The sequence below is a fragment of the Stegodyphus dumicola genome, chromosome X2, assembly GCF_044657685.1.
Source record: "Stegodyphus dumicola isolate Sdum_Otavi_A_Nest chromosome X2, ASM4465768v1".
Classification (NCBI taxonomy): Eukaryota; Metazoa; Arthropoda; class Arachnida; order Araneae; family Eresidae; genus Stegodyphus; species Stegodyphus dumicola.
The window spans coordinates 83,354,814-83,498,992 of NC_140781.1; the positions used below are offsets into that span (position 1 = coordinate 83,354,814).

The 144,179-nt window shown below is 32.1% G+C and overlaps 2 protein-coding genes across 5 annotated transcripts in view; one reads left to right on the forward strand and one right to left on the reverse strand.

Moving 5' to 3' along the window:
• The first annotated feature begins 827 nt into the window (after positions 1–827).
• Positions 828–74,537, forward strand: TM9SF4 (transmembrane 9 superfamily protein member 4). Of its 3 annotated transcripts, XM_035355954.2 has the most exons (18): positions 828–980; positions 6,763–7,006; positions 7,125–7,293; positions 29,613–29,712; positions 36,927–36,979; positions 37,103–37,144; positions 37,233–37,315; positions 37,404–37,556; positions 37,676–37,746; positions 42,450–42,582; positions 42,681–42,762; positions 48,393–48,468; positions 64,317–64,400; positions 64,556–64,731; positions 66,898–66,961; positions 67,099–67,218; positions 68,758–68,847; positions 74,185–74,537. In XM_035355954.2, the coding sequence occupies exons 2-18, from the start codon at positions 6,772–6,774 to the stop codon at positions 74,332–74,334; spliced, it is 1,881 nt and encodes a 626-aa protein (XP_035211845.1). In that variant the 5' UTR covers positions 828–980; positions 6,763–6,771; the 3' UTR covers positions 74,335–74,537. The 3 variants fall into 3 exon arrangements, with proteins under 3 accessions (XP_035211845.1, XP_085665806.1, XP_035211846.1); XM_085809680.1 differs by lacking the exon at positions 68,758–68,847; XM_035355955.2 differs by lacking the exon at positions 6,763–7,006 and having other exon boundaries at positions 890–980.
• Positions 74,538–90,002: 15,465 nt separating this feature from the next.
• Positions 90,003–144,179, reverse strand: part of LOC118185973 (calcium and integrin-binding protein 1-like) — a 62,282-nt gene continuing 8,105 nt past the window's right edge. For both annotated transcript variants that reach the window (XM_085810006.1, XM_085810005.1), the window contains 5 exons: positions 124,599–124,698; positions 122,736–122,883; positions 119,129–119,244; positions 112,862–112,950; positions 90,003–90,421 (listed from right to left, as the gene is read on the reverse strand). In XM_085810006.1, the coding sequence (XP_085666132.1) occupies positions 90,400–90,421; positions 112,862–112,950; positions 119,129–119,244; positions 122,736–122,883; positions 124,599–124,698 (475 nt within the window). In that variant the 3' untranslated portion in view covers positions 90,003–90,399. The remainder of the gene's footprint in view (positions 90,422–112,861; positions 112,951–119,128; positions 119,245–122,735; positions 122,884–124,598; positions 124,699–144,179) is intronic.

The window sequence follows — 144,179 nt, forward strand, 5'->3', positions numbered from 1 at the left end:
ACTGGATGTCGAACGACTAAGAACCTGTTACTACCGGCTTCCTGAAAGGTTTTATGAAAATCAAAAATTGATAGATAATCCTATTATCAAAGTCTCTCACTACGATGTCCTCTGAACTGTAACTGATCAATGTCTATTCTAAACGCGAATGATGATTAATTACTGTTTGTAATTTTGTCTTCTAGTTATGTATATTTTTGCTGTAACATGTGTACGCATATTTCACTTAGTTTCTCTGCATATCTACTTTTTAACTCATATGATTGTATATTATAAGTTTACCCTAAAACCTTCATTTATTTTAAGGCTTGACTCGTGCCACCTTTATTGAAAGCACCAATGTTCGCGCATCCTAGTTGTTAATTACTGCTACATGTTTCAACAATTGCATCAGTTCGACGGTTGTCTGGTTCAACAGCTCTATTACACCTTTCAATCTCAAAGTTCGTTTTAATCATTATTTCAGCTCACATATTACTTTTGCTAATTTATTTTTTTAAGTCATTATATTGTTTTTAGTTTATAATTTTTTTGGTATTGTTTAGGAGAGTACAACTGTATTCGATTAGGGGTAAGCTCTCTTCCTAAGTACCCTGGTGTTGTACACCGGTTCAAGGAGGACTCACGTATGTAGACAAAGTAAGATGATACCTAAACTTCATTGTGTAAGGGCATGAGACACTCTGTTGACACTAAGAATGTACAAGATATAATTCTTCTCATAATTCACCCTTTTTATGATCTGATTTTTCAACTTTTTCTATGGCCATCCTTTCTTAAGATCTGTATTTGTACACATTTTTCGCAAAAATAAATACGATAGTTATTTGTTTCTGGAAATTGAATTAGCATCGTTTTCTGGCAACGCAATTTCAACGGGATATGCAACGGGTTACAAGTGCGGTTTAAATTTCCTTTTTTTAATTTTTAGTGTAAAATTTTGCTTTCACCGTGCTCTCTCCTTTAGGATCTGTATTTGTGTGAGTTTATTTTAGATATTTTCTGTAATCGAAATTTCTATTTGCGTACGTATTATATTTCGGGTATAGAAAATGCACTGAAATTACTTCTACTGATTAATTTTGATGTTTGAATTAATATCCACAAATGCTGTCCTATAATTGTTTGAACATATTAGTAATTTTTATTGCATTTCGCAAGTAATTTCACTGTGTACTATGGAAAGTAGGATCGTTTTGTGTCTGTAAAGAATAGAAATATCTTATTTCCTTCTTAAGGATTTAGTTTAATCATTAACTTTAATTTATGTGATTTTTTTGTGTGTATAAATTAAGTTAAATATGACTTTTTATTAATCTTCTGCAAGCACGAATTGTTTCTTTCCCGATCAAGACCAGGTAGAAATGGGAAGATCTTCCAGGAAAGACCATAATGTTACGTATAATTTATTCCTGTAACATCAGTTACATTTAAAATTTTTTACCCATAACCATCAGAAATTTCCTTAAATTATCCTTTCTGTAATATGTCAAGCCCTTTTTACATGATTATTTTGCTTTCTAGACTTCATTTATGAATTTTGGAATAAAATTGAATGATACTTACAGTGCAATGTGACTGAATGAGTTTTCCTTGTCTACTCCATTGTGTATGTTTTCTGTGGATATTATAAGTCAAATTACTTTAGTCTCAATGTTAATGTTGAATGCAGTGGGATGTGAGATTTTACCATCCAACCATTTATTACATAAACAAAGAAGACTTAAAATAATGTCTAATCTTTACTGTACAGTACCCCTTGGTTTCTTTCTGGAAAAACGAGTGGTATTGGTTGTTCGTGAAATAGGTTTTCCGGTAACCCTAATGTTGATAATGTTGGTTAAACTAAGCCTTGGGAAAATTGTGGTTTTTTTTGGGGGGGAGGTCATTAAAAACAGGGTTATTTTCGCGAATATCGCCAAACATGTTGTGATAAATTGAGGTTTTGGATATTTTTTGTAACAGTATTCTTTTCATTATGGACCATGGTTTTTTTATTCTTACCATTCTTTTCATCTGCTGTGTTTGATTGCACATGTGTTGGTGTTGTAGTTTGACATGGGTACCGTCATGTGAGTGTGCCTGAGGTAAGTAACAGGATGACTGCTGTGTTTGGTTGCACATGCGTTGGTGTTGTAGTTTGAATGGGTATTGTGATGTGAGTGTGTCTGAGGTAAGTAACAGGATGAATGTTGATACGTATTTATTTGCCATTAAAAGCGGATGAGCCGAAACGACCAAAAATTTAATTGAATTGCTTACATGGAGGAAGAGATACTGGTAGAAAGCTTGAACGTATGCACTTGAAAAAAAGATGTTAAAAAAATTGACGTTTCATTTATTTATTCGTTTCTGTGTGTTTCGTTAAAAGATCTGTTGTTGAATGTTTTTATGTTAGAAGATATGTATTTTGGGTTATTTATTACTCTCTGTTTGTATATTTTTGGTTATTTTTTCATCTCTGTGTTAAGACAGTGGTGAATTTTTTTTCGTTAACATGTTAGTTTTAACTTTTTTTTAGCTTCCTGATTTTGTTTAAGTGAAAATAAATCGATATGTACATGGACAAAGTTAAGGCAGTGCACAGTATAGTTAATCTTTGGATTATGGTAACTTGGCAATGTTTGGCGAAAATTTGGTGACCAACTCTGCTACAGCAACCTGGTAGTTTTTTTTTTTTTTTTTTTTTTTGGACGCCATTTTGTTTTCACGAAGAAAAGGTATGTTTTTTTTAATCAACATTTTTTTCCAACAATCTGCTAGCCGAATTACGCTTATGCTAGAACTTTTATGGAACAAAAGTGCTTAATCATGACGAAGATTAGGTGCGAAATTGGGAGAAAGTGCAGAATTGCCCACTGCTTGCCACGTTTTTAAGAATTGCACATACACGGTATCCATGTACACGTCGACGTATTGTCACCTAAAAAAACATCCCAGAATTGCACAAAAATGGCATTGCGCACACTCTTGACTTTATCCATGTACACTGCTCAAGTCCTAGCTAGTAACCTTTATCGCCTTACCAAAATGTTACCATATTCCAAAGATTATTAGCTCACAGTACCTAGTTTGTGCAATTCTCTGATGGTTTTTTTTTTTGTAAGTTAAAATAGGTTGATGTGTACATGGACATCGAGTTTGTGTAAGTCTTTGACTTCTTGTTTTGGTTTTGTGTAGCGGGCGGAAGGTCTTGAAATTGATGCTGATCTTAGTGTCAAAAAAAAAAAAAAAAAAAGATTCGCCAAGGGGTATCGTAGAGTAAATTTAAACCAAAATAATTAGTATGCCTGAAATTATGTATTAGATATACTGTATTATTTTTTGAGTTTATAATGCTTCGTACATCTTCAAATTTGTACAGTATGTCTTGCTTACATGTTCTTCTGTATAATATTCAGATCTTTACATTCTCATTTTTATATCCCACTAAAACACTAAACTAATAGAAATAGGTTATACAGTACAAAGTGAATAATCCGGATGGATCTATACCTCAAAGCCACAAATCTTTTTTTTTTTTTCTTTATGCTTTACGCATGCGCATAATGCGTTAAATGCGCACTTCTGATCGTGAAGAAAGTGACAGAGAGGTTATTGAAAGCAAAAAAATTTCGATTTACAAGGTCGGTATTCTCGACACAGCAATTACAGGACTTAAACAGTAGAACTTTGTAACTGAACAAGAAATTATGTCTGTTTATAGAATTAAAGAGAAAGTATTAGCACAAAAAACGAAGCAACTTACATTGAAAGAAATGTTTAATAAAGTAAATAAATATTAAGCTTTTTTTTTTTGGTAAATTTTGATACCCTTTAGATCATAATTGCTCTTTATTTCATAAATTAGGGTTTCATATTTTTAATTGTGTAATTTCTACATGCCATCCTCCCAGATTCAAATTGATGATCTATAATCTGGAAAAACCCCTAATCCGGAATCGCCAAAATCCTGACAAGTCCGGATTACAAACATTGTACTGTACTTATGAACTTACAGAAAGTGATTCTTAGAGTTGACTCTATAAAGATTAATCAAAATTTCAAAAGTATTTTCACATATACAGTCAAAAGTCTTTAATCCGGACACGTCAAGACTTCGGCGATTCCGAATTATAGAGCATCAGTTTAAATCTGGTAAGATGGCATGCAGAAATTATAAAATTAAAAATATGAAACCGTAATTTATGAAATAAAGAGCAATTATGATCTAAAGGGTATTAAAATTTACAAGAAAAAAAGTTTAATATTTATTTGTTTACTTTATTAAAAATTTTTTCAACGTGCGCATGCGTAAAGCATACATTACGCATAGTCGAAATTAGAAAATTGCAAACAGAAAACTATTTGATGTGTATTCGTGATATTTATCATGACGAGGAATTTGATTTAAATCGTATCCAAGACGGAGTGCATCGAGATGAAATACGGTCAAAAATCTTTAATCCGGACTCGTCGGGACTTTGGCTATTCTGGATTATCGGTTTTTCCGGATTATAGATCATCAATTTAAATCTGGTAAGATGGCATGCAGAAATTATGAAATTAAAAATATGAAACCATAATTTATGATAAAGAACAATTATGATCTAAAGGGTATCAAAATTTATGAAGAAAAAAGCTTAATATTTATTTGTTTACTTTATTAAACATTTCTTTCAATGCGCGCATGTGTAAAGCATACATTACGCCTAGTCGAAATTAGAAAATTGCAACCAGAAAACTATTTGATGTGTATTCGTGATATTTATAATGACGAGGAATTTGACTTAAATTATATCAAAGACGGAGCACATCGAGATGAAATGCTACATTTAGTAAGGAATTATAAGCCGAATAAAATAAAAACATCTGCTCTGAAGATAAGGATAGTGCTGACAGATCAACTTCCAGTTCATTGCGCCCCCCCCCCCTCCCGCAGATCAGCGTGAAATTGATAAACAGATTTCAGAATGGTTAGAGAAACAAAGGATATGCCTTTATCCATTTTTTGCAGCAATTCCACTTTTTGTTTGATGGACATCAAAACATGCTTTCGCTTCGTAGATCCTTTGGCAGCTCCAGAATCGGAAATTCTTTTTGACATAATCGAAAGTTCAAGCTTACTTTTATAAAATTGCTCTAACAATCTGCAAAAAATAATAAGCCAGATCCAATTAGAAGATTAAGGAACAACTCAATCTGCAACATTAACTGAAATAGGTAGTTAGATAATTTTAGCTTAGCTTATACCGTTCGTTATACATTAAACGTGCATGCGTAAACGCATATGCGCATGCATAAACGCATTATGCGTTTACACATGCGCAGAAAGTTCGTAGCTTTGAGGTCCAGATTATAGATCATTCCGGATTATGGACGTCCGGATTAACCCCTTCGCGCCGGGTAGCGCAAACGCTCGCTTATCGTGGAGGCCGGCAGTGTCTTATGCAAGTGTCTGTCCAGGGCCGGGGGCTTTTTTGCTATTAAGCCTAAATCCATGAAATTTCCGAAGTATCAACGCATTGTTTAATAATGCTGTATAGAATATTTAAACGGCTTCTGCTTTATAGATATTTTTATATATACTTTAATTACCTTATTTCTTGTTTAAATGCATATTTTACAGATTTTATTTTCATTACTCACCATTTTATGACTTTTAACATTATACATCTGAAAACTAAATATATTACTTAAAATTCTCTTTCGTATGAAAAATTTGAAAACAGGGATCTACACACAGTCCTACGTTACATTCCTTTCACTTGTAATAACTCATTTGCCGTTTTGGAGGATTTTTCCGGGAATGTGAACAAACGAAGCATTGTCGTCTCATTTTCTTATCGGTCTCTTCTGAACAAAGTTTTGGAAAATGTCTTTCAGTTAATCTTTCAGAATCAATATCTGAAATATTTTGCATCATTTCTGCTATTTCATGCTCTGTTAAACATTAGCGACGCTTCAACATTGCAACAGTAAAAACAGAAAGAATTCATGTCTAACAAGATCTAATTATTTTCTAAAAACTGAACTGAGCGAAAATAAAACTTCTTTACTTGCAATAAACAACTACCACGTGCGAATTTAAAGAGACGTCATAAATCATGCCATTCGGAAACATTTATTTCCCCTTTTGTTTATATAATCAAAAACACGTGTATGTGAGTCATGCTTCTCTCATTTCGAGTAGAAGGTCTTATGTACATGTATCTGAAACCATATGGACATTCAGTGCCATCTTGTGCCAGAAATTATAGTTTTTAAAACGTTCCAGGACACTGGCACAAATACGTGACAGTCGGGGCTGAACGGGAAAACGCTCTGTCATGCCTGCGTGTCGGCCAGAAAGTGAGTGTGTTCGTTGCTGGCACGTAGACGTGACAGTCGGCGCGAAGGGGTTAAAGACTTTTGACTGTATTATTTAGATATAAAAAAAATGCAAGATTTATCTGTCAAAGATTAGGAATGCCTTTGTGCAGGAGTTCTAAAATAATATTTATGTTATGTTTGAAGAAATACATAAATAAAATAATAATAAATAATAGACTTTTTAAGCAATAAATAATTAAATAATAATAATTAGATTAAATATAAATAATAAAAGAATAAAATTTTTCTTAATATTTCATGTGAAATTTCATGTTATATTAGATTATCCCATATTTGAGTATGTTAAATGCATGTGGTGTGAAAAAAAAAACATTTTCACTACTGTAATTGAACATTTTAAAATTAGAAATACATATCTTTTTATTTATTTATTTATTTATTTTTTTGCAGGCATCTGGAATGCATTATAATGTTAATTTTTCAATTTTTGTATCTTTATTTGGATCATTTATTACATCCACATATGGCTTTTATGTACCAGGTGTCGCCCCTGTTGAATTTAAAAAAGGTGAAAGCATTGAAGTTAAAGCTGTAAAAATGACTAGTACTTTAACTCAGCTTCCTTATGAATATTATTCTCTTCCATTTTGTCGTCCTAAAAATGGTTCCATTGTTTATAAATCAGAAAATTTGGGTAAGTATTTGCATTTATCATTGATTTCAGATAATTCTTGTAATTATAAAAGTTATTTAATGTTACTAAATTATAATCTTGTGGCAATACTATATAAAGGTTATGTAAATCTTTTTAGGTGAAGTTTTACGAGGTGATCGAATTGTCAATACTCCTTATGAAGTTCACATGGCTGTAGATCAGCCATGTAGAGTATTATGTAATAATCCTAAGACTCCTCTTAACTGGTCTGTTGCTGAATCTAAACTGGTAGCTAATCGTATTCAGCATCAGTACTATGTTCATCTGTAAGTCCTTCTTTGTAAATTTTTCCTACACTTAAATATGCCTATGATTGGAACTTTAAAATTTACATGTGAAATAACTGTCTAATTGCTTTCTTATCATAAATCTATAACATTATATAGTAACTGGGTTGTTTTATATTTTTTAAGTAATGTATTTAGAATACTTAATGTTAATACAAAATGTTTAAGAAGATAGCTTTATTAGTGTGTTTCATCACGGTTCATGCGGTCCTTAATTTGACTCATTTGACATTTCTATCTGTTGTTTTATGACTGCTATTTTGAGTATGAATTAACATTTTGGAGAAATATTTTTGGTGATGTATTTGATGGGTAAACATTTGAATTCATTACTGCAGTACAAAGTCCGAAATCCGGACTTGTCAGGACTTCGGCGATTCCAGATTTGGGATTTTTCCGGCTATTAAATCACCAATTTAAATCGAGTAAGATGGCTTGTAAAAACTGTAAAATTAAAAATATGAAATCATGATTTATGAAATAATCAAGCATTTATAATGTAAAGGGTATCAAAATTTACAAAAAAAAAAAAGCTTAATATATATTTATTTACATTAATAAACATTTCTTTCAATGTAAGTTGGTTAAGTTGCTTCCTTTTTTTGTGCTAATACTTTCTCTTTAATTCTGTAGACAGACATAATCTCTTATTAAATTACACTGTTGAAGTCCTCTAACTGCTGTGTCGAGAATTCCAACTAACTTGTCAATCAAAATTTCTTCATTTTCAGTAACTTCTCTCTCACTTTCTTCAATATCTGTAGCGGTATTTTCTCAATCTAGAACCATACTACAGATTTTGCCGTTCATTTATTGATTTATGATTGAAAAGCACTGTCATCATAATGAAAAACTTTTATATTATCTTCATTTATTACCACTTCTCCACATTTCTTTACAAAATCCGTTGATTGGAAAATTTCACCTTTGTTTGCGATATCTGAAAACCTTTAAAATTTGCGGCTATCATCATCAAATTTAGCTATCGTTCACTAGACATATTTGGCTATGCATCATGAGCTTGGCGACTAACGACAAGTTGTTCCGTTAAATTTTACATTGCTTCTATCACGCATTGAGACAATTAAGCATGAATTGTATTAGTTTAGTTACTTATTATACTTATGTCTGTTTCTTGCACATGCTTAAGGCTTATCACAGTTCTGAATAAATAAATTCCCACATATACTTAAGCCTTATTCAGGGCCTGCGCTAGATATCTTATCGCCTGATGCAGGTCTTAAATTTTGCGACTTGGTGCGGCCATACGAGCTCTGCCGCTTGTTCTATGTTTATGTGAATAACAAATCAGTTATTCTTAATTCAAATAGCCCTAAATGTAATCTTTGGGTCTATGAGTATCATCAACAAAATCTATTTTTAGCAGATGGAAAAAAAGTTTTGGTAAATTTTTCCTCGTCAACATTTTTATCACATTTAACTTAAATCTGTAATTATCGCCAAGCGTAATGTCAACATAAAAGGTTACCATACGCCTTTTTTAGTCAGAGACCCTAAGCTATTTAAGATATGGGCCCCTTTATAAGTCTGTTATACTATTATTTTTAATTTTTGGGGGGGGGGTTGTGGAATGAAAAATGGAGGCTCTATAGCTTGTGTAGCCTATACATAAATCCTACACTGGCTGAAACATAAACATTTTGAAATATTTTTTTTTTCCAAATGAAAATTTCATGAAATATTACATTAAAAGCAATTTTTTCTGTTTGGGGATATGAGTTCTTTTATTATGCAGTACTAAATGTGAGAATTTATCAATATTTGGGCAATTTCAAGAGCAGTTTGTATTCAAAATTTTTTATTCGGACATTTGGGGTTTTTTTGACAATCTTTTCTACAAACATAATACCATTGATAAATATAAAAAATAACGATAGTATATTAAAATTATATTTAAGAAATGACATTAAAATAAAGCATTTAGTTACATAACTTTCCATTTCAATGACTTAGGAATATTTTGATTCTGAAAAATAAACAAGGTAATAAATGCTGTAAAGTGCAGTTTCCAAAATGCTTCTTAGAAAAAACAAAAACACTATTGTAATTATTTAAAAATTAACTTCATGTGTCCTTTTTTTTTTTTATACTTTTTCATGGTAAGAGTCCTTCCCCCCCCCCTATTATTTATTTCAGATTATTTCAACTTGTATCAGTCTCTTGAAAATTAATTCACTTTACACTTTTCCTTTCTGTTTTTTTTTTTTTTCAAAAGTCTTAGGGCTTTTGCTCTTACGGAGTTGGAATAATTTTTCTTTCGGATTTTAGACCTTGCACCTTGGAAAGTTTTTAAGGCAAGATTTGAAAAGGATATGAGACCTACAATTTCCAGTAAAATGTGATGAAATGAAAAATGTCTTCATGGTACAACCTGCCATTGAATGCATCGGATCATGCTGCAGCATTTTTAGAAAAATGTTTCGTGGCAGTAAATTCACTAAGAAATACTCAAGTGCAAGGACAAAATAGGCTGCAATTGTAAGAGAAATGTGTTTAAGAAGTTTCATTAACATGTAATAGACATATTTTATAGGAAATTTCTGATGTATTTCTTATCTTTTAGAGAATTTTTGGAAAAATACTGAAAACAAAACTGTTTAAATTTTCTCATTTTGATGCCAGTTTTTCTCTTAACATGTTTATATTTCCACTTGACACTAACATTGAAGCAATCAAAGAAAGTAAAGAGACTGAAAGTTGATAATTTATTAAACGATTTATTGTATAAAAAATTACTGTCTTAAATTCTAAAAATTTTGCCGTGCCTGAGCTCCAGCTCTGGCCGTATGTTATTTCATATTTCAGAATTGCGTACTCTCCTGACTTTTTCTTATTCTTAAAATTTCTCATGATTTTTTATGTACCTTGACTTAATACTTTTATTAGGCCAATTTTTATCAGCGCCTGTTTTTTTGTAACATAAATGTTGATTTTGGGGTCAGATTTTTGAGATACATGCATGGATTTTATTTTCCACAGAAAGGAGGCTACTTCTGTCTTTACTCCTACCAACTGTTAAACAAGAAAAAAAGTTTGTTCTCACATGTATGCTGTTGATAACTGCAACAATGTATTAATTGTTTTCCTTTTCAACAGAAATCCAGAATTTTTCCAAAAACCACGTCATTAAATCTCATTTTCAATAAACCATCTGAATGGAAGTAACAAAGTCTTCTTCGATCACTCGATCCTCAAGGCATTTAGTAAATTCGTGTTTGGCTCCTTTTTTTTTTTTTTTTTTTTTTTTTTTTTTTTTTTTTTTTTTTTTTATGTGCATGCATTTTTTCCCTTAGCTCAGAAACCCTATTAAAAACTTTCCCTCTACATAAATTGCCTGGTCTTTAAACTACTTAACTGCCAGATTTCAGTGTATAACAACTGTGCTTTTTATCCATGTTTTCATAAGCCTTTTTAAAAATTTTGGAGTGAAATGACTTTTGTTTAATACAGTTTACCATATTTATAACACCATAAATACCTTTTGTAGTTCATTACCAAGAGATTTTGACATCAACACTTGTCTATGAATAAAAACAATGTATGGAAACAACATTGTTGTTTTTTTTTTTTTAAAAAAAAAACAGGAGAAACAAAGCATTTCATGGAGCCAACCATTGAAGCAGCACCATCTATACAAATGCCAATACAGTCCTTGCAAAAAAGGGTCTTTCCCCCCCCCCAAATATGCAGATATATCTATACCTCCACTTGTCTTAAGTAATTCTTTACAGCAGAGGAAGTCTTGAATTTCTCTTTGATTAACAAATCTTACAAATGCTAGAACATAACATTTGTTGGTTAAATCTGTCCACTTAAATTGAAAAATTGCCATTTTTCAGTTTATCACACATAAACCTCATCAACTTTATGTGACATATCATTGCTTTGTTGACTCGCTGTGTTTTTCATTATATTTTCAGTTCGAATATTTTCAGTTCTCGTTACTGCGTCTTCCAACATATCCACCATAATTTTATAGGCATTATCAGATTCTCACCGACTCTGGCTTTTTTGTGCAATAAGCTCTGCTACGAAAAAGCTTGCTTCGTGAGACTTTTCATTAACTGTGAATGTGTACTCTGTTTATTTTGAGATTTTAAAAGAGTTTTAAAATATTCAAGAGTTTTATTTTTTATATTAGTATGATTTGTCACGAAATATCTGTTAAATTTGTATTCAAAAGTTTTTCGCTACAAACAAGACACAGTGGAAGAGGACATTCTGGATCCCAGTCCATCTAAAGCCCATTGATAAATAACTTTCATTGTAACAACGAGCCTTTCTTGTACCTTTTTCTTATCAATCTTGTGAAATTTTGAATGAGATTCTAAATCTTCATCATTAATCTCTTCAGAATTATCTGGATTGTTTGTCTCTGAGTATTGCGACATTTTAACTGTTAAAATCTATAGCAGGATTAAAAATGAGAAACGAAACAATTAAATACAAATGAAACAATAGTAAAATAATCTAAATAACAGCAAAATAAAAAATATGCACTGGCACTCTGTTTAACCAACCACACAATCCTACACTTCTTGCATCTCTAATGCATACGCGATAGAAATCACTGAAATGGCACATATACTTTTGAAATATAGTAGAAAGAAATAAGCAAACCACAAATGTACGTTACATGTTTATTTACTTCACTAACTAAACTGTTGCCATTCAGCAAAAAAACAAAAAGAGCTGCACATGAATATTAAGGAACATAGGAAGGAGTCTATAATTATAGCATTGCTTTGGCAAATGCAACGTCATCAAAATAAAATTAAGTTTGTTTCTAACAATACAATCAAACTAGATTCCTGTCCGTGACAATTAAGAAGCTGCCTTTTGACTGTTCAGCTATGCTAGGTTAGACTCGTGTTGCATTCATGGCCTTGCAATATCAATGTACAGTTTACCAAAAATTGCTAAAGAATATAAGTTAATCTCCTTTCATTTGAAAACAAAAAAAGGTACATATTACGTACATATTACTGCTAAAAAGTACATATTACTGCTGTAAGGAAAACAAAATCAGAACTACACTGAGTAACCTGTCAATTGTTTGTTCTGGACAGGCCTTTAATACACTGCTCGAAATTGAAAATACAACACCGAGAAGGAGTGGTCAGAAATTTATGCAAAATTTAGAGTAGACACATGTCACTGAGTTATGCGAATGATGTGAAATGCGCAGCTCTCCGACGCACGTGAAGTAAGATATAAGGGAAGGAACGTGCAAAATGGGCAATATTCGTGTCATTATTTCTGCCAGATGAATTATCGAAGAAAGTTTGTTTTTGTCCCGGAGGATACATGTAATAGGAGAAAATGCCAGGCTGCCGTCAACAAAGGCACTTCTAGCAGATAGACGATTTTACGAGGGGTATGGTGATCAGACCGAGAAGGGCGGGTTGCTCCTTACGTCAAATCGCAGTTGATACCCACATGGATGCGAGCATGGTGCATCGGCTATGGCGAACATGGTTGGAACAAGGAAATGTGGGAAGAAGGAGGGGGCAGGTACAGCCAAAGAGTGACGTCAGCACACGTGGATCGACGCATCCGCCGACAAGCTGTGGCGGTCCCAGTGTCACTTCTACCACAATTCTGCAATGTGCAAGATACCCTGGATGTTCCCGTGTCGACCAGAACCATTTCCCGTTGATTGGTTGAACGGGGCCTGCACTCACGCCGTCCATTAAGAAGACTGCCATTGATGCCAACGTTTAGAATAGTGCCGGACTGGAGCGATGTGGATGTGACTGATATTTTAAACTTGCTACCTTGCGGCAAAAGCAGGGATTATTAGAACCATTCAAAAACTTTTCATGAAACCACCATACCGTACTCATACTCTGAGGAAAGATTTGCTGACCTCACCAGCAAATACCTTTATTTAAACAAAACATTTTACAAAACAAAACAAAATTACATCAATTACAATCTATTTTGATTACAAATAATACAATAAAAAGAATTCATACAATACAATCCAACTTGAATTTACTTAAATTAATATTTATAAAATATACATAATAAAGTAATTTACAACAGATTACTTGTACTCTTATAAGTTTTTTTATGTAAGAATATAAATAATAAATTACAGTGACTGTTCAAATATAACATTTTCAGACTCAGTAATAATTTTCATAATTTCTATTATTCCTTTTTTTAAATTTTTCAATTTGAAAATTTTTACAATATCATTTTCTGTATTCAAACATGGTAAGAACTTTAACCACTTATTTTTTTAACAAATCACATAAAATTACATGCTCAACATCAGCTTCTTGTTCACCACATAGACACTTCAAATATTTAATATTAAATCTACTATAATATAATGGTACATGTGCATGATTTGTTAGAAATTGAGCCAAAAACCCATTAACAATACACCTCTTTTTATTAACTTTTCTAAAGAATCTATAAGTGCACCTTCCTTTTGAAACTTTGTCCCAGAAGTCCTGCCATATATCAATTATTCTGTTCTTTAATGCATTTTTAAAAGTTTCAATAGAGGTAGGAAGAAAAATATCATTCGAACTCTTCAATGTGGCTTGTTTAGCACAAGTGTCAGCTAATTCATTTCCTTCGTGTCCAATATGACCTTTAATCCAATGAAGATTGATATTTCTTTTCTTCAAATTTTCAATCAAAAGTACATGAGCATCATAAACCAATTTAGTAAAAGATTTTCCAGAAACTATGGCAAGTAATGACTATCCGAAAATAAATCAACATCTTCTTTTGTATCTTTCCCCCATTCCAGAGATTTAAGAATGGCGAAGACTTCTGCCTGAAACACTGTTGAATTATCACTTAATCTAAACTTTTTAATAAAGCGATGTGGATGACAGAATGGCGAAACGTCGTGTTCTCAGATGAGTCGCGCTTCTGTTTATCCAGTGACAGTCCACGTGGAGACAGATCTAATCCGGCAGTAACTGTGAAATGCCCCACCACGCGACAACGTGGCATAATGGTTTGGGGGCTATTGTCCATGGTTCCAGGTCCCCTCTAGTTCATATTCAGGGCACTATGATGGCCCGATACTTTGATAATGTACTGCGGCCGGTGGGAATCCCCTACCTTCAGGGGCTGCCTAATGCAATTTTTCAGCAGGATAACGCCCAACCACACAGTGCTTGCATCTGCCAACATGCTCTGCAAAGTATACAGATGCTTCCCTGGCCACTGTACTCTCCTGGCCTGTCACCAATCGAACATGTGTGGGATGTGATTGGATGCTGTTTGCAGACTCTGCCCCTGCCTCCTTCAGAAGACGAACTGTGGCAAATGTTTGAAAGGGAATGGAGAGCCATCCCCCAGGACACCATCCGCACTCTTATTGACTCTATGCCTAGACGTGTTTCTTTGTGCATCGCTGTCCATGGTGGTCCTACATCCTACTGAGCCAACTCCGTTCTCCCTCTGTATTCTGACTATCATTTTGAAGTAAAGATCACCTATTGCTGCTTGCTGTCTCTGTCCTTTTTCCAAATTTCATCACTTTCTGACCACTCCTTCTTGGTGTTGCATTTTCAATGTTGAGCAGTGTATGTATATATAAACCTTAAAAAATACTTAGAAAGAGTGAGTCCACTATCAGGGTATCTGTTTGTATACCTTCAGAATTTAGGAAAAAAGAAATACATATCATCTACGTGGGTAATGCACATGCTTTTTGACGAATAACAACTTTATTGAGCAATGGATATAATCAGCTTCACATATGTCTTGAATTAGAACATAAATTTCCCAATGAGATGCTATCAAAAACAGAAAAAATACATGTTCATAGCAAAAGACCAAAGCATAACGTGCAGAACAAATTTGATGCCAACCCAAAGCAAAAAAATTACTCATAAAATAGTCTTGCAGACAGCTCTATCTATCTGTTGACAGGATTTTGTAACATCCTCCCACCTTGATTTACTGCCTTTGAGGTTAATGAACAAAGTTTGAAAGTTCAACAGCCCAATCTCTTCGGTGTCTTGATTATTCTATCACATCTCGACATCCAAAGAGCTGCTGGAACATCTTGAATTAGGCTTTCACTCTGTGATGTTGCTAGTGGGTCATCAGCTGGATGTTCATCTAATAACTGGTTGTAATGAAAGCTTTCCGCCAAAAAAGTTCTTAATAAAGTTAAGAGGGGGGAAAAAACCCGAAAGCAGTACCTTTAGTGTAGGTAGTAATCACCCCCAAATCTATGATTTTCTGCCAATGTTTTGGTAGTTTACAAAGCATTTGGCTCAGAAACTTGGTGGCCATGAGTCCAAAAATAGATCGGCCTCACTTCGGACATCCTGTGCAGAATGGAAGATTGCACCAGCAAGATGTAGCTGCAGGTGTGAAAAAAGAAGTCCAAGAAGCGATGTCAGGGCTATATGTTGTGTGTGGCGAAAGATTCCATCCAGGTCTGTTCAGAATCATCTGGTGAATGCAGACATATGTGGTCGTGGATTATATTGATGGGACATTACCTTTTTATGCTGGAGCATCAACTTTGACTAGCATCTCGCTGTACACTTAACTTTCGAGGGTTTTGCCATTTTCCAGATACTCTTTGTGGATAATATTATGGCAGTCTCACTAGATATGAAACATGATCTTTTTCTTAGTCAAATTGGGCTTTGTGATACTATCGATTGGCTCACCAGATGGGCAGATCAACCCCCTTTCGGCCTGTGTTTTTGAAGATAATATTATGGCAATCTCACTAGATATGAAACATGATCTTTTTCTTAGTCAAATTGGGCTTTGTGATACTGTCGCTGGGCTCACCAGATAGGCAGATCAACCCCCTTTCGGCCTGTGTTTTTGAAGTAAATCCACTTTTCATCACAAGTGATGATCCGGTCTAGGATTTTCTCTTTGCATTGCTATTCGAGCAGATTAGTGCAGACACGAACACGTCTGTTCTTATCTGCTTGAGTCAGCTCATGTGGCACCCATCAATTCAATTTGTCAGTCAAGTTTATGTGATGCATAGCACGACCAGTGGACATGTCACTAATGTCTAATTCCTTAGCAAGTGGTTGCATACTGATCTTCTTCCACATACTCTTGCAGGCGGGCCTCATCAACATCAGTAGGCTGGCCAGAGCACTCTACTTCTTAAATGTCATAGTCCTTGTTTCTTAACTTTCGGTTCTAAAGATTGACAGTGTCATATGATACAACAGTAGTACCTAAAGCTGTACATGTGATTTGGTGACATTTTGTAGCTGACGTTTTGCAACAGATCTGAAAGTAAATGATGGTCCTAGTTTGGTAGCATCATAGTTCCATTTCAGACATCTTGTGATTAATGATAAAGATATTTTTTTATTAATTTCACAACACGGTGTTTGGAAGCAAGTCTCTTTCTTTCAAATGCCAAAAATAGTTTGACAAAATATCATTAACCACTCCAGTGTGAGAACTGTTTGTGCAGATGATATTTGCGGTGGCAGGAAACTTTCGCTAAAACACGATATTATGGGATCTCCAGAAGAATCAGGTTCTAGGGGGTAACAAGGTGACCAAGTGGAGTTTTGACTACTCTCATGTCCCTACTGGATACAGATCTTCAGTCAGTTTAAGTGGCCAGTTAAGTCTCTTCTGGTTTTCGGAACCAACAAGGATCACTTCTCCAATTGTAAGAACTTTGTCAGATGTGCCCCCTTTTACACTAATTGGCCTAAGTATTCCTTTTGCAATCTCAGTCTGATCTGTTTGGGCAGCTATTGGCAATAACATTCTCTGTTTACCAGTTTATTCCAATCTAAGTAATCAAGATCAGTTGTTCCAATCTGTTTTACATCTTGTAGAAAGTTGGAAGCCTATTTACAAAGATGTTGCCATTTTCTTCACCACTTAAGGAAATCACAGTTGCATAAGCTCTGTGGCCCGAATCACAGAAAGCATGCAAAGTTTGCTTGAATATCCTATTCTGCTGGATATTTTCAAATCTGATAAAATCTGTAATTCACTGTACCACTTCAAAACATTTTGTTTACCTCTTCTAACAGTGTCGCAGCCCAATCCTCTTTAGCAGCCCAAACTTCTTAAATCAATTGCTTAACTGGTGATAACACAGAAGCTAAAAACCCTAGATCAAAAATCCCCTCTGTTAGAGACAAAATCTCTCTTTTTGATAGGTGGTATAGATTCGATATGGGGTAAAAATTAATAGAAGGGCTATCATCCCTTCTAGCCCATAGAATACCCAAGATTGAGATCTGATTCTTAAAAACAGATTCGAAATTATTATCATTGTTTGAAATTTTGCTGTCATTTTAGGGCCGAGAGTCCACCTTAAGTTTCTGCCAAAATGTCTGTTGATATATTCCTAAAATCCTTCAACTCTTCCTCTGTGTCAAGAGACATGACACAGTTATTGACTTAAAATAGAATTTTGAAGCTTTTCTGTTACATGACTTAGTTTGTTAGACATTTGAGACAAATGGAATGAAATGACAGCACCTAAAAGATATGAGCTGGATCTAACCCCAAAAACTACCCATGCGTGGCACACACTGTTATGCAGGGTTCGTAGCGGTCCTTACAAGTGCTTATAAGTCCTTATATTTAAAAATAAAATATAAAGGCCCTTATAGGTGCTTACTTTTTCTTTAAAGCCCTTATTTTTTTGTTTTTAGTGTTTTTTTTTTTAATGAACGTGCATTTTTTCCCTGTACCAAACTGAAACTAAATAAACAACTTTTCTTCCTTATATGGAACGTCAGATGGTGAATCATACTCCCGGAAATAGCTTTTCTCCCCCTTTCTCTGCGTTAACGTAACCTATGGTGCGGGCAAGAGTACAGACAGGTGCACGTCGTTCTATTGGTCAAAGAATTGCGAAAACCGTAGAAAATTCCGGTACATTCGGTATTCTTTTCCTCCCACCCAAATACTACACACGTTTGAATTTCTATCAAGATTTTAATAATTTCCATTCTCGTTCTGCATGGTCAGTTCATATTCGTGTTTATTGTGATCGTTATGCTCATATTATGAGCATATGTATGAATATTTATAATAATATAGTTGCAGTAGCTGCTGAAGTGTAGATAAACTTCCAAAAATGGGTGTATTTTTACACAGATTAGCTTTCTAAGGAATAATATTCGGAATGCCTTAAATAAAAAGAAAGTAATCGAATAGTCAAAATAATTTCTTTTTTTTTTTTTTTTTTTTTCTTTCTTTTTTTTCTTTTTGCCAATACATTATACAGTACGGAGGTTGGGAGGGTCTCCCCTTTCACCACAAAATCTCTAATATTGAAGCAGTTTTTTTTTTTTTTTTTTTTTTTTTGTGTGTGTGTGTGTGTGTGTGTGTGTGTGTGTCACTGTCCAATCTGGATTGAATAGGACTAAAAGTTTTGCGGTCTACCCAACCCAAGCGAAGAATGATTCTATTCCGGAAATTTAATGCAGTCTGTTCAAAATAGAATCAAAAACACCCTAGATTAGTAAGTCTCTTTGTTTTTCTTTATTCTCCGAATACCGGCAGCTGTTGATTCCGATTGCGTAGTATCACATATGGAAGAATTATGCCACACATATTGCACAATAATGTTTGCGGTATTTTGCAGAGATAATTAATTTTGATGTTCGGTCTGAGATTTATTTCTGAACATTTAAAAAGAGTTTTACTGTGCTTTCTAAGCAGAATATTTCTCAGTTCCGTTGGTCTATTTTTATATGATGCACATATCGAAATGTCAGAATCATTTATTTAGCCGAGAAATCTATAGAACAGCTACAATCTCTCCCCCCTTCCTCTTTTTCCAGTTACGCTCGACTATACGGAATATTCGGCAATTTCCGAGTATGCGGGTTAGTTAAGCTTTTACCATTAAAGGATGACTGCATAAAGCAATATCCCATCTCCTGATTTCAGAAATATTCCTTTTTTTCTACTTAAATTTCTTTGCTTGGAATATATGATAAGGGAAAACTGTTATGCAATGAAAATTTAGAAAATGTTCAGAATTTTGATTTAAGTTAAATTATTTAAATATTAATATGAGTGGGAAAATGTATTTATTATTAGGTGCCAAGCGAATACAATTAATATGGCTTATTATTATTTATTTTCTATATTTTGAACTGAAATTTCATCATTAAATCTTGTAATATAGTTTAGCTCTGCATAGTTTTTTTTTTCTCTCATTGTAAACTAATTCTGTAAATTGAACTGTCATTCAAAATTTAAAAAAAAAAAAAGTTAATTGTTTTCCATGGTTGAGGTAATGCTCATTCTCTTAATAAATATTACATTGCTCATATTTTAAATTGCAAGTCTAATTTTTCTTTTAAGGTTATGCAGTTGTGTATAATGTAATTAGACAGGTGCTTATTTTTTTTCTTAAAATGTGCTTATAGGTGCTTATTTTTTTAACTAAAATGTGGCTACGAACCCTGTTATGGGATTATCATTGTCCAACCTAAGGAACTGTAAAAAATTTTGAGTCTTTTTTTTTTTAACTCAATTTGCAAGAATGCATGTCTTATATCTGCCGTAACCCCCTGCCATCTGAACCTTAATAATAAGGCAGGTATTTATTTTGCCAAATTTGGCCTCTTTATTAAGTAATCAATCATTAAGAGAAGGTGCTCGTTTAGATTTGCCATACCTTGGGGGTAAGACTCTCCGGTTTAATGACAGAATTGATGTGGAAGAAAATGTCCTTTAGACTTAAGATCGTGCACTGGAACTTCCTCTATCATGCTTCATGCAAGCCATTCTGCAAAGACCTTATTGTACTTTTCAAGCATATTCAAAGATTTAAATCTTTGTGATGTGCAGAAAAGTCTTTTTTCCGCAGTATCGTGATTGGATAGTAAATTTAGATTCTTTTCTAACCAGACCAACACAGTATCTTCCATCTTTGTTTTGACCTAAAGAATCTAAAAACTGTTCCCAAGTAATAGCTTCTTCCACGCTGTTTGTAGAATTACTGCCAGAATCTGAAGTTCCTGTTATCTCTAAATTCCAAAGCTTGCATACGTTTAAGTCCTGAATCGTCAGGCTTACATTCAAGTAGATATGCCTCTACCTTGTGGCTCAGAATACTTGTTAAGTCGACAACAAACAGAACATCCTAATGTAGTGTCAAACCTTCATCGAGCTGTTTTACTTTCCTTGTACGAGCCGTACCATAAATATTACTGCCAATTAGCATCTCTGTCTTCGAGTAACCTGGTCCTGTTTCTAACAGCCTTATCTTTTTACACTTAAGTTATTTTTAAAAAGGTCCCTAAGATGCATGTGCTATATTTCCACATATAGCTTACTGAGTCTAAGACTCATTCAAATTCTTGTCTCATATAAGGATTAATAGAGAGTAGCTTGGTTCAACACATTTTATGCACATTTGGTTAAATTTGGGTACCTTCAAAAACGTGTGAGCCACAATTTCTTCTGCAGTGGACAGCCAGAGGCAGCTTTTTAATTATTATTGTCCAGACTGTTTTCTCTTTTGTGATATGCATGTTATTTCCCTATTTCTTGCAGAATCCTTAACAATGTTTCACATAACACTAGGGTTCCAGGAAACGCTGCTTTAGAAGATTCCTTTTTTAATCAAAAAAATTCTTCTCTTTAAAAGTTCATTGTAGACAAAGAACTCTCGAAACTATGGCCGCAGGTACAGGGAATTGAGGAATAGAAAAATTTCAGTCAAACCCATTTGATCAAAGCACTGCACACATGAACAATAAAGCCATAGTCTACAATACGTTAAACGAATGATCAATGAAAAGCTTTTGATGGGTACACTGCGCAAAAAAAAAGGGGGGGCACAGTTCTATATCTTCTGCCCTACTGGGCCAATTGATGAAATTCAAATTGCGTTTTTCATGTCTCAAAAGCGCGACTTAGGATATATATTAGATTTATATACAGTCAAAAGTCGTTAATTCGGACACCCATAATCCGGACCTCAAAGCTACAAACTTTCTGCGCATGCGCACAGGCGTTTACGAGTGCGCGTAAGACCTTTACGGCTGCGAATATGTTTGTGCGCATGCACGTTTAATGTGTAACAGAGGTATAAGCTAAGCTAAAATTATTTAATTCAGTTAATGTTGCAGATTGCGTTGTTCCTTAATCTTTGAATTGGATCTGGCTTATTATTTTTTGCAGACTGTTAGAGCAATTTCATAAAAGTAAGCTTGAACTTTCGATTATGTCAAATAGAATTTCCGATATATATTTACTAATATGTAATTTGTATCTACAAAGCGAAAGTATGTTTTGAAATCCGAAATCTGTTTATCAATTTCACACCGCGGATTGGAAGTTGATCTGTCAGCACTATCCTTATCTTCAGGGCATATGTTTTTATTTTATTTGGCTTATAATTCCTTACTAAGTGTAGTATTTCATCTTGATGTACTCCGTCTTTGATATGATTTAAAACAAGTTCCTCATCATTATAATTCGCTTCCGATAGTGAAGAAAGTGACCCAGAGTTTATTGAAAATGAAAACATTTCGATTGACAGATTAGTCGGTATTCTCAACACAGCAATTATAGGACTTGAACAGCAGAACTTTGTAACTGAACAAGAAATTATGTCTGTTTATAGAATTAAAGAGAATGTATTATCACATAAAAAACGAAGCAACTTAAACAACTTACATTGAAAGAAATGTTTAATAAAGTAAACAAATAAATATTAAGCTTTTTTTTTTGTAAATTTTGATACCCTTTAGATCATAATTGTTCTTTATTTCATAAATTATGGTTTGATATTTTTAATTTTGTAATTTCTGCATGCCATCTTACCAGATTTAAACTGATGATGTATAATCCGGAATCGACGAAGTCCCGACGAGTCCGGATTAACGACTTTTGACTGTATAGTATTGTTCTAACATAGGGATTTTGACACAAAATTGGACTTCATGCCAATTTTTTCCTATATTTTGATTCTATGAGTTGCATTATGCCTAGATATTACATTTTTTAAAATTAGGTGCAAAATTTACTGAGAAATTCAAAAATTTATCTTGCCAGAATTTTTTTCAGTTTGCGCCAAGAATAATTCACTTGACAAACTTCTTAATAAAGTAAAAAGTCCGAAATCTGGACGTTTATTATCCGGAATGATCTAAAATCCGGACCTCAAAACTAACAACAAAGTTTTTCTCTTAGACTTTACGCATGCACACCTGATTCCTCCCACCCTCTGCGCATAATAAAACATCTGGAGAGTCTGCATTCTTAATTTCACTTCAACACTAAATACAATACCTTGTTATTGAAGAAACAATCATTTTAGCATAAATTGGCAGGGGTAAATAGAAAGGGCTAGCTCATTTCTTTGTTCGACTCCTCACTGACGCGAGCCTAATGGGGGGACTTAACAGGCAGTAATCTGATGTCACTGTGATGCGACCTGTTCTGATTTCCCGCGTTTAAAACTGTAGTTTCATTCAGCTGCTAGACAATTTTCTAGAGGTTACATATCCCAAATTAATTTTAATCATATATATATCTGTTTTCTAATAATGTATATATTTAAAATAATTTATGTATATGTAATTTTAGTCAGTTTTTATTTTAAATTCTATATTGTAAAGTATCGTTTATGTAATATGGCTTTTTGCGCTGTAGTAACCTGCTGTAGCACTTACAAAAGTACGAAAAGATGAGATATTTTATTTCATGGGACCAAAGGATCCAAATGAGATTTTGCTTTTGACGAAAGAATGGATACACAAATGTCAAAGACAAGACTCTATTAATGTGAAGAGCAGAAAAATCTGCAGCGAACATTTTCTATGCAGTGTTTATGAAGATGATATAAAAAATCGCTTGTTTGGATAGCCACAAAAAGATACTGTTGAAATGGAATGCTGTGCCGAAAGTAAATTATGATGACAATAATAAATCAAATTTTAATGATTTTTAAAATAAGACTCACAAATGAAAATGTAGATATTCCTGAATACTCTAAGTTTAAGGATAAACAAAAATGCATTGCTAATTTGAAGAACAAAATAATATCCTTAGAAAATTTTATTAAAGTATTGAAAAATAGAGAAAAGAAAAATTTTAGAATGTTTGTTCAGCGGCAAAGAAGGTGGACGACATCTAGACAGAAATTGGTATCAGAAATTAAAATCTCAAAATAGCGAAATTTTGGGGGAGGGGAAGCACAAATCGGAGAATTTGGAAAAATGTCTAAAGCCTATTTTTATAAAGACACAGATTAAGGTATTACTGAAAAAGAAGGAAAAAATCAGGTGGACTAGTGAAGATATTTCACGTTGCATTGTCATAAGAGCTCTGTCATCTTAAAGCTATGATTTTTGGGGGAAAAAAAAAAATTGGAATATCTTTACCTAGTATTAGCAAATTAAAGAAATGGTGCGCTAAATTTTAGTGTAGTCCGAGAATTCAAAGTGATGTTCTTACTCTAAAGAAGGAAAAAGGTGAATATTTGTATTCCGTGGAAAAAATATGCGTTCTCAGTTTCGACGAAATGCATATAGATTGAAATTTCTGCTATGACTCTAAACTAGACCAAGTTCTCGGTTCTTTTCAAAATGTGCAGTTTGTTTTAACCAGAGGTCTCATTTCGCGCTCTGCCTCAAATTACTGAGAAACCACGTTTTAGATAAAGGATTTGTTTTAGAAGATGGAACTGTTTTAAATTTTGATATTATTAAAGAGGTTTTAAATAGAGATTGAGAAAAATCAAATTGTGTCACAAACTAAAACCGAATTATTTAATGGTCAAGGGAAACAAGAGACAAAAGGTCGCTCCAGAGAAAACATTATCTTCAAAAAGTACCGCAAAAGGTATATTCCACCCCACAGGAAATCAAAAAACATCTGACTTCTATGAGTTAATCGATAATATCTTCGGTATTATGAATAGTACCAAAATAGTACCAACAAGAATAACAAGTATTTAACAAACTAATTTTGTTAAGTACTTGTTAAAGTTATTCTTATTGTATTCTTTGTAACTAATTATTGATTAGATTTTGTGCTAGATTAGCATTCTAGATAAAATATAATAGTGTAAAACATCAAAGTAATTGGCATAAAAAGAACTGCTTTCTTTACTCACGCTTTTGAAAAATTAAATAACTGTACTAGGTACTCTGAGTAAAGCTATTTTGTCAAAATTAAGGTAACAATCTTGCATACATTTATTTAATTGTAATATAGATATAAGTATAAATTACAAAATTAAATAGCTGCTATTATAGTTATCTTAGAAGCAGTATAAAAATTCTCTCAGTTAACATGCAGATAAAGAAATGATTAGAAATAAACGTGCATTAAATAAAAAAACCTGCAAATAAAAAAAAAAAAGAAAAAAGAAAACCACGGAACTTTATGTTAAAAGAGTAGCACATTTTATCTATTATTTTAAAATTGAGTAAGTATTATTAAATTTTTTAATGGTTCAGTCTAAAATGCATAAAGCAGTAACATTGTCTCTTCCAAATTATAGCTATCTTTCACACACAGCTCATTTTAAATGCTGGTTCAAAAATGCTAATTTCCAAGCTATGAATTGCATCTGTGCGCTCAGTGTCATCATGACTACGTCATCACTTCTCACTTTCTGCTTCAGGGGGAAAAGCTCTATGAGCTAGCCCTTCTCTTCTAAGTCCTGGTAAATTGGTACCATAAGTAATTTGGCTCCATTGCTGCGTGTCTGCTTGGCACGCATCTCAAACCGAAATATTCCACATAGATACATCGTTGATCTGACGCCAACCTGAGGAATCATTATTTATTATACTTTCCTTTCATCACGGCATGTTTATCAAAATATGACAACTTGAGTAATGACTCATGTAACGATGCCTAAACAATTTTTTTATGTTAGTAATAATAACAGTATAATAATAATAATAATAATAAGTAATAATATAGGAGTATGGTAACCTTTTATGTTGACATTACGCTTGGTGATGATTACATTTTTAAGTTAATGCGCTACAAAAATGTTGACGAGGAAAAGTATGCCAAAAATTTCTTTCTATATGCTAAAAATGGATTTTGTTAATGATACTCATAGACCCAAAGATTGAATTTAGGGCTCATGATGCATAGCCAAATATGTATCGTGAAGGATAACTAAATTTGCCGATGATAGCTGCTAATTTTAAAGGTTTTCGGATATCGCAAAACAAAGATGAAATTTTCAAATTAACGGTTTTGTAAAGAAATGTGAAAAAGTGGTAATAAATGAAGATGATATAAAAGAAGTTTTTCATTGTGATGACAATGCTTCTCAATCATCAATCAATTAATTAATGGGGAAATCTGTAGTATGGTTCTAGATCCAGAAAATTCGGCTACCGATAGTGAAGAAAGTGACAGATAAGTTACTGAAAACGAGAAAATTTCGATTGACAAGTTAGTCGGAATTCTCAAAACGGCAGTTACAGGACTTCAACAATGTAACTAAACAAGAGATTATGTCTGTCTACAGAATTAAAGAGAAAGTATTAGCACAAAAAACGAAGCAACTTAAACAACTTACATTGAAAGAAATCTTAAGTAAGGTGAACAAATAAATAGTAAGCTCTTTTTTTTTTTTTTTTTTTTTTTTTGTAAATTTTGATACCGTTTAGATCATAAATACTTCATTATTTCCTAAATCACGATTTCATATTTTTAGTTTTAAAATTTCTACATGTCATCTTACTAGATTTAAACTGATGATCCAATATCCAGAAAAATCCGGAATCGCCAAAGTCCCAATGAGTCCGGATTTTGGACTTTGTACTGTATATGGAAACCAATTTTCCTTTCTCTTCCATTATGTTGGAGCCGAAAAAATGGCACCTCGTTCCTACCTTTTTACATTGTGAATGAGTGGGGGGAAAAGTCTTGTTTCTGCTTTCAAATAATTTTAACAAAGTGCTTTCAACAAATATGCCAAATTTCAAAATGCACCAGTATATAAATTCACGTATATCTTCGGAAATTTTAAATAAAAAACTAATTTTTTGCAGGTATGCTTAGAAATATGTCTACTTTAAGATGATAGTAAAAATTTTATAGATAACAATTAAAAATTTTTTTGAAAAATTTATAAAAATTATTTTGAAATAAATCATAAAAAAATGGGTGAATTTTATTTGGAATGAACCTGAATTTTGAAATGTGAAAGGAAGAATCAAATAAGTTTAATTTAAAAAAAGAGAGATTAATAGATATTTATCAAATTCAATTAACATTGAGGAGCTAAAATTTTGAGAGCTAATTTTTTAAAAAATACTCATGCGAGTTTTACAAAACTTAGTAGTTTCGCGTAATTTGAGTCTTAGAATGGAAATATGGGAAAAAAATTGGTATGTTATTTCAGAAAATGTCTAATTTTTTGTCAAAATACCTATATTAGAACAATGCTATATATAAATCTAATACATATCTTATGTCTCGCTTTCGAGGCATGAAAAACGCAAGTTGAATTTCATCAGTTGGCCCAGTAGAACTGGAGATATAGAAATGTTCCCCCTCCCTTTATTATTATTATTATTATTATTATTTTGCACAGTGTACATGTAGAATATTCTAGCTCTGAAGAATAAGTCTTTTGACAAACTGAGTTTTATAAGTGGCAGAGGTGAGTTAAATTAACAGTGGTTTTTTCCTTCCCCCTATTGATTAGTTTGTATTTGTTTTGGTTCCTGGAAGTTTAAACATAATAAGTGTCTGAGCTTATTAAGCAGTAAGTTTAATAAGCAGTGGGAACTGTATTAGGCTTCATTATGATGTTTGAGTTGTACAAATCTTTCTGTAATTTGTGATAGACCTGTTGATCTAAACTGATAAGGAGGGGGAAAACCATGGATTTTAAATTAACAGAAGTCTGATGGTAACTCAACTTTGAAATATTTGGGAAATTCACCACTGTTCTGTTTTATGGCTGCTTTCAGAGCCTCATATATTCAGCACATGTAATTGCCTACTGTAGGGTTCATCACAAAGGCTAACTTGAACTGGAGCCAGTGCCTGCTGATGTGTTCGTTCATGACGGAATTCCCAAATGTTTGACATATTTGACAACTTGATGCAGCTACTGACAGGCCCATCTTTACCTATTAGCCGCTGGTATTACATTGACACATCAGTCAAAATATATGCATATAAATGTGTAACTACCAAAGATACTAGCAGATTATTAAGATTATTTCTGTAAAAAGTATTTGTCTTCAGCAATAATTTTGTTTATAATAATTAGTCTCATACTGAAGCAAAATTTTCGACCGGGTATTTTTGGCAAAAAAATGTAACAAAAGAATCACCGTCTTTGAAGGTGATCTATTTTTAGCCAAGGTCACCGGTTATCAGAAAATTTCATCAATCAGCTGTTTGTATTTGTGTGGGGATGGAAGGGAAAATAGGCATTATGCCGGTGCAGTGTTAGCAGGAAAAGGTAATTCCCCTTTTTTTACTCATGCCTTTAGATGCTGTGGTTGATAGTCATTCGATGCTTTAAAATGCCTAGAACGATGTACCTTACATTAGAAAAAGCCCTTTAAAGACATTTTGTCGAAGAAACAGATGATGTTAATGACCAGAATGAAACTGATGTAGAAGAAAGAAATGATTATGTTTTGCATAATGATGATATTTTGCCAAATGATGCTGCTGGGGATGTTGAAGTTCATGTAAGAAGTAAGTTTTAGCCTTCTAAAAACAGTGCTAGTCATATGAAGAAGTTTAAAAAACTGAAAATTTGAAATGGATAAAAATAGAACTGTCAGTTATGATTTCGTCTTCTCTATCATCTAAAAAATAAAAGTTTTAGTACTGCAGGAACAGTTCAAGAAAACTGTGTACAAATGTGCCCATTAGAAACAGGGAAATGTATCCGTAAGAAAGACATGTTTTCCATTATAAAGAGAAAAACAAAATGATTGCCTGATGGAACAATGATTTGGTTGTAACTGTTGTTTCAACATTTGTAAAAATTCAGCCCGTAAAATGTGTTTCCCGTTATTCAAGAACTCAAAAGTTTTGTATCTCAGCCTCATCTTATTGAACAATAATACAATGTCAAATGGTAGAAGACAATTTATACGACAATTTAGTAACCAATAACAGAATAAGAGTTCTTGGCAAAAAATAGTGGTGGCCAATATTTACTAATTACATTGATGTATTATTGACAGATGTATGAAAAATGTCACGACTTTCTATTGCTGGAAATAAAAAGTTTCTTTTTAGATTTCAAATGCGAGATTGCATTATTCCTTTTGCAAACTCCTATTGAGAGTGTAGGATTAGCCAGAAATAGATCAGCAACAGGAAGACCTAGTAAATTGAGCATTCAAACGCTATTGCGTGGAGATGGTAGGCATTTTATTGTAAATTCAGAGGGTAACAGAAAACTTTATTGTAAAGAATGCCATAGCCAGACTGTTTATAGATGCAAAGTATGAAAAATAAATACAAGTTTTAATATTAAATTAATTACAAATAAAGTTATTTGTAGATTTTTTAAAATGTTATACAGCTAAAAAGTAATACAATGCTCCAATCAAAGTAAACTTCTTATGAGTACAGTCATACTCACTAAACATCCGTATTATTATTCCGCTGACATTGAGCGAGTGCAACAGTTGATTTTTGCACGTGTAATTTTTTAATTTTCAGTGTAAATTTATGCTTTATAAATACTTAATTTAGTACTTATCATTATTTGTATAAGGAAATAAATCATTCCTTGTTTGTAGTTTTGGCTGTTAATAAGTTTAAAATCATGCAACAAGCAACTGCAGACAAACTGCTTTGATACCACCATTTCTGTTCAACACTGAGTAAGTTGTGATTGCTGTGTGTGCACATTGTGCCTGTATTATAACAGGTCAATAGTTACACTAACACTGTATCATTTTTCTGGTGTCTGAATCACTTCATTTTCTCTCTGTGAGCTCTTCGTCAAATGAGATGTCAAAAATAACAGGAACGTCATTGGTTATTGTGGTAAATTTCTACTTTGATTGTAGCCTTAAGTTAAGTAGCAAAGTGCGAAACACGTATAAAATTCATTGAAACATCTAATATGGAGAAATTTAAAGCAAATAGTCAATAAATAGTTAAAGATAAACTTTAAAAAAATCAGGTTTTTGGAAGCAAAAATTCTTTGGTGGAGGTCTGTCAGTCTAGAATATGATGACCTCTGACTTAAACAAATGCCAAAATCAATGACTATAAAAAGTAGATTTTTCTTTTTTCATTAAAAAAAGTAAAATGCTTAAAATACTCAAATAATTATGTAATTTGTATTTTTCTAGATTGATTGATAATCTGCCCTGTGCTACAAGATTTGAAATGTCTGAGAATCAACCACAGTATGAGCATGGATATAGATTAGGCTTTGTGGAAAAGGGAATTGTATGTCCTTCTAATTTTTCTTGTAAAATGTCATTTTTCATTTAAATGAAGTTTGATGATTTGTTAAATATATGAGGGCTGATCATAAAGTGATGATGTAAGTAACAAGTACTCTGTACTAAATTTTGTATGGCATACTTTACTTTTAGGTGTGTTGCATATTTACATTGGCTGAGAAAAGTTTTAATACTTGATCCACTTACTGAGAATCAGTATTTAAAAATTTAATTAAAAAAAAAAAGATTTTCGTGTTGAATTAAACTTTTCTTTGCAGTTTCTAAATAATTAAAAAATATGGACTTTTTGTAACAACCTCTGTAGCACTGTGGTCATTGCATTTTCCTCTTCCTCATCTAAAGGGAAACTTTTCCTGCAGTACTGCCTTTTCAGTGCTAAGAATGCTCAGAAATCATATAATTAAATCTGTATTATAATGCACGATATTATAGCATTTACAGATCTATTTCTGATTATGCTGTTAGTGCCACAGAAGCAAAATGCAACCAGGTTATTGTTCTGTTTCTTGAACAGATGGTCTTCCTCATGTTTATCTAATAATCGCTGTTCCTTGTTTGCCATGTGTGTAAAATGTTGATATCTATAACATGTTGGAATGTATTTGATGATCACTTGAGTATTACTACTTTAAAGTGCCTCTGTCACGAAAATATCAAAAGTAGAGTTAAATGTTTGATCATAACATGCATACTATAATATTTTAAATGTTTTGTTGCAGCTGTTTCCAAATTTAGTTAACATCACTGCTGTATGGTCATAGGATCAACTTCCTCACCCTCCATATCGAAAGTATTTCAACTTGTTGTGTCCAAATACTAAAGGCCATTGCTATTTAACTGCAGGTTGAAATATGCCAATGTGTTGTGTTTACAATGTGGGGTTTTACGTGATCTGAAATTGGAATTAGTCCAATAACCCCCCAACAGACGTAAAACAAATTATCACTTTCTCTGAACAAAATACCTTAAGTATCTTTAATCTTTTACAACAGAATTCAGTGCATGACTGCTACAGTACAGAAAAGATACATATATTAAAAATGTGAGATTGTAAGTATATGCAGTGGTGACTTGCTTATAGTATTTCATATCCTTATAATTTTATCACTAAACTCTGTCATGCAGCTTGTAAACCATATCTGCTAATTTGACGATCTTTGATTAGTAATATCAAGTTAGTATGTGAAATGAAAATTTGAACTGACAAGCATAAATTCACATAAGCAAATAACAGTGTAAGGATAGGCATTTCAGAATAGGTAACTGCTTCATGTTCAAGATGTTGATAAAGAAATTCAAAATACCCTTTGGTAAAAATAACTCAAGCTATCATTTACCAGACTAGGAGAAAGAGAAAGTTCATTGGGACATGTTGGTCAGGTAGGACATGATGGTTGAACCCTAATCTTTGCTCATACGAAAATATTGGATGAACATTTCCACTATTTAGTTATCTTATGAATTCCGCACTTCAAGTTCTATAGGAAATCTTGCAAGAAAAAGTTAAATCAGACATAAGAATTTTAATTTGGAGTTTAGGTGTTATGTATGATACAAAAAATTACTCTGAAGCATAACTTACATATTTTACAAGAAATCTATCTATGAGTACTAGGTTTTTCGATGCTTGCACTTATCATCTGTTAGTTTTCAACCAATAACTTTTTGATCATCTTTCCCATCTGTTGTACATCAGAGAAATATATTAATTTTTGTAAAGCCTTTCTATTTTACACTATTTTCCTGAAACATAATTTTTTTTTTTTTTTTTTTTTTTATGTACAAAATAAATCTTTCTATGCACTTGCAGTTTTGTAAAAATGCTGAAAATGAAGTTGCTTTGGTGATTTATTACAAAATATGCATTTTAAATATGTAGCTATGCGAAAGTTCCTACAAGAAGCTTTTCCTACTAGATTATGATGTCATAAGCTGTCAGTTGATAGCCAGCATTGGTCATCCAGTTACATTCATAAAATTATATATGTATTTATGTAAGATAAAAAACATGTAAAAGCAAAATTTTGACTTTAATTTGCAGTAGTCCCACTACTCTTTATTTTAATTTAGGGATTGTGCCTTTCTGTCACAAAATAGTAACTGTTTATAATAAATCACTTTAAACTGCGTCTTTTTTCCTGGCTAAACTTAAGATGAAGGTACTTGCATAAGACATGCCAATAACATTAGTTAAATAACAAGTTAAACTTCAGCAATCAGAATACAGCTAAACCAAAATTAAATGACTCTGAATGGGGCTTTCATGTTGCACATATTGTGTTCTCTTTATCTTGCTTACATAAGGTAGCTAGATTGGAGTTGGTGGTCCTTTCACCACCACATCTTAAAAAATGTAAAATTCTTCAGGAACAGGCATACTTCCTGCAGCTGTTTATTAGTTTATCAATGAAAATAAAGAAATAAATCACACCATGACTGCTGCTATAATTATTTGCATCCCCATGTCAAGAAGTGCTATTTAAAATTCTGTGTATTTGGATTTGGGTACTTTTCAATGAATATGTAAATTGTTAAAGACATTAAAGTATATCAATAATTTATTCAAAATTATCCAAAAATTAGATCCCCTTTCACAAATTTACTTAAAAAAGATGCTCCATAGATTTGGGCAAAAGCTTTTCAAAATTTACAGAAGGCTTTAATTCTTCAAGCCACTTTTGAAATTATTTAATCCATATTCCCCATCATGAATTTACAGATGCCTCTAAAGAATCTGTGGTGCAATTTGGAAACAAGAAAATCTAATAAATTAGGATAATTATGCAATCACTGAATTCGAATGTTTATAGTTATAGATGCTGTATATAAATTGTATTACTGTTTGCTTAAGTCATTTTACAGTACATACTTTGTGTTGGAGCTGCTTTAGTTTGCTTTAATATTAAGCATCCTACAGGTAATTTATTTCAGTAAGTCTGACAGGATGTATGTAACAAGTGTGTAGAAACTCCAATGCAGAGTTCATCTACAGAATTAAAATAAGAGTGCTGGTTCTCATCTGAAATTCTGTATTCTTCAAGGCCATACCAATTTTATTTCTTTTTGCATCCATAACGAAACATTGTTCAGTATCTAAGAATTTGTTCTGTTCAGTCTCTAAGATAGGGAAAAAGCCCTCTAACATCATCTGTTATTTAATAAGTGTTTAAAAATACAAAAATACCAGTGCTTCAGAATTCAGTCAGATTATTTCAAATATTTTACAAAGTTTTGACTTTCATTCTAACAAATGTTTATCTATTAAAAGAACCAAAACCTTTCTCACTTCCAGTTTGAGTGTGAATTAAATAAGATTTTTCCCAGTGAGACAACAAATGTGCTATTGCCAAATAAGTATGCTATACATTTTACACTTAAATTTAATTAACATTTTTGCAATTTTGTTTTGTTATTTTGAAAAAAAAATTATACATACAAAAAAAAAAAAAAAAAAAAAGGTACTTTCATGTTGTCTGCCCAATGGTGAGAATAACCACCAAGCAAAGCACTGAAGTAGGCAACCCAGACTAAAGTCACCAAAGTAAGCAACCCAAACTTTAAGGAACATGTAGTTTATTTAGCAACTCACTAATAGTTGTATGCTCATTGTTCATTGTACCAGCACATAATGGGTGGTGTTTTGGAATTCCCATGAAGCAAACAATTATATGAAAATGTACTGTTAAAGATCACCAGCAAAGTGTTTGAATGGGAGTAGGAATATGGTTTGAGAATAGCTGAATATCATTTATGACAGCTATTCACTTTAGTTATTGCTTTTCTAAAGAATATACATCTAGTAAATTTTGTCATTCTTATGGTTTTTAATTGTCTTGATGTGTCTCCGAATACTACTGATCGATGCATTTATCTGCGTGAAGTCTGCATGTTTAGTATAAGGGAAAACGTTTTTTAAAAAAAACTGGTTTTTCTGAATAAAAGCAATTCTCTCTCTTTTTTTTTTTTTTTTCAGGGGGGGGGGATCAAACAGGTCACTGTGTATACAGATTAAGAAAAGAGAAAGTGAAATGTTTTATTGTAGATGCTTGGTGCATTTTTAATTAAGTTTTTACTATTTTATGAAATTTTGAGTGTTTTGTTATGGATGTTTGTTTTATGTAATTTTTGCTATTTCATTATGGATGCTTGTTGAATTTTTAATTTCATTAATTCATTACTATTCTATGTAATTTTAAGCACAGAACCATTTTTTTGTAATGGCTACCTTTTTTCACATGCTAGGCAAGCGAAAAATTAGCTGCCAATGTTTGGCAACAAACTTTGTGGGAGCACTGGGCAGATGATGCGAAAGCATCAAAAAACAAATGTTATTCAAAAATATTTAAAACTTATTAATTCATTTTTTAAAATGGTGTTCTTTAAAAAAAGTGAACTTTTTATGAACGAATGAATTTTTTTTAGCTATAGAATGTTCTAATGCAGTTCTCAAAGAGCCAGTTACCTTATACAAGAAGTGGAGGCCTTTTCAAGCATCTGTTGAGCATTCTGTAATCACTGGTGCAGTAATACGGCATTCAGTTAAAGAAAATATGTTGTATCATACATAGAAATGTTTGTCTTTAAATAATTCTAGGGCCTTCCTTCCTCAATGGCCCAGGGTAGGCTCTGGCCTTCTCAAGAAGTTCTTTCCAGGTCATTCTTCTCCCTGCTAGTGTTTTCCAGTTTTGGGTTTTTAAGACCAATAGGCTATTTTATTGGCAGTTTAACAATCTTAGATTTGGTCTGCCTTTTTTCTATGTGCCTATGTGTGTTTATTGTCTGGTGGTGAAGACTTTTTTGTTGGCACAGTCTTCATCCATTTTGATAACGTGGTCTTCCCATTTTATTCTTTGGCATTTAATAATGTCAGGTTCATTATATGAGCAATATAGTTGCAAATTTGATCTTCTAAGCCACACACTACCTTTTTATAATCCTCCAAAAATATTTCTTAAAACCTTCCTTTCAAAAATGCCCAGCATGTCTTCATTTGTGTGCATCACGGAAGAAGTTTCAAATGCATATGTCAGAATTGGACTTATAAGGCTCTTTCTTACACAGTAAAACCTTTGTTTTTCTTTGAATTACACTTGTTTCCATATATTTTCACATTCATTTGAAGTAACTATTGGCTCAAGTGATTCTCTTTTGTATTTCTGTAGTAATTTGTTCCTGCTGTTAATTTCAGAGCTTGAATATGTAAAGCTGTCAACAGTTTCAAATTTATATTCTCCAATTTCCAAATGAATTGTCTTAAGTCTGTTTTAGTGCATGGCGTATATTTTGTTTTATTTTTATTAATCCTCAGGCCCATCCTGAAAGCCTTCTTCTCTTGAGATATATAAGCCTGTTTTAATGCTGATCAAATATTCAACATTTAAAAAAAGATCTTTGAAGAAATTCCTCTTTTTCATCTTATGAATCCTTTCCTCTTCTTTCCTAGAATCTGTATATGCAGTCACAGCATTCCTAGCAATAATGTCAGTGTCATCAGCAAAAGCCAATAATTCTACCAGTTTATTAAATGTGTTTCCTTTAGTATTGATATTTGAATCTGCTATTACTTTTTCTAGTACCAGATTGAAGAGAAGGCATGCCAATGCATCAAAAAATGTAATGATCAAGATGTATGTTCTATATTGTTAACACTAGAATTACGGTGGTCTTCGCATACCTAGAATTACAGCGGGTGTCATTTTGACCCCTTGATAAGATATCTGCATATTTCTCTATATGATATAATATATTTGTGAAAAAGAAATAAAAATAATGCAAATTATGACAACTACAGTTTATTTTAAAGAATATAGAGACTTTGCAGGTATGTAGTCAAATAATGAACAAGCATTTAAATATTTCCATCGGAAAATGTAATTTTTTTTCAATAGCTTACATTTCAGAAACACAGAAAATAAAATGTATAAACATTTATGAAAGTTTTTGCAAAAAAAAGTGGTTTTTAATCCAAATATTACTTTAAACAAAAAAAAAAAAAAAAATTGCTTTAAATAAAAAGTACTTTAAAACAAACTGTTTGCTATAAAAAGTACATAGAAATAGAAATATAGAGAAATATTTTATTCGCAGATAATATATTAGTCAGCGCAGCAATTAACACACGTGCTGATCTTTCTGATTTTTTTGTGTACAATATCCGCATAGATATTTATTACAGTTGTCGCAAATATTAGAAGTTATGTTACCTTTGCATTTCCTTACTTGACATTTCTTCCTCTTTGTTTGATAAACAATCAGTATTTGACTGGCTCCATTTTCTCACTGCATAAGAGGCTTTCATCAATTTTAACTACTTTATTAGGCCCTCCAGTTTTGCAGAAACCTCTGTGTAGAACACGATTATTACAAATTTTCCCCAGGTAACTGTTCCTGTCTATTAACTTTTTGTTGACCATATCATATCCACTAATGCACATTTATTTGTAGTAAAATCCCATAACTTTGAAAATAATCCACTGGTTGCCATTCTATATTAAACAGATCTCAAATTTTATCCTCCCCCCCCAAAAAAATGCATGGAAAAAATACAGCAATAACAGTTAATTTATATCCTTGTTGACCAAAACAAAACGTGGCATATCAAGAATCAATCAGGGTTTTGTCAGGCAAATGTGAGATGTTATGTATCATGCTTATCCATAACTGGTGCTAAATTGTGCTATGTTGGTGACATTTTCACATTTGCCGGGATTAGATAATATGCCAGTACCATAATATTTTAAAAGAAATGTAATACTATTTGGCATTTATTCACTGTATTCAGAAAAATGTCTTAGCATGAAATTGTGCAAACATATAGAATGTTTCTTATAGGTAATTCAATCCTTTAGTGTGTGATTAGAGAAAGAATTTTGATTAGGAAAATATGCTTCATTATATAGAATTTTTTTTCTGTATATAGGTAACATATTGGGCAGTATTGGGTGACACAATAACATTAATCAGTGATTAGTAAATTTTCCTTTTAATAGGTACATCCTAAATAATAATTTCTCGAAAATCTCCTCCTTCAAGTTTGTCTGCTTGCTGTCATTCATATTTATTATTATTTAAAAAACTTGGCTGGTTTGCTTTATGATTAGCCCTTTTTGTTGCATAAATTTGAATGAATTTGTTATATTTAGGTATTGTACTCTTAATTAGCCTAGATACTTACCTGTATAATTTTTCTTTTTGCAGCCGTACATTAATAATCATTTGAAAATTATACTGAAGTATCATACACAACCTGGGTGAGAACAAAACTATAATAATTGCAATATTTCATTATATTTTATTTTTAATGCATTTATTGCACTTTGAATTATGTTCATTATTGATTCCTGTCTTGCATCAAATATTTCATTCTTCTTTAGGGAGAATTACAGAGTTGTTGGATTTGAAGTTGAGACCCGAAGGTATAAACTTAGATAATTTAAAAACTGTGCAGAAAAGGTTTTCCTAATTGTTTGCTTATAACTTTGCTGTTTCACTCTTAATTTTCAGCATTGATCTGTTGAGTTTGGAATTTTCTGGAAATACATGTAGTTATCCAGAATTACATAAAAGGCAGGCTGTCAATGTTCAAGGTAATGGAAAGAATTTCATAGTAAATTTGTTATAACAATTTCTCATTATCTTAATTAATAACTTTATGCACATGTTTAATATTAATAGGGCCTACTAAACTATTGTTTACTTATGAAGTGAGTTGGGAAGAAAGTAACATCCGTTGGGCATCAAGGTGGGATATATATCTTGCTATGACAGATGTCCAGATTCATTGGTTTTCTACAATTAATTCAGTGGTTGTGGTCTTTTTCTTGTCAGGTTTGTTATTTTAAAAATTGTTTTATTTTTTGTGTAGATGTAAATTTCATTCATGTATTACTCTATGTGATTAATTTTTTTTAAGTGTGGAGAAATTTTGAATATTGCTTTTAATTTAGGTATTTTGACTATGATTATCATTAGAACTCTTCGAAGAGATATAGCAAGATATAATAAAGATGAAGATATGGTAAAAATATCCGCTTTTTTGAACAAATGTTATATCCATAATCTGTTTTGCTTTGATGCTAAAAAAGGATTTTTATAATGATAACGATACTGAGATACCTTAATAGTATTTCAAAACTTATGTTTCAGGAGATAAATTTCCAGAAACCAAGTATAACTAAATACAGAGGGTTACAAAAGTTAACTGTAGGAATTTCCATTGCTATTTTTTCTTATCTTATTCAAAATTAAACTCATTTTATGGGTCCATTTATAGTATTTAAATATAAGTATAGCTGCGAACTCTCCCATTTTTTCATCACATCTCCCAGTCTTCCAGTAAATCACTGAATTTCCTGGTTTTTAATTTTTAGCCTTTACTAAAGATAATGTTTCTCAGAAATGAGTGCTATTTATTGAATTAATGAAACTTGCATTGGGCAAATTCCATTCCCTTGTACCTAGTGGTTTTCAAAATAACATTTGTTACTCAGTTTGGCTTGACCTTAATTGTTCTAATGTACTTTAGGCATTTATAGACTTTATGAAGGTTAAAGCAGTGTTTAATGAGTTAATATTGTCTTTAATTTTGTTGTACATGAATATGTGGTACATTATTAAGCTTATCTACATTATTTATATACATAAATTATTTATTTTATTGTATTTTAAAAGTACTTATATATAAATGCAAAAGATTTCTTTCCATACTAAGGATTTTGTCAGTATGTTTTTGATGTATCAAATGGCCAGACATTTGCAGCTTAATCATTTCATCGAAAATACCTATTGGTCAGTTAGCTGTGTTTTCACTGACAGCATTGCTCAAGGTTCATCACAGGGGATAACTGATTTTACATTTACGAGAAGGGGAATTTTTTTCTCAGTTTGGATGGAGATTATTTGAAATTGGATCCGAGGATCTCCCACACTTTCTCCCCTATTATTAAGTTTCTCTGAAGGACATTCAGCTCGCAACTATTTTAAGTGTTCCCATCGTGCACACATACGCATAAGCTTAATACACATTCAAACCCGGGCCCAACAATACAGCAGCCAGTAATACCACTATAGTGCTTAAGGTGAGTATAAAAGTGTATGAAACTTTTAAAAAATGAAATTAGCCAACTAGTTAAATATGAATCAAAGATTTTTTATAATTAACTCTTTGAAGGACAGGAAAAGGCAATTAACTTTTTCAGTAAAACTCTTGTTTTATTTACTATATCAGGTGTTACAATTAAATTATTTGTGACAATTACACATATTATGCCCAAGATGCACGAAAAAAATGACCACTTTTGGAGGTTAGTGTCAGTGATCATTGCCCACAGAACACATCCCTACAATTCAGTCTCTATGGTACTCATGGAAACAGTTCTTCTTTTTTAGGCAGAGTTTAATTTTGCATGTGCTGCATTCCCACTCTGTTCTTAGAGGTTTTTTCTTGGTGTTGCAGAGTGCACATTGTTGTGATGTTGTCTTCAGTGGTTGATACTTATTTTCTTGAAGACGAATTGCTGCATCAATTACTGGCTTATGTTTCTTGATTGGAATATTTGGTTTTTTCACTCTTGGACCACCAAATTTTGGACTCCTAGCCACTGTCAATGGCCAGAAACGGTCAGTCTTGAAAACCACTCGCATGAGTGAGTAAGACATTCAGTAGAAAAGGTGGTTACTGTAGGTAAAAACCGCCCTTCAAAAAATTAATAATTTTAGTAGAAGTGAATTAAACCATGCTTGTAAAATCTAAAATTGTATTAAAATGAACTTATTAAATTTTGAAAACAAAAGTCAAGATTACAAAGTTTGTCAAAAAATTTTAAAATTTTATTTTATTTAAAGTCAATTTATGAATCATATTAAAACTATAAAATACATTTTGGATTATTCATATTGTCATGCTCCAGACTGACTTCTCGAGGGAATCTGAAACATTAAAACCTAAATAACAATGTATTTTACTTAGAAATAATAATAAATAGTTCAGTAACCCAAACCCTGCATTATAAAGTGAACTGATGTCAGTTTGGAATTTCTTTAAAATGCAGTCTCCAAAATGGTGAAATTCTTCCAGAAGCTCCCGGTTTTTTATATTTCAAGGTTGGCAGCTGTGATATAGTTTGTTTTATTCCATGATTCATTGCATCACCAAGAAAGTTATGTAGCATTTTCAAACCAAAGTAAGATTTCTAATTTTGTTATTGCTGATAATGACCTTGACTGAAGTGAGTGTTTAAATACAGTCTTTTCTGCTCACATTGCATAATATTGTATTGTAGCAGTATTTTTTTTTCCCCCAGTGCAGTGCTAATAGAGAGCCCAAAAGTTCATTTTTGTCATATTATGCTGTTTTATTTTAAAATATCTGATATGGACGCTGCTTGACTGGCATGGTCTGTTTAATTATACACATTTTTTGCTGCACTACATTTAAATTTATTACCTTGATTTTCATTAGAGATATATTTCTAATTCAATCAATTCAATTCTCACTTCACGGCAAGGCAAAAATACATAAAAACTCAATCTTCATTAAAAATTGCAAAGTGTGGGAAAACCTAAAATGCGGAGTACATTCAAAAACGGTTTTAAAAAATTTACAATTAAAATTAGAGTGTGTGTGCAAAAACAACCAATTCAGACAATGGGCAAGAAGACAAAGTTTTCCATCCGCAAAATTCTTTTAAGGTGGTCTGAAAACATAAGTTAACTTTTGGTCACACCGGGAAAAAAGACACTGAAGGTGATGCCCCAACTGACTTAATTCATTATTGTACTAAGAGCCTCAATTGTAAACTAATGGCAGCCTGATAGGCTCAGCTACACTTAAACTTTTATTGTTGATAATTCTACAACCAGTGCATGGATGTTATGCTTAATTTAATAACATTTAATAACATATAAGAATAACCAAACTTGAGCTCACTGAGACAGGTAACAGAGTGGCAGTATATACATATTACTCAGAAATGACTTGGGATAATTTTGTTTTAAAATAAAAATTTGTGATGCTGCATATACATATGGTGTTGCTGATTGCAACAAAAAAGTTAGATATGCAACTATATGTTAATAGCAGTCCCATATACAAAATTTCGACATTCTACTGCTACTTGTTTTTTAGTTATGCGAGATACATATGTATGTATACACGTCACAAAAAGAATCTCTTCTGAATTGATTTTAAATCCATTTTGTAACCTGTTCTGAGGAAAAAAGAGACTTTCATTCTGTCCATGTGTACAGATGCCACACAGCAACATTGTTTAAATGAATTTGAGAACGGTAAAATGGGTATTTTCATTGAAATATGACACCCAAAATTTTCTGCGATTACTATACTTCTTTTACTTTGTACAAGGAAGTGAAAGGGAAAAAATGCTAGTCAGACTGTTCTGAAATTTGTTCTACACAAAGTGCTATTTCTGATGACTGTTTGAAGATGGTTTAAATGCAAAAATTTCAGCATCAAAGGTGAAGCCTGCTTTAGACAACCACCCATTGTAAAAGCGGGACCTGTTAAAATGTGCTATCAGTGGAAAACCACATTACTCAGTTCAGGATTTACCAGCCAGATTAAATACCTCAAAACATCCAGTGAATGATCATTTAACCCTTTGTTGCTCAGTGTTCCACTACATGGAACACCCAAATGGAATCACTTCTGAAACCGTTAAATTCAACCGTAAATGGATAAAAATGCCTTTATAATATACTTCAAACTTCTCTTTTTAAATAGTAGATGGGAGCATATCACAAGGAGACCCAGAATTTTCATTTACGATGTGTTATTAAAATCCACTTATATTCTAGTAATTTTCTATACTTTTTTTGTGAAGAAAAAAAAAAAAAATTGTTTGAAAAAAAATTCTGTATAATTTTGATGGCTGTACTCTATATTATTTGTTATATATTTTTTTACATTTTTCATACAAAAAGCATGTTTAGAATCATTAAATAAAATGGGATGTTTCATTAGAGGGAACACTGCACCTTTAGCGATCTCATGCTATTACCCATCAGAACATCTGTCTTAGGAGAAAACGAGAAAACACCTGTTGTATATGTTTTCTATTTATGTTGTTTTGGGGGAATGAATTCAAACAAAGCAGTCTTGAGGGGTGAGGTGTGGTTTGTGCTATGAAAGCCCTAATATGGGCATCTTGAAATTTTTGTGAGCAGTTTTCAGGTGGGAATTTTATCAGTAGCTTGAGTCATCTTTACTTGGTAGCTGTGCGAATTATTTTGCTATAGCTTTTTAGTCTCAGTCCCGTTTATTAACAATAATTGTGTAGATAATTTTTGCGTATGTATATATCTTATAGCTTATTTTTCTTTATTGTTAATATTAATTGCAGTTAATCTTTGAAATAAAACTATCAATTTCATGGATGATCAGACCCAAGTCTCTCTTTTTCAAAAGCTTTTTTTTTTTTTTTCCCCGAAACAAAAAAAATTAACAAAAATTATTTTTCTCTTGAAGATGAAGGGCCTGTGTCTGATATCCCTCGAAATCGATAATTTTATCTGAAATCTGCGACAAACAAAGGTTGCTTTATTTACTAATTTTGAAATTTTACATTGACATGTGTCTTTTCCAATTTAATAGAAAAGTATGTTTTCAATTCTGGTTTTTAAATTATGTCAGTTAATCTAGAATTACAAATGTGCTTGGATACTTGTTAAAGTTTCATGTGTGTATGATTCTGATGTTAATAGGAAGATACTATAGAAGAAACTGGGTGGAAACTTGTTCATGGCGATGTTTTCAGACCACCTAGATATCCTAAATTGTTTGCTGCAGTTATTGGCAGTGGAATTCAGATATTTCTAATGACATTCATTACAATTTGTAAGTCAGCATAACTTTATGATGTTCATGATCATTAAAATTTTCTTAAAATTCATGAAATGTTTTCCATTGTGCATTTATATTTAAATATATTACAGTTTTTGCAATGCTTGGAATGCTCTCTCCTGCTTCTAGAGGAGCTCTTATGACTGCTGCCATTTTCTTATATGTGTTTATGGGGTATGTGTTTTATTTATGGACTCTATGTTAGCTTTTTCTTCTCAGTATTGTAATCTAGTTCTTATGCAGGGTATTTGACCAAAAGGGCTTTACGTTTAAGTATTGATCCTAGGTATATATATATATTTGAAATTATAGAGTTTTGAAAAATTATGCAAAGAATTTTATGAAAATGGTTTCAGGAATGTAGGTAAAAAGATTCTGTAAATACTTGTTGTGTATTCATTTCTGTAAACAAAATCATTTCTCATGATCCTCATAGAGTTAAAATTTCAGGTGCTGAAATATTTGCTGTATTTTAAAAGTTAATGTTTTTTATCTTTTGCAAAATTAATGGAGTTATTTGAAAACAAATTTACTGCTTTGGATTTCTCATGCTGAAATTTACTGATTTAGGTTGATATCTATCTACTGCTAAATTAAAAAATTTTTGCCCACCAATAGCAAGCTGCATAAAAGCAAGAACTGGTCATTTTGGTTCCGTATTTAGTAAAGCAACAGCAATTATTTGTATTAATGACAGGTACTGCATGATGTATGTGAGTTAATGTGTCTGTTCAATGCAATTTGTCTGCAGTAAATATAGATTCAAGAGTTAAATCTCATTGTTTCATGAAGAATGAGGTAACTATCACACAAGCAACTTAACTTGTGAAAGGTCAGGAAAGAGACAGTAATCAGTCAAACAAACAGAATGTGATTGGGTGGATAGTAATAAAGTTATTCTTGAGGAGGTGCGCTGCATAAGTTCTAGAGGAGTAATTCATTTCAAATATTTCATAATTCAAATTTTCAGAGTAATGAACTTTGTTAATGCTAATAGCCATGTTCTGAGAGATTTGAATTCAAATTATGAAAGCAATCCATAATGTACTTGATTTTTAGTTCCCTGTGAATAGTATAATGTATGTACCATGAGATGTTCATATTAATTATAAGAATTTAATTCTGCAAAGTTTTTGCTTTTTGAAGGTAGTACTTATACACCATGCAGATGATGTGTAGGTTGAATCAGCCCTACATCTGTGAGGAAATTTTTTTATTTCCCTATGTAATGCAGATGAGAATTTTTACCCATAAAAGTGGAATGCTCAGAACTGTCATGTAAATTTATCAGATCTGTTTCAAGATACTGGTAACATACTTCATCCAAATGATTTGAGCATTAAATTTGATGATAAAATAATCAGTGGAGGATACCTAGGATATCTTAGCCCAAATTGTTTTTCAAATTTGTTTTCAAACGCATTGCAGTATTTTTTATTTTTTCATAATGAGGCCTTTAAATCTGTTTATATTAATGGAAGCTCTTCAAATCATATATCATTTCTCATGACTGTTGATCGTGTTTTGCATTCTGTCACAGTGTTGAGGTTAATAAACCTGGTTAATCATCATCTGGGTAGCACACAATTAAGTTATCTCTGAAGGTAAAAAGCATTTTTCAAGCTATATACTACATAAACAGAATGTAAAGTATAGTCTGAAAAATGGAGCTCTGGAAAACGTTTGATAATAAGTTTCCTTACTCAAATGCAGATAATAAGTTTCCTTACTCAAATGCAATAAAGCATGGGAGGGTTGTTTATTTAAAGGAAGATCTGCCATCATGGGACACTTTCTAAGGAAAACAACACTTTATCTACCAATCGGCTTTTTATCCCCAATGCCTACCGACCGATAGCCTATTAATTGCTTTTTTTTGCCAACACCTACCGACCGATTGCCTATTAATCGCTTTTTTCTTGGGGCTACCTAAAAATAGACTATCAATCGGTAGTCATGGTGATTAACAGTTGCCATTTGCTATATCATCTGCATTTTATCATTAGTATTGAAGTACATTGCTCACTTGCATTAAGTGTGTTGCTTGGTAAACTCCCACATTTTCACACCGTTTTTTAAAAATTTACCGTTCATGATGAACGAAAAGAATGATACTGGAGAGTTTTAATTTAGATGATTTATCAGACTGTCCTGACAGTTATTAAGGACAGGGAGAATCTGCGGCTGGTTGGACGTGCATATGCTGTTGAAGCGCCAGCAGTCAGTAAAGTGTTAATATGTAAACCTCAAAAACACCCATCTAACTAGACCGTTCTCCATGATTCAAGAGACAATTGAAACTCCCAGTGTCTTATCTGCATGATCATAAGAATTAAAAGTTGTCACTGGATATCCAAAATCAGTGAACTACTACTATGAAAGTAAGGGAGATATAAGCTGATATTTTATTTGGAGTCAAGCTGAATGCATATGCCATAACGCCAGGTGATTATGCCTTAATCATATTTTGACCATCTCAGTGGTTCTCAATCTCTTTTGCCCCATGAACACCTTTCACAATTGCTAAATAGTCATTCCCCCTTCTTGCTTTCTGAAGCTCAAAAAATACATATAAGTTTATTTTAATTTATATTATTTTTTAAATGTGTTCCACAAATTAAAACCAAATCAATTAATGAATACTGTTTAGGAAATAAATTATATATATATAAGCAGCTTTGCGATTGCCTATGCACATCTAGGATCAGTATTCGAAGAAACAACATGTAGCAACTTTTTCTGAATACTGTGGTTTTGTCCTCTGAGTCTCGATTCTTTTAGCTGGATCTTCATCGTAGTATAGATGCATAGTTACTTAGACACATAGGTAGGCAGACAATTAGCTGCACATTTATATGAACAGACTGCAGAATAAATAAAGAGGTACAAGAGATAGATTAGGTAGATTTGTTGCTCACAGTGCTGCATAAAAAGGGCAGAGGCATTTAATTTATTTATTATTTACAGCATTTCTTTCATACTAATAGAAGTTTCTCTTACATTTGTTTTTAGTTATCATCTCTCATACATTTGTTTTTCAAACTCAACTTCTTTTTTTTTTATGAAAAGGTTGGAAAACAAAATATGAAGTGCTATATTATTGCCAGTGAATCCATTTTCTTTAAAAATTAATAAATTGGTAAATAACTTGCATTTACCCCTTGAATTTAAATTACATTTAAATAAAGGTGATTTGACAACAAATTTCATAAAATTCATGTAGACTTTTCCTCCGGTTTTTTTCAGTACTTCTTCCCACAAATCTTTCCTCCCTCACAAAGAAAAAGTTCTTTAAAGAGAACTCTACAGGTGCCCTGTATTTAGTGTCATTTAATATATGTGGATAATATTGCCATGCATTATTTATAAGGCTGAAATTTTTTAGGGCTCTTCATTTAAAATTTTAAATGAATGATGGCATTGCTCAAATGTATCCTGGCTAATAATTTCTTAATTGTGGTTTTGACTTTTAATTGCAATATGAATATTTGATCTGTCTTTGGATTTGTTGTATAACTTTAGCTCAAATTAGTACACAAAACACGGAATTTTTTTTTGAGAGAGGGGGGCAGGTGTGAGTAATTTTATTCTCATTCATTGCAGCATACATTGTGACTTCCTACAATTTCACATTTTCAAGGAGTTTAAAGGCAGTGAATGTAGCTTAGTTTATTTGGAAACATTGATGTCAGTTTCAGATGAATAACAGTATTGCATGTTTCATTAACAGTAGCATGTTTGATGAAGATGTCTTGAACATTATCAAATAATGTTTTCATCAGTTCAGAAGTTTTGACATTTGCTAGTGTTATTAAAACTATGCTCTTGTAATAACTGACAAGCCATCAGAATTATATAGAGATTGTTAAGTTATTTCTTAACTGGAAACATAGTATGGGAATAATTTGCAAATAGAAGAGCTAACTGCATGATATGATTAATTATGTAAAATGAAGGTTTTAAGTGGATTATTAAATTGTATTTGCTTAAGCATTCTGTACTTTAAAAGCAGGGGTCCCAACTGGATCGGTATTGAACAGAATATGTGTCAGCAATTGATCAGGATCCCCCAAAAATGTAAACCTATATTAAGAAAGAAATCATAAAATAAAGATAATGGGTACATACTCATAGGCTTATTTAATATATTCTTTTAATCAATACCCCCCCCTTTTTTTTTTTTTTTTTTTTTTTTTTTTTTTTTTTTTTTTTTTCAGTGAGTGCAATATAAAAAAGTAAAGTGCAATTAAAAAACATGAAGAATGGAAAATTAAGAAACAGGTTGAATATTTTTTAACATAGTGATTTAAGAATTAAGCAGTTTTATGCCAAATATGAGAAAAATTGTATCAATACATCAAGTGGAGCCATCACTGATATTAAAACAAAAATTTTGTGCAATTAGAATCTATGATTTTGTTTCTGAAAACTTGTTTATGTTTGTAAATTTTTAAGAAATAAAAAAAATATAATGTTAAGTTATTTATGTGTAATTATTTATGTTATATACTATACATACTGCCCAACATAGAAAGTGCAGCGCCATGAAGAATCGGCCATATAAATATGCATATTTGGGAAGTACCTAGAAGAACAAGTCATGCTGATGATTTAAGATGCAAGTTGATCACATTACTGTAGTGTGAGATGAAAGGAAATGGAAGATGAACCAACAATCATTACTGTCTGCTGCTTTAGGAGTCTTTAATTTCGAAAAGTAAGTGGAAACAACCCCATAATTTACTACTGGAACATTTTGTGGAATGTGTAGAGAGCTTTGGATGCTCCAGTATCTGGAAAAACATTTTTCTGATGTTTGGCTGAAAGCGGCTTGCACACAAGCTGCCTTTTGTGAAGACTACCACTGATGCAGAAGACTGTAATGATATTAAGCCACTTGGACATCTGAATGGCACAATGTGGTATTCAGAGTCTCAGTTTTCTTTTTCTTTGACCAGTTGTGAATCTGGAGGAGTCGGAAGATAGAGCCAATCTGACTACAATTGTTCAACGTCACACCACTCATCAGTCTGGCATAATAGTTTGGGCTGCCATCAGTCATGATAGCAGATAACCCCTGTTATGCATCAGAAGTACGTTTATGAGTTGCTGCAACTGGTTGTGCTACCTCTTCAGCAGCTGTCAACTGGTATTTTTCAGCAGGACAATGTGACACTTCACACTGCATTCGTTGGCCAACTAGCCTTGCAGCAAGTCCCATTGCTTCCTTGGCCTGTGATGTTCCATGATCTTTTGCCAACGGAGCATATCTGAGACAAGATTGGTCATCATTTGTCTGCTCTGCATCAGCCATTATTGTAGGATAAACTTTGGAGGAGGGTTCAGAGCATATTGGCCTCCATCACTGATGACACTATCTGCACACGAATTGAATCTGCACTTCACAGGGTTGCAGCTTGCATTCCTGCGAAAGGTAGTCGTACGTCTTACTGTTATATTTCAGCAGTGTATAAATTTATCTGTCTATAAATAACATGTCTTATTTAATATGCATGTTCTGTCTGTGTATCAGTTCGCATCACATTCTACCCATTCTTTCATGGTGTTGCATTCTCTGTGTCAGGCAATGTATTATAGAGAAAAGTGTAAGGGGGATCGATGAAGAAAACCATTCATTTAAAGGGGGTTGATGCAAGGAAAGGATTACGAATCCTTGCTTTAGAGGGATATCCGAGTTAAATATGTGATTCTTGTTTACTAGGTGAGAGATGTAATGTCTACCTTAAATTGCATAAACATATGTTCTTGCTCCTTTTTCATGAATTTGTATCATATTTTTTCAGGTGTGTTTCTGGCTATTTTTCAGCTAGACTATATAAAACCTTAAGGGGAATGCAATGGAAAAAAGCTGCACTCTATGTGAGTTTATATTTTGCCATGTTCTAATTCTCTGATGCATTTTCAGATTTGTACGTGCGAGTTCATGAGTGAAAGTATGATAATCTTTGTTAACAGACTTTAAAATGTTCTTTGTTCTCAATTTCGTTTTTGTCTACAAGTTTAATATATATGTAATAATTTTTTAGAGATGACTTGAGAATAGCATAGATACATCAGATGGCACAATGGAGGGAAAAACTGTGAAAGAAGCAGCATTTATTTTTAATTTAATAGATTCACATATCATCATGGGTGCAATATGCTCCTACAAAATTTTGAAAGTTTATATTCTCGGACAGTGGAAACAAAGCAGCAATGCGACACATATAAGCAGCAGCAAGCGGAGTAGAGGGAAAAGGGGCTGCACAATAGTAACAGGTGGTTTTTGTAAACTAGGTTCTTTTCCTTAAATTTTGAGCTCTGCAATTTGAGAAGAGCCATCCATGATTTGGAAGGATAAAATGATATTATCAAGATTAATTTGCAGATAATGACTCAGTTTAGATTTCAGGAAGGGAATGTAGCCAAATTAAAGTTAGTAATTTTGAGTTTAATATTTTTTTGCCCCTTTCAAAGAAAAAAGCATTGGTGATAGAAAAGTGTTTTAGAAGAAAGCATTAGAACATTAACGTAACAAGGGAAATATAATTTTGAAAAAATAAAATAAAATTTTGATCTAAATTTTACATGTAAAATTTTTTACCTACAACTGCAAATTTTAGAGTTTGATTGAAATTTTCAGTCCAGTTTTAAAGTTTTCAAGAAATATTTAGAAAAGTTAACTGTTCTTGAAAATCTTTGCTTTAATATCATAATGTAATGTTAACAGTCCTCGTACAATCTTTTTGGGGAAGCTATTGTATTCAATATAAACCAAAACATTTTGTTATTGTAAAGCAATGTAAAATGATATTTAGACAGTAGTAACACAGAAAATTAACAAAATACAAAAGAATAACTTTGATTAAAATGGGCAGGTCCTTACAAACCAAATCTAATAGCTGTGTGATGCTTAAATACAATAGCAATGAAAAACTTCTGTTCCTTATGCAAGGTAATTGGCTTTTAACATTGTATAAACAGATCAGTTATTAATTTTGATGTATGGCCTTACATTTCTCCTAATGCATAATTGAAATAAAAGCATAAATATGCAAAAATTCACATTCAAATTAAGACTAATAGCTGGTAAATTCAAATTAGGTCTTGTGAATGTAGTAAATAAAATTTTATATTACCCTACAATAATAATTTTAAGAAAAAATTTCAGGTAAAAAGAAGGTGAGCTTTGAGAGTAGTTTGTCTAAATTAAGGTTTAGGATCTTCATAGCCATATTTGTTAAGGGAAGCCTTTTGAACTTTTCACATATCACAAATATAAATCTTCTAAAATTTTATAATTAATGAATCATACTTGCATGTTGACATTATTATAACTGAAATTGTGGTTATTATTATTACATTTCTAATTTTCTTAACCAGAGGTTAAAGCAGTGCTTGGCAGTTACTTATGAAAGCCTCCATTTCTTCTATAAAGGCAACTGACCTTTTTGAACTATACTAAACATTCCATTACATTAAAAAAAAAATTTAACTTCACTCCATTATTTATTGACAAAAAATATTAAAAATTATAAATAGGTATGAAAAAATTAATGTTTTTCTTTCTTTTTTTTTTACTTTGAAGAATCCCACCATATGAAAAAATTAATGTTTTTTCATAAGTTCGGATTCTTCAAAGTTTCTCTTAATATATTCTATCTTTGTATGCTGTCAGATACTGATTTCAAATCTCAGCTATAAATTGATATTCCTAACACTCAAAAACTCAATGTATAAAGTATTAACACAACACTCTTTTTATTCTTTGTAACATTAATAATTTTGACGTTTATATTTTAAAACATCTAACTACAAATATGAAGGTACTTCTCATTAAATTCAAAACATTAGAATACTCTTTTCAGTTGCCAGACTCAGAATAGCAAACATTAAACACATGAAGTTATACCGACAACAATATGCGTGCATAAATTTAACACTCAGTTTTCTACACATACAGTTAATTAATTACATTATTCAGTATTACAATCATTATATTTTTATATTAACACACAAAAGCAAAATTTTATTGTGTTTTTCTATATCAATTTTTCAAAATTATATCATTCATTTTTCATATTCAAATCATTCTCGAAATATCAGAAGTACAAGTCTCTGCCGTTTATTTACCAGAAATTGGGCAATTATTGTGAAAGAACATTGTGTTTCATTCAAAGTATTGTCCACTGCTAAATACTACTTTTTCCTCCAAATCTTACAACACAGTATATAGATACTGCATTGGAAGAACTAATCATCATTCAAGGCTATCTCTGCAAGTCAACCCAATTTTTGGCATCTTCATATGATATCAAGTGCTGCTCTGACAGGCCATGTGTCATCAATTGAAACAAGCAGTAATCAGAAGGAATCATTTTTGGTGGATACAGCAGAAGGGGGGCAATTTCTTATTTGATTGTTTCCAAGTAGGTTTTGACTGGCACTGCAACATGTGCATGAGCGTTATCATGCAGGAGAAAATTTTGTCGAGTCTGGAGTAGTAGTGGGTGCATTTTTCTTCGAGTGCTTGGCTCAGTTTCATCAAGTATGTTTGGTAGAGTGCTTCAGTAATGCTTTCATTCTGTTTGAGCAAATCATAATTCACATCACCAAGTTGATCCAGCCCTACACACAGCATCATTGTTTTTCTATGAATATTCAGCTTGTTTCTCGATGTTGAAGCATAGCCATCTGGGCCCCCTGATTTCTTCTTCTTTGGGTTTAATGCATCTTTTTTTCATCACCAATGCAACTTCTACCTGCATTTGGCATGAATCTTCATTCAATAATGCTTCTTATTCTGTATCTTTAGACACTTTCATCCTTCCGCTTCGTTTTTTTGTCTTCGACATCAAATTCACAGTTATTAAACTTTTGAAACCGCTCATGACATGACAACTTCTCTCATTTAAGGCAGCTTCACCATATGCTTCTACTAGCAGTCGATGCACCTCAGCTGCAGATTTCTTCAAATTAAAAAGTAAATCAAAAGTTCTGACAAATGTTGCTCATTCAGGTCAAAACTCATCATTTTTGCATGAAAAATATATGATGCTGATATGAAATCACTAATATTTCAAGGTTATGTTGTTAGAAGGAATTCAACCTTACACATCAGACAGTTTTAACCATAATGTTCTGATCGTCCTATTTTTTGTCAAATACCCCTATCATTATAAATTCTTATCGATAATTTAAAATTTTCAACATAAAAAATAATTTTTAAAAATTTAAAATTCTTTACTTATTTTACTGTAACAAATTATTAGAATTCAGATTTTTAATACAGTACAAAGTCCGAAATCCGTATGTCCAATATGTGGAATGATCTAAAATCCGGACCTCAAAAATACCACCAACATTTTTCTCGTAGACTTTACACGTGCACATTTGATTCCCCTCTCCGTGCATAATAAAACATCTGGAGAGTCCCAATTCTGAATTCTACTTCGACACTAAATAAAATATCTTGTTATTGAAGAAAAAATCATTTTAGCATAAATTTGTATGATCAGTAATTTGGCTCTGTTGCTGCAGATCTGCTTGGCACACATCTCAAACCGAAACATTTCACATGGATACATCGTTTATCTGATGTTTACCAGGTGAATCATCATTTATTATACTTTCCTTTCATCATCGTATGTTTATCAACACATGACAACTTGAGTTATGACTCATGTAGCGATGCCTAAACAATTTTTTCATGTTAGTAATTGAATAATAAAGCAGTATGGTAACTTTTTGTGTTGACATTACGCTTCATGATTATTACAGATTTAAGTTAAATGCGCCAAAAAAAAAAAAAAAAAAAAGCTGACAAGAAAAAATTTAACAAAAATTTCTTTCCATATTCTAAAAATAGATTTTGTTGATGATACTCATAGACCCAAACATTACATTTAGGACTGTTTGAATTAAGAATAACTGATTTGTTATTCACATATACCCAAAACCAGCACCAGGGCTCATATGGCCACACCGGGTTGAGAATTTAGGACCCACAGAGACTGCATCAGGCGGTAAGATATCTAGCACCAGACCTCAATAAGGCTTAAGTATATGTGGGAATTTATTTATTCAGAACTGTGATAAGCCTTAAGCATGGGCAAGAAATAGACATAAGTACAGTCAAAAGTCGTTAATTCGGACACCCATAATCTGGAATGATCTCACGCATGCGCACAGGCGTTTATGAGAGCACGTAAGACCTTTACGGCTGCGAATATATTTGTGCGCATGCGCATTTAATGTGTAACGGAGGTATAAATAAGCTGAGCTAAAATTATCTAATGTTAATGTTGAATTATAATAAATAAATAATTATTAATAATCTAATTCAGTTAATAAAAAAATATCTAATTCAGTTAATGTTCAGTTACGTTGTTCCTTAATCTTCGAATTGGATCCGGCTTATTATTTTTTGCAGACTGTTAGAGCAATTTCGTAAAAGTAAGCTTGAACTTTCGATTATGTCAAATAGAATTTCCGATATATATTTACTAATATGTAATTTGTATCTACAAAGCGAAAGTATGTTTTGAAATCCGAAATCTGTTTATAAATTTCACGCCGCGGATTGGAAGTTGATCTGTCAGCACTATCCTTATCTTCAGGGCAGATGTTTTTATTTTATTTGGCTTATAATTCCTTATTAATTGTAGTATTTCATCTCGATGTACTCCGTCTTTGATATGATTTAAATCAAGTTCCTCGTCATTATAATTCGCTTCCGATAGTGAAGAAAGTGACCCAGAGGTTATTGAAAACGAAAACATTTCGATTGACAAGTAAGTTGGTATTCTCGGCACAGCAATTACAGGACTTGAACAGCGGAACTTTGTAACTGAACAAGAAATTATGTCTTTTTATAGAATTAAAGAGAAAGTATTATCACAGAAAACGAAGCAACTTAAACAACTTACATTGAAAGAAATGTTTAATAAAGTAAACAGATAAATAATAAGGCTTTTTTTTTTTTTTTTTTTTTTTTTTTTTTGTAAATTTTTATACCCTTTAGATCATAATTGTTCTTTATTTCATAAATTACGGTTTCATGTTTTTAATTTTATAATTTCTGCATGCCATCTTACCAGATTTAAACTGATGATCTATAATCCGGAAAAATCGATAATCCGGAATCGCCAAAGTCCCGACGAGTCCGGATTAACGACTTTTGACTGTATAACAAATAACTAAACTAATACAATTCATGCTTAATTGTCTCAGTGCGTGATAGAAGCAAGATAAAATTTAACGGAACAACTTGTCGTTAGTCACCAAGCTCATGATGCGTAGCCAAATATGTATAATGAACGATAGCTAAATTTGATGTGATAGCCATGAATTTTAAAGGTTTTCGGATATTGCAAAAAATAGGTCAAACTTTCCAAACAACAGATTTTGTAAAGAAATGTGGAGAAGCGATAATAAATGAAGATGATATAAAAGAAGTGTTTCATTGTGATGACAGTGCTTTTCAATCATCAGTCAGTTAATGAATGGCGAAACCTGTAGTATGGTTCTAGATCCAGAACATACTGCCATGAATAGTGAAGAAAGTGACAGAGAAGTTACTGAAAACGAAGAAATTTTGAGTGACAATTTAGTAGGAATTCTCGACACAGCAGTTACAGGACTTCAACAGTGTAACTGAACAAAAGATTATGTCTGTCTACAGAATTAAAGAGAAAGTATTAGCACAAAAAATGAAGCAACTTAAACAACTTGCATTGAAAGAAATGTTTAATAAGTTAAACAAATAAATATTAAGCTTTTTTGGTGTAAATTTTGATACCCTTTAGATTATAAATACTTCATTATTTCATAAATCACGATTTCACATTTTTATTTTTATATTATGCCATCTTACTAGAATTTAAACTGATGATCTAATAGCCGGAAAAATCCCAAATCGGGAATCGCCAAAGTCCCGACAAATCTGGATTTCGGACTTTGTACTGTACTATGAAATTATACTTTTATGCTATGTTTTTTTAATTAGTAAGAAAGATGTCCGTTTGTTATGTAAATGCAATTATGAAAAGCAGAAGGAAAAATAATTTTCTAGCAGACACTTCAAGCTTAATTTTTAATTCTGCAGGTTCCAAACTGGTAGTTCCGAACTGGGTTCAATTCTGGGCATGTGGGCTGGCTGCATGGGTGTTTTCATGGTTTTCCCCTTGTGTAATGTGTATATGAGCTAGGTGCTGTCAGAAAGTCCTCTGCGAAGGCATCCCTTCTCTTAGCCAGATATCCCTAGTTTGGTAGTACCCTAGCCAGATAGCCACAATGAACTAAACCAATCCAACCTGTACTGGTGAAAAACAAACCGACTAATTTATTCGCATGAGAGTGAGAGAAAGCAAATACGTATTTTGGTAACCTTCAGAGCACTTTTGAGTGTATCAGAAAATTACTTTCATTCTGCAAATGCTTTACATGATTAATTGTTTAAACTCTGGGAAGAACAACGATTGATTTTTTTTGGGGGGGCGGCACTTGTAAATATTGAAGAGGTGGGTAAAATACATTCAGAACTGATTTAGCTATGAGCTGCAATAATAATTTCACACTGGAACGTAAACAGGCACATTTATTTGCATTTTATGCATGTTTTATCAAAATCCAGTTCGAGTCAAGACAAGATCATAGGCAACTAATATGTACATATAAAACGATAAAGCTATGTAGATATGAAAGAGGACATAAAAGTGAAGAAAAGTTTTAGAAATGGCATTGATTCATACACAGTTTTATTTCATAATTTAATTTGTTCACATGTCTTCAGGGTTACGATATGCACCTGCAGAATTTTGAGAACTTGCGTTCTCAGACAAAGCAGAGCAGCAATACAACATGTTTGCATTTCAAAGCAACAGCTAGCGGAGTAAAGAAAAAATGGTCTGCATAATAGTAAAAGCACTCTTTTTGTAAACTTGTTTGTTTAAATTCTGAGCAATGTGAATGGGTGATGCTGTCTGCAATGCAGAAGGATAAGATGACATTATGCAGGTTAAATTCTAGGAAATAGCTGTAGTCAAATTAAAGTTAGTAATTTTCAGTTTCGTATTTTTTACCTAATATATATATATATATTAACCTTGTATACTTTAAAGTAGCACTTAATATAAAAATTATATAAAACTAAATTTTCAGAACCAAAATCTAGGGCTAATGCAGCTAAGATATTATCATATTATCATCCATATGAAATGGTGATATTATCATCCAGTGAAATTAGAGATGAAATCTGTAGTAATGCATTGAAGACCTTGGTCAGTTAAAGATAAGTAAAAATAAATTATTTATTGCCGATTCCTCAAAAAAAAAGCTGACCTCGAAAAAGCATATAAGCCTTTTTTTTTTTTTTTTTTTTTTTTTTAAATACAGTCTTCAACAATAAAAGAAATTTGTGTAGTCTTTCTTCTTCCCAGACCTCTTGAGTGAAATTCAGTTAACAGAACAGCGAAATAAAATTTTTATTCAAGTCTCAAGTAGACTAAAAAAATGTCCTGGCACAATTCTGATCCCTAAGAAAATATCTGTAAAAATATAAAAGCACCTGAGTTTATTTTGAAATATTATTTGCAATAAATTAAAAATACCTAAAAATATATGAACTGAAAAAGTGTATTTACAATAAAATAAAATTTCATCTTATAAAAAGTATAAGATAAAAAAAGACCAATAGTTTCAAATAATTACCGTATATACCCGCGTATAAGTCGAGATATTTTGGACAAAAAAAAAAGACTTCAAAGTGGGGGGGGTCGACTTATACGCGGGGCCATAAAAAATTAAAAGAATCGGAAGTTCAAAAATATCTTTATATAATGCAGTTGTTTTCTTCCCGCACTCAAATTGGACGACTTATCAAATAAGTCACTTACTTGAAGTAATTTCATGACTTAAATTATGTGACGAACTAATCACAGAGTTTCATACTTTAGCTAGAGTAAGTTTCGATAAAACGTACGTATACGTTTTTATAATAGTTTTTGTTCATTCATGAAATACTTTTGTTAACAGGCGTACACGTCAGAATTTAAAAAAATAGCCCACGCAATAACTGAACAGTTTTGAATATTTCTTTTAACTTTTATAGGGGAAATGCAGATAGATTTTACGTACGCGAATCTTTTCCGGAACAAATTCTAGAAGAAGGGTTTTGATTTTGTTTATTTACCAAGGTATTTTTTATCGTATATTTACTTTTTTTTTTTTTTTTTTTTTTTTTTTTTCTCAGATCATTTTGAATAAACGTAGTACTTAAAAACCGCGTATAAGTCGACCAACCACTTCCGAAATGGATCGAGAAACTTCGAATTTTTTTTTTTTTTTTTTTTTTTTTTTTTCCTCAGATCATTTTGAATAAACGTAGTACTTAAAAAAAAAAAAAAAAAAAAAAAAAAATTCGAAGTTTCTCGATCCATTTCGGAAGTGGTTGGTCGACTTATACGCGGGTTTCTTATTTTCTACGAATTTTTTATGTCGAAGTGGGGGGGTCGACTTATACGCGGGTATATACGGTACTAAATATTTAGCTAACTCCTAATTACAAAAATGGCTGCCATTTGCTTGATATTAGCCATTTGATACGCAAACTTCTAGAAGAATCAGTGGTTGTTACTGTTGTAAGGATTGCAGCTTTTAAGTTGATTTGTTAAAGATGCCAAAATGCACTATTTGTAGATGCAAATTGGCAAGAAAAATTCTTAAAAAGAATATTGTTGATTAGGCTGCAGACAAAGACTAATCAAGTGCTAAAATGAGAGTATGAAGTTGAAAAGTCAGCCTTTTTTTCATAGAATCAACAATAATGCATTTATTATTTTAATACTTTATCTTTAACTGACTAAAGGCTTTAATGTATCATGATATTCCCCTTCCCCCATTAAACTAGGTTTTTTGCTGCACTTTTTCAGGATGACAGTCTCACCATTTCATAAGTTTAACCTTGTATATGTATATATAATGTTGTATGATCTTAAATTCATTTAGTGCGAAAACAAGTTACTACTACTTGCGCAATTGCTGCAAAGTTAGTTAATAATAATTTATTTCCTAAACAATATTGATTAATTGATTATATTATCTCCTAAGTTTAATTAAAGTAAAATTATTTTAAAAGAGTGAATCCATACTGGTAAGTTATATTTTGAAAGATGTTTTGAAGTAATTTCAAAGCAAAATGTTAATAATGTTTTAACGGGGACTGGAGTTAAATCATCATGAAGAATAAAATTTCAATTGTAAAAGTAAAAATTAAAAATATGTAATCATTGTCATTGATCGGAAATTAGTTGACTTTTCAAGGGGAACAAACCAACTCCCGTTCAGTGAACAATAATTGATAAAAATACGTAAATACGAAGGTGTTTCGTCTTTACTTGAGTTATAAGTTAAAGCCAAACCGGCAATTCTAGTCAGGTCAAATATTTCCGCGAATAGAAGGGATTATGAACCAATGCTGATACTCAAAGAACTTATTCTTATTAAGCATTTTAGTCAATTCAATTTGGAGTAAAAAGCAATTTCTGTAGAGAAATCCGAAATAACCCGAGTAGCCGTCCCCGACACCTTCATGTTTATGCATTTGAGTTCTATATTATTTGTAAAAATTAAACATTGGAAATTGTCATTATGAAATCGAATTCAAAGTAAAGTAAAGTTGATATATATATATATATATATGAAATGAAAGTTGGTGGCAGAGCTGTTAACAATGTTTGATACAATATATATACCTGAGTGAAAATATATGCTTCAAGATACTAATTTTACATTTGACTTATAATTTTATGATAATCCTTATAGTAATATATTTTAAAGTATTCTTTGCTTTGAAGGCACAGAGAAATGGATAAAGTACACACCCATTCTTTATTCAATAAATTATTTCTTTGAATATTATAAAATTGTTATGTCTAATATAGAGAAATATAACACAAGTTTTAAAGCTCTGAAAGATTTTAACACGTTGCCGGTCATTCAATGAAGAGATAGGGGGAAAAAGGTTTGTGTTAATATAAATTAAAAGTTTGTGAAGTAAAAATTTTTTAGTGCCAGGTTGAAAATTATACCAAGTTTTAAATGTAAATAACTCAGAAATGGCTTGTGTGATTTTTATAAAATTTGGTAATTATGCATAATTTGAGGCATAGAATCAAACTAAGGAAAAAAGTTGTCATAACATTTTAGAAAAAGATTTTCTCCAGAATTCATATTGAAGTAATACTACTTATAGATCATATATGTAAGTAGCTTTGGAGATGTGAGAAATGCAGTTAAAGTTTGTTGGTTGACCAGCTGATGTTCCTTTTTCTGATTCTATGTGTGAAAATCCTATGATGGGAAAGAAATCTGATAACCCTTGTAACAATGATCCAGTCTTTCCAAAATTTATGAATTTCATTACTTACACTTCTTAGTAATGAAATTCATAAATTTTTAAGTTTTATTTTTTCTTGTGTGAATGAAACCATTAAGTAATATTCTCAAAGTGTGCTATCATGACATTCAAATTTTAAATGTTTTGTGTAAATTAACAGGTATATCTAGTATCCGGATTGAGCTAATATCCGAACCACCAGTATATTTTTGATGAAACAGGAAAGAATTAAATTCCAAATGTAGCGTCTCACTTTTATATATGCTTAATACTTCACTGATGCAGAGTAGATATTTTTTCATAATAAATATATGAACAGTCCTGATGCTTCAGTTTAGCACTAAATAACATGGCTTCATGTTGAAGAAACAGTCTTTATTAGCTTAAATCTATGTACTCAATAATTTGGCTCCACAGCTGCTTTTTGCTTGGCATACATCTCTAACCGATATATTTTGCCAAAGTTCATTGCTCATCTTACTCTTTCTGCATAACTTTGATCCCAGATGCTAACCTGGCAGTATTTTTTTTATTACTTTTTGCTTTCATCACCACAACCTGTCAACTTATGCCAGCTTGAGAAATGACATGCAGCGATGTCTAAAATATTTTTTTAAGTAGTAATTTATCAAAGTGTTTGCCACAAAGAATGTCAACATTATGCTTGGCAACAACTGCAGGTATCAGCCAACTGTGCTGCAGTGTTGAATTCGCTGATAAGGCAAAATTTAACAAAAATTTCTTTCCATGTTAAAAAAAAAAAAAAAAAAAAAAAACTTTGTAAAGGATATACTGACATACATAAGCCAAAAGATTACTTTTAGTGAAGTTTAACTGTTTGAGTCCCAAGAAATGCGATCGTGCTGTTGAGATTTTATATCGAGAAAACCCAGTACATTTTGAACATTGTGGACAACTGACAGTGCACTTGATTTAAACTTAGTGCACATCGATGTAAAATAAAAAAAAAAAAACACTATTGTGCCACTTGGTATTTCTGGACATTAAATAAAACAAGTGCTGTGGCACTGCTTGGGTCTTTTTGTACTCATTTAGAGAGCGTGGAATGCACTGTTTGGGATTCTTCGAAAGCATTTTTTCAATAACCCTGGTACTCAAACAGTTAAAGAAGAATAATTAATTTGTTCTTCAGATGAGCCTTAACCCACCAGCGGCCAAGCGGTGAAGTCACTAGACAATGGTAGTTCGGTTCGAGGTTTGAATCCTGCGAATGGGCTGGCTGCATGGCCATTTTCGTGGTTTTCCCCATGCCCAACGTGTGTATGAGCGAGTTTCCCTTAGAATGTCCTGCACTAAGACATCCCTTCCCTTAGACAGATAGCCCTCGAGGCTTTGCCGTAATCACATAAAACAAAAACCAAACCAAAAAAACCAGATGAGCATGAAGATAAACCAGATGAAGTATATGTGAAAATTAATTTATTCAGGGCTTAGAGAAACATTAAGCAAGTTTGAAAGATAGATGTAATTATAATAATAACTAAATTAATGTAATTCAGCCATAACTTCTGCAGCATGCAATAGAAGCAGGACAAAATTTAGCAGAACATGTCTTAAGTTGCTAGTCTCATGATATTTAGGAAGAGTGTCATGAGTTACTCAGAAAGTAACTTAAGAGGTTCCTGAGAACAACAAAATATCAATTGACAATTTTGGGGGAATTTCTAGCTCTTGGCAATTATGTGACTTGAACAGTGGAACTTGGTAACTGAACTAGAAGTTATGTGAAGCACCTTAAACAATATACATTGAAAGAAATTTTTCATAAAGCAAACAAATATATAAGCTTTTTTTTTTTTTTTTTTTTTTTTTTTTTTTGTAAATTTTGATTCATAAATATTTCATCGTTTCATAAACAACTATTTCATGTTTTATATTTTCTACAAGTCATTTTGCTCAAGTTCATTGCTTTCTGGATGGTTTAAAATCCAGAAAATTCTGGAATTTAGAATTTAAAATTGCTTTATGAAAAATGTTTCATAAAGCAAACAAATATATAAGCTTCTTTTTGTAAATTTTGATTCAATTAGGATCATAAATGTTTCATCATTTCGTAGACAACTATTTCATATTTTTAATTTTATGATTTCTACTAGTCATTTCACTTAAGTTTGTTACTTTCTGGATGGTTTAAAATCCAGAAAATTCTGAAATTTGGAATCATCAAAGACCTGACCAGTCTGAATTTTGCACTTTATTGAAAACATTTATATTAACTATTTCGGTAAACTTAAAGACTTTAATTAGCATGTGGTATTTTTACTGATGCAGCCAAATGTTTACAAAATGTTCAGAAATTTTGTTCCCTTCTTTTTTAAGTAGTAAAACTAAGTTAACTTTTTTTTTTTTTAAATCATTAAAACTTTAACTTCTTATCCCCGCCCATAAAATGTTTTATGAAAAATTGGAGCACAGTATTTTTATTTTGTTTAATGTGCATAAATGAACTCTGATTCATAAATGAATGATAAAATTCTCAATATCAGTATCTGGTTATGGAATTTTTTTTTTAGCAGTTGTCAGAAATCTATCACTACTGTAGATAACTCCGAATGAATGGCATCATACTGCATTTTACCATTAACATCATTGTTAGCTCCATTCATAGCATTATTTTGGTGCAACATTTTTTGAACATATTTATCAGATTATCATTTCTGCCCTGTCTTTTTGAATGAATTATGACTAGTCTTTCATGTTTAGCTGTCTTATATGTCTAACTAAATTAGGCAGTCATTTATTTGAGCATTTAGCAATATGTAGCTGGAATTAAAGGGTGATTTTAAATTTGCTTACAGATAGGTTTTAAGTATGGGCCGAATTTTTGCTGTGAAATAACTACTTTTCAACTTATTCTCAGATCTGCTTATATTCACAAATATGTGGTACAGTCAAAAGTCTTTAATCCGGACTCGTTGGGACTTCGGCGATTCCGGATTATCGATTTTTCCGGATTATAGATCATAAGTCAATCTGGCAAGATGGCATGCAGAAATTATAAAATTAAAAATATGAAACCATAATTTATAAAATAATGAGCAATTATGATCTAAAGGGTATCAAAATTTACAAAAAAAAGCTTAATATTTATTTGTTTACTTTATTAAACATTTCTTTCAACGCGCGCATGCGTACCTTACGCATAGCCGAAATTAGAAAATTGCAACCAGAAAACTATTTGATTTGTATTCGTGATATTTATAATGATGAGGAATTTGATTTAAATCATATCAAAGACGGAGTACATCGAGATTAAATACTACATTTAATAAGGAATTATAAGCCGAATAAAATAAAAACATCTGCCCTGAAGATAACAATAGTGGTGACAGATCAACTTCCAGTTCATTGCGCGCCGCGACGGCCCCCCCCCCCCCCGATGCAGAGCAGCGTGAAATTGATAAACAGATTTCGGAACGGTTAGATAAACAAAGGATATACCTTTATCCATTTTTTGTAGCAATTCGTTTTTTGTTTGATGGACATCGAAACATACTTTCGTTTTCTAGATCCTTTGGAAGCTCCAGCATCGGAAATTCTATTTGACATAATCGAAAGTTCAAGCTTACTTTTATAAAATTGCTCTTACAGTCTGCAAAAAATAATAAGCCGGATCCAATTCGAAGATTAAGGAACAACGCAATCATCAACATTAACTGAAATAGATAATTAGATAATTTTAGCTTATGCCGTCCGATGCGAAAACGTATTCTGCACTTGCGCAGACACATTTGCGCGAACGCGTAAAACGCCTACGAGCATGCGTCAATGCGGCGCATGCGCACAAAGATTTTAGCTTTGAGGTCCGGATTATAGATCATTCCGGATTATGGGTGTCCGAATTAACGACTTTTGACTGTATTTATTAATGCAGATTTTAATATTTTTCAAACAAAAAATATTTTTATTGCCAATTTCTATGGCAAGTCTGAGTTGCATCACCTCTGTATTATTTACATTTTATGTAGAAAATATTAGATCTATCTGGTAGATTGTATCTAGAAAATATTAGCTTGTGTAAAAAAATGCAGCTGTATGTAATTATAGTTACAGCTTCACCATATATATATCTTTCAGTTCTTTGCCTACCACTAGCTGAGTGGCTAGGGCTGGTTATTCGAACCAAATTTAAATCTCAACAAGTGGGCTTAAATGTGTGGTCATTTTCATAGATTTTCCCTCGTTTAACCCTCTGAATGCCATAACCGGATAATCCAGTCATGTGACTTTTTGTCACTTGGTATACATTGGCTTATAATTTATGCTATTTTGCTTTTTTACTTTCTTTAATAATGAAAATGTTATCTTAATAAATCTAACTTTATGAAACAGACTAAAATAAGTAAGTAAATATACAAATTTAGCTAATAAAGGCTCTTTAAATACAGATATTCGTGACAGATCTAAAAACCTGAGCCTCTCAGAGGGTAAATGTAAATAAGTGCCTTTTCATTTTGAAAGTCCTCTATGAATGCATCTGTCATTTAGACAGATAACCCTCAAATGCTTTACCATAACCAAGTAAATAACATATTATGCCATCAATGTGCAACTTTTGCAGAGCAGCTGCAATTTTGCATCGGTTATGAATAAGTGTGATTTAACGATATGTTCATTACACCTGTGGTTTCATTTGTAATTATTCCAGATGGTTCTCAATAAGCCATCTTTTGTTTTTATGGAGAATGTAAATTAACTATTACTGTTGTATTTTTCCTTGCATTTTGGGAAAAAATTATTAAAATATGGGGCCTACTTACTACAGAACAAAGTTTTCAAAGTTATGGGATCCTAACATAAAAAAAAAAAAAAAAAAAAAAAAAAAAAAAAGTGTAGTAATGGATATATTGTGGTCAGCTGAATATGGCCAACAGAACAGTAACAGATAGGCGACTTGTGAAAAGTTTGTGCTTACAACACTCTAAACAGAGCTTCTAGTGAAATCGGAGGACCTAACAAAATAGTAGAAAGCAACAAAAGGTTTTTTACTAATTGTAAAAACACAGATCAAGTATTAATTGTTTATTAAATAAATAGGCATTGATTTCTTCAGAATAACTCAGGAACAATTGCATGCTTGTGGCTAGATCTGTGCCAATATTCATGGTTCAATGGTAACCAACTTTCATGTTTGTTTGGATAATATGCAAGTACCATAAAGGAAATAAAAATCTAGTCTTCCATAAATTTAATGTTGAATCAGTTTTTATTCTGTATGTCTCATGATGTTTTGAAAATTACTGGTTTTCTATCACTAGAAATTTTTATTGTATTTATAAACTTACGTGAAGATTTTTGGTTTTCTACATAGACTGCTACTCTTTACCCGGGTGTGGTGTTTGGAACATGCTTCTTCTTGAATTTCTTTATTTGGGGAAAACAGTCATCTGGAGCAGTTTGTATTGACTTTAGTTTTTATTAAAATCTAAAGTTTTAATGTCTTGAATTTGTGATTTTGTTTCTATATGGCATAATTTTATATTGTCTTGAAAAATATGTATTTTTCTTTGACACTGTGAGGAGCATAAAAGTAATGCAAAATTATTTCAGGTTCCTTTTACGACAATGTTAGCTCTACTATGTATGTGGTTTGGTATTTCTTTGCCATTAGTGTTCATTGGTTATTATTTTGGGATTAGAAAACATCCTTATGAACATCCTGTGCGCACAAACCAAATTCCTCGTCAGGTTCCAGAGCAAGTCTGGTATATGAATCCAGTTCTTTGGTGAGTATACATTTTTCTTCAGTGAAATGTTAGTATTAAAACAAAATTGAGCATTTAAATATCATAGAATATATGAAAGGATTTGTGTGCAGAAAAATAGAGTAAAACAACTGTCCTACACGTCAAGGGAAGAGTTTGCAAGTTGTGATATGTCTGCTGTAATATGGAGTTTCTTTGGTTGGCATAGAGGAGCTTTTGGACTGTTTACATTCCTCTGAAAGGTGAATGCTACACGATCATCCTCTCTGAAGGAATTCCACCTGTTCGTGCCCTGCACATTCATTTTGATGGGTTTGGCTTTTTCCAACAGGAACAGTGCAAATCCATTTTAAGTCTAGAAGTGTCACATCATGATTAGAGAAGCACTTGCCTGAGTTCCAGTCCTGCTATAGCCACGTATCAACAAATCTTGGTTATATTCAATATACGAAGATATGCAATGCTTTGTGCTATGGAACTTTGAAATTCTTCAACTCCTAATACAGTACAAAGTCCATAATCCGGACTCGTCGGGACTTCGGCGATTCCGGATTAAGGGTTTTTCCGTATTATAGATCATCAATTTAAATCTGGTAAGATGGCATGCAGCAATTATACAATTAAAAATATGAAACCGTAATTTATGAAATAAAGAGCAATTATGATCTAAAGGGTATCAAAACTTACAAAAAAAAAAAAAAAAGCTTAATATTTATTTGCTGACTTTATTGAACATTTCTTTCAATTTAAGTTGTTTAAGCTGCTTCGTTTTTTGTGTTAAACGCGCATGCATAAACGCATTACGCACATGCGCAAAAGCATAGACAAAAAAAGTTTGTGGCTTTGAGGTCCGGATTGTAGATCATTCCGGATAATGGACGTCTGGATTACAGACTTTGTACTGTACAAATAAATTATGGGGCATTCTGTAGGAAGTATAGTTTTCAATACTTATATAATGCTTTTGCATACTCATGAATTCCATACCTTATGTTTATACAATTCTTCACATTCACATAAACACAATTGTATACCTTATGTTTATACAATTATTCACAAAAGAACTGGTGACCCAGTTCTGTTGGCATTTTGGAGTATATTTATTAGTGTATAGCTAGCAAATTCCAGGGCTAATTTCTGTATATCTAAACACCAGCTTTATTTTTTGGAATAGTTTATTCTAATAATGAACACACATAATATAATCATAGTAGTTCATGGCATGTCAAAATTAAAAAAAAAAAAAAAAAAAAAAAAAAAAAGAGCTGTAAGAGTTGGAGCATAAAAATCTGAAGAGGAATTTCCACAAAATCAGAGAAATAAGAAAAGGAAAGAATTATTTAAATTGGATCAGTTTAAAATGAAGTTGCTGATTTCTCAACACAAAGATACAATATAGCTGTCTAGTACTGGTTATTAAATTGTGGTGTACCATTGGATAAAATATTTTTCTTTTGCTATTATGTATGTTTATACATCAACATTTATATACTTAGTATATGACTATTATTTTTATTATAAATAAGTCTCTGTCGTTTGACAAAAAATAGAACCCCTCCCCCCCCCCCCCGGTAAGTTATGGTTGAAATTCTCTGATGTGAAATGTCATATCCTAAGGCTGGACATCTGCTAACAACATAATCTTGAAATATTAGCACTTTTGTATCAGTATCATATATTTTTTCATGCCAAAATACTTTACTTCTTTAATTTGAAAAAGTCTGCAGCTGAGGCACATTGATTGCTTGTAGAAGTACATGATGAGGCTGCCTTAAGTGATAGAAGTTGTCGTGAGTGGTTTCAAAAGTTTAAGAGCGGTGAATTTTATGTCCAAGACTAAGAATATAGCAGTAAGGATGAAAATATTTTTTCAGGCTCTTGCTTGCAAGTTCTAAGTTTATCCAAGAGAAATTTGCAGAAAATATAAGTTATCTTTATTATGCTTTTCATTATTCTTCATTTAATTCATGCTTATCGTAGATGAAAAATAAAGTTACTTTTTCATAACCACAGTCTTTGTGCTTTGAGTTATTTGTTTTGCTTTATGATTGCTAAGGTTTTAATTGTTTTATAAAGTATTAAATTTTGGATTCTTGATGAGTTTCCTTCAATGAACTGTTGAAAACATTCAAGAACTTCTTCAAGAACTGTTGAAATTTTGCTAATTTTTAATAATATTTGTTTCAGTACACTCATGGCCGGAATACTTCCATTTGGTGCTATGTTTATTGAGCTATTCTTCATTTTTACGGTATGTTATCTGATTGTATAAAATCTGGAATCAAATATTTATTATGCCAAACAAAAGTTTATTAATTTTTTGCTATATGAGCTGCTTATAAAATGTGATTTATTTAAGGTTATTTTGTTACATATTTCATTTTACAGGCAATTTGGGAAAATCAGTTTTACTACTTGTTTGGTTTCCTGTTTCTGGTCTTTATAATTCTTGTTATATCATGCTCCCAGATATCTATTGTTATGGTGTACTTTCAACTCTGTGGGGAGGTTTGTATTTACATTCTTACATTTTAAGACATCATATTAAAATAAATAAAATTAATGAAAAGGAATTAAGTAAATGATACTGAAACAAAAGCACTTTTTTATGTGAGTTAAATTTGAATGTAAATAAGGAGTATAATTTTACTAATTAAACTGCTGTATAATAATAAAAATATTGTGTGCTCTATATAAAAATGTAGTAAATTGATGGCAATAATTAAATTTAAAGAAGATTCAAAAGTTAAACTCAATTTGGTAAAAATGAGAAAAGTAACAAATATTGAAAACGGGATAGTAGTTAGTGAGGCTGACTGCTGAAGGGCCTGAGTTTAAATCCCAGAAAAAGCATGTATAATTGAGCATCAAGAGGGCACTCAAAATACACAGCAAGCTGAAACCCTCTCAAGAGATTGATGATACAGGAAGTTGGGTGGGAGACCCTAAAACCTCTGGTATGTTCTTCCTCAGATTTTCAGTTGGGGCAGAAACTTTGCAGGTAGCAAGGACTGGTGATACCTATATGCCTACACGAATGCACAGGTGTCTGACTTTCTTCATTCTGTACTTGTATAAAGTAACTGGAAAAATTATCAAATACGAGGGAATAGAAAAGGATTTACATTTCCCACCATATCGTCTTCTGGGGGTTGGTGCAGTAAGAAATGCAGAAGAATAAGCTTGTTTTTGAGCTAATAGTTGTATAATTAACCTCAATGTATAAATTAAATCGGGAACGAACTGCATCCACCAGCACAACCCAAAGAGGCAGGAAATGAAAGTAAAGTGAATAAAAATGTGAAGGATAAAATACTTTTTTAATTAAATTTAAAAGATTTTTAGAAAAAATTTTGAAATGTGCAGAAAGATGCAGTAGGGGCATTTTTTAAATAAAATATTTCTCATTATGGGACATTGTTTTTTATTACTGGGTTCTATAGTAAAAAATTACTGTATAAACAATTTTCCCTATTGTATTTTGCTGCATGTTTCAAAATTATTTCTAAAATGTTTTTTTAACTTATATTGTGAATTTTTAAAAAAAAAAAAAAAGTTCGTCATATATTTCTGTCTGCTTCACTTTTATTTTTCATTTCTGACCTGCTGGGGGATACAGAGTTTGTTTTTGATTTAATTTAAATATTAAGTTTAATTACGCATTTCTGTTTGCTCAGAAGCAGGCTTATTTTGTATTTCTCAGTATATCAACTCCCTGGAGGAGATACGCTAGTAAATGTAAATCCTTTTCAATTTTCTTATATTTCAATATTTTGTACAACGGTTTTTGCAATATTTCTATTTCTTTTTTCATTATAACTAAATTGAGGATGATATTTATTATGGAAATATGCACTTATTCATCATTTACATTTTCTTTAAAAAATATGTATTTACTTTTTATCAAAAATTCAAATTAATTTTTATGTATTATTATTATTTTTTTTAATACTAAAAAACTGAAAATCTTTTTTTTTTTTTTTTTTTGTGGTATGAAAGAAAGTTAAAAATTATAGTTATTAGTTAAGTGATTTATTTCTGTTGCAGGATTATCATTGGTGGTGGAGGTCTGTAATAGTGTCTGGCGGATCTGCTGTATATGTTTTTGCATACTCTGTTTTCTATTTTCTTACAAAGGTAATTTGTGCATTTATGCTGCAGTTCTTCGGATGACTAATAGTGTAGTTATACTGTGAAAACTCATTTACTCGTGACTTTTAACCATAAGTTTCTATTAGCTGTTAACAGCTTAAGACAGTTTAATTGACAGAATGAATACTCCCTCAAAAAGATTTTAAAAAAATAGGAATGCAAGAAAGAATTCATAATTCAATGCACATATTTGTAAATAAAATTGGATTTTTATTTTTAATAAAAGGTTAAAATTTTGTTTAAAAAATTCAGTGTTGCCTTGCAAAATGAAAATAAGCAGAAGCAAATTCCCTATAAAAGTTATCATGCAAGTTTGGTAATAATGTATTATTTTGTTTCTTATGAATAACACTGGGGAACAGCAGCTTCATTCTCTTAGATCTGTCATTTGTTTTCTGACTAACTTCTGGCCTCTGAATCTAAAAATAACCTCAGTTTTTATGTATCAGTCAACTTTTTAAGCTACAAGATACCCTCGTCTCAAAAGTCGTACAGAGTATGCATATAAAGGAAAATAAAAGGGAAGAATTAGTTTTATTTATACAAAGGCTATATGAAGTTACTGCAAGTTCAATTTTGTTTACACAAATGGTAAATTTTTTTAAAGAAATAGGACACATACATATTAAGGTAAAAGTTTTTGCTTATGGACTTTTTCTGGAATGTGTGATCTATGAATATACTCACTTGATACTCCAACAATAGTCAGCCATCATATGTACATCCTATCTACCTTGGCATCGTGCCTCCATGACCAAATCTTGGTGGAAATACCAGGGTTGCCACGCTACGTGGAAAACCAGAAAAAGTCCGAGAATTCGGAAATTGACCAAAAAATTCAGGGGAAAGTCAGGGAATTTCATACAATGATCCCGCCAAAAAAGGCGAGTTTTGTGCCGACGTCGGAAGAGATCACTTTTTTGGTGAATTGTGTATCAAGTGAGTGTCATTCGGGCAGCTGGCATAGAGCCAATTTTTGCAGCTCCAATTTGATTGTCTTTTAGAAAGGCAAATCAAGTTTCCCGAAACTTTTGGTTTCCAGTAACCTCGAGAATCGCATGTGCAGTGCATGAACTAAAGAAAGTACCTGTTCTCGTATAAAACAAAATGGGTTTAATCCTAGTGTACAGTACCATGAAGGTTAGAATCAAAAAATATGTATTGTAAAGAAAGAAAACCTCTCTGCAACAGACATGGCTCCGTTCCATCATAGAGGGAAACAGCTGTGCATGTGCGATATATCTGTCGCCAAAGCTCGAAACCGGTGTCGAATTTCGAAGGTCACAATATCAAGAGTTCATAAAATGAATATCTTTTAAAATTTCTTTAAAGGAAAAGAAAATATTTTTTGGCGCAAGTAAATTAATTCATGGATTAGTTATTTTGAGGGGGGGGGAAAAACTACCAAAAATCCGTTTTTAAAATTATTGCGAAAAATCCAAGAAAAAACGTTCTTTAATAAAACGCTTCTTCTTGGATTTTTCGCAATAATTTAAAAACTGATTTTCGTAGTTTTCTTTTTTGCCAAAGAACGTTTCTTCTTAACACGTGTTTCTCAATTTCCTGTACACATCGCGGAGAGGGAAATTCTGGCCGCCAGGTTCCGTCGCCAAATCCCTTGGCAAATTTTCCCTCCGCTTTCTAGCCGCGTAATAGCATTTACGTGTATGGAACCTTTTCTTCTTTACATAGACGTTCTTTGGTTAGAATAATCTCCTTGTATGGTACAACGGGATTTGGCGACATGATGATGAGCAGTAAACGAGTCATTTTGTTCTTGGCGATAATTTTCAAAATCGTGCGAAGGCCGTACCGTATACTAGGGTTTTACCTCAAAACCTTTTTTTTTTTTTTTTTTTTTTTTTTTCTTTTCTTTTAAATAAATACCTTGTCATTTTGCAGTAAAATAAAAAAATAGTAATCAGTCATCTAGGCTAACCATGTAATATAACTATATTCGCTAAAATATCGTTGATTATTCTAATTCAATTTTTAAGTAATTATCTTTATTTTTATGCTATTCATATCATTTAATGTTGCTTCTTCCCTCTAAATGTATTTATCATTAGTAAATAATATTTCCAAATTTCAGGAAATTTTCTCTGGCATAATCCTGAAATTAATTCTAGCAGTATGATGACATCATGAAATTTAATGCACATATTTTTTCCTTATGTATGCTGTGAAATAAATATAAAATACCTCAATTTAGTAAAAAAATAGCATTAAATAGATTTCTTTCTTTCATTCCGCTGCAGAATGTCTGCAAAAAAAGCCTTATTTTATTCCAGATTGGGGAGGTTCTAATCTCAATCTTCAGTGGAGAAAACAACTCCTATTATAATTATATTTGTGTTTTCAAGTGTTAAGGTGCCTTTTAAGAAGACACCTCACACAAATTAAATTCACCTAAAATCTAACCTAACTTTTAGCATTTCGTTGTGATTTATAAGAACCAGATTAGCCTCATGTTGAACTGGTGATGATCATGAGTAATAATTAAATAAAACGTACAATTGCGATTCAATGTCAACTCTTCCATTTAACCACGTACATTATGGCAATGCACAAGTCCATCATCACTTCGAAAGTATTGCAGAAATGCACTTTCTCTTGATTGAAATTAGAATATCGTAGCATATTTTTCAAGCAAGTTTTTCCTGTGCACTTTTGATGCTAACAGCTCTCAAGCTTTTTTGGATAGTTCTAAATCTCATGCCAGATCATTCAGCTCATGCTGGTCAAATCCCTTATGAGTGGAATCATCTTTGCTTTCAAACTCTTCATTGGGGTCAATTCACCCCACCAGAATTATTCACCAGAAACGCATTCCTGTATTTCAGAAGAAGGTAGTTCTTTGAAAACTGGCATTGGGAGTTCAGCTGAGTGAGGCATCGGGCATATAGCCTGATGGTAAGCTAGGATACTCCATTTTACTTTTTTTCCCTTGTTATATCCTGACATTTTTACTATACAAAAATAAGAATTACTTGAGTGATCTTTGAGCTCTTGCCCATCCGTATCCATAAACCCATAAACTCTCGACAAATTGCTTGCTGACTTTTGTGAGGGGCCCATGATTTTTCTTGATCATGAGTTTGCACTTTAAAATAGGCTTGCCTGACAAATGTGCTGATGTTTGTCCTTTGCTGCAAATGGTAAAACTACCACACATATAACAAAACAAATTGGAGCTGTTTAAACACTTACAACACAAACTAGCAGAGGCAGACATAAGGAAAGTATTCATTTCATATACAAATAAAAACTAAACACTGCTAACCCTCGATACAAACTCTTAATCTATGTTGGATTGCATGTCACTATATTAGAGCAATGTTATACCCTCCCCCCCCCCAAAAAAAAGCAGCAGCAAAACAAATGGGAAGTTTTAATTAATTCTTTGGAATGTCAGAAAGAACTTGACATGATACTTCAGGGCAATAATTTGGTTATATGTAAGCGGTAAAAGACTTATTATTTGGAAATGCTACAGGGTCAGGCATGACAGAACTATTCTAGACAGGTATGCACCTGTTGCTGGTCTCTTATATCATCATTCACCTGGTGCAAATTGGTTTATGTCAGCCAGTAGGAGTGCAGTAGTACTTGCTGTGATCCATGCTGGATGCTGAGAAGAGTGGTCACATTCATGTAAGGTGTGGAGGGAAAACTTCAAGTGGTAAAAGAAAACTAACTACAGTTTTGAAATCAGCATACCTCTTTAAATCTAAAAAAGCTCAAAAATTGGATTCAACAGAAATTGTGTTACAGTTTGTTCCCCAGTTTAATTTACCATTTAGTTTATGAAACTTCAACAGAAAATTCTCTCCATGTTTAACAGTAAGAGAGTTTGAACTGAAGTTGTGGTGTGGGTTATGTTAAAGATGTTTGATATTCATCATGTTGTGGCTGGAGTTTTTTGGATTTATTTTGAATAGTTTATGAGAGCTGCCAACTATCTCAGTAAACTTCCAAATCTAATGACATTCATTTTACCTGAGCTACTATGTCTTTCAGAATAGTTTTAGTGGTATTACTAATCACTAAATGTCAAAAATCTCCTCTTCAGGATTGTGTGCACATCATATTTAAAAGCATTTTGATAAATAAAAGCTTTTCTTTCTTACTTGGATTTTCATCGGGGGGTGGAAATATGAAATTAAATATTTATTTCCTTCTAGAAAGTCAAAAAAAAATAATTTTAGGATAATACATTAAATATTAAGTTAATTCAAACTAAAGTAATTTTAAAAAAACCTATGACTTGCACTAAAGCTGCAAAGTATTAAACTAACAATTCATAATAATTTGTAATAAGAAAATTTTTTTTATATACCATCTCCAAAGAACACAAATTCAATTTAAAATAAGTTTAAAAAAATTAGTCAGAATTTAAAATAGTAATTTCAACTTCTTGTTTAAAAATCGGCAAAGAAAAATCTTAAATCACAAAAATATCAAAACCAAAAGTAAATTCTAACTATTCAAAAAGTAGTTATTGCCATTGATGAACTAATGTCTTTATTTGGATTGAGTATTAATTTTGACTTATGGTTTGAATCTAGGAAATAATTTAATGCTTACGTAGAAGTAAGATGAAACACTCTCTTAATTTAGTTGTTAATTGATGGTAGATTGGTTTATCCCCTTGATAAGTCGATTAATCTGTGATAAATGGAAATAACTACTTTTCAAATATTTAGAATTTACTTTTGGTTTTGGCATTTTTGCGATTTAAGATTTTTCTTTGCCAATTTTTAAACAAGAAGTTGAAATTACTATTTTAAATACTAATTTAAATTCTTTTTTTTTTTTTTTTTTTTTTTTCATGCATGGTTTTAAATTGAATTTGTGTTCCTTGAAGATGGTATATGAAAAATTTTATCATAAATATTTAGTTAAAATGTTTTATCACTGATTCAGTTATAATTAGTTTGATAATTTAAATGATGCTTTGTAAGATAATTTAAGTCAAATTTGCCAATTTGAAGTCCTTTTAAAATTGCATCTCCGTGCAATTTAGAAACCTTCCTGTTCTTCATAGTTAAAGATGGGCAACTATATTGTATGTTTATTCTGTGGAGTTTTAAGCAAACTAATAAGGTGTAATGTGACAAGTTTTCAATTCTGATTTTGGTTTTTGTCCTTGCTATGCTCAAAGTGCAATACTATTTTGAGTGCTTATATCTGGTAATGGTTGGAAGCATTTCTGTAATTCATCTTTTTTTCTAGTGATGTCAATTCTGAGTTTGACAAATAAGCGAAATTTCGTTCTTATGCTTCTTGGATTATTCTGATATAGTACTATTTTATTTTTAGCTGGAAATCACAGAGTTCATTCCTACACTTTTGTATTTTGGTTACACTGGTTTGATGGTACTCACATTTTGGATTTTGACTGGAACAATTGGATTTTATGCTGCGTATTTCTTCATAAGGAAGATCTATGGTGCTGTCAAAATTGATTGATGCTTTGGATACTATAGCATCTTTCAAAGTGCACAAACATGAGCAGATGAAATTCATTTACTGAAGTGAAGCTGTTGTATAATAATTGATTAAAGCATTTCATTTTGTAAATAAAATAATTCATTTTAGCAATACTTGAAAAGAAAATATTTATATTTATTCATAGCATCTGTTTAATTAAAGACATTTTATTTGATTATTGATTTAAGTTTCTTTCTTTTTAAAATAAATGTGGTTATGGAAGTTATCAAAATGTAATGTTAAAATTGTATAAATATTTAGAATTTAGAAAAATTAATTGAAAATAAAATTTAAATCAGAATTTTAATAAGTAAGTATTGGCATGAAAATATAGGTCAACTAATGTGAATGCTTGATTTGAAGTAGGTCTTTCCATCTTCAGTAAAAAATAATTTCTAATGAAATTGAATAAATAGCCAGTTGTGTTTGGTTTCTTTGGCTGTTTTGAACTTCTTTTTAACTGCATATATAGGGTAATAGCTGAAGTCTCTTACATTGCTGGGAAAAAAAAAAAAATCAATCTGCTGATTATTTTTAGTACTCAGAGTATTTGTAAGTTTTCTTTAGATATCTAATGAATTAAAAAATTTTATTTATTTTTGGCATATGAATCTCATTCAAAATAAATCAGAAAAATTCAGTTGTATCAAAAAATTAGTTTGTTTTAGTTCTGTAGTGGAATGTTAAATTATTTTGGCAGCTGAAAATAATTTTATGACATCAATATCAACTGATTTTTCAAAGGTAAAAGGTAATCCAAAATTTTGTTCACTGGATTATATTGGAATATTTGCATGTATATTGTAGAAAGTGGAAAATCAAAGTGAAAATAATAATAATAATTTGGAGAACTGAGATTTTATATTAAAATTACTTTGACAGCAAGAATTTTTAAATTAAAATGTAAGAAAAAGAAGTTAAAAACTAGCAATTCTGAAATATAGATTACAACAATCTAATGCATTATCATTCAGATTTCTTAAAACTATAACAAAATTGTAGGGGTAATTTACATTTTCTTCTTAATAAAGCATATCTCCTGTTACCAAACAATAAAACTTAATCTGTAATGTTGAAAAAATTTAGAATTGATTTTCAAAAGAAACTGATATTATTGATCAATATCCAGGATTTGCAGCACATAATATACTTGATATTTTGTATTCATTTTAAATAAAAATTTAAGATTATAGTACATGCTTTAAGTGTTTTTTATAGCAGTAGTTACAAAAAATTATTTGAAATTATAAATTAAAGTTATTTGACTGGTTCACTAATTTTTCAGGGAATGTATTAAATTAGAAAGGAATATTTAACTACTTTTAAAAATTATATTAATTATAAGTTTAATATTCTATTTCTAAAGACAGAAATGAAATAAATTATCTTCCTAGAATTCTTAGTATTTCAATTTGAAACATAGGTTATCTTAATCCACAATCCAGCTTTCAACTTCACCATATACCAGAAGGGAAGTGGCAATTTTGCCATATGACTGATAGATGTATAAGCATGCAAAAAGAATCTGACGTTGGCTCGCATGTACCCTGCGGAAAACAAGGGACAGTTCTATATCTCCCATTCTACTGGTCTGATTAATGAAATTCAACTTGCATTTATCATGCCTCAAAAGTGCAACTTAGGATATGTATTATATTTATATATATATAACATTGTTCTAATATAGGTATTTTGACACAAAGTTGGACTTTTTCTGGAATTTCTTTCTCCAAATTTGTTTCCATATTTCGATTCTATGGCTCAAATTACGGCAAACAAATAAAGTTTTGTGAAAATCGCACAAGTAGTTTTTAAAATTTAGCTCTTTAAATTTTAGCTTCTCAATGTTAATTGATTTGGATATATATTTATTAATCTCTCTTTTTGTTATTAAACTTATTTGATTCTTCCTTTGATATTTCAAAATTTAGGTTAATTCCAAATAAAATTTTCCTATTTTTATGATTTATTTTATAAATTTTTCGAAAAAAAATTTTGAATTATAATATATGACATTTTTACCATCATCTTGAAGTAGATGTATTTCTAAGCATACCTGCAAAAAATTCAGTTTTTTATTCAAAATTTCTGAAGCTATACGTGAATTTATATATTGGCATATTTGTTGCAAATGATAATAACATCAAATGTGGTTTAGGCACTTTGCTAAAATTATTTGAAAGCAGAAACGATATGACTTTTTTCCACTCGTGCACAATGTAAAAAGCTAGGAATGCTGTGACTTTTCCCCCCCCCACTCCTTCACAATGGAAGGGAAAGGAAAATAGGTTGCCGTGTATTAAGAAGTTCCCCAAGTGAATTATTTTTGGTGCAAACTGGAAAAAAATGTGCCAATTTAAATTTTTTAATTTTTTCATAAATTTCACATCAAATTTTACGAAATTTAATATTTAGCTATAATTTGAGCCATAGAATCGAAATATGGAAAAAATTGGTATGTTATTTCAGAAAAGTCCCATTTTTTGTCAAAATACCTATGTTAGAACAATGCTATATATGAATCTAATATATATCCTAAGTCGCGCTTTCGAGACATGAAAAACGCAATTTGAATGTTGTCAATCGGCCCCTAAGAACAGGAGATATAGAGAACTGACCCCCCCCCTTTTTTTTTCTTTCTTTTTTTTTTTTTTTTTAATGCAGTGTACAAGTAAGGATGACTTGAATCTGAAATTAGGTGAGGAATACGCATTATGGCTGTTATCTGTTATGACCTTGAATGCATATTTTAACAGTAGTTTTCTGTGTGATTTGCAATGCAATATAATATTCTTAAAACATAAATTGCAACAACTATACGTAACATTAACTTAAAACCTGCTGCTATTACATTATTTTTGAATTCTACATTTCTAAGAAATTGAAGAAATGTTCTCTTTAAATTTCACATCCGAAATAAATGTGAGAAAAGTACTAATGAGGTGAACTAAATATGAAATAGTTAAAAAAAAAAAAAAAATCCATGTAAACGCTCCAAACTGGTGTGTGCCATGACATGCGCAGTATGTGATAAATGCTCACTTGTATTCCTTTGTTTGAAAAATTCACTTTCATCTCTGTTAGAATGGTTTGCAAACAATAATTAGGATGCCAATAAATATATTGCTAATGGAAAAGGTAGTGGTATTTAACAGTGGTCGGGCCATGGATACTTTCAGAGGTGTTAACTAATGAGAGTTGCTTCCCTCTTGAAATTTAAAAAGTCCATATATCATTTTGGAGAAGTTATATGATGTCAAGAAAGAATTTCTGAAAAACTGTACTGTTTGGGTGAGCTTTCTAAGGTGTTAGTACATTTCCAACACAGAATACTTCTGGATCAGTCTTTCTTCTTTTCATAAAAGATTTATGGGGAAGCCTTTTCCAAAAACAGTTTTTACATCCTTAAGTTTTATGTATATTTATTGAAGGGAAAAATTATTAATTTTCTTCTGAATTTTAAATTGGAGTGTAGCTCGGAACTTAAATTTCGAACATTAGAAGTATCAGACTCTTAGAGGACGTCTAGAAAGATAGAATAAATGATATTAAACAAAAAATAAATATAGGGCAAATGGTTAAATAATTAATATAACTGCTGGTGCATACCTTATTTGGGGCTTAAAATTAAGATACTCTCAAATGCAGAAGTTCTGGAGTTGAGTTCCAACTGAATATGAGCCTCAGCGTGACTACTGCAAGCAGTTAAGAAGTGTTACTTCTGGAATGGTGGGCATAGCGTATCAGAGAGTGGAGGGGTATCATAGCAGGCATGATTTCTATGCCACCAAGAAGGACTAGACGTGAGCATTCTGACCATTTCCAGTGGTGTCGTCAGCATTGCAATTGGAGAGAAGATGACTGGGCTTGAGCACTATTCTCGGATGATAGTAGGTTCAGTCTCTCAATCTGATTGTGGACGACAACTGATGTGGCATGAGAGTGTTACTGCATATAGTCCGGCAAACATATAAGAAAGGGGCCAATATCCTTGTACTGTCATGGTATGGTCTGAGATTATGATCAACGGCCATCTGTTGCTTTGTGTGCTTCCAACTGGGACATGACTGGCCAATGATACATTTATGATGTTCCATGGTGCTGCCAGTGATAAATTTGTTTTCATGAACTACAATGGAACATGTCATCGAACAGTTGCTGTCCAGAGAGCAAGGATATTCCACACCTCATATAGATAGCACGTTCACGTAATGGGATATGAATCCCATTATGTATTCAACCCAAAATAACCATTTTGTCCCTTCAACACTTCTGAATTTCAGACCACAATCAATTATCTGTGTTGTTATGTCATAATCTTCTGGAATTATTTTATTTCACTTGGCATGCAACTACACTTACTCTTTTAGACGCTGTGTAACCATTGGTGATCCATCTTTAGCAATTGTGTCCACCAGTGTACAGTGAGTGCAATTTGATTAACATGAGAAATATTGTACGAAATTATATGCTGATGTGAGGAATTTTATGCTGAATTCCTCGTTAAGGGTGGCGTATACCACCGGTGGCTCACACACGAATGGTTTATCTGGTGGCGTGTACCACTGGTGGCTCACACACGAATGGTTCATCAGGCAAAGTGGGCTCACATCTGCTATACTTTCGTAACAAACTTTTGTTAGATGAAAAAAACTTCATGTGGTTACAAATAACTTTTTATTGAAAAATTGAAAAGCTTATTTTTACCAGGTAGACTATAATACACTTAATGTATTTACATATTTATTTGTTTTTTAAAAACATTTTAGCCATAGTGGTGGTTAACCTTCACAGAATCGGCAAAACGTTGTAACCCTTTTCGATATTTGCAGCAATATTTCTACAGCAGATAAGAATTTATAACATTCACGACATCGTTTCCGCAATTTTTTCGCATTTCTGGAATATTTCTCAAGAAAATGTGTACTTTTTCTTTTAGATGTTTGTGGTTCTGTAGACGTTTCCTCCAGGAGCCGATCAATAATATTCTCTCTCTTAAAATGCTTGGTACCCCACCTCTCATAAATATACCATGCATTGACAATTGATGTTGCGCAAATCAATTCTATAATAAGTTTTCTATACCACTTAACAGTTTTGCGTAAGGAATTCTAATATGATGCAATTTGATTGGATATATCAACGCCTTATCAGGTTTTAGTTTACCACTAGTTCCTTCAATCATACTACAAATATGATTGTTGCAAGTAGTTAACATGCAAATTGACCATTTGTCTGTCTATTTAAAAAATTTAACTCCTTTAGGATTTTCAACACTCACAATGTCACCTCGTTTTTGTTTTAGTTTTGCTTCTGCTGGTAGAAATTTTCTATTTACTTTTACGGTACTACATAATTTCGTTGATTTATCTAAACATTCTTCAGTTAAAGGCACTGCCGTACGGTGGCGCGATGTAGCAAAATCTGCGCCGTCCTCAACTTGTTAATGAAGGTATATTATGGATGAATAAATAATAATTGAATATTTTTATAGCAGTTTATAATGATTGTATGCTTGATAGCATAACACTGTGTCATGAAGTGATCTGTGACATTATCAAAGTTAGATAAAGCAATGGTAGGTAAATAGCTAGGATAGATTGGTCTTTGGTTTCATTATCATAAAACAGTAAACATTAATTTAAAAGTCAAACAACTAAAATCAGCTTTGTATTTTCAAATTTTCACAGGACTAGTTTCGATGGTTTTACCGAACCATCATCCTCAGTTGTTGCAAAAGCGCAAATGAACGAGATAAGATATAGTGATTAGATAAGATAAGTAACATGTAACAGTAAACATGTTAGAAAAGGTACACTTTAACTACTTAATGCCATTTGAAATATGTTATCAAAAGATAATGGAATTATACTTAATTCCTATTTAAATCAATCAAAAAGGAACATGCATTAAATTGTATTATTGTGTGATAGTAAACAGTTGCTTGAGTACTGCCCTTGATGTGTAATCAGTGATGTGTTTTGAAAGCATGGGAGGTACACAAAAGTTTTCATTTGTTTATTTGAAAGATAATCATTTTTTCAAAGTAGAAGATTTGATTTTTGACAGAAAAAATACAATCACTTCCAAAAGTTAAGCACGGAGAGGAAAATGCTAATTTCCGGAAGCCAATCAGAATTGAAGAGGATGCAATTCGCTGCAGAGGTAGATGGAAGTATGCAAATATGTTAGGTAACAGCCAATCGTGCTTTCATGTCAAGAAATATGCAAAAAAGGCAGTCTTATAAGAAGCCAGCTTTATGAAGGGTTACAGGAAGTTAACCCAGTTGAGGCACACTTACAAAAGTAACTAGAAATTTCTTTACGAAGGCATTCAACTGCACTCACCTGCAGAAATTTAATACCTTCGATTATGTCATTCTGAACAAAGACTGCGACGAGCAACCAATCCCGGCCCACCTCGTTAAAGACTCCAATTTTCCGACTTAACACATAGTGCGATATCTTAACATTGTATATTTGTATATAGCCTTACATATGTTTATTTAGCGTTTTAGATATATCTGTTTGTATACCTAAATTAACTGTTTTCTGCATCATGTTTCTTTTCCCTTGTGATTTCAAAATTTTTATGATACTACACACGCTTTGCTGTCCATGATCGGATTATTTCTGACCGAGCAATGTATTGGTTCCCTTTCTTTCCTACCTGCCTAGCTCCCTTCGGGGAAACTACGCCCGGACTGTACCACGTAATGCCCCCTTGCGGCGTTATTTTATAGAGCCGGACACTGCACTCTGTGCGATATTCCGGCAAACAGGAACAGGCAGTCAAGGGTTACAGAGGGGTGTTATGCAGACGATACTGCTCTGGCAGTAAAGTCTGCAAAGGTAAATCACGCAATTAAGAAGCTTCAAGATAACATTCCACTCATAGAGGACTGGTGTAGGAATCGGAAAGTTAAAATCAATTCTGCAAAGTCACACCTTCTTATCATAAGATGGAAGAAACGACACGTTCCAGTCAAGAAGGATCTGGTCCTTTTCAACGAACCAGTTCCTATAGTATCACATGCAAAATATTTGGATGTTATACTGAACGACGGACTCACATGGACAATGCACATCACCCATATTCGCAAAATAGCAACTGCAGTGATGAAATCCTTCTACCCGCTCTTCGGCAAATACTCTAGATTGGATTTATTTAAGAAAAGACTCATTCATTTCTCAACGATTCGGCCCATCATAACCTATGCTGCTCCAGCCTGGGCTGCCGCCACGGACTCAGACCTAAATAAATTGCAAATCTTGCAAAATAAATATTTACGGAGTATGACAAACGCCCATTACTATGTAAGAAATAAACGTCTTCACCAGGACCTCAAGATTGACACAATCAAGGACTATTTACGAAAACTAAACGAGAAGTTCTACAAAAGTGCAGAAGAGTGTGATCATCTCAGTGCATTCAATTTGTTTCATTATGAGATATTGACGGAAGACCAAACACCTTCGTCCTTTTATGGCATTTATGCTAAGCAAAAACCAAGTCTTCCCCACCTAGATATGAGAATTTCGATTGTGAATGCTCATTAGCAGTAATGAACTGTTTACTACTTTCAAGATGCATCTCCATGGGTCACAACCCCGGGAGGGTAACCCTCTCAAGTGACTATCACATGATTATGGACTTCTGACTACATAGCTCTTCTTAACGCTTACACATTTTACTGGCATGTAAGTAACGTATATATTGTACATAGCATCAAGGAACTTGATTACTTTTCTTATATATATATATATATTAATTGTTTATTCCTATGTAATTTTGAGAGTAGCCTGTATTCTAAGTTACTTGCCTGAAACTACCTCAGCCATTCAGACGTCCTCAAATCTCTCACGTGACAAATGGTCACTCCCCCTACATCTGCAAAGCCGTCCTCTGGACTCACAGTCATGCATTTCCTCACCTGATGTGCTCGAAGAAGCGTCTACCTTATGACAACCGGAATACAGTTGGCATTGCAGCCAGCTATTCGCGGTTCACAGCGGAACTTGGGGTTGCAGAAGTTAATTGTAAGTGCTGATAGAAGGTGTTTAAAACTTTCGTACAATTTGTTTTCAAGACATACGTGTTTTTATGACTTCCAGAAGACGAATGCAAGATTCTGAGCGCTGGCGTGACGTGGGGCGCATTGAAGCAGGACAGTCGATCAGAGATATTGCTCTTTTCTTCGACGTTCATCGTTCTGTAATTTCACGTTTATGGAAACATTTCCAAACCACACAGACAGTTGTCCGAAGGCGCGCAGACGGTCGCCCAAGGATTACAACCTCCGCGGAAGATCGATATATTGCTATTGTAGCCAAGCGTAATCGCAGAGCGACCTCCACACGTGTGACATCTATGGTTACAGTGTCCATTGGTAAGGCGATATCTGTAGCTACTGTACGCCGAAGGTTACATATGAGTGCACTGTACGCCAGGGTACCTCGAGTTTGTGTTCCTCTATCCATCCAATCAAGAGGGGCACGATTACAGTGGTGCCGGGAACATGTCAATTGGAATGTGTCTGACTGGGGCAAGTCATGTTTACTGATGAGTTATGATTTGCTCTGGAGTCAGATGACAAGCGTATAAGGATATGGCATGAACGAACATGCAATCAGTCCCAAAACATCACGCATTCCGAGGCGGAAGCATTATGGTTGTGGGGAAGGATTTCATTAGGATACCGCACCGACCTGCACATCTTTAAACGGGGTTCTTTGACGGCTGTCCGGTATCGAGATGAAGTCCTAGAACCCAGTGTGAGATTGTACGCTGCAGCAGTTGGCCCTACTTTTGTTTTAATGGACGATAACACACGTCCCCATAGAGCTGACATCGTCGATGACTACCTGGATAGTGAAGGGATTGCGCGTATGACGTGGCCAGCATATTCGCCCGACCTTATATACTCATTTTTAATTTTGCATATCTGTTTAATTTTTCTACATAAAATACTAAACGAAGAAAAATTTAAATAGCTGTGTCAGCAATAATTTGATTATATAGTAATTTTATACAGTATTGTAAACAATTTCTGCAATTTACAATAATATTTATAGTACAGTTTTTACAATATTGTAAAGATGTATAAATTTTGTACAATACTGTATTGTATGTTCATATACAAAAATGGCAACTTTTGTAATGAATCTAATATATTTGTTTTCAGATGCTACCAGTCATGCTACTATCATTTATGTCAGTATCTTTAAGAGGGCAGTCAAGATTATTTAAATTGTTCACACATAGTTTGAACTGAATTTATTTTGGTTTGTAAAGGAGTATCACACAACGGTTTACAAATAATATTTAAATGCTTTGGCATAATTTCCCTCTTTTTCTTAGATTTTGGGAACACAAAACATAAGAACATTATAACATTTCTTTTTGTTTTCAGTATTTATGATGTTGTTTGCAACAATGTAATATATACTGTTGGAAGCAGCATCATAAATTAACAAACTAGAAACAACGTACATGGTTTGCATATTACATAATGATGTAAAATACCAATACAGTTACCGATATTAGATTTCTCTAATTACCAAAATATTCTGTACACCATGCAATATTTATCTTTGCTTTAAAAAATAAATCCTGTAATTAGTCTCGTAGTTTCCCCCTTTTCTTACCGATTTTGTAGCTATTTCTTAAGCTTTGGTTTGGTTTATTTGAGTACGCACATGAAAGCCATCTGCCTAAAAACAAGGGATGTCTGCATGGTAGACCTTCTAAGAGAACCTGGCTCATATCCATGTTACAAACAGGGAAAACCATGACAATGCCAATACAGCCAGCCTGTTCACCTGGAGTCAAACTATTAGTGCTTGGCGAATTTAACCACTCACCCGCAGTTGTGTCTACTGTTTCTAAAGAGACAGCTTAAATGATAAATGTAACACATTAAAAGCACATGTAAACTAACATTATTATTGCATTACAGCACACTAACATTATTATTGTATTACAAAGAACATTAGTTTCAATAATATTCTTTTTACTCACATTCCTGTTAGTGCATGCATTTAACATTGTCACCACAAATCAGAAGTTTCTAAATCATACGCTGAAAAAAACTGGCACTGGGGAGGGATATGCGAGTAAATACAGTATAAAATAGAAACAGTATGCCCTGTCTGGAGCTTTCAGAGCCTCACCAGCGGCAGACCACTAAATACTGGGAATTCAACCTGGGTTCGAAGCCAAGTTACTGGATTGGCTTTCCCCATGAAGGGAGTGAATACGAGCTAGTTTTTCCTAGAAATTCCTGAATAAAGCCTTGGTAATTTCGGGGGAAAATGTGCTCATTGATTTTAGTAAAGTTTGCTGTATGTGAAAATACTGGATCATAAAAGTGTACCACTTATATTCACTAGATTACTGTTGTTTAATATATGCTCACCAAGTCACTGTGATTTTTGATTTTCAAACCGTACTTCATCATATCGTGAACTGCCATATCTTTTACAATAAGTCCTTATTCGTTCTTCAGATAATTCGGTTATTATTTTCCATAATTTCTGCATTCTGATTATCGCAGACAGCCTCTTATTTTGACATTTGTAGATATAAAGTACATAGATTAAACATGTTAAAGAAACTCGCAAACAACCAAATAATCATGCGCTTTATAGTTTGTTGTTAAGACGGCACAACTTGCGATAGATCTTTGCCTATGAAATGAATGCATTTATGGAAAACTTCCTGGAAAATTGTTCGTATTCACATTACATATGGGCTTTAAAAAAACATACATGCAATGAATTTCGAACCTGTTGAAAGGAATGGACAAGATCGTTTATATTCACTGGTCTCAAGTACTTCATTAAATTTTCTGATTGCACAAATGGACCCACACTTTAAACATTTTGAGCATTAAAGCAGTTCTGAGACATGTTACATCTTGTGTTCTCGGATCTTCTTCCTCGCTAAAAATTGACAGCCCTAACCAAAGATATTTACTTACTATCCTTGTTTTTCACTAGCTAGTTTATTGCACTATACTATGGTTACGATAGGAGGTCCTTTTAAGGAAACTTAGATAAAACAATGGAGTATATTAAAACCCAAATTGGATACAATTTCTTAATTTATAATGACAGGTGTTTTAGAATGAATATTATATATAAAAATGAAAATAAGCAATGATATTTTCAGTGCACTAGTTGAAATGGAACTATTTATATTAAGTTTAAATGATAAAGTTCAGAAAAATCATGGCGATCAGCAAAACATGATGCAAAAATTGATGAAGATAAGATTAATATGAAGTATTTTCACAGATGCTGGTAAAAAGCAACCTTCCTTTCAATGATATATAAAGAAACTTTAACTGATGCATCGGATAAAAGTTTAGCTTCTGCTGCTGACGTTCAAATTTTCAGTCCTCAAAATAATTAATTTACTGAAACCACCATAAGACTTTTGGATTTTATTTATTAACAGAAAACTTAGAAGGTATGATTATACTAGATAATTATAATTGAAAAATTTTATTATTTGATTACGGTCACAAAGATGGAATTTTGTATTTGGAAATGAAAGTGCTATTAATTACTTTAAGAAAATGGAGAATGCTTTGGTGATGAAACTTAGAAATAATAATGGCCGCAATTTTATCTGTTTGATAGTATACATTCGTGCAGAATGGCAATAGTTATGAATAGTTTATGAACACATGAAGATATGAGGAATGACTAGGCCTGAAATGCTACTTTCCAAAAACAGTGGCTTAGGTAGAGCTGTTTTTAACATAGGGAGGTTTGAGTTTCCTGCTGTTTCACTACACACCAAAATTGCTGTAAAATGTCAAAACAATGTTATAAGGAAATGAAAACCCAGTATTTAATTCCAACATTGTAAAATGTTATTTACTTATGCTTTACTGCCAGCAAAATCATCGATGAAGTTATCAAAATCTTGCATTACTTTGTTATTCTGTACACATTATGGTAAGGTTTCATTGATGCAACTTCTTTGTAGATCACCTTTCACTTACCAATTCTCATAACCAGCACCGTTTACAGCAATTGTGAGAAAAATTCACAGTTATGTTCACCAGCAATATTTTAGTCATTTGGCCACAGGTGAGATTTTCACAATATGGACAATTACCTTTGAGATGCTTGTGTTTTGATAATCCTTGTGTGCTTTCTTCGTAATCAATTAATAAAATATTCGGGAAGTTTGCATTAAAAATAGTATATATTACAAAGTTATTACAAACTAATATTCAACTTACTCAAATGAAAGAACTTCTTGAACTTGAAACTTTTCATAAGTTAGCCTTTTCTCAAAATGCTTTTAAATTATTTTCTTTACCTTCCCTTCTAGATAAGTCATAATCCAACAATATCTCCATATGATGAAGGTCAGGCCCCGTAGATTCCTTTGTCAAACTGAAATATGAAATAATATAATCTTCTGAGACCTTTTCAGAGATCCAGTAGAAACTCCGTGCTTTCTTGTGGTGATTAAAAAATGTACTTCAAAAAGAAAATTTATTTATTTTATACACACAATCCAAATCCCCCTTTCTGGAATAACCTGAATATGAGTTGATTATTATTTTGCATTTTTAGTGTGTTTTAAAGAATTTAATACTATAAATGTCAAAGTTTTCATCTCAACGACTGTTTTGTTGAGGCCATAAAAATCTGAAGACATTTTTCAGTGAAATTAGGTTTCTAAGTACACTTTAAATGAATTTTAAAGAAGATTTCTGAACATTAATAAGCATTATAGCATAAAATAAAACATTTTAAAGATTTTAAAATTTTAAAAAGCATTAAAATTAATCATGCAATATAATATTTTATTTATTAAAAATTTATATTTAATGTGCAAAATTAGTTTCCTTACTACGCTCGACTCATGGTTTGTAAGCTTTAAACTCAAATCGACTTTCTTACTACGCTCGACTCATGGTTTGTAAGCTTTAATCTCAAATCCACTTTTTCCCAGGTTCAGAATCTTTCGTTGTTTAAATTGTTAAATCTATTATTAGTCATACATATCCTGAAATTAAAAATAACATGTACTCATGGGCATATTCTTGGTTCATCTAACACATCTGCCAGTTTTAAAATTTACACAATAAGAAACAGCTTGCAATTCTTGCAGTTTTAGTTGGATGATATCAAATCTCACAACATTATTACTATCATGCATTTAGAGCAAATGCACATTAATGATATTTGTATCATGGTCATTTCAGCACCTGACATGATAGATGCCATAAACAAAAGTCCATTGTGTGATTGTGCATTCAATTTTAACTGTTATCAGTATTTGAGTTGTAATATAGATCAAGTTTGTTTTCTGTCCATCCCCTTATTCAGCCCAGCAAATGTGAACAACTCAAGTAACATTATATTAGAAATTATTACTGTTGATATACTACTCCTGAATTCTCTACATGAGTGTTTGATGAGCCATTTCAGTACATTGCTATAAAAACTGCTTAGGCATGGATATCTTACAAATAATGAATTGTGGATAACAGAAATTATAATTACACACTTATTCTAAATTAAAGATAAAACAGCAAAATTAATGTATCAATGACATAAAAGTTGCACAATATATAAAAATATCCATACGAAATGTACAGGTTAAAAACATGCATACTGGATAGTCAAAAGACTAAGATGTTCTTAAATTAAGTAGCCTATATAATCTCAACAAAATGAAATTCATACATTTTTCAGTGCATGAAAAGTTTGTAAGCTAGCATTCTGCATGCTACATATAAGCACTAAATTACACCGAACTTCGGATTTGATTATTTAGGCAAAGTGGTGTCATAGCAGTGAGAACATGACTGCTATGAATGTTAGAATGAGACTTCTAACAAGTCAATACTGATCAAAGCCATCGAATGTAGAATTAGAAGCTAAGAGTCTTCAGATGCATACTGCCAGACAACTGCTTTTATAACTTTTTGCAAAAATGTTTTCAAAGACCTGATGATGTTTGTTTATGTACCAGGAGACCTGTAGTTTGTATTTTTCTCACGATAATGCTCATACAGTGATGGTGACTAGGCTCTTCTCTTTACCAGTAAATAAAGATTCAGCTTGCAAAATGATGGACATTGTCAATTTATCTGGAGAAAACTTGGAACTCAATATCATCCATCAGAGCAAGCAGAATGATTTCTTTGAAGAAGTTAAGTTTATTGCTGTGGTCCAGACTTAAAGAGCTACAAATTTTAGTATGTGCTTTAAAATATAATTTAAATGCTTTATTCTATATGTTCAAGATCCTATTATCATTCTGTCAGGTTTAGTCATGCAGCTGTTGGTTCTAATTTCCAGATAATGTATGACATCTGTCATTCACATGCAGATGCTCTGCTAGAAAATTTCTTCACATGAAGAGTGCATTAAAAAAAGATGACTTGCCAACCACATATCCAGTTCTAATCTTCCTAGAAAATGCATTAGACTATTTTGCTAAAGAAGTTGTTAGATGGCAAACACCACTACAAACCTTCATGAGTTACAATAGACACTTCTTGAAGACTGAATGGGATTCATTAGACCAGTGTGTTAGAAATGGTTTGATTATATCATATAGCTTCACTTTTGTGTATCTCTAATAATTCATCATAGCCTATATTAAATGCATTTTGCACAAAAAATTTTTCCAGCAATTCTTTCCTTAAATTTTTTTACCGTTTATAAAAATTAAAATTTCAATAAATTTATTCAATCTTACTTCCTTTGATCATTTTGCAGTTTTAATCTTAAACAAGTATGGCCTATTTACATCAAATTTTCTCAACATATAAAGCTTTTGAATATATTTTTCAATAAAGCAAAATAACTGATGTTAAATACATGAATGTTTATTTAAAATAATAAAGACAAATTGTAATGACAATAAATAGAAGTGAAATAATGAAAATGTATCAAAAGTTTTAACATTTGATTTAAAAATAAAATATTATAAACTTTATGGTTTATAACTGTTAAAAATATATTACCTTCACATATTATGACAACCAGTAAATACAATAAAACTGTTTAAAAAACACCTTCTACAGATTACATAGTACAAAGGTAAATGCTACTAAAAGCCAATGCAAGAACGAAGGAGAAAAATATTTTACAGTATTAAAGAAGACACATGAACAGCAGCTAAAAATATAACATTTTTAAAGCTCATCAAAGGTTTATAAAATTGTAAAAAGATGTCCATGTTAAAAAAAAAAAAAAAAAAAAAAATTGCTGACATCGTAGAAACTTTAAAAGTTCAAAAAGAGAAATAAGGTAAATGCTATGATTTTATTATATGTAATCGAAAAATAATTATAAATTTGAAAATATATAATTATTTAGTTAAATTAATAGATGCATGAAAGTTTTCTGGAATCAAAATTGTAGAATATTAAATGTAAGTCAAATGCTTTTGCTTTTGGCAATCTGTAATTCTCTGAATTAAAAAGTACAGAATAATAACTCAAAAATTATTTTTGACTAGCAATACAATACAATAAAATTAGCAGTTTGTGTGCCATGTCATTTAACAACAGTTTTACACTTAACAAAATAATCTATAAGGGCATATGATGTTTAAAATATTAACAAACTGTGATGTAAATATGCTATTAAAGAAAATATGCCAGTGAAAAATGACAGTATATATTTTATTCAAAACAGCAGCATTCACAGTAAGCAGATAAATTGAAATAATCTGTAACAAGTTTGTTACAAATTAATATTCATTAAATTCATTTGTGTACAGTCAAACTGTGAATTAATAATATGAAAGAATTTCGTACTTTTTTTGGAAGGGGGATAATTCATAATGATATGACTGTTAGGAATACAAACTATAACAGAATCATATACTTAGGAACAAAGCAATTAGCACTCTATATAATAATACTAATTTGGACAAATAACTGAAAACTTGATATAAATGATAAGGGTGGGAAGTATGACAGACATAAAATTATAGAACAACCCGTATAGTAAATCACAAAGAAGGCTGCATATCTTTCAAAGTCTTCTTTTCTAATATTACAATGTTATGACAAATGACCTAGAAAATATACATAAAAATAATAATTATTAAAGCAACCTCTAATTACTTATTATGTCATGCATTACTTGCATCAATTTATTTTAAATAAGAATGTTACATTTAATTTAAATACATTTCTTCTTAATTTATGAAATAGTGTTTTATCAATTTTCATTTTGCATAATATTTTTGAATGAATTAAACATTTAGAATTGAACCTTAAAAAATTTTAGCCATTTAATAGTTTAAGCTTAACACTGCAAAATTTTATACAAATGTTTTTACAATTTCTACAATAACAATAATTTAACAATGGTGCAAATTAATTAGAACGAAATATCAGGAAAAACTTGTAAAACAAACTCATTAAATTATAATGGATCAAATTGGGAAAAACGACTGATATTCAATCATTTTGTTCAACTCAAATTGTTTTATAATGTGTTGTATGGATGGGCATACATTCTCTAGGCATGATATTAAAGTTTAAGCAAGCAATCCAAAATAACTCATTATGATTATATGCCTTCTAATTTAAAGTTTCACTTATGCTAAATCTGTTGACCTATGTTTTGCACAAATGTTGATATTTAATGACAGCTTTATACATTGGACACTTTCTGTACAATCATTAGATATGAATCCTAGAGTAATTAACTGGCAAACTTATGGAAACTTTGATTATGGGTTACTGAAGGTAGACAGCATTTGGTAAACTCTGTTGCTTTACCACCTACTTGGTGACATTTTGAAAGTTTCCAGAAAACAATTTTTTGAAGGGCTAGGCCTAGTTTTCTTAGAATGTTCTACTGAAACACAGCACTCAATCTCCCTTTGAGCTAAACACAAATATTGCTGCTAAACCTAAATTTGTTACGAGCATAATCTAGCTTAGCAGACTGAAATGCTGCTTACTTCTCAGTAATTTCAGCCTTTATTTAGACCAGCACTTCCCAACCTTTCCTCTCTTGTATACTCCTTAATAAGATCTTGCAATATAGAATAAACTTAATCTCCCTTTTCAGCATTCTGACCTCCTCCTTCATCATCTTACAGTAATCCTACGACATATATTTATTGAATTATTTTAATATAGCATAAGCCTGACTATTCAACTAACCAAAAAGCCCATGTAATAAAAATACAGTACAAAGTCCGTAATCCGAAATCGACGGGACTTCGGCGATTCCGGATTAGGGTTTTTTCCGGATTATAGATCATCGATTTAAATACGGTAAGATGGCATGCAGAAATTATACAATTAAAAATATGAAACCGTAATTTATGAAATAAAGAGCAGTTATGATCTAGAAGGTATCAAAATTTCCAGAAAAAAAAAAAAAAAAGCTTAATATTTATTTGTTTACTTTATTAAACATTTCTTTCAATGTAAGTTGTTTAAGTTGCTTCGTTTTTTGTGCTAATACTTTCTCTTTAATTCTATAAACAGACAATTTCTTGTTCAGTTACAAAGTTCCACTGTTCAAGTCCTGCAATTGCTGTTTTGAGAATACCAACTAACTTGTCAATCAAAATTTTTTCGTTTTCAATAACCTCTCTGTCACCTTCCTCACTATCGGAAGCAGTATTTTCTGGATCTAGAACCATACTACAGATTTCGCCATCCGTTAATTGATTGATGGTTGGAGCATTGTCGGTGCAATGAAAAACGTCTGTTATATAATCTTCATTTATTACCGCTTCTCCACATTTCTTTACAAAATCCAATAACTGGAAAATTTCACCCTTAGTTTGCTATGCCCGAAAACTTTCAAACTCACGGCTATCATCTTCATCATCCTTACCATGAAATATGAGAGCTGGCCATAAATTATGCCAAGCATTTTCCAGTGTATCTGGAGACACATCCTCCCACAATATTGCGATGCTCCACACAGCAGATTCTATGCTAAAAAATTTCAAAAAGTCTTGATTAGTCTTGCCATTGTTCAAGAAACTTACATATATTTAAAAAATGCTACTTTATATTTGCATTTCAGTGCATGCACTATTCCCATATCCACAAGCTGAATGATAGATATACAATTTGGAGGGAAGAATAATACGGATACATTATCTTTCATTAAAACTTTAAGTGAAGTATGCGCCGAACAGTTGTCAACAATCAGGACTATCTTTGAGTCATCAGGTAAACCAACCGAATTCAAATGTCGCCGGGGCTCGGGTATTAAATGATTTTCAAACCAATCATTCATCAACGTTTGTGTCATCCATGCTCTTTTATTTGCCCGATATATAACAGGGAAAATTGTTACTCCTTTAAATGTTTGAGGTCATGCATGCTTTTCGATTACGAAAAGTTTGCACTTGTGCGTTCCTGCAGCATATGCGCACGCTAAAATTGTTAGTCTCACTTTGTAATCTTTGACACCAGTTCGAGCCTTTTCTGTAGAGGTTGCCAAGGTATTTTGCGGTACATATTGCCAGAAAAGACCAGTTTTATCAGCGTTGTAAATTTCTTCTGGAGAAAATTGTTCACTAGTAATGAGTTTAATGAATTCATCTGCAAATTGTTCAGCAGCTTCAGTATTAGCTGAAGCTTTTTCACCTGAAATTTTTAATTGTCTTCTAAAACGGCAATTTTTAAATTTGGTTAACCAACCTGTTGAATATGTGCACTCAGTGTTTAAGTTCATTTCTTCATGAAATATTTTGGCTTGAGCCATTAGCATTGGACCCGTCAATGGCACACCCTCGCTGCGATGCTGTCTGACCCATTCAATCATCACATTGTCATGATCATCACTTTTAGCATAACGAACCCTTTTTCTGTTATTCATTGCAAGTGGGGTGTCAGAATCCACAAAAAATTCAAAAAGTTCCTTTTTCTTTTTGCTTATGTCATACTCCTTGCATAATTTTGAGACGGATAGGCCTTTATCCATTTTTTGCAGTAATTCCACTTTTTGTTTGATGGACATCGAAACATGCTTTTGCTTTGTAGATCCTTTGGCAGCACCAGAATTGGAAACTCTTTTTGACATAATTGAAAATTCAAGCTTAATTTTTTTATAAAATTGCTCTAACAGTCTTCAAAAAATAATAAACTGGATCCAATTAGAAGATTAAGGAACAGCGCAATCTGCAACATTAACTGAAATGCCTTAGAATTAGTAAAGATAATTTTAGCCTAGCTTATACCGTCCATTATACATTAAACGCGCATGCATAAAGCATACAAAAAAAAGTTTGTGGCTTTGAGGTCCAGATTATAGATCATTCCGGATTACGGACTTTGTACTGTATTTCAAAATAATTTTGCATGGAAAATTAAGCAAATGAGAGACTTGTAAAAGCATCAATAAAGCATATATAGAAATACCAACTCAGAACTAATAAAACATGTCACCAAAGAATGTCATTTAGTATCAATAATGTCTAAGAATGATGTATCACACTTTGCTTTTAGGTTAAGCCTATTAATTTATAAGGTATTTCTCCTGCTTTCCTAGTGTGCCTTCATGGTGTAGTGGTTCTGCACACTGAGCCGGTATTCCAGAGGTCCGTGGTTCAATTCCTGGTGAAGGCATTTGCTATTTTTCACCTTTCCTGCTTCCCCCCAAAAAAAACCTAATGTCTCTATAAATTTTCCATAAGACAGTTATAGTGTAGGATGACAATTAACTGCTATTTATCAGTTTTCCCCTCACTTTTTGAAAACTAAATGATTAAAATTTGGAACACGCCCTAAATGTAACAGCATGCAGTAGAGTAAATTTACAAAATTAAATCAGGATCATGGCATAAAGAAAAGTATTTGTTAATGGATATGATATACAATTAAATTTGAAAATGATAAACAATGGTGATGCAAAGTAAAACATCACAACAAGCAGCTTAATATTCTATAGCTGTAACTTGAATACCTTAATTATATAACTAAAAACATAGTGATCAGTTCTTTTAAACTCCTATTGAAAAGACTGCCACATGTCTAGCAAGATATCCACCAACTCTCATGGTAGACAGCATTTCATAATTGGAAGATGGCCTAAAAATGCATGTTGATTTTTATGTCTGAAATGCATTTCTGTTTTAAAATTTTACATGATGTTAAATGCAGGCTTTTGATATTCAAGCTAATAACAAATAAGACAGTTATTTTTGCAATTTTAAACCTCAACTCCCCCCCCCATTTGGCTTCTCTACTATGAATCATACTTTTTATACACTCAACTATGTAGAATTTTCACTTATCCAGTATTTTCTGAGCTTTCTGAGTGATCAAGCTTTTACTCTACCATAAAATTTACAGACTGCAGTGAATATGGTCAGAAAAAAGAATGAAACATAGACTAATTATTACATTAGTTATTTCAAATAAATACAGCAAAAACACGTTTCGAAACCAAAAAAATAACATTTATTTTGAATACAATTATTCAAAAACAGAAATGAAAAAATTAGCAAACTGATGATTTTATTGACTACTGATAAGATCTAGGCCTATACTAAAACCATAAGTATTCTTGAAAAAGTGTCATACGACCAACAATTACTTTTAAGTGACTAATACATAACTTCATACATACTATACTTAAAACAAAAATTAAGTCTCGACCACAAAAAGATACAATGTAGTATGCTCCCATCAACATGCACAGGGGGAAAAAAAATATTCTCATTGTTGATTTGAAACACATGAGACATGTCCTTTATTTTCCAATAATTAATAATAAATAATTTAGATACTGCATTGTTTGAGAAAAGAATGCGGTGTATTTTTTGTCTGTGTCGTCCTCCAAATATATATTAAACATCGAATTTTCAGCAACTGTACGGTTTTACCACTTTACAATGACTTACTTTGTAGGACTCTTCAATCACATTTCCATCATTTACATTAGCTGGTAATACAAGGTGCAGCCATTAATTTCCAGGAATGATCTAATAACTCCAGATAATATTATATGAAATGCACACATATTTAGTATGTTTCAAAGTAATGTATGTAATGCACTTCTGCACTCAACTGATGTAATGCACTGATGTAATGCAATTCTGCACTCAGCTGTACAAGTTTCAGAAACAAGTCTTAAAGTAACATTTCAGAATGCTTTAAATGTGGACATCGTCATTTTCTTGATGGCTTCGACATCCTCAAATCTTGTTAACTTCATCAAATTTTTCAGTTTTGGAAACAAGAAAAAGTCTGCCAGTGCTAGGTCTGGAGAGTATTTAAAATGAGCATCTCCACGACTTCATGCTGAGCCAAAAACCACTTCACAGATTACACAGTGTGAGGCCGGGCAGTGTCATGCAAAAGCAGCCAACTCCTATTCTGTTGAAATTGAGGGCTTACTCTGCAAACTCTTTGTCAAAGTCTGGCAAGAGCTTTCGTGTAAAACTGTCCAGTGAGTCTTTTCAGAGGGAATAAATTCACGATGAATTAGTTATTCATTACCGAAGACAGCGATTACCATTACCTTGATTTTGGACTTACAGACACGAAATCTTTTTGGTTTTTAAGAGCGATTACCATTACCTTGATTTTGGACTTACAAACACGAAATCTTTTTGGTTTTGATGAGTTTGGAGCTTTATCATTTGCTTTCAGGTTCATATTGGTAACACAAAGACTTGTCTCCTATTACTATCGAATCAAAGAATGTATAGCCAGCATCAGCACCATCTATGAATTTTCGCATGGGTCCATTTGGAATTGCTTTTTTCCCTCTGATAAACAGTGAGGAATCAGCTTTGATTTCCCCAGGTCTTGTGTCAAAATTTGCTGAACCACCTTATTGGAAATGTTCAGTTCATAGGCAAGTACTCGAATAGTCAATCCCTGAAGTCACAAGATTATGAACTTTCTCAATTGTTTCTGGCATGTGCATGGGATGCAGCCGTCCTGTGTGCGTATCTTCTCTGAAACTTTTGTGGCCATACTGAAAACAGTTTAATCATTCAAAAGTGCATGAATGGGATAATGCTTCCTCTCTGTACATTGTTTCAACATTTCATGGGGTTTTGTGGCAGTTTTGCCCAGTTTGAAGCAGAATTTAATATTAAATCTCTGCTCCATATTGACTTCGATACAAAATTTAATAGCTACATTTTAATGTGTGTTTCAAGAACATTATGTGTTTCTGAATGGTGCGAACTTCCCTGGACATGCACATAAAAATGAACTTACAAATACAAGCATTACTACATTTTGACGATGTATGGTTTTAGTATATTTATATTTGTCTTGACCACTGTACAATACAATATAATAATAAACTTTGAATTAAATGGGCCAATCCTCACAAAGCGAATCAGCATTGCTACTCGCTGATAATTTTTATTTACAAATAATTTATCAATTTATTCTTTTCTAATAATTTATTTACCAATTGTTCTGAAATTGTAACACAGTTAAGCTAAATAGAAAAAATTGTAAGACCTAATCAATAATTAATTGTTAAACATTTTACTAGGAGGGAAAACTTGAATAATTAAGCAGAATTTTATAGTTAATAAAAGGCAATAATTTTAAGTTTTGCATAATTACTTTAACATCCAAGAATGTTAGGTTTCAGTATAATAAAAAAATCACCTGAATTTAACCAATTTTAGCTGAGCAAAACATTTTGCATTGAAATGAAATCTTGTAGTAATCACCGACAACCTGAAAAAAAATCCCCCCCCCCCTGTTAGAAAAGAGTTTGGACTCAGGACCAAAGCGATAGAAAGTAGCTGATTATAGTAATGCTTAACTTTGGTTACTTATAGTCTTCAAGGGGAGAAAAAAAAAGCACCTATTTTTCAGGAGAAGATCACATACTTCATTACAAAGCAGAAATTAATGGCCGTGCCTTGTACATAGTATTTTAAATTCAACCTTTACACACTTAGTGGAAAAACTTTATTATTGTTGTCGTTGTTGCTATTTGCTAAGTAGGGTACAGTACAAAGTCCGAGATTTGGACTCGTTGGGACTTCCGCAATTCAGGATTTGGGGTTTTTCCAGATACTAGATCATCAGTTTAAATCTAGTGAGATGTCATGTAGAAATTATACAATTAAAAATATAAAAATGTGATGTATGAAATAATGAAGCATTTATAATCTAAAGGGTATCAAAATTCACACACAAAAAAGCTTAATATTTATTTGTTAACATTAATAAGCATTACTTATTAAGTTAAGTTATGTAAGTTAAGTTGCTTCATTTTTTGTGCTAATACATTCTCTTTAATTCTGTAGACCAACATAATTTCTTGGTTAGTTACACTGTTGAAGTCTTGCAACTGCTGTGTCAAGAATTCCAACTAACTTGTCAATCGCCATATTTTCGTTTTCAGTAACCTCTGTGCAACTTTTCTTCACTATCGGTAGCAGTATTTTCTGGATCTGGAACCATACTGCAGATTTTGCCATCCATTAATAGATTCATGATTGAGGAGCATTGTCATCACAATGAAAAACTTCTTTTATATCATCTTCATTTATTGCCGCTTGTCCACATTTCTTTACAAAATCTGTTGATTGGAAAATTTCACCTTTGGTTTGCAATATCCAAAATCTTTAAAATTCGTGGCTATCACCATAAAATTTAGCTATCGTTCACTATATATATATTTGGCTATGTATCATGAGACTGGCGACTAACAACAAGTTGTTCCACTAAATTTTATCTTGCTTCTATCGCGCACCGAGACAATTATGCCTGAATTGTATTAGTTTAGCTATTTATTATACTTATGTCTATTTTTTGCAAATGTTTAAGGTTTATCTTAATCCTGAATATATAAATTCCCACATATACTTACGACGTATTGAGGGCAGGTGCTAGGTATCTTAATGCCTGATGCATTCTCTGTGGGTCCCAAATTCTGCTACCAAGTGCCTCCCTTTGTCTTCCCTAAATTCTGCTGCCCGGTGCGGCCATACGAGCCCTGGCATTGGTTCTGGGTTTATGTCAATAACAAATCAGTTATTCTTAATTCAAATAGCACTAAATGGCCTATGAGTATCATTAACAAAATCTATTTTTAGCATATGGAAAGAAATTTTTAAATTTTTTCTTGTTAACATTTTTTAGAGCATTTAACTTAAATCTGTAATCGTCACCAAGAGTAATGTCAACATAAAAGGTTATTATATTCTTTATTATTCAATTACTAATATAAAAAATTGTTTAGGCACCACTACATGAGTCATTACTCAAGTTGTCGTGTGTTGATAACACATGTGGTGACAAAAAAGCAAAATAAAATAAATAATGATTTGCCAGGTTGGTGTCAGGGATATAAAATATTAGAAAGTGTTAAATCAACAACGTATGTTTGTAGAATGTTTCGGTTTGAGATGTATGCCAAGCAGATATGCAGCAACGGAGCCAAATTATTCATCATACAAATTTTTGCTAAAATGATTGTTTCTTCAATAACGAGATATTTTATTTAATGCTGAAGTGAAATTAAGAATCGGGACTTTACACATTTTACTATGCCCAGAGGGGGCAATCAAATGTTCCTCTGTAAAGCATACCCCCCCCCCCAAAAAAAAAGAAGAAGAAAAAAGTTGGTAGTAGCTTTGAGGTCCGGATTTTAGATCTTTCCAGATATTCGACGTCAGGATCTCAGACTTTGTACTGTATATGATTTCTGAATAATGCAGTAGTAAGGAAGGTTTCACACTTCCATTTGATATAAATTCTCTATGCATTACAAAAAGAAGACTGGGCTGTCCTCTTCTTTTGTGAATAAAAATCCGTAGTAAACATTCACCAGGATACTTTTTCTTCTAAGAAGGTACACTATTTGGAATTTTCTTATAACTACTTTCCCTATTTGTTACCAGAGTGGTAGCTTCATCCTGACACTCAGCTGGTTCTTTGAAAATGCTTAACAGATCCCAAATCAGAACCATGGTAGCTTTATTTTACATAAATTTACAATCATTTAATTCATTTTGATTTAAAAGACATTACATTTAACAACTCTAAAAGAGCTAACATAAATGCAAATTAAAAGTCCATTCTCAAACAAATTTAAATATAATGTAACTATAATGAAAGACAGCTATGTAACTCATATAATTCGTTTAACATAAAAAATATAATTAGCTGCCAATCATGTTACGATTTGCTATGGCAAAGCAGAAAAGGGAGCATCTACATACTATGGGTAAAGAATTGAGCAATATAAGTAGCACAGGCGGGGCTAGCTAATTAAACTAATTACATTGCTTTTGCACATATTTTGTTTACAGATGGTCACATTTGAATTTATCGCAATTATTTTCTCTTTTATTCAATGAAAAATGAAAAATTTAATTTTCTGAACATTTTTTTTTTGGGGGGGGGGTCAGTATTCATTATACTACTTTGTTGTTTTCTGCCATTACTGTTAAATTTTTCACATACCCCTGACTGAACAGTGGAGTAGGAGTAGATATACCAAAAGCCTCAAACATTAATTTTATAACTCACAATATGCATTCCAATTTTAGCAGAAGTGAAATTTTCCAACTTCATCTGATTTAAACTGCTTTTCTTAATTTATATAAATTCTATTTAGCTGAAGCTGACATATGTCTTTGGGTCTTCATCTGACCTGTTTATGGAGCAAATCTTTATAAATTTTAAACTTACATATATACATAATTTTTTAGGCTATGTTAGATTATTTGAATACAGCAAATCATACACGAGCTATCCTCCTAAAAGGAAGGATGCTTTTATGAAGGACTTTCAAGGGGAAATTGGCTCATATTCACAATATACATGGAGGAAGCCATGAAAAACATCTCTACCTCATACACATTTCTGCATATGGATACTGAGTACTTTTAAGGACAATTAATTTTGACCTATTAGCAAATGGGAACTGAATAAATTCAATTAAAGATATTATATATGTCTGAACTTCACTTTTGTAATACCATCCTAAGAATAAAATAGATCAAGTACACAAGATGCATTATTATTAAACATAATTACAAAATAAATTTGAGAAAAAATTCAGCTTTATAAAATTTATCAAGTAGCATTAAATATTTTACAGTTATAACAGTTGGTCATATTTGAAAGAAGATTAGTATCATTTTATTTATGTTTTGCTAACAGTTATCTTTATGCTGATTCTTTCTTTTATGTCTCATTTGGTCATGGACTTGCTCAGTCTAGAGGTTTAGTAAATACAGGGTTCGTGCACATTTCTGTACACAGAAATTAAGTACTTTTAAGGACCATTAATGGTGGTGTATTTAATTATGGCAAAGCACACTAGGGCTATCTGCCTAAGAGGAGGGATGCCTTTGTGGAGGACTTTCTAAGGGAAACTGGCTCGTATACACGTTACACATGGGGAAAACCACGAAAACGCTCATGCAGCCAGCCCGTTCGCGGGATTCAAACCTCGGAGTGAACTACCAGTGTTCCGCGACTTTACCGCTTGGCCACTGGTGGGCAGACCATTAATGGAAAAGAAAAATAAGGACCTATGAGCAAATGGGAACTGAATAAATTCGATTAAAAATATTATCTACGCCTGAACTTCACTTTTGTTATACCATCCTAAAAATAAAATAGATCCATAAGTAGAATGCATTATTATTAAACATAACTTAATTAACATTTTTATTAATAAGTTTGAGAATAAAATAAACTTTACGAGATCCATAAGTAGGATGCATTATTATTAAACATAACTTAACATTTTTATTAATAAGTTTGAGAATAAAATAAACTTTGTGAGATCCATAAGTAGGATGCATTATTATTAAACATAACTTAATTAACATTTTTATCAATAAGTTTGAGAATAAAATAAACTTTGTGAAATTTATCAAGTAGCATTAAATACTTTATACTAATAATTGGACATATTTGAAAGAAGTGGCATTTTATTTAGATTTTACTAACAGTTAGCTTTATGTTGATATTTTTTTAATGTCTCATTTTGTCTCATACTTGCTAAGTCTAGAAGTTTAGTAAATACAGTACAAAGTCCATAATCCGGGCGTCCATTATCCAGAATGATCTATAATCCGGACTTCAAAGCTACAAAGTTTTTTTTTTTTTTTTTTGTATACGCATGCGTATTGGGAGCCTGCGTCTCCAGATACGTTAAAAAATGCTTGGCATAATTTATGGCCAGTTACTATATTTCATGGTGAGAACGATGAAGATGATAGCCACAAATTTGAAGGATTTCAGGCATTGCAAACTAAAGGTGAAATTTTCCAGTTATTGGATTTTGTAAAGAAATGTGGAGAAGTGGTAATAAATGAAGATGATATAACAGAAGTTTATCACTGCGACGACAATGCTCCAACCATCAATCAATTAACGGACGGCGAAATCTGTGGTATGGTTCTAGATCCAGAAAATACTGCTTCCGATAGTGAAGAAAGTGACAGAGAGGTTATTGAAAACGAAAAAATTTCGATTGACAAGTTAGTTGGTATTCTCGACACAGCAATTGCAGGACTTGAACAGTGGAACTTTGTAACTGAACAAGAAATTATGTCTGTTTATAGAATTAAAGAGAAAGTATTAGCACAAAAAAAACGAAGCAACTTAAACAACTTACATTGAAAGAAATGTTTAATAAAGTAAACAAATAAATATTAAGCTTTTTTTTTTTTTTTTTTTTTTTTTTTTTGTAAATTTTGATACTTTTTAGATCCTAACTGCTCTTTATTTCAGAAATTATGGTTTCATATTTTTAATTGTATAATTTCTGCATGCCATCTTACCAGATTTAAATTGATGATCTATAATTCGGAAAAACCTCTAATCCGGAATCGCCAAAGTCCCGACGAATCCGGATTATGGACTTTGTACTGTAGTAAGTAGATTTTGTGTCAAGAGGCATAGGTTAAAATGACAAGTAAAATCATAATCAGCATGATTCAAAAGAAAAGACTGGCTGTTGTCATTGCTCCTGCCTGCCTAGAGAAACCTGAAAGGCCTGATATAAGCACGTTTGGCACATTTTGAAAGTTAGCTGGGCTCTGTCTGAGGCAGTTAAGAGTCATAGCTTCATGTTGAATTCCAGGGGTTGTAAATCAGTATACTTTAAGCTTCTAATAATCCACTAAAGCACCAGAGGTGATAAGCTGTTTTGCATTACATACTTGCCAACCTATGATACTCAAAAATCAGGAGATTTTTCACAATGTTAAAAAGACTTTTTAAATGATAAAAATATAAGTTTTAATAATGAATTAACTTTAAGTAGTAACTAATTTTTAAATGCAAACAACACAAAAATACCTTACACATAAAAAAATTTTTATTACACGCATCGTTTAAGAAAAAAAAAGACTAATCACTTTTCGTACAAATGTTATAAACAGTGGCAGATTTTGCTTTCTTTAAGAAAGAAACTTCATCATTGTGTTCACAGCAATTGCCACGTAGGCCTGCTTTCGCTAATAAAAGTTTTTCTAATGTGCCATCTCTAATATTAAATGTAAATTTAGTCCTCGTTTTCGCAACAACACTGAGAATCCTCTCACACTCTGCATTACTATAGGAAACTGTCAAGAGGACCAACACAATTCTAGACAGTTCACTATATTTTAAAATTCCATCAGCACCTTTCAGTTTTGCAATTAAACTCCACTGGGTGTCAATCGTAGCTGATTTTATAACTTCATCCAAGTTTTCTAATTGTAAACTGCTGTTATGCAGCTGTTGGAACTGTTTCAATTTTTCCTTCCTTTTAGAACTCCTTTCAAGATAATAATAAATATCAACAATGTGTTCATCCACATTTATTGGTAAAGAAGTTGCCCCTTTTTCAGCTGCTAAATTTAAGAGGTGACAGGTGCACCTCATCATCTGAAAATCTGAATTTTCCTTTCTTAAGATGCCTGCAACACCAGCCTTCCAAGCCTACCAATACTGGTGCATTATTGGCACCAAGTGCTAAGCAATTATCCATAGTGCCTGCAGTTTTCTTTTAAAGTTTTAATAATTAGCTGTGCTATATTAAAGCCTGTCAAATGTCCTTCTAAAGTGGGAACATAAAGTAAACTGCACTCAATTTCTGAAGACTCTGGATCAAAAAAAGAAACAACAATTGGATACAGTTTTGAATCAGTATTATTGCTTCCATCAGTAGAGAGGCAGACCGGAGCTGTTTTAATGCAATCAATAACTGAAGATTTATTTTTCAAACCCATTTCTTTAACAATTGCACCTGTTTTGATTCTTGCACCTTGAGTATTTCTTAGCGATTTCACTATCGGGAAACATTTTTCTAAATAAAGCTGCAGCGTGATCCGATGCATTCAGTGGCAGGTTGTGCTCCAGTAAACAGGCAGAGAACAGACATTCTGCATTAATAAGTTTTTGGTCCTTTGTTTCCGAAGAAAAATTTAATTTTTCGTTTTTTTCAAAACAACTCATGTTATCCTTGTGTTTTTGTGTACGCACATGTTTGAGAACATCCGCCCTTCCAACATACGAAATCGAAAAATCACAACGACAGGCGGTACACATCGCAAATTTATTACATTTCCTTGAGGAAATAATGGAAGGAAAGTCAACTGTGTACGATTCTTGAAACGTACACGAGTATTTCACCTTTCTCGCAGACGTAACAAAAGATGATAATTTCTAAAACTATTTCCCTAAGGCACGTGTACTCACACAACTCAGGACAAAATGAACGAAATAACTAAAAGAACGACCAAATAACAACTTGCTTTGTCCTCATTGGCTAATATATGCCAGCTGACACGCAGTGGAGCTCGAAGCCCATTGGAGAACTGGAGAACGACGTTTCTGGATACGTATAATGCTCTTACTCACAAAGCAGAAGCTATCTGATTCGCAAGGTTTTGTTTTAGATATAATGTAGAGAAAATTCAATTGCTTTCAGACGTCCAAAAGCACTTTTTTTTATTCATATAACAAAGTATTAAGCCAAGTTGCATAAAAATCGTGAGAAATTTTAAGAATAAGAAAAAGTCGGGAGAAATATATTGTAAATCGGGTTGGCGGGAGAGCGGTCGAAAATCGGGAGTCTCCCGCCTAACTCGGGAGAGTTGGCAACTCTGGCATTATTTTAAGTGTCACTAGATACAAGGAATAAGTTTTACATGAATTTTACATTTTTGTGTTTTATCTTGTAACCATGGTAAGGGTTAATGAAAGGCAATAACTCGCTTTCATATGCAGAGATAATTTTTAACGGTAAGCAGTTAGTTATAAGTAATTAAATTAGGTATTAGATAACCTTAGTCATTATGAATTTACATGGCCACTATTAAATTTTATTTATTTTTTAACAATACTTGTTAAAAAAGCCCTATTAAAATCACTACCTAATAAAACTTCACAGTTTTAAATACACGTAATTTACGACATTGATTCTTAAATGATATTAGAATAATTACACATTAAAACATTTATGTTTTGTAGCAACAACACTGAACAAAATATTTATGCATCTTTGTAATTTAAAGCCTTCCCAGAAATTTATACAGATTTTCTTCTTTTTAAGCATCTTTTCTAACAATTAGAAATTGTGTTCTAAAATTGCTTCTAGCAATTAGAAACAATGTTCTCACTAGTTTCTGCGTGTTTTCACACTTAACCTCTCAACCTCTCCACAATGCGCCTAAGAGGGTTTACTTGATTTGGTATAAGTCCACGCCCCCAACAGATGCAAAGCAAATTATAGCTCTGTCTGAAAATAACTACAAAATCATACAAAGGTTTAAAAAAGCTTCTTATTTAAAAAGAGCTTAGAACATAAAGGGATGTCCTTATGCTAGCAAAGTCAATTACAGCTTGTGTTGATGTAATTAAACAAGAAGAGTCAAATTCAAACTAAAAATATGGACTAGTGGTCAAAAACTATACAATTTAATTTCATTCTAAGCTGACTCAGTAATTCTATCATCATAACAAATTTAAATGTCAGCAGCGGTAATGCAAAGATGAATAATTACAAATTATCAGAGCTCGCAGGCACTAATGCAAGAAGCAAGTGGAGGTCAAAACTCTTTTCTTTTACTCCAAAAACGTCAATTTAAAAACTGTCTAAGTGATTTGCATTTTGGTGAGAAAATAGAAATAGGAAATTATAGTAAAGGCTGAAATTGTAAACAACTGGGTAATTTACATAATAATAACCGTACATATCTTTGAAGAATAACTTTCTTTCTCTTTACGTATTCAGTTTCTTTCTTCCACGTTTCCTTTTCATTTTAGATTTTTTGGATTTAATTACAGATTTCTGTTATTCTAAAAAAAAACTAAATGCATTTAGAATACATAGAAAAAGCTGCTAATTTTATTTCTTTAGTAATATGAAAATTCAGAAAAAATATGAAATATATATGGTAAGGTCTGGTTATAGAGCTGGTGTGGCATAATTTTTAGAATTTAGTGACACACCGAGCAACAAAATTTAGAAATGGCAAAACTTTTAGAATTTAGGACAGGCTTTGGAAGCAGAATTTAAAAAGGCACCAGGCAGAAGAATTTAAAATCCACAGAGATTGCACCAGGTGAGAAAATGTCTAGTCCCAGCCCTGTGTATGGCGCATTACGACATATTAGAAGAATCTTTTAAATTGTCCATTTTCAATTTCTTTATTAATTAAAAAATTCTTTTCTATAATAACTGACCATATGATAAGATTAGAAGCATTTGTTTATATTTTTCATGCTTGTGTTTAGTAAAAATTGGAGAAAATAAAGGGAAGATAAAAATGTTAAGAAGGAGATTCTAGTATCAGAAGCAGAACACTCAACTATTATGTTTTCATTCTTCTTCTAGACGTTCTCCAAAAAGTAAGAAATTATGTGTTAATACCATGGAGACATTTTTCATTTTGTCATATTTTTCAGGTACCTTCTAGAATCGCGAGTCTATAAATCTTGCCTTTAAATCTATAAATCTTGCCTTTAAAACTTTCCAAGCTGCAATGTCTAAAATCCTAAAGAAAAATTACCCCTACCAATTCTGTAACAATATAAAGCCAGAAATATTTTGAAAAAAAAAGGGGAGGGAAAAAGTGCAAAATTCATTTTATAGAGAAAACTGATTCATATTTAGACAATTACATGGGAAAACTATTACCATGAAAAAATTAAAAAGACATTTTTAATTACTTTCATAGCTAATTTGCTATTATTAAGAACTGTTTCGTAAATTGTGCTTTATAGCATTATACCTTGCTTAGTTTTCAGATTCAAAATATTGTATAATAAGTCACCAAAATGGAACTTTATAATATGACAATGAAAAATAAAAATGCTTTATTTTAATGTTATTTCTTAAATATAATTACAATTGCAGTACCATTATTTCAATGAAATTTATCAATGCAACAACATTCTAAAAAAATCGTCAAAAAATTCCCAGATCTCGGAATTTAAAATTTCCTAACTGATCTTAAAATTGCCAAAATGTTGATAAGTCAACAGATTTAGAACCGTGTAATAACAGAATTCACATCCCCAAAAGCAAAAATTTGTTTAACCCATTAACCGCCAAGGAATGTTTCTTTTCTCATGAAAATAATAACAAATATTAAATTAAGCATTTATAACATAAATATACATTGAAAATAAAAAAAAAGTGCTCTTACCTGTGGAAAAAGCGAGTGTTGCGTTCGTGCAACATCAGCGGAATAAGACTACGCATGTTTAATGAGTAGGATTGTACTCGTGTGATGTTTCTTTTGAGTGGAGCGCAGGATTGCTTTTTAGCTGTATAACTTTTTATAAATCTACAAATCACTTTACTTGTAATTAATTTAATATTAAAATATACATTGTATTTCTTTCACAAATACAGATTATTTCATTTGAAAGATTGAAGCATGAAAAGCTTGATTACGATCATGATGTAAAGCTACATTACATTGCGTCTATAAACAGTCTGGCTACGGTACTCTTTACAACAAAGTCTTTTGTTATCAACGGACTTTACGATAAAATGTCTACCATCTCCATGCAATGGTTTTTGAATGCTGAATTTACTAGGTTTACTAGGTTGCTGATCTATTTCTGGCTAATTCTACACTCTCAATAGGAGTTTGCAAAAGAAATAATGCATTCTCGCGTCTGAAATCTAAAAGAGACTTTATATTTACAGTAGTAAAAAGTGGTGATATTTAGTAATTTTAGATACAGTCTCATCTCATATAATTTATCAGTATTGTCAATTTGACTATTATCAAATGCAAATTCTGTTTCATATTCCTGTACTGCAAACGTGATATCGATTCTCGTACAACAGGAACAGAAATGTTCTTATCAAAAGACCAATACAATTTTCTTGAGGTAAATAATGATATCCTGTAAGCAATAATATTCCAATAAATATTCTCATATAGGCTTCAGATGCAATAAAATCTGTTTTTTTTTTTTTTTTTTTTTTTTTTTTTTTTTTTTTTTTTTTTTTTCCTCTTGAGCGTATATATATTTGTCTGTTCAACGAGAAGAGAGTAAATGTCTAAACCAAAAAGAAAATCGAAAATCTGTGCACTAGTTTTTCCTTGTGTTTTGTCTTTTATAATTTCTCTTCTATCTCTTTCTTCATGTTCTTCCTGAGACATAACTAACAGTTCCTTTTTTATCCACTTCAAGATTTCAGTCTTCTGCTTTTAAATTTTTAGTATGACTATAACTGCTTTTAAAAGGCTGAAACTTACTTCTTACGTGAATTTCAACTTCCCCAGCAGTATCATTTGGTAAAATATCATTATCATTATTTAAAACATTGCCATTCCTTTCTTCTTCGTCACCAGCCTCTGCAATTTCTGGGGGAACAACAACAATATCAGTTTCATTCTGGTCATTATTAACATTATCATCATCTGTTTCTTCACCAAAAAATCTTTGAAGGGCTTCTTCTAATGTAAGATACCTCGTTCTACGCATTTTTAAACAACCAGAACATGAACCAGAACATCAAGAGGAATGAGTGAAAAAGAAGATTGACTACCCATTTCCCACTGACGTTGCGTCAACGCAACACTTGTTTTCCCTTCCTTCCTAACACAAATATAAACATCTGACTGATGTAATGTTCTGATAAACGGTGACCTTGACTAAAAATAGATCACTCATAAAGACGGAAATTCTTTCGTTAAATATTTTCAGCAAAATTACCCGGTCGAAAATTTTGCTTAAAGTATGAGATTAATTATTACAAACAAAATGATTGTTGAAAGCAAATAATCTTCATAATATTCCCTACACAAAATCATCTGCTGGTATAAAATATCTTAGGTAGTTATATTTATATACGCATTTATTTTGACCGTTGCGTCAATGCAACACCAGCGGCTAATGGGTTAACAGCTTTTCATTAGAAAAAAATGAAATAATTTCAAAATGCCTTTGTTTAACCTTTTTACTCAGAAACTCTATCCCACCATTTATATTAGAAATAGGAACAAATTATAACTCATGAACACATTTGCCCATTCAAAAGATAACCATATTTGTCAGCAAATCGCCAAAAATATTCCTCAAAAATGCCAATTCACTCTGACAGTTGTAAAAACAACTTAAGGACTTTTAAGGACCCTGTAAATAGCAGGTAGATTTTATGATATGCAGCATAGGTTAAAATGGGAGATAAAAATCATAATCAGCATGATTAGTAACACAGGTTTGGCTGTTGCTTGCCTACAGAGAGATCTGCTGATCAGAACACACCTGAGAGCCTGATGTAGGGACAGTTAGCAAGTTGTGAATGTTAGTTGTGCTCTGTCTGATGCAGTTAGTGTCAGTTAGAATTCCTGGGGTTCCAATTAGCCACTAGACCACCAGAGGTGATAAGTTCTTTTGTATTATTCTAAGACTCACTAGATTCAAAGAATAAGTTTTATATTAATTTTTACATTTTTGTGCTGTATCTTGTAACCAAGGCAAGGGTTAATGATAGGCAATAATTCGCTTTAATCTGCAGATATAACTTTTAAAGGTAAGTAGTTAGTTACAAATAATTAAATTATTTATTTAAATACTCTTTAGTCATTATAGATTTACATGGCCACTATAGAATTTTATTTAGTTTTTTAAAAATATTTCTTAAAAAAAGCACTATTAAAATCCCAATTTAATTACATTTCACAGTTTAAAATACGGATAATTACAAATTAAAAGCTACAAAACATTTTTGTTTTGTAGCAACAACACACAACAAAATATTTATTCCTCTTTTTAATTTGAAGCCTTTCTAGACATTTTGCCTAATTTATATCAATTTCCTTCTCTTTAAGTATCTTTTCTAATAATTAGAAATTTGTTTCAACATGAAAAACAATGTTCCCACTAGTTTCTGCGTCTATATCTCTTAATATCTGTCAATTTCGACAACGTACCTATGAGGTTTTATTTGATCTGGTAAAAGCTAAATAGTTCAAAACAAACGCTTCTATTCATTTTCGTGCTTCACTGCAATGCTCGCTTAGTCACACTTTTAAAAGCTTTGGCGGTGCAGTGTTTCAACTCATGAAATACCCACAGAATTAAAACAGTAAGTGCAATTTTTACAAAATTTTACCTGTATACTCCTTTAGGACTAAATAGACTGAATACAACTTTTTTTTGTTGAAATTCAGACGTTAACGTATAGTGCGCCGCAAAGGGTTAAAAAAAACTTATCTAACTGATTTGCATTCTGGTGAAGAAACAGATAGGGGAAGTTACAGTAAAGGCTGAAATTATATACAACTCATTAATTTATATAATAATAACAGTACATATCTTTCAATAATCATTTTTTTATGATCATGTATTCAGTTTCTTTCTTCAATGCGTTTCCTCTTTATTTTAGAATTTTTGGATTTACATAAAGATTTCTATCATTCTAAAAAACTAAATTCATTTAAAACACATAGAAAAAAGCTGCTAATTTTGTTCCTTTAGTAATATGAATATTCAGAATAAATATGAAATGATATATGTTAAGAGACGGTTACAGAGCTGGTGCGGCAGCATTTAGTGATACACAGAGCAAAAAAATCTAGAAATGGAAAAATTTTGTTTAGAATTTAGGACAGGCAGTGGAAGCAGAATTTAGGAAGGCACTACGCAGCAGAATTTACAATCCACAGAGATTGCATCAGGTGGGAGCGCCAGACCTATATATGATGCATTGAAACATACAAGATGAATCTTTTATAGTGTCAGTTTACAATTCCTTTACTAATAAAGAAATTCCTTCGTATAAATGCCTGTTCACATGATAAGATTAGAAGCATTTTTGATATTTTGCATGCTTGCGTCTTGCGAAAAGTAGGGAAAATAAAGGGAAGAAATATATTAAGAAAAAGACTTAATGAGAAATAATAAAATAAAACATTCAAATATTATGTTTTCATTATTCTTCCGAAAATTCTCTTGAAAGTAAGAAATTACTCACAAACTTTCTGTAAAATATATGCATTATGTGTTAATACCATGAAGACATTTTTCATTTGTCACATTTTTCTTGAAACTTCTAGAATTGTGGGTCAATAAATCTTGCCTTCAAATCTTTCTAAACTTTCCAAGCTGCAATGTCTAAATTCCTAAAGAAAAATTACCCCTGCAAATTCTATAACAACAAAAAGCCAGAAATATTTTGAAGAAAAAAGTGTACAATTAATTTTATAGAGAAAACTGATGCATATTTGGAGATTTCTAAATATTCTGAGGCAATTACATGGGAAAAACTCTTACCATGAAAAAATTAAAAAGAAGACATTTTTAATTAATTACATAGATATTTTGCTTTTGCTAGGGACTGTTTCATAAACCGTGCTTTATAGCCTTTATTGTTTTATAGATTCAAACTTTTGTATAATAACTTTTGTATAAAACGGAAAGTAATGCCACTTTATAATATGACAGCGAAAAATATAAATGTTTCACTTTGATGTTGTTTCTTAAATATAATTTCAATACATTACCATAATTTTAATGAAGTTTATCAATGTTATAATGTTTAAAAAATATCGATGAAAAATTCCCAGATTTCTGAATAAAAAATTTTCCACAGAAACTGATCTCAAAATCGCCAAATTGTTGATAAGTTCCCATATTTTAAAACCATTTAATAAAAGACTTCCCATTTCCAAAAGCGAAAAGCTGTTTAAGAGCTCTTAATTAGAGAAAATGAAATAATTTCAAAATGTTTATGTTTCACTTCTTGCCCCAAAACTCAAATATCCCACCGTTTATACAGCGCGATTCTTTTAGAACTGATCTAGTTTCATTGGACTGTAGTTATGTTAAAAAGTATCCGATTTTAATGGGGCTTGCGACAAGATTCAGCAAGGAGGAAAATTTAGTGGTCCATCCCCTTTTTTGATGTGCAATGTTGAAAAAAGAAATAACAAATAACAAAAACTGCAAAATGCTATACAAGGAAGAATGGCTTGTGCCTGTAAAATGTTAAAAACTCTGATTGCTATGTGGCATACCAAACGTGACTAATGAAAGTTTGTAAAAGTTATAAAAGTGTATAATCACTTAGCCTACAGTAGGTGTTGAATATGACCACCCTTTTGGCCTAGGCATAACCGAACTTGCTGCAATACTCGGCAATGTGTCAGCAGTGATGTTTCCAATTTCTCTAGAAATGATGGCCTTAAATTTATCCAGTGTCCGTGGTTTATCGCAATAGACATGAACCTTCAGAAAACCCCTTAAGAAATATAAGGTTGATAGATCTGGTGACAGCAGAGGAAATAAGCCTTTGGAAATAATGCAGTCCCCAAAGAAACTTCTGATCAAATCCATACTTTGTTTTGACATGTAGCATGTTGGTAAAACGTCAAACTGACTTCAACAGTATGCAGTCCCTCTTGTATGGAATTTTGTGGAATGCCACAGTTTTCTTTATGTCTTATGTTTTCTCTTTTTTGGTGTTGCACATAAAAAGCGGACAGACTACTAAATTTTCCACCTTCCTGAATCTTTTACCGCAGACTGCATTAGAATTGGATACTTTTTAACAAAACTACAGCCCAATGAAATAGGTCAGTTCTAAAAGAATCACCCTATATTAGAAATAGGAACAAATTATAACCCATGAACTCATTCAAAAAATAACCAAATTTGTGAGTGAATTGCCAAATACTTCTCCAAAATGCTAATTCACACTCAAAATGGCAGTCATAAAAACAGAAATTTTAGATAAATAATTAAGGACCTTCCACCGATTTTGGCCAAAAGTAAGGACTTTCAAGGGCCAAAATTGAGTCCAAAAAACCTACAGACTTTTAAGAACCATATGAACCCTGTCTACACCCAGCTTATTCAGCTGGGGATTCGACCCAGGGATTTAATAATATTTGGCAATCTTAAGCATTCTCCCACTGGTGGGGCACATACTGTTTTACTTAATAATAAACTAGAAAAACTAACATACGTTGAAAAAAAAAATGAGAAGAAAAATTCTAATGGAAGCAATGGCAATTTAAGCACTCAAATTAGGAAACATTCAACAAAATCTTGATGGAAAAATTGTAACTAACTTCATAAAATCAGGAACTCTCTGCAAAACATGTGAAAATTCAGTAAATGCTATATTTCCATCTTCATCAATATCTCCATCCTTCAACACCTAAAAACAAACATAGTAGTTATTTAGTGTGCAAAAAAATTATACTTTCGATACAGTTTAATTTATATTATATACAGTAAAGCACTATTTGTACATTTCTCCTTTACACATCAACGCATCTCTGTCTTGATCCTTTCCTATTCATATAACTGATAAAATATTTCATTTATTCAACTCTTAACAATGATTATACATAGTTTATCTGAATCACAGATAAACATTTCTTTTCTCAGGACAGTTCTCTGGAGTAGTTTCTTTTCTTGGTAGTGTCTGGATGTGAACACAGGGATACAAGGTCAGGGAATAAAGTTGTAGAATATCTCAGACTAGTACGGGAGTGTAATTAAACATGGTGGATGAAAAGGTGATCACTAGGAGAATAAAACAGACAACGAAATATGCTGAACAATTAGGTTTGCTTATGGCTTATTTTGTATCATTTGGTATACAAGTTTTCACTCAAATTTTAACTCCCTTTGCATTCTTTTTTAAAGCTAACTTGCCACTAAAATATCTAGAAAATGAGCAGCATTTTCATCAAGACAAAATCTTAAATTTCTGGAGAATTTGAGAGGAATACAGAATTAGCAAAAGCTAAAAAATGGGTATTCTCAAAACAAGCTGAAAACGATTAATTTAAAAATTATTTTTGAGAATGACAGGGGGAGAGAAAAAGAGGAAAGGGTAGCTTGAGTAAATTCTAATTAAGTGATGGTGTTTATCTAAGGTGCAAAATTCTCCAAAGTTGAGGATATTGTATTGAAATTCTTCACGCAATATCGAGCATCAAATTTTCCAGTACATGGGATTATGTTAATGCAGAAAGCCCCCCCCCCCAAAAAAAATGCTGCAAATGAATGTGAGACATGCTTCTTTTTTAACTGGATCAGTGGTCATATTTCAATTCCATACTGAATCTTTTGCCATGTCATACACTGAGAATTCACAGATGTCCCAGCTGAATCTATAAAAGATTAGATTACGAATTTATTTTACAAAATGAAAGCCTCATCAACTGAAATATATTTATTATGTTGATAATCTGGTCTCTTCATTCACTTCCTGCCTGTAAGCATCTTAGCCTTTAAAGCAGATCAATGTAAAAGTATCCAAAAAGGAAGAGATCACTTCAACATTTTGCTTTGTGCAAAGACTCAGAAATGGAAAAGATAATACAGCAGAATATCAAAAATCTGCACAACTCGCCACTTGAAGTGCAGAGTTTTGTGTATTTCAGGTCACAAAATACAAAATTTTATACTTAGATTAAAAAAAGGAAAATTAAATAAAGATAACTTCAAGAAAAATTACAAGCAATTTCTTTTCACATTTTAAATAGAGGCTGATTTGGTTTGGTTTATGTGATTATGGCAAAGCCTTGAGGGCTATCTGTGTAAGGGGAGGGAGGCCTTCATGGAAGACTTTCTAAGGGAAACTGGCTCGTAAATACATTAACACATGGGAAAAACCACAAAAACGGCCAGCCCATTAGTAGGATTTGAACATCAGACCAAACTACCAGTGCTCAGCCACTGGTGGGCCCATTTTTAATAGAGAAATATGTATTAAACATAACTTAATTTATGTAAAAAGAAAACAAGAATAAAAGAGGATATAAAAAACTATTTTTTTACATTTTCTTAACACCTGCTTACAGCACTGATTTAAAACTTAAGGATGTTCTAGTCTCCTTCCCTTCCAAATATATGGAATCACTTCCTTTTGATCAGTTACATGACTTTTTTGGGGGGACTAAAAATTTGATTTTTCAATAATATTCACAAAAGATAATTTAGAACTTCCTTACTCTAATATAATGGAAAAGTACTATTTTTAGTTCTTATCATAACAGAAGTTAAAAATTCCAGTACTTCCTAACATAACAAGGCAGTACTAATCATCACCCAACATATAGGTTGGCACAATATGTCTCCTGAAAAATACATTACCTAATGCATTCAACACTCAATACTGCATGAAAATATAATCTTGGTAACTTAAATAAAATCCTTCACCATGGATAATTCTTTTCCATGAAGAAATTTAACGACAAACACTTCATCATTTGGCAACTGCTGAATTGTAAAACACATATTGGTCTTTTTAATGAAACCTAGCACTGAAAACATACTGAGCCAAAACGTCACTGGTACTTTTGCACACATTTTGGCTGCTGCCCTGTTCTTGAAGCCTACAAAAATTTTCAATATATGTAATCCTCTCTGTTAAAACAGCACAGGGTTAATCAGCTTATCTTTAATTATAGTTTCGAGTTTAGGAAATTCTAGCAAAATATTTTTTGGTGACAGTTATAAAAGCAATTATTAAAAGAATATGGTAGTTTACTTCGAAACTGAATAAGGAAACTTATTCCAAATAATGCTGAATACTTCACCAAAAAAACCTGTCCATTATATCGTTGACATCTTACAGACTGCGTGGATTTTAAGTCGACAGACCTAATGTTTTTCTACTCTACTTCACATTGCAGAAAATCTCAGAAACATGCATACTTCAAATGCGCAAAAACCTTGCCCTTGCCCAAATAATAAAAATTAATGAATGGCTGTGTACATTTTTAAAGAATAGTGTGCGCGTGCACACACACACACACAAGGAAAGGACAAAGAATGTAAAGACTAAAAATCAAATCACCTAAAAATCAAAGTACTGCCTACCAACAGCTGATGATCTGAAAAGAACTTTTTATTTTAAAAAGAACTGTATGAATCCACTGCAACCTTTAGACCAAGGCATAATCCAGATTTAAAAAAGATTCGACAGGAAGAGATTAATTTAAATCACCCTTCAGAATTGTAGAATATACCCACAGAAAGATTAACATACTTGAGGCTATGAATATGATCTCTCAGGCTTTGACTGAAGTTAAATTTTTTCATCAAAGGAGGTTTTTCAGAGCCAATGGATTTCGATTCTATAATCTTCAAACCATTGGCCATGCATGAAAGATGATAAATAAAGATTTAAGTGCAGTCTTAGCCATTTTATAAGCTGGTCTTTATGTATTTGCAGTCATGGCCAGTTAAATACCTCTTTATTCTTGACACACATAGCTAAATTGGTGCAATCGGTGTGTCCACTCCTGAACAACTATTTTTACTTTTTGCATTTTTATAATATATTTGCTGTAAGAAAGATAAGCTACAGATTACATTTTTGCAGGAAAGTAAGTGAAAGAAGAAATGCCTACATTTTAATATGGATGCTAGGCTAAGAATAATAAAGTTATGATTTTACATTATTTTTAAAGGTTATTTTAGGTTTCTGGCTTGCAATATTATTATTGCATTATATTATTATATTATTATTATTATTGTTGCAAAATTATTTGGGCTATTGGTTGAAAGATTCTGGACCATGAACAAATTACCTGAAACAAATGACCCTTGGATGATAAATGTTATCGTGAATTACAAACAATGAATTATTTTCAAAGGTGTTTAGAGGGAACTTATGCTACAAAAGTAACACTTAGGGACTTCCTGAAATATAATTTAATGCTTAACTCTCATTAGCAAAACCTGGCTACAAGTGACTTACAACACAATGAATTCAGCCTGGCAAAAATTATGGCCAGATTGTATCACATGAACAAAATTTGGGGGATTTGACATTATGACTGTTTTTTTATTTTAATGATATTTTGCCTCTAGGCCTTGGGCTTAAAAGTTAACAATGAACACTTGAAAGAGTTATTAGAGAACAGAAAAAGTGAATTTAACATGAAAGAACTGGAAATACTCAGAACCAGCAGAAAGAGGCAGCTGAGGAAATGTATTCAGAGGCAAAGGAACAAAAGAAATTGATGACTTATTTGTCCTATGAAATTTGTATAAAATCAGATAAAGTACAAAGTTTCATATAACGATATCACCTTGATAAAGAAGTAGCAAGCGACAGAAAAGCATTTATGATATGACAACATCATGTCATACCTATTTTAAAGCTAAACTTAAAAACATAAACAAAAGCTAAATATAAAAAAAATAATAATAATAAATATGAAAGGGTTCAGATTTTAACAGTCACCCAAAAGGGTTCTTTTAAAGTTTAATATGGTTTATCAGTAGATATGATTGATAAACATGGCCCAGTGGAACAGCAAAACATTTTACAGGATATTAGGTGAATATGCATTTCGACTAAGGAAGGACTATAATGTAGCTTCTGTGTATTTAAAAAGTGAAAAAAAAATCAATGTAGTTTTATAAAAATATATAATGCTTTTAATTAGACATACCATTAGTTAAATACATTTTTATTTAAGTCAATCAGATTGAAAAAGCAGAAAAAAATTAGAACTGCATCTATTGCTTTTAAATAGTTTAGCTTGTTAATTAGTAACACACAGATTAAATACGAAAGAATAATACCTAATATTTGGCAACAGACTCAACAGTTCATTTCTTTGAAGAATACAGCATCTCAATAACTTTTTCATGAATAAACCTTAAGACTTAAAAAAAAAAAAAAAAAAAAAAAAAAAAAAATTCCAGCTGCTGAAGAGATGGAAAAGTACCATAGAAAAAAATGGTGCTCATGCGATTCCATGAAACTTTTTATGTTTTTGTACTACTTCATTTGTATTTATCATAAAAAACTGCAGAACTTTTTGGTTCACTTTGATTGATTATGGTAGAGCACACTACGGCTATCTGCCTAAGGGAAGGGATACTTTCTAAAGGAAAATGGCCCATACATGCTACACATGGAGAAAACCCTGAAAATGTTCAGGTAGCCATCCCATTCGCCTGGAATCAAACCCATATCAGAATTACCAGAGCTTAGCGATTTTACCATTTGGCTGCTGTTGGGCTCACAGAACGTTTTGGATGATCCACTAGCTTTTCCGAGTTAATAACTTGTGCAGCATAACCAAATGATTGATAACCAAATGAATTTGTAAAAGAGGAATCAAACAGTTTAGTCAGGGCTGTATTTTAAAGGATCAAACATCTCTTTGAGACAATATCTTCATGTCAGTGACAACAAAAATATACCCATGGTCAACCTGGTTATGACAGACTATAAAACTAGGCCACCGATAGATGAACTTTATGAGAACTTTGAAAAAATCCGATAAAGAAGAGCATATCAGTGTTGATGAGCTTATTCAATCCCATTCAAGGGTAAAAGTACACTAAAGCAGTATATTAAAAACAAGCCACACAAGTGGGACATAAAATTGTTTTCACTCTGTGTCTTCTTACCACATAGCTTTTCAAGTCCGTAATTTATTAATGCCAAGAATGGTATGTGAAAATCGAGTTCAGAAAAAAATTTAAAAAGAAAGGCCTATTTACCAAAATTGGAAATAATTTAAAAGCATTTGGATGTGGAAATTATAATTTTGTTTCTGAATATTACTCTGTTAAAATAGCCTGATAATAAATGTGTGACTGAGATTTCTGCATTTGGTGGAGTAGAACCTCTGAAAGACTTGTGAAGGAGGTCTGTTTCATCAAAAAAAAATTTATAGATGACAACAACCTCCCCCCCCAACATATTATAGATGTTTATAGCAAAGGAATGGAGATGCATGGACTTCACATTTGTAGAACTTTACCGTGTTGATATACGGAGGGAAAAGGTACCGCTTAAGAAAAATTTCCATTTGTTAGATATATGTAGATGAATGCATGGCTTTTTATTAAAGATATTTGCAGCAGTTATCAGGTTTAAAGGCAAAGTATATGCCATTGCACGACTTTAAATTATCCATTGCAAAAGAGTATGTGATAATAACAGTGCGACTTACTATTATTACATTTTAAGATTTACATTATTGACTGAGACTTCAGAAATATAAATCACTTTTACAAGAATTTACCTAACAACGCAAACAGAAACCAGTAATGAACACAATCACAGATTAATTCACTAAAATCTTCACAATTAATTTAATTTTCACCATATATAAAGAATAATGTTGCTTAAGAAGAATATTAGTAATATAACAATAATTAATTCTGCGCATCGATGCAGTGAACTCATGCTTTTAAAAGCAATATATATTTTTTTAAATTATAGCACTGGTTCTGAAAAGATTACGGTTTTTAATATTCCTCTCTTATGAATGTTTAATTTTTAAACAATTTTTAAGTCCATAAATTTGAGAGTCTACTGTATATAGAAGTATTTAAAAACATATATTTACAGTTTTGAGCACTTCTTGAATATCACGCTCTGGTACGTCATATGACTCTGTTCCTAGAAGACGTGTTAGGAGTTCTTCAAGATCATCCTTAGAAATTAAATCATCACCATCAAAATCTGTGGAAAAACATTACAATAAACTAAAATGGGAAAAAAAATGAAAGGGAAAAAAAACTAAAACATGTTATGCTACAAAGTAAATGAAGATGAGTGTAAAAATTGCATTCGTTAATTTCAACAAGGATGTCAATTATTTTATCAACAAAAATTACTAAAATTCACAACTATACAGTAAAAATTTAAGAACAAACCTTTAAAGAATTAATGACACCTTCAAAAGAATGAATGAAAAAATATTTTCGGAATAGCATTCGAAAAATTATTTAATTTTGATATTTCTCATTAAATACAAAATATAAACAATAACGTGTAATCAATGCACATCAAATACTTATTAAGAGTAAAAAAATATGAATAAAATAAATCTCAAACTATAAAGAAACATAAAAACTTCACACACCAAAAAATAGTCACAAATAAAAATTGAATAATATGCTAAAATTGAGAAATTTTAATGAACGAAAAAAAATTTAACAGAAGAAAAATTAAATACATTGTTAAGGAATTTAAAATAATAGGCACTTGTAGACTTGAGCTTTCTCTTTGAATGAAAGTTTAGATTTCTTTAATAAAAACGACACCTGTATATTAAACCAGTGATTCTCATTTGTAAAAATCTAAGATATCACCTTCTCCCAAGATAAAATTTTCCCAATCAACAAGGTATAAAAATTTATGCATTATTAAGATTATTTTTAATCCAGATGGTTAATGCATTTTTAGTAAAAATATCCCCAAAGTGACAAAATTACTTCAAAAATGCTAATTTAACTGTCTTTTATTAAGAATCAGTATGATCAGTTAAGGGGCGTTTGCTTTGAAATGTTTGTAGAAAAGTTTTTTTGGGGGGAAGGGGTGGGGAGCTTTCAGCAAACTGTAAATATTATTCCAATACATATTTTGCTAATCAACGTTTTTAATCCTAATTTTGGAGTTGAAAGAATAGGAATTCTCAATTCAGATAGACAAGTGTGTGCACACGCCATTTCCTACAATTTTGTGTTGTCTCACATTCAGGTAAAATTTTCAAGAAGTCTGGTTCCAAATTTAGCCTACTGTGGGTTATACTCTTTAGATGGGCAATTGTATAAAAATATTCTCACACAGATATAGTATTTAAAAAGGCAATATAAACTTGATGGTATGATCAGTGATTAGTGGAACATCAATCAATCTCAGCAACTCAAAATTAAATACAATGCTGAGACTGATGGATATATTACAAGACAACTAAATGTTCTCCCCATTTTCCTTTTTTGACAAGAAGCCTGGTAGCCTGCAATTTGAAAAGAGTTGCATTTAAAAGTTTGCATTTTTAAGCTCTCAGAGAAATAAATATTCCTGACCATGATGGTCTTAACCAGAGAAGGTTCCAAAAACACTTGTCTTCATAACACATACAAATAATGTCTTCATAACACATACATTTATATTTGATTTTAATTTTTGTCTTTAATTAGCCATCTACCATATTAATGAAAACAAGATATAAAATTCTTACTTTGTTTTTGCAAATGTTTTTATTTTTGCAAAGGAAAAAAAATGTAAACTTGAAGCTACTTTCAACTAGAGTGATTAATGGAAATCCAATATTTATAAATAAAAGCATAAAATACTCCTTGTACCTGAAGCAACTTCACAGCAGTAATACGGATAATTCAAATGAAAATAGCAGAGAATGATAAAGATTACATTTGTCAATTTGAAGAAAAATTTATCTTCTTTTCTATTAGAGAAAGGAATAATTTTTATTATATTTTCTTGATAGTTGCTTCCATACCTTATAGATATCTCTCATGTGTCCCTGGCAGTATACGCACTGCAGTTTGAGAACCACTGCATGAATCTATATTGCACACAGTGGTTGCCAATTACTCACTAATAAATTTCTGAGCCCTAGTTTCAGTCTTTTAATCACATGATCAAAATTATTTTATTAGCTTCATAATTGTTTTTATGAGTACTCAGAACTTGCAAAATTAATTGAAAACTATTTTCTTGTTTAGAATCATAGATTACTGAAGAACGGTTGAGAATCTTCAGATTTACTCATGAAAATATTACAGAAATACAACATTGTTCAAAGGAGGACAGATTACTTTAGAATAAACATATGATTTATTTAATGCTGATATAAAAGATTAACACTGGTCAAACTTTGCCAAGAAGGAGGAAACAACTACAGTCAATGCCCAATTAACTGGGGTAATATTAGAGATCAAATCCATGAATACAAAATCACAGTGAATGTGAGGGCAGTTAAAAAGCACATGAAGGAGTAATAACCTACATTACAATTGATAGAAAAAATACCATTAAAAGTTTTCTTGCATTCTGAAGCTACATCATTTGGAGAATAAGTTGATTTGGTAATCAAGTATTAAAAACAAGAAAAATGCATTGTAAATAACAAGGAAGCTAAGTCATAAAAGGCATTACAAAACAATATTTGTGGCAGACCTTGAACAATGTCACTGAATTCAAACTTGTATAAAATGTCAGAACTCCCGATTAAATAGCATGAAACTGTACACTGTTGTGCATAAAAAATACTTCCCAATCATCATTTGCTATCACTGGTGTTTCCCAATCATCATTTGCTATCACTGGTGTTTCTTGTTTCTTGTTTCCCCAAGCACTTTTCTTTTCCCTTTTGTATATTTCAACAGAGACAATTTTTTCAACAGAGACAATTTTGCTTTAAACTAACAATCTATGATAATAATTTTCAACCCTTCCATAATTTTTTTTTTTTTTTTTTTTTTTTACAACTCAGCTATTCCATCCCTCAATCAGTGATATACTGTACTTCTAAAGCTATTTTAAGGGTCCTAAATTAGGTATTTATTAGTTACAATAGAACACTTGTGGGCTTGTGCTTAAACTATTTATGTTCTTTGTCTTCTTCAACGAAAAAATTCATCTGAAAGGTCTTAGTATGAGGATTTTAGAGCTAAAATATTCATTTAAATTATATCATCATTAATACAAAAGCAAAATACATATTCATCTTGATAATTTTAATCCAGCAGTTTCATGGCAAAATCTGGACCACTTTTGGGAAAAGAAAAGATTTAACTAGTGAATCGCATTAATGTGCATATTTGCCATAACAAAAAGACTATTGATAACTTTTGGACTCTGGATACATCAAAATTTCAAATTGAAGTTACACTTTATGTAAATAAACTGGAATCACATAAATGAAATAAATTAAAATTAATAATCTAAAAGTTCATTATTTAAGGAAAAATATTCATAATTATGCTGCCTTTATGTACTATGCAATAAAAAAAAATATATTTAAAAAATATCCTGAGCTGCCAAAATCAAAAGGTCTAAGAATAAAATCTATAATAAAAGTTACATACTTCATGATTTTAATTCATAGATCAGAGTAAAAGCACTTTAATCTATTATATACTATAATAAGGGAGATGATTATAACATTTAAACTACAAAAGCTATTTTGAAACAGAAAGAAATACCATATATTTTAAATGCATATTCAGCTTTCAGACTCATGGGGGCTCTCTCACTAAACACAGATAACATATCAAGATAATCTTCAAATGTCAGGTACCCTTCCACAGATGTTGCAAATACTTTGATCATTCGATCTTTGAAAGGATTGTACTAGGTAAAGGTAATAAACAAATAAATCTTGTGTAACTTTAAAATATCTGAACAATCAAATAAGAAGAGAAACATGCAAATATAAAACTTAATAACCTTATTTTGGCATACCTACATCAAAATATGATTGCTGTTTTACCTAATTTTAATTAATTTACGTACCTGTTACCTAAGTACCTGAACAATATTATAATTTGAATTAACTAATAAAATGACAAAGTTTTAATGAGTATTTATGATTTTAAAAACCTATTAATAACATTTAGATAGCATTATTATCCTCAGCAAATTTTCAAATGAAAATGTAGTATTGGCTATATACAGAATTTTTTTAGTCACAAACATAAATTAGAAAAAAACACACACACACAATACTTATCATATAGAAACTAAATCATATAGAATTTCAGGCTAGAAATGAGATGCACCCTTTCAAACATGGAAATTATATATATGCTTATTCTATTTTACTGACTTTATTAGTAACATCTAGACTTAGTATGTAAAACAGTACACATTCACACAGACATTGCAGTTTTATCAGTTCATGTCATAATGAATTTTGAATGTTTGAAGTAGCATATATTAATAGCCGATAGCTTAATTTCAGATGAAAGATCCAAATGATTATACAGTAAGAGGAAAAGTCCTGCCCAAAATTTAAAAAAAATAATAATAATTTTTTTTTTTTAATGTGCAAAGCCTTTCATAATTATATGGTGTTTTGGAAATGGTAACTATGGTAACTTTTTTTTTTTTTTTTTTTTTTTTTAATGAATAGTTTTACATTAGTAAATATCAGTATGCGACCCATCAAGAGCTTGGAGAAATTCAAATTGGTATTCCAGTTCTCACCACATATTATCTAATATCTGCTGTGTAACATTTGGCACAGCATGCATTATTCTGGCCTTCAAACTAGCAATATCACAAACTGGTGTAACAAAGACTTGGTCATTGAAAAGTCCTCTGTCCACCGATCTGGCACTTCTCCAAAGGTCACCAATTTCTAATGCTATTAACATCTGGATGATTACACCTGTATGAATTTCTAAACCACTGCTGATAGGGAATTTAGTTCCATGATATAATAAAATATGCTTAACTTTTTTTGTAACTGAAACACTTTCCTTACTAACTATTCCTTGGCATCATGACACTAAAATAATTAAAAACTTAGAACAATAGGACTATGCAATGATAAAAATTACATATTTCTATCTTCTCGAGTTATTTCATACAAATATTTTTCTTTTAATTGAGAAAAGAATTTTTGCTTAGCCTGTATGTGATATCTTAATGTTCACATTATTTTAATAATAAATTTTAAATATGTATATATTTTTTAGTAACATTCCTAAAAATAATTAAAAACTTACATTTGCAAACTACTTACATTACATATTTAAGACTAAAAACATAACGAGAAATTTAATTACTTAAAAAAAGAAAATAATTGAATTCACTGAGAATGAATAAAAATTTATTAATAAAACACTGTATAAAAATAAATATGCTTCTGTGTCACATTACCTGTTTGCTATTAATACCTTCAGATACATTAAAATGGTTCTAAGAGATTAAAAGTTTAATCTGAAAAGTATTACTTAATTTGTATAATGACTACACAACAGCTACTAAACAAAAATTGCACTAAATAAAACTTAAAAACTCAATTCTTTTAATGTAACTGTTTAAAAATAATGTCTAATCACATGAAATTCTGGCAGTTCTCCAACTCTTTCCAAGGGATAGCAAGGATTTTTGGGCCCAAGACTGTACAATGGTTCATAACTGCAAAAACGATAATAAGCTCTAAAAAATAAAATGAGAGAAAAAGCATGAGAAATAATAAGAGAAGTTATAAAAATGTAAACTGAAAACGAACTAAAATGAAACAGATTGCTATATTCTATATCGCAAATTAACCAACCTATGAAATTAAATAATAATAAAAACACTGCATAAAACTAAAAATTTAAACATAGTACATTACAAATGAAAGATAAGCATGCAAATTCTTAAATATTATAATACAAATAATAATGCTCTACAACCTCTATTCACATTACCCATGAGGAAAAGCATGAGCCATCATTCAATTTTAATGAACTGAAGATCAGTGAACAAAGGTACATAATTCACAGTTTTAAGGACAGTTTTGCCAATAACATCTCTAAAATCCTGTTGAGAAGAAGTGAAAGCTCACACATTTAACATTAAGTAAATTCAGATATTAAATTTAGCTGTTAAAAAAAAAAAGGAAAGTAAAAATTATAAAGCTTATCTCTTATGAAATATTTAATAAGGAAAAGCATGCAAAAACTATCTGCTTCTAAGCAAGGAAGACTTTCTAAGTAAAACTACCTCATGTTCAGGTAACACATGCGGAATTGTTGGCTAGGATTCAACCTAATGAGATCATTTGTGTAAAAGTGTTTTTACTCTTAAGTTTTTTAATTTACTTCACTTGAGAGCAGACCAAATCAGAAGCATGCATGACTGCATAAATTTGACAGTTCAAGTTTTAAAAAAAAAATTCAGGTGAAGCAGAGGATGTTAATCTGCCAAGGTATCTTTTTTTTTTTATTATTTTTTTACCCAGCAGCTAAAAAAAATTCTTCAAGAAAACAGAAGTATTCATAAATTTTTCCGGCAGGAAACAAAAAAATCAGGCATTATTTTAAATTGCAATATAAACAGCAAAGTGAAATGAAACAGTTGCCACTAAACTTCAAGGTCAGTTCTTTTCTCTTGTAGCTTTTCTTACAATCACGGTAACATCTGCCATTAACGATATTCAAGTCCCTTAATTGTTTTCTCCACTTCACTTGAATGCACCTTGATTCTTCAATAAACCAAAATTATGAGTTAAGAAGTATTACAACAACCAAAAATTTCAAAACATCACCACAAACTGATTTCCAGAAGGTACAGAATAATTCAAAGTTGTTTCCTTTGGTTATACAGGAATATATTTTATTTAAATAATTATAAAGAGGAGAAGATGCCAGATCAAGTCAAAAGGAAATAATCTGGTACTTTTGTGTTATGTCGTTTTTGAAAATACCCAAAAAGGCACCCTACTAATTGACCACAACAAATGAAATAAAACTCAATTCAACAATAAGATACTAGTACCAATAAAAATTAACATTGCGTTGTGTTTCTTCCGGATTAACCCTGAAATCAATTTGAGTAAAAGACTGGTAAAAATCATGAGCACACAAAATAAATTTAACCATCGATTGATCTAGAAAAACTTATTTATTTTAACTCTTAAGCAATTTATATTTTTTAAAAGTTTTAACCAGTTAGGGAGAAATGATTGAATAAATAAAAGGTATACATTAACAAAATAAACTCACAATTTTCCTTCAAAACATTCAGCAATATCAAACATTATATTGAATTCATACTGGTAAGCATAATCATTTACTTGGTATGAGAGAATAACAACCCTCCCCGAGGAGGAAAAAAAGAGAAAATAATATTTAACAATTTACACTTTGCAAGAGCATTCTACACAGAATAATTATTTATGAACTTAGTTACAAAAACAAAATGTTACAAATTTCTTATTGCACATTATCACTTTAGAGTTTTGAGATGAGAAAATAAACCGGAATGATACTAATTGCTAATTGCACATTATAATTTTTTGAGTTGTGAGATGAGAAAATAAACCGGGTAAAATATTTAAATATAAATCAGGCTTTACAACTTAACAGACAACTTATTCCAACCGCGTAGTAATGAAACCCAATTAATTTCACCTGATATAAAAATCTTAACGATCAAAATAATTTCTCGCTTTAATTAAATTATTTAACTAATAATAATTTTTCCTAGCCATTCTAATTAAGTTACTTTAAACAAAAAAAATACAAATCACTTAGCTGAAACTTCACAGGAGCCTGGTTGGCGAGTAAGAGGCGGTGGAACTCCAAACCCATTTTCTTGAAACCAACTGTTGACACACCCAAGGAGACGTTAGGAAAAGTTCCTGTAGTTGTGGACACGGAATTTGTAACTTTAAAATTTTTCTTGAAAAAAAAACCAAATGCACAGAATCGATGCAGAAGTGTAGATCATCCATTTTTAGTAGTGCTATATTCTATGCTGACGGAGGAGCTATTATCGATGCTGAAGTAGAAGATCATGCACATTTTATAGAGCTATTACCTATGCTGGTGGAAGAGCTATTTAAAGATGCCGAAAATTTCCTCGGGCCGAGGGCCACGAGAAACGGCTACTTGAGCCAATACATTTAAGTAAAACTCGAGAAGCAACGGCCTAACAAGGGCCCTATCACCCTTTTCATTTTCTTGAACATGATTCCAAACAAAATTCAGCTGTAGGCCAGCACTACTTCACGGCAAGTGAAAAACAGTCAAAAAGTCACCTCCTTCCCCAAAACAACCCGTTAAAAGGGAGCACGCCGGAACTCCAACTGGCACAACTCCCTCCTCTCCAAAAGTTAAACCAGTTGCAACTACAGCATTCCTTCATGTTAGCAAACTCGCCAAAGCCACCACTTTGAAACCCCAACGGAAATTCTAAGTCGCCAAGCCGCCGCCAAAATAACCACGCCTAGTGAAAGGGGAGACTTGGAATTTCAACAACCCTGCAAGCCATCCCAACGAAAGAATGCTGAAAACTCGAAAAAAACAACAATTCTACTGGAAAAGGGCATTTCTTCCCCCACAAGAGAAAACACCATGAAAACGGGAAAAAAACTATTAATTAAAGCTCATAACTAAAATGCAATTAAAGTTAGAAAAACGAAAGTTATGTCAAATTAAAGAGCTAATTTTTCTGCAACTAATGATATTAAATACTAAGAAATCAAATTAATTTTTAACCTGAAAAACTGAGTTTATTACATGAAAATTTCACCCAAATCCATTGTCTGAGTGAACAAGATCGAAGACGCAGTTCGCGTAAACTAGAATAGCCGAAATAGATTACACTAGAATTAATAAGCCAAATAAAAGAATATAACCAAACTTGTAGTGTAGCTCAAATTTTGAATAATTACAAATTAAAATTTTCATTTTTATGAATCACTTAATTATATTAAATTCGCTACACAACATTTGTGTTTGGCCGACGCAGGCGATAAAGTCGCCAATAATGGTACAATCGATGCCAAACGAAATATCCTCTCTGGTAAATTTTTACTCCTCATTTTCAAAACAAGTCGCAGCCATTTCTTATCAGATTGATCGTTTCTTTCAATATGGGCATACAATTACATAAATTTTTACCAGATAGTTCAATTTTATGCCCTAAGGCCATTCGTGGGCAGTAATTAAGTCAATTAGTATGCAATCACAAGGCTCACCTGATGGCGAAAATATAGAAAAGGCAAAGCCAAGGGTTAAATTCATCAATTCTAATGAGAATGCACAAGCGAAGTAAAGCGCTGTGGTTTTACATAATTTCGAAGTAAGCTATTCGTACAAATTGAAATAATTCTTGCATTTAAACTTGTATTCCAAATTAAGATTTAACTTCAAATTAATGTAGATAATTACTGAGAGAATTAGATTTTTGTAGCGTTTGTTTTACATGAGATGAGATCATTTGGGGATCACGTGATATGAACCGGCGAATCAGGATGTTGTACCATGAAAGCATAGTAAATTCTTAAATTGTCTTTTTAAAAATTTATTGTCTTTATTTATTGACTTTTTTACAAAATTTTCAACAACATTAAAATGTTTATACCTTCAAAATAAAAGAACTAACATTTCTCAATATTTTTTATGTGTATACTCTGTGTTGTCACAAATAAAGTCTGCTTGGCGAGATTTGCGCCGCCAAAACGGAAAAGTACCAATAATTTTTAAGCTCTAACAAGTTAACAAATAGAGTTTTATTGAATAAAAGTTAAAAAACTTCAAATTACAGTTTAATAAAGCCTCAAAAACTTCTTTAAAATTAAAACTTTTAAAACAATGAAAAAAATATGATATAAATATTTCAAATATCTTCCTTCTTAAATAAAAATAACAACTAGTGTTGCTAACTTATGAAACGCAATCTTTAATGATGAATCTAATTAAAACTCAGTTAAAAAAGAATTTCAATTTTAAGAGCTCTCAGCAATCGTTTCTTCTTCTCTTTATTGAATTTAAAATGGTATCAATAAAAAAAAAACATTTAAATAAAGTATATCAAAGTTTAAAGACAATTTTATAAAAAAAAAAAATATATATAAAAAATTTAACTGCAGAATTTTATCCTAACCATTAGATTTTATCCTGGATGTAGATGATATGCAAAAGAATCAGAGTAAAAAATTTTACAATCAACTTACTACAGGGGATTAGAAACCTATTTTATTCATGCCAGTGAATGACAATTATGGTAAAATATTTTTAAGAAGTCCAGATAAAATAATTCAAGTTAGAATGCAGGTTGTCTGATCTACAATCAGTTGCCAAATGTAACTCCAGCTTCAAAACATACCAGAAGAAAAAATTGATGTCCATTGTGACTATGACTGTGACACATGTAAGCACATGAAAAAAAATTGGATATTAGGTATAATGCATATATAAAATATGATTTAAACTAGATTCAAAATGGAGTGGGGTAAATTAGTACTTTTTGGACTCATGTTAAACTCAAATTTGAGGGAAGCTATAACCTTGAGGTGACTATTCTAAAAGGACAAATTTCTACAACTACTTAGTTTATACATTGCTTCTACAGACTTCTATTCATTAGGGTAACATCTAAATCATTAAGAAAAAGTCAACAATACAGCAATATATTTCACACAAAAAGGAACTGTATAATGAAAATCATAACCAATCCTATGAAGCCATTCAGTGGTTTAACAGAATAAAACTCAATGAAACAACTTTTCTAAAATGCACAGTTTACATCTGGGATAGTTCACATCTCTACCATGCATACAAAACTGGAATGCCAATAAAATTTGAGCAAAATGTCTTAATGTCATTGTGGATGTCTTCAACATAGGAAATGTTAAACATTGCTCTGTTGGTATGCTCTTATTAAATCTATGGTTGAAAAAATCATTTTTCCGTGCAGAATGTGAGTACAGTCAGTTAGAAATGGTACTGGGTAACGGTCTGGTACAGTATTTGCATTAAGGCTACGGTAATCACCACATGGTCTCCAGTCACCGGATTTTTTTAAAGTGAGGTGCAATGGACTTGACCAGCTGCTTTTCGATGGTCTGCAGAGACCTTCTTGCAACATATAATCAAATTCCTTTTTCGCGGCAATCAACTTTTCTTGTGAAAGTCTTCTGACATTAAAGGATACAGGGTTACCTTTGGTTTCGATGTAATGTTGCACATCATGTTCTTTAATTTTACTGTTTTTTATGTTGGGTTTAAGTAAGTCAGGAAATTTGTTTAGGATGGCTCTATATGGGTTTTGAAAAGTATTAGCAATGAATTTAGGAGTGGCGCTATTGTTACACAAAGTACCTTTAGTCGTTAATGAGGTGGTGCCATCGATTAATTTCCTGTTTTTACTATCGACTAACAAATTAAAATGTGAAAGAAAGTCTATTCCCACGATAGGTTTATTAACGTCCGCAATGATAAAAGGCCATTTGAAAGATCTGCATAGCCCTAAATCGAGCTTCAATAATTTTTGACCGTATGTTTTGATTGTTGTACCGTTAGCTGTGAATAACTCAAGCTTAGCCACGGTTCTTTTTTCCGATGGTGATGGTGGGATAACCGATATTTCTGCTCCAGTGTCAATTAAAAAGTGGGTTGCTGATGCGTTGTCATGAATATATAGATGACTCAGCTGTACCCCTTGACTTTCTATCGTCATCGAAGGCCGGGGAATCAGTTTTCCTGTTTTGAGACCTGGTATTTACATGGTGGGAGTGCACTTGTACACTCTCTCACCAAAGCATTGATGAAAATAACAATTGATTGAGTCATTGTTATTTTTGAAACAATTTCTAAAATTTGACCTGTATCGTCGTCTTTGTGGACTGGAATTTCTACGCATATTCATTTCTGCTATCTGCAGTGTCAAGTTTGATATCTGCTTCTGTAAATCTTCGGGGGTAATGTTATCAGATGGAAAAAAAAACATTGTGAGCTACCTGGGATGGATTGGGATTTAATTCCCATAATTTATCAGCCATTGCAGACAATTTGGACAAATCATCACTGCTTACAGATAAAATGCTCCGCATATCAAGTGGTAGTCGTTGCACCCACAAAGTTTTTAAAAACTCATCTGGCACTTTCTCAGCCGCCAAGTTACGCATTTCGCAGAGAAGTTGGGATTAGTGATGGGCAACTTCGGTACTTTCTTGTACCCGGTACGAGAGTAACAAGTACAGACAAGTACCCGGTACAAAATACCCGTTACTCAAGTAACCGTTACTTTGAAAAGTACCGAATACTCAAATAACGATTTGGAGTACTGAAGTAACGAAATACCGGAGTAACGGTTTGCTGTACCGGAGTACCCTAGTAATGATTTGGAGTACCGAAGTGCCCTACTAACGATTTGGAGTACTGAAATACGCAGCTAATGACTTTGCGCACTGAAGGAACTCTGCCACGTCACCATGTGTTTGATTTTATCTGTACGGAGTAAGATTTTGAATATCAGAAAACGTCAACTACGGAAGTGTCTGAGGAGCAGGAGAGCACGGCGGGTTGTTTCTGGTGTTGGGTTTGTGTAGATTGTCTTTGATGGCCAGTGGGGTTGGGAGGATTGTGGCACGGGAAGTGGATGGATGGAAACATTTTCGCTTTCGGTTGTGTCTTGTGTGCAGGTGCAACAAAATCGATGGGTGCTCTATCAATTTTGTGAAAGGGGTCGTCCATAAATGATGTCACGCTTGGAGGAGGGGGTTAGTGAAATTGTGACAGTTTGTGACAAGGCGGGGGAGGGGGTAAGAAGTGTGATATCATATTTTGATTAAAATAAAAATGTTTAAAATCACCAGATTTAACCAGATTTAATTTTGAAGTTATTTTAAAATTACCAAAATTTGAAGGTATTTCCTTAATTGAGGAGAAAGCAACTTAGAAGTGATTTTTTTTTTTTTTTTTTTTTACTTACATTTCCTTCTTTCCAAAAAAAAAAAAAAAAAAAAAAGGCATTCAGAGTAGGTTTTGAGAATAGGGTAGCGGCAGAAATTGTAATTTTATTGCTATTGTGTATTAATTATGTTTTTTTGCTGTAAACTTTTCTCTTATTTCATACAAAATAAGTACACGAATCATTATTATTGTTATATTTACAGATGTCATTAAAACATATAGTTTAAATTTAAAAATGAAGTCTGAAATATGATCTATAACATAGTGCTACGTTTTTGAACTGCAAGTATAAGTTTACGTAATATTGCGTGACATGTGACAAAAGGGGGGGAGGGGGTATGTTGAAGTGTGACACTTTGTGACAAAGAGGGGGAGGGGGATCCAAAATGTTGCAGAAAAGTGTGACATTATTTATGGACAGCCCCAAATGAGCATAGTTGCGTACTTGAAAAAACGCCGGAAGATTTTCTTTGTATGATATTGAAGGAAAGGAGAGTACACTATGTTTTTTTCGGCTGTGTTGTGTTGTTGGAGGGAAGGAAAAAAAAATCGGAAAATAGAAATTTTGATGCAACACTATACTATGAGTAAAAATGTCGCAATATATTTAAAATAGAAAATTAACTATAACTAGCTGTGTAGCAACCCAATAGGATGCAGTTTCCTAAGTAAATATCAGAAATTTAATGATCAGTCTGTTTTAGCATTATATTTTTTATTTATACGGATAAATAACATACCACAGAAGTCGTTTAATACCTTCAATTCGGTAGTAAAGGGCATAGGGGTGCATAGGGTCTAGAAATTAAAATAATCACAAACCTTTATCCCACTTATAGATAAGATAATGACCTTCAGTACCACTGTGAAATAAAACTTATTCAAGCTACCAAATTTTAAAAAAGATAAATCTCTTATTCTCTACTCTCCCCTATATATATTAAAAATTATGAATAAAAAATAAGATAATTTAAAGATTAAATATAACATAAATGACCTTGTGTGTTTAATTGTACAATACTGGCATAAAATAAAATTTACACATTTATTCATATACACATGGTTGAAGAGCTTTTCCACAAAAAAGTTTATACTGTTCCTTTTTAAATTACATTTAGGTTTATTTTGAGTTAAATTTGTACTTTTGGAGATTTGGCACCATACAATAAACAACAAAATGATTAGAAATATTTTTAAAAACAAAAAATATGATTTTAAAAAATGCATAAACATATATATTTGATTTAAACATTTTGAATTACAAAAAGCACTAGAAAATGAGGTATGTTTTGAAAAGAGAGATAATGTAATATATTTGGATGTACTACAGTAATAAGTAAATTTCAGCAAAATGGTTAAAAATATTTTTAAAAACGCACAATATGATTTTAAAAGGCACATTCAATATAACAATTTTGGATTGAAGATTATCAAAAAAAACACTAGAAAATAAGATAGCAAAGGGTTTAAAACTGTGAGAGCGCAATACCTGGATGCAGTAACTGCTGTAAACACAAAAATGCAACAGAATGGTAAAAAATATTTTTAAAACTCAAATTACAGCCAAAGCGCATTCGACATAAGAATTTTGAGTGAAAGATTATTAAAACAGGGTTGCCACTCAAACAGGAGAATGAAATTCCCTGACTTTTCCAGGTTTTCCAGTTGTGTTTCAAGAAAATTCCAGTCTATCCGCGTAATGTACGTTGGCTGTGCTAAGAGGTAAATTAATTATGGTATTAATTGTATTGTGTAGCAAATTCACTTAATTATTCAATAAATCCCAGAGGACATTTATTCTTAATTATTCTTGGTATACTTTGTTTGATAATTTTGTTTAGTTTTCCACTTAAGAAACTTAATAAAATTTAAGATATATATATTGGATAACAAATGTATGTTTTATTTAATTATTACTCATGATCATCACCAGTTCAACACGAGGCTAATCCGGTCCTTATAAATCACAACGCAATGCTAAATAGTTAGGTTAGATTTTAGGTAAATTTAATTTGCGTGAGGTATGCTCTTAAAACCTTAACACTTGAAAACACAAATATAATTATAATAGTTGTTGTTTTCTCCACTGAAGATTGAGATTAGAATCTTCCCAATCTGGAATAAAATAAGGCTTTTTTTGCAGACATTCTGCAGCTAAACGAAAGAAAGAAATCTATTTTAATAAATTGAGGTATTTTATATTTATTTTGCAGCATACATAAGGAAAAAATATGTGCATTAAATTTCGTGATGGTATGTCATCATACTGCTATAATTAATTTCAGGATTATGCCAGAGAAAATTTCCTGAAATTTGGAAATATTATTTACTAATAATAAATAAATTTAGAGGGAAGAAGCAACATTAAATTATATGAATAACATAAAAATAATTACTTAAAATTGAATTAGAATAATCATCTATATTTTAGCGAATATAGTTATATTACATGGCTAGCCTAGATGACTGATTACTATTTTTTTATTTTACTGCAAAATGGCAAGATATTTATTAAAAAGAAAAAAAAAAAAAAGGGTTTAAAAAGATTTTGCGGTAAAATTCTAGTATACGGTAAGGCTTTGACACGATTTTGAAAATTGTCGCCAAGACCAAAATGACCCGTTTACTGCGCATCAAGATGTCGCCAAATCCCATTATTATTCTAACCAAAGAACGTCTGTGTAAAGAAGAAAAGGTTCCATACAAGTAAAATGCTATTACGCCGCTAGAATGCGGAGGGAAAATTTGCCAAGGGATTTGGCGACGGAACCTGGCGGTCAGAATTTCCCTCTCCGCGATGTGTACAGGAAATTGAGAAACACGTGTTAAGAAGAAACGCTCTTTGACAAAAAGAAAACTACGAAAATCCGTTTTTAAATTATTGCGAAAAATCCAAGAAGAAACGTTTTATCAAAGGACGTTTCTTCTTGGATTTTTCGCAATAATTTTAAAAACGGATTTTCGTAGTTTTTTTTTTTTTTTTTTTTTTTTTCTCTGAAAATAACTAATCCATGAATTAATTTACTTGCGCCAAAAAATATTTTATTTTCCTTTAGAGTTTAACCACTTGCGCTAAGACTAAACTTCACGGTTGCGGTGCCGTGCGCTACAATATAACAAGCGGTAAAGTGTCTCACTTACGCCGCTCCGCATCTGCGAGTGCAATCCAGAGCTGTAACTCGAGAAATAAACAATCTCGTTGTTAGGCGACGTGTGCACCACGTTATTTTCATTTTTGCGATAAATGCTTATCGACGTGGTGTTCACGTCGCTCGCGGTTTGAGACAAAAGCATCTTGACGTGCGTGGCACGTCTTTTTAACGCAAGTGGTTAAAGAAATTTTAAACGATATTCATTTTATGAACTCTTGATAACGTGACCTTCGAACTTCGACACCGGTTTCGAGCTTTGGTGACAGATATATCAGACATGCACAGCTGTTTCCCTCTATGATGGAACGGAGACACAGCCACGTCTGTTGCAGAGAGGTTTTCCTTCTTTACAATACATATTCTTTGATTCTAACCTCCATAGTACCGTATACTAGGATTAAACATTTTGTTTTATACGAGAACAGGTACTTTCTTTAGTTCATGCACTGCACATGTGATTCTCGAGAATATTGGAAACCAAAAAATGCGGGAAAGTTGCTTTGCCTTTCTAAAAGACAATCAAATTGGAGCTGCGAAAATTGGCTCTATGCCAGCTACCCGAATGACACTCACGTGATACATAATTCGCCAAAAAAGTTACCTCTTCCGACGTCGGCGCAAAAATCGCTTTTTTTGGCGGGATCGTTGTATGAACTTCCCTGACTTTTCCAGATTTTGACAAAAATACTTAAATTCCCTGACTTTTCCCTGAATATTTTGGTCAATTTTCGAAATCCATGACTTTTCCCGGTTCTCCCGGTTTTCCAGGTAGCGTGGCAACCCTGTTAAAAACACTAGGAAATAAGGCAGCATGTCTTTAAAACTATGAGAACGTAATATTTGGATGCTGTAACAGCAAAAAGCAACAAAAATATTTGTAAAATCGCATTATATGAATTCAATAAGTACATTTCGATATAAAAATTTTAATTAAAGATGATTTAAACACTAGAAAATAAGATAGCATGCTTTCAACTATATGAGAACTTAACATATGTGAGTACAGCTAAGTAAATAATAGAACTGTAGAACTTTATATTATATTAATAATCTAAATACAATTTCAAAATATTAAGAAATTGACATTTGAATGAAGTAATATTTAATTTAATTAAAACAAATAAAACTTTGATAGGCTGTGCAAAACGTTATAAAAGTATAAAATTTTTTAACTTTATGGAAATTTTAGGCACTTAATTCCTTCTATTTTTTTTTATAAAGACCACTTAAAATATGTAACGAAAAATTAAACATAAAAAAATTGACTTCCAGAAACAGTTTTGAAAATAATGCAGCGAAAATAAACACAGAAATAAACATTTTAAGATGAACTTAGGTTGGAATTTTAAGAAGGTCAACAAATGATTAAATATTATAATTGTAATGTAAGAAAATTAGTTATTTCAACTTTTGTCCACTCAAACGGTTTCGCCGATAATTCAGTATTAATCCAGCTTTAGAGAACACCCTTTCGCATAGCACTGAAGTAGCCACAAGGCCTAATTTTTTCCGTGATAATTCATACAAATTACGAAATACATTTTTATTCTTTTCACACCACTCCAGTGGTTCAGATTTCCAGGAAAGAATGTGCTCTTGCAGGTATCTTTTCACTTCTGCCGCAGCTTTGTCGATCGTCGTGTCTGCTGCGGGAGCTGATGAAGTTCGAGAGTCTTTAACTTTACTCTCAAACTCGAACCAAACCGATGATTCGTCTATCTCTTCATCATCCCCTTCCACATCCTCAACAAGATTATGGGTAGTTTGTGCAACTACCGATAACTCACAGATAATATCACTTTCAATTTTTTTGATGACATCACATTTGAGCCCCAATTCTTTTATTCGGGGCTCAAGGAAAGCGGCTTGAGCAAGGTCTTCTCTTGAATCGATAGTTGTAAATCTATTACCCAATTCATGTTGTAGTTCTAGTACCACATTTTGTACTTGTTCATTAACACTTTTACTAAGCAGATTTTCACAGATTTTTTGAAGTCTGCCAATTAACACAGTCGCCATAGATGCTGACAAGTATTTTTCCGAACTCAACTTGCAAGTCACCTTTTCGAAAGGTTTCAAAACGTCACAAAAATGTTAGACACTTTCTCATTCTGGCACATCACGAGCCTCTGGGGGGTCGTTCATCAAACCCATTGTAGAACGAATAGCGTCTTTCAGTTCAAGGAAACATTTTACCATATAAAACGTGTTGTTCCAACGAGTCTTCACATCTAAGATGACTTTTAAGTCTTTTCTCTCCTCGTTAGAGCACAGATATTTTTGCAGATTTTTTTTCAGCGATATTACTTCTCCTGTAAACTATCACAATATACCTAATTTTTGTTAGAAGGTCGTTAACCTCGTTTAGAGAATTTGTGACAGCCAAATTGAGAGAGTGTGCAATGCATCCTAAATGTTTTAACTTTAGTTCGCTGTCGACAGTGTTAATCATATTTTTGGCATTGTCAGTCACTATTAAAGACACTTTTTCTATCGGAAAATAAGGTTGGCAAATGTGTATGATATTTTCTGCAATATTTTTGGCTGAATGACGTTCATCAAAAATTGAGCAGTCAATCAGTACCGTTTTCCTTTGCATGTGTTCGTCAATAAAATGGCCTGTCACGGCCATGTAACTTTCAGCCTTTTGGTTGCTCCAACAGTCTACAGTCAAATAGATATTTTGTACAGCACTAAGAACGTTTTTTAAACTATTCTTTTTTTCTTCATAAGCAGCAGGAAGCAAGGATTTAAAAACCATTTTCCGTGAAGGTAAGGAATAGGTTGGATTCAAAGCCTTCAAGTATTCTTGGAATCCCTCATTTTCTACGATACTTATTGGTTGTAAATCCTTATATACCATTTTGATCAGTGCGCGATCGATTACTTTTTTTTATGTACATCCATCGTATTTCTCTGGACAAACTGCATTATGCTGGACTGGGATTTTTGTGAAAATATACCAACAATATCACAAGCACTGTTGTCTACCGTAAGTTGTGTAGTCTGCTGGGATGTGCATGGTTGCCCACCATCTGCAGGGCTAGTGACGACTGAACGGACTGGAGCGGCATCAATATCATCAACATCTTGATTCGGCAAAGCGCGTTTCTCGTGCAGATTTACACAAGGATGCTTCCTTTGCAAATGTTTTTTTAAATTTCCTGTTGAACCACCTTTGATGGATAAAAGGTTTTTACAAATGTCACACATAACTTTTTCGTCTTCATTAGTATAGGAAAAGTGCTGCCAAACCAAGCTGAATTCCCTTTTCTTACTACATTTTGTAATTTGATTTTTTTTTTTTTTTTTTTTTTTTTTCCCTGAGGCGTAAGAAAGTGATAGAGACTAAGCAATTCTATAACATACCGATACTCACCAGTACGAGACGAGAATGAATCTTATGGAAAAAGTGACAAAGTTGGGAGATGGTCATCAGCATCGTCAGATAAGCATAAAAAAAATTCTATTAACGACTTCCGCTGTTCACTCCAACTGCAAATTCTAAAATCAGCACTACGCTGTGAAAAGGGTGAGTGCAATATCGCCTAATGATTCTATTAATCAGGCATGAAAGAGCAAAAAATGCAAAGGAAAAAAAGGGAGGGACATGTATGTTTACATAAACATGTCTGGATAATTTCCGGTGTTCCATTCGATAGTTTTTCCCTCCTCAAATAAGCTCCAGAGAGAGTAAAAAAAAAAAAGAAGAAGAAGAAGAAGATTCGGACTGCCAGGTCAAAGTTCATCTCTCTTCCTATCGGAGGAGCGTCGTCACGTCCTGGGGGGTGAAGCAGGCGTTGACAATCCTGCGTTAGGCACGTGGCCTAGGTTTAGTTTTCGGCGAGATGAAAATCTGTTTTTAGAAGGGGGAAGAATTATCACAAGTGGGTCAGTTATCTTTGTTCTTTCATTAGAAAAGTTTAAAATTGCGTCTGTATTTTATGTTGATTGGCTTAGTGATCCAATAGATGCTGTGACATTTTCTGAAGTAGGTACAGCGGGATAAAAAAAAGATTATATTTATTTAAAAAGGATCATATTATTTACGTTGCCCTATTAAGCAAGCAAATGAAAAATATTTTTCATGATTTATGCTAAATATATGTTCAGGAAAAGGAAGTAATCTAGTTGGTAGTTGATTCCATTCACCAATCCAACAACAGCAACTTACCAAATCAATCATTTCAGATCCACGCAGTTTTTCTCCTACAAACGATGAAAAATTAAAACATGCACAATTCGGATTGCAAATCATCTAGCGCTCCCCTCCCTTTCCCTCCTGACTATACCAACTCCATTCACAAGCGAGCAATGCCAGCGACAGTGACTCCAACTGCTACTATTCCTCCCCCCCCACACACACACACAATGAACAGCCTTTCGAATAATTTCCACTATTTCACACTCGTCCTCCCGCGCACACAAAGGCAATTAATTATACTACCTCAAACTCTAGTCTCCGTGACGAATGGAACGGAAGTTCCCCCCTTTCACATTTGCCATTCCATGCCCTATTTCAAGGTCATTCATGGACACAAGGAGCGCATGTCACCATTTCGCAAATACAACCAGATACTACTGTCCTCGTACCAAAACCGAAGTGAGGTGAACCCTCATCGATCCTCCAGTAACGAATACCAAAAAGCACCCGTTTCGGTACAGAAGTAACGAATACTGAAAAGTACCTGTTTCGGTACAGAAGTAACGAATACCGAAAAGTACCTGTTTTGGTACAGAAGTAACGAATACCAAAAAGTACCCATTTCGGTACAGAAGTAATGAATACCAAAAAGTGCCCGTTTCGGTACAGAAGTAACGAATACCGAAAAGTACCAATTTCGGTACTGAAGTAACGGGTACTTGAATGTACCGATTTTCAGTACCCGTTACAAAATACCCGGTTCAGTAATACCGACTCATCACCAGTTGGGATGGTTTCTTATCACCCAGTTCTAACCCAGAAGTTTTCGGGTTTTCTGTGTTTCAGAGCCGGCAAAAATTTCAATTAGCCTTCTTTTAATGGCCGGATATTTGCCGTTGTTTGATGGTTTCGTGAGAATATCAGAGATTTGTAACAATGTCCCTGTTTCAATAGAACTGACTACATAATCGTATTTTGTTTGATTAGCCGTAATTCCAGCGTTTCAGAATTGGGCTTCAATCTGAAGAAACCATATTTTGGGGTCAAGTTTCAAAAAAGGAAGAATTTTTATGCTGACCTTGGCGACAGTCGCAGATGTTGCATTAGTTTCGGCTTGTTTACTTTCATCTCCTTCAGCCATAGCAGAATTAGGCTTAACGGAAATACAGCTACTTTTATTTAATTTTATATTTTTTATAGCTTTTCCGGCTGAAGTTATATTGCAATATAGAACAAAATTTAAATTTTTAAAGTTGACTTACCATTTTAGAAGTATTTCAGTCCCAGGTACGCTCGGAATTTACATTTCAGCAGAAGCACTTTGAAATCAAAACTATCACTCAATCCACTGTCAAACTCAGGAAAAAAATTGCGGAACTTTAAAAATGGGTAAGTAGCTTCTTATGACGCTGTCCGTAACATTTATTTGGTAACAGGTGACTATTTATAAAGTGCTTATAATGTCAGTGACATCTTGTAAAATTACAGAAACATTGTACGTTCTTTTTTCATCAGACACTTTATAAGTTGAATTCAATGGCATCCGGGTAAACCAGTGACGATGTCTTGAACATAGGAAATGTTAAACATTGCTCTTATTCCAATAAGATTAATATTTATTTACATTTTTTAGATATAGAATTACACAGACAAAAATCAGCCATCGTTCTTTTTCTTTTCTGTTGCTTCATGTTGCCATTCTGGCGAAAAGAAAATTGCATGCGAGAAGTTCCACAGATGGCGCTTCATTAACACGAATGATGTCGCCACAGCCATCAACAAACAAAATTATACTGTAATATTTGTTGCTTAAATACTGATCATCAGCTAAAAAAATTCACCATACATATCAAGCTGATGAATTATTTACAGTGAAACCTCGGTTCACACATTTAATTCGTTTCTGAAGGCTGTCCATCATCTAAAATGAAACTATTTCCTCACAGAAATAAATAATGTAAAATGGATTAATCTATTTCTGGACCACAAATGACTGCTTATTTAAAAATTAAAACAATATTTCAGGCCCAATTTCATAATATAAAGCTAATAGAATTCATTATACATAAAACACACACACACACACACAAAAAAAAAAAAAAAAAGATAAACATAATGCTAAACTGAAAAAACAGATGAAACGTTAACTTTACTGTACTCATATAAAGAAAAGCGAATGGCATAAGTGGAAGTGGAGAGGAAGAGAAAAGATATTACTGTTTGGATATGGAGTCTCCCTTCATAAAAACACCAAGTAGCTATTTTTCTGGAACATTCCTTGTCTGTTAGTACCACTTGATTCTGTCCGAGACTCGCTATGTTCCTAAACTGAGGTATGGCATTGTTACTGATCATGCTTTTAGACAACAAGTGAAACTTCGCATCTTACCCTACTTTGCACAAGTTTTTCAGATCAAAGGACTAGGTATGTGTTCTCTTACTTCACAATTGTATTTCACTGTTGCTTCTGAAATTACTCCAGTCCTTTTCTTGAGCTTATTTCAAAACTGCTCCATATTTTTTATGTTGACTTCCCAGCTCCTTGTTTTCCCTAGAGACATGCCCCCCCCAGGGTAAATGTAGAGAATCTACTTGCTAGGATCTGTACCTAGGCAGTCTTGGCCACGGGGGTATACAAACTGAACCTAGTGTTTCTAAAGGCCCCACAAAGTTCACTTATTGGTCAGTGTGGCAGTCTGGCAAGTTCTATAGCTCAAGGCTCTAGTAGCCTGGAGTGGCACCCGTGGTTTGCTTAGTAATGTCCTTGTACGATGGGCAGCCTATGTGACTGGCAGGTAGCAAATCATTGACAACGGTCAGAGTCACAAAAGCTATGTGTCTCTCCCTCCAAGGTGCGAGGGCAGGGGTTTAACTCCTGTGCCTGGTTTGGTGGGACAAAGAAACTCTTAAGGCCCATTTCCACTGCTGCGTATGCGTTTCTCCAATCAGCGAGCGAATTCACTTTAATTGACATCTTCAGTCCGGTCAGTGTGCGGTGACGGATGACATACGGATGGAGTTCAACAATGTTCAACTTCTATCCGTATAGTCTGCGGATGCGTTGGGGTCATGTGGTAAAAAAGGAGCAATAATGTGTAGTCACCAAAAATTAATGGCGGTAGAAGAGCGATGAACGCTCGCTTAGGAAAAGAACGTTTTGCTAAAAAATACTTATTTCTGAATTAACATTATAGCGAGAAATCTGCGTGCTGAAAAAGATAGCAATCAGCTGAATTTAGTTAAAAAAAGATAAGAAAAACAAGATAACTGCAACTACAGTACTTGTTCGTTCAAGAAATTCAGTTCAAGAAAATCAGCGGCAAAAATTATAATTCCAAGTCCATGAAATAGGAAAATTGTTTCTGATAATAATTTCCTAGTTCTGCATACTCATTTAGCTTTAATGAAAATGAATGTCTGACTATATCAAACTGCTATAGCAAATTAGATATGATTAAAAGATTTGCTATTTTTTTCTTTTGAAACAGGTAAAAACTAAAAACGTTAATTATAAATTAAATTTGATAGCCTTTTAAATACTGCAGTTCATTGAAGAGTACGTTAAATTTGTATTTCCCTTTATAAATATATCTTTTTGGCTAACATATATTTGTAAGCACATGAAATATATTTTTAGCAGCCCGTTTAACTTCAATCCGAACGCCACTTTAAAAGAAAATGTTTTTTGTAAAAAAATGTACTAGAAGCTGAAGAACAAACTCTGGTGAATTTTTCAGACGATAGCACACTGAAATAGGACCAAAAAACTTAAGTTTTAAAAATTGATTTACTTGATGATGTATATAAGCCACAATATGCATGAGACTCACGTGAAATCTTAGCTTAGTGGTAAAGCTGATGGTAACAATGCTCACCTTTTTGGAGTCGTGAGTTCGAATCCCATACGCTCTCTGCACCCTGTCTGCAACTTTCTTAGCTTTCTATTCCAATTTGATCTATATTCGTGTTTTATAATTTATTTCTAATATTATATGCATTAAATATATTGTTTTATTTACTTAAATTTTTCCCGCAAAAAGTTTGAAAATTATATAATACTAATTTAAGGCATATCCTGTACATATATATTTGAATTTAACAAACATTCTCTATTCGTAAAAAGCAAATTTAAAGTTAATTAAATTTAAATGAAATTTAATGCAAACAAAGAAATGATTAATTATTGCTGTGAAATAATCTACAATAACATTTAAATTCTGAGAGCATATGTAAATCAAGTGCAAGTATCAAAATACATGTATAAATATATAATTCCAAAAATTTATTAATCCTAAAAAATTTATAAAAATGCATAAGTGAATAATGGGATAGATTATTAATCCTAAAAAAAATTATAAAAATGCATAAGTGAATAATGGGATGGATTATTAATCCTAAAAAAATTATAAAAATGCATAAGTGAATAATAGGATAGATTATTAATCTTAAAAAATTATAAAAATGCATAAGTGAATAATTGGATAGATTATTAATCCTAAAAAAATTATAAAAATGCATAAGTGAATAATAGCATAAATAAATTTTTGGAATTATACATTTATTCATGGATTTTGATATTTGCACTTGATTTACATATGCTCTCAGAATTTAAATGATATTGTATATTAGTTCGCAGTAATAATTAATCATTTATTTGTTTGCATTAAATTTCATTTAAATTTAATTAACTTTAAATTTGCTTTTCACGAATAGAAAGTGTTTGTTAAATTCAAATTTCATTCCTTGCAGCAATGCGCTAGAGAATTATTTAAATTTAATTTATTTTGAAACCCTGCAGATATATATATATATTTTTTCGTTTCAATTTTATGTGGATGCATATACATGTGCTCAGACTTTGGGATGTTTACGACTCTAAACTTTCATTCTAATTAACATGAGACAGTATTAATGCCTTAAAAATTTGTTTATCAA

Coding starts and splice junctions, on each gene's coding strand:
- TM9SF4 (XM_035355954.2), top strand. CDS start 6,772: ATGCATTATAATGTTAATTTTTCAATTTTTGTATCTTTATTTGGATCA. Junction 7,294..29,612: donor CATCAGTACTATGTTCATCT/GTAAGTCCTTCT, acceptor GTATTTTTCTAG/ATTGATTGATAATCTGCCCT. Junction 48,469..64,316: donor GGAAAAAAGCTGCACTCTAT/GTGAGTTTATAT, acceptor TTTTCTACATAG/ACTGCTACTCTTTACCCGGG.